General features: G+C 47.5%; 2 protein-coding genes across 3 annotated transcripts; one reads left to right on the forward strand and one right to left on the reverse strand.

The window, feature by feature from the left end:
- Positions 1-26,808: 26,808 nt before the first annotated feature.
- NAGPA (N-acetylglucosamine-1-phosphodiester alpha-N-acetylglucosaminidase) lies at positions 26,809-46,938 on the forward strand. Its single transcript, XM_077827469.1, has 11 exons — positions 26,809-26,954; positions 30,618-31,103; positions 33,289-33,428; positions 34,693-34,801; positions 37,914-38,042; positions 39,588-39,796; positions 40,692-40,739; positions 42,181-42,309; positions 43,235-43,366; positions 43,611-43,674; positions 45,258-46,938. The coding sequence occupies exons 1-11, from the start codon at positions 26,809-26,811 to the stop codon at positions 45,490-45,492; spliced, it is 1,827 nt and encodes a 608-aa protein (XP_077683595.1). The 3' UTR covers positions 45,493-46,938.
- Positions 46,939-51,567: 4,629 nt separating this feature from the next.
- On the reverse strand, positions 51,568-97,704 carry SEC14L5 (SEC14 like lipid binding 5). 2 transcript variants are annotated; one of them, XM_077827467.1, is made up of 15 exons: positions 97,642-97,704; positions 78,560-78,709; positions 78,293-78,424; positions 75,562-75,690; positions 74,406-74,581; positions 71,507-71,675; positions 63,870-64,059; positions 63,035-63,123; positions 61,638-61,708; positions 60,721-60,892; positions 59,830-59,964; positions 58,379-58,516; positions 56,234-56,479; positions 54,665-54,843; positions 51,568-52,176 (listed from the first exon to the last, which is right to left on the reverse strand). In XM_077827467.1, the coding sequence occupies exons 1-15, from the start codon at positions 97,702-97,704 to the stop codon at positions 52,071-52,073; spliced, it is 2,145 nt and encodes a 714-aa protein (XP_077683593.1). In that variant the 3' UTR covers positions 51,568-52,070. The 2 variants fall into 2 exon arrangements, with proteins under 2 accessions (XP_077683593.1, XP_077683594.1); XM_077827468.1 differs by having other exon boundaries at positions 71,507-71,619; positions 74,362-74,581.
- Between the last annotated feature and the right edge of the window lie 15,638 nt (positions 97,705-113,342).

A 113,342-nucleotide genomic window follows, 5' to 3' on the forward strand; every position in this document is an offset into this window, starting at 1 on the left:
TACCAGACTGCAACTTAGCACCACTGTTCATACATATGTACCTTCAGCAGTCTGTTAAATTACTGACACTTTACTTGCTTTGTAGAAATAGCATTCTAGGTTAATAAACATGGATTTGATTTGCAGTGACTGTGTTTGTTAGTTCTTGCTTAGCACTTATATAGCAATGTACATTTCACATTCTCTGCTCTTCAGGAGAGATGTAACTAGGCTGTGGCCTTCAATTATAGTTGAAGGTCTGGTAGTACTGATGAAAGGATGGGAAGTGTGAGCGAACCAATTTTTATGTGCAGTGTTTCTTTGTCAGATAACTACCCGGATTTCCAGCAGGGTTTTCCAAAAGTAGCTGTTCCATGTCCATACATGATGCCTCACCTTTCCTCTGCCCTACTCCAGCATGTTTGGAATGTGAGCCACTGGGGCACCAGGAAACAGTCCTTGGGATCTACTCTGGCAAGCGCCTGCCCTGACTCATTGAATTCCACCATTACCAGCATGCTCCTAGTTCCATAGGCCTTTTTGATCTACTTAATTGATCGGCCTGGGTATGTCACCTGCTTTCTGCGGCAGTGTTGTAAGGCAGATTTCTATCTGAAGTCAGTGGGAAGTAAATGTTCTTTCAGCTCCATTTCTAGAACAAACCCTTTCCTTTAATAGCCCCCTGCTGGAAATTAATCTTGGTTCTTCTATTAATGCCCCACGGTGTTTGTCAAATGAAGTTGATATGGTGGCCGAAGTAACTTAAAAGCTTCTTTCATTTATGATCACCCAGGAGACCATAACTTAGTCTTGGTGAACCTCACAGTGTTCAGCCTGGAGCATCATCCAAAAGTTCTGGTGTTTCTCTGAACCCATCTAAATCTCTTTGGCCTGGAAGTCTCACTAGAACAGGAAGAACCGGTCTGCCAAGGAGAGAAGGCTGTGAGATTTCCCATCTGGTCTGCCATTGAGACCAGTGTGTCAGAGTAGCATTTGACTGCCAAGATTCTCAATGTGACCCAAAGCAGGGCTTCTGTTAGCATCTCAAGCAAGAAGCCACAGTTCTAACATTCGTTTAGTGCTGAACTGTACACAGTAACACACAAGCTACGAGCATGAGCCATCATAAGCTAATCTCCTGCATAACTCAAACCTCAGAAGTTCAATGGTTGCTGGCCATGATGCACTACTGATAAAACCATTTTTATGCTACTGAGCCTCACATCGGGTTCCATTTTGACTCATGACTTTTGAGACTGACAGCGCGTCATTGTCCTTTGAGTATGGAAGAGCATAGGAGTTTGCTTTGTCCTCTTCTTTTAACATCAGCCATGGCACTGGCAGAGAGAATACCAGGTTTAAGGAAGAAGTGGAGCTGCTTTAGGAGAGGAACATCTTTACTAGCAGTAGGGTGGTGTAGATGTGTCAGCAAAACCCACAGATGTGATTCAGGCTGAACAGCCTGTTCTTTCTGCTGCCCTTGTGTGTGGTCAGACACTAAATGGGGGTAGGTCAAACAGGTGATTCCACAAAGAGCTGGTCATGAGGTTTCATGTGTTCCAAGGCTAATTACAGCCTTATGCTCTGTGCATACAGCTTGCATGACACTGGTTGTACTGCCTAAAGCACAAAATGCTGGTTCTCAGCCCACAGACATTTGCTGACAGAGTACAAAGAAAAGGTGAATACTGCCATTGTGTAGTCATGACTCTGGGAGCTAGGACTCTGAGAAGAAAGAAGAACCAGGATGTGAGAGGCCCAGGAACAGCTGTATGCAAACCCAGCAAGATGAGCATGGTGTTTTCCTCTAACTCAACCAAGTCTGCCCTTCTCCCCACCAACGGAGCGCTCGAAATTTATGCCCATTTCTTTTGGATATAGACCCTCCAGCTGTCATGGATGCCTTTGTCACCTGGTATGCATGGGGATGCACCTTACATCTATTCAAAACCTGCAGCTGGTGCAGCTCACTTGGCAGGCAGTGCCTTGTTTTATGTATTAAACCCACACACTACGACAGACACTGCCTGCTTGTTAGTTTCCAGACTGAGCTAAAGATGTTTGTTTTGGCCTATAAAGGCAGGTCCGAGGGCACTTAGTGCCTAAGAGGCTGTCTCTGGCCCCAGAACATACACCACATTTGAAGTCAGCAGAGGTGCTTGAGCTGAAGCCTCTTTGATATGAGAGAGGAAGCAGCTGGTAGGGCATCTCTTTAGTGCCCTGGACTTTTGAAACTCACTTCCTCCCCAAGTCTGCAACAGCCTGAATTTGTTAGCCTGCAGGGCGTGCTGCAGGGGGTCCCTTGCCTGAGGCAGGCTTGGGTAGTGGTGGGATGAGAGATCAGGGCTGATTCTAGGGCTGGGCAAACAGGGTGCCTAAAACAAAGGGTGCCTTGGGTGGCAAAACAGCTAGGGCCCCTCCTGTGTGGAATTCCAGTGGAGACAGTAGGGTGACCAGATATCCTGATTTTATAGGGACAGTCCTGATTTTCGGGTCTTTTTCTTATATAGGCTCCTATATCCCATCTCCTGTCCTGATTTTTCACATTTGCTGTCTGGTCACCCTAGAGGAGACAGTATGTGGAGACTGGTTAGTTCTTGCAACATGCATATTGTTGCTGGGTTAATTTGATTTGATTGGGGTAAGTGATGGGTTGGTTAGTCTGTCTGTCTGCTTATTAGTAGATCTATTTTCAGGTTTGTCAAGAGACCCTGGAGCATTGGACGGGTGACTGGGATGTTTCCAAACTACAATGGACAAAGCACAGCGTGCATGTAACATGGATGCTTTGTAATAATTCGAGTCATTCTTTTCCTTAATTGAGAAGAATACATATGCCACAGCTGGTCCTATGCCTAGTTTTGCTTGCAGTTGCGGTCTCTGCCTTGAGGCCCTGTACAAGCAGCAGCTGCAATTTCTGATGGTGGTGGTTTGTCCTTCCAGATCCGGTTCTTGTCCATGTAGCAGGAGAAAGAAAATGCAGCATAGATTGCTGTGCTTTGGTCTAGCATGGAAATAATGATTTCCTCTTGTGCCTTCTTTGGAGGGGGGATTTTTTTCAGCTTCTCAGTCCAAGTTTCCCTCATTAGCTCTTTCTCAACACAGGGCTTCCCCTGTAGGAGTTCTTTGGTGACTAGCTCTCTCAGGGAAGAGTTTTTCCTGTAGGAGGTCAGCAACATCCATGATATATGTTCATACTCCCATTACCTTAGGGGAAGCCCTGAGTCTCACACGTGCATCCCAGAGGTGAACCAGTAGACAGCCTCCCCAGGCCTAAGGATATCACACCCAACTCAACAGGGTCAATCCATCCTAGCATCAGATTTTTTGGAAGCCTCCCACATCTTTCCCTCCCATTCCTCCATATCCTCCTCTAAAACGTCCAGGGTAGGGCAACAGGCACAGCCATGGTCGAGCCAGTGTTCACTACGGCCTTGAATATTACAGCTTCCAGGGGAGAAGGGACAGCAAGTCTGAGATTTGCACTTCTTCCTTATGGGGCACAATCAATAACTACCTGTGCAAGCCGCAGTGGAATCAGTGGGGCCACTGGCGGAGATAGTACTAATAAAACCAGCAGGCAGAGGAGTGACAGCTGCAACTCTTAACCACAGGCAAAGAATGCGATGCTGCTCATAGTTGGTTTGTTTGATTCTGGATATATAACTGTGGAACTCGGCATTTCCTAAGAATACTTGTCACTGCCTCTCAACTGGCACAGTGTTGAAAGGAGAAAATCATGGACCAAGATCTGTTTTCTGGGATGAGGTCTCACTCTGGCCTGAAACACAGTTAGACTCCCGTGAGCCAGCTCTCTTGATAGCTAAAGCAAAACCTAACATTGCTGAATATCGTCAGGGTGTTGCTCACTGTTATGAACATGAATAGACTATAGTGTAGCCCAAGCTAGGACTCTGTAGCCCTAAATACAATAGCTCCTCTCAGCCTCCAAGCCCTAAAATAAAAAAACATTCTGTTTTACTCAGCAGGTCCTGTTTGGTATTGAGTGTGATGTGTGTGTGCCTGCATGCCCCTTGCTAACATTAGACCACCTCTCCCAGCCCCAATTCTGCAGCTTGCAGTAGACAAACCAGGTGTACTGGGCCATCTCCACTACCATAAAACCACCTCACACACCCTTCTAACACCAACCTCTCTACTTAAAGATACTGGTGGAATTTTAAAAGTGCCCCTTACTCCACCCACAACTTCTTCTACCAATCAATTCCTTCTGCTACTATCCTCTCTTCCAAAATATTTCCTTTTCACCTGGGGAAGCCAAGCCCCTCCTCAGGTGCTTTCCATCAGCATCACTCATCTTCTCCCAGACCCATAGAGAAACTCCCCATGCAAATATGAAAGGGGCTACAAAGCAATGTCCTCACGCTGGTTGCCTTGACAGCCTGAGGATAATCTGCCTGGACTCATCCCAGCTGATCCACTTGTATTCAGGCTTGTAATCAGTTGGTTTACCCAATCAGGTATATCTTATAGAGCTGACCTCCCTGAAGTTTTACCCTGTGCCTGCTAGTAGCTGTCAGAGGGAGATGGGGGATGGGGGATTTTGCCTCCAGCCCAGCACTAAACTGCATATTAAGGGAATAATTTTCTCCCCTTGAGTAATATTCTAAAACAGGGGTCTCCAAACTTTTTGGATCGTGCACCCCCAGGGCCAGCTCTAGGGAAGCAAAAAAAACCAAAAGAGTTGCCACCGGCGGGCCGCCGAAGACGGGGCGGGGAGAGCCGAGCTGCCGCCGGCGGGCCGCCGAAGAATCAAAGGTCTGGGAGCGTTGCTGCCACCGTTCCGGCAGCAGTCCTTTGGCGGCGCTCCTCCTGCCGCGCACCCCCAGGGATGGTCTTGTGCACCTTCTGGGGTGCACGCACCCCACTTTGGAGACCACTGTTCTAAAATGATATGTAAGCAGAGTCTGAATGAGCTTTCCCCTGACATCTAGTGGTGAGCTGTGGAAAAAGACTTCAGGAGCTGATCTCATTTGCATACACAAACACCTCCTGCCTAGGTGCTCAGCCTGATGGGATTGCTTGCCCAAATGATCGTTTGTGGCTGCCGTTGGATCCCCAGTCTCCTTGTTATTGGGGTAGAAGTAGTAAAGGGTTGTTATCCTTGTTGTGTGAACCGAGGGCAGCAGAACTGTATCTGGCATCCCCAATGGAGGGACATACCCTCAACTGAATGTCACTGGCTAGACAGGGGACATGGGTTCCAAAGCCCAATGAGTTGAGAGGGGTGGGGACAAGTATCTGGATGTGGTAGTGAGGGTCCTGTTAAAGCAGTGGTGGGTAAACTTTTTGGTCTGAGGGACATGTTGGGGTATGGAAATTGTATGGTGGGCCATGAATGCTCATGAAATTGGGGCTAAAAATTAGGAGTTCAGAGGGTTAGGAGAGGGCTCTGGGTTGGGGCTGGGGATGAGGGGTTTGGGGTGCAGGAGAGCACTCTGGACTGGGACCAATGGCAGCTGCAGAGGTGGTGCCTGTGGACAGGGCAGCATGCAGAGCTGCCTGGCTATGTCTCTGTACTACATAGGAGGTGCAGGTGGATCAGGCTGGCTGCTTCCTGGGAGCCACTCGGAGTGGAGAAAACCCCTGACCCCGCTCCCTGGCGGGAGCGCTGGAATGGGCAAACTCATAACCCCGATCCCTGGCGGAAGCTCAGAGCCAGATTAAATGGTCTGACGGGCTGGATGTGGCCCACCTCTGTGTTTAAAGGGTCCTAAACCCCATTTGACCCTTGTGCTCTCCATGGTATAATAAAAGAGCTATTTTAGGCTCAATTTAGAGTCTCATTACGTGCTGCAGAGCTGAAATCACTGATACCTCGGTCTAAGTATTAGACCTACTTTGGGACAGTGTCTCTATTGCAGGAGACTGCCCAGTGTGCACCAGCAGTGAGGCTCCCCCCACTAACAGCTGAAATCACTGAAAGCTGTGTTAAGTGGGGGACCCTGAAGATATCTTGGCATGCGGCTAGCGGGGTGGCTGGCGGAGGGGACCAGAGCAGAGCCCCATTGAGAGGTGCGGCTGTTGGGGTGACGAGCGAGTGCCCAAGCAACGGAGTGGGTAAGGTGCCTCCTTACCCCCCCACCCCCCCGCCACACAGAGTGGGAGGTGAACTCTGCAGATGAACCTCTGGACCCTGGGGCTGCAGTGGCAATGGAGAGCAACTGTGAGTGGGATGCAGAGAAGGGACAGGCACGTTAAAGGGACTTTTGGGTTGCTGGACTTAAGAACCTGAGGGGAAAAGGACACTGCCCAATTTGGGGGTGAGTCTTTTGCTCATGACAGGTTTCAGAGTAACAGCCGTGTTAGTCTCTAAGGTGCCACAAGTACTCCTTTTCTTTTGCTCATGGTTTATGTTTATGAATTTGAGTGTTTTCCCAAATTAATGCTGAGTTAATTCCCTCCTTTTATTAAAAGTTTTTGCTACACTCAGGCTCTGTGCTTGTGAGAGGGGAAGTATTGCCTCTTTGAGGCGCCGCGGGGGTAATGTGTAATTGTCCCAGGTCACTGGGTGGGGACTTGAGCCAGTTTTGTGTTGTATTGTTGAAAAGGAACCCCTAGATACTGAACCCAGCCCTTGTTGACGCTGGCTCCACCCGGCAGAAGGGTTACAGATATAAAAAGGAACAAGTGTTCGGTTTAAACCAGTTTATACCATTTTTATTAGAGATGGGTTCAGACAGGATTAGGGTTTGGAGCTGGATTCCAGTATGCAGCCTTTTCATAACATGGACACTCTAATCACAGACATTTGGCAAGATGGGCTGCTCTCGCTAGGTTGTGGCTGAACTGGAAAATAGATGGTTTCCAGTTTGGGATCTGACTTGGAACTAAAGCTGGGGGTCGGGTTTGTGGAGAGGCTTGGAGATTTGACCTCTCTGTAATATGAACAATGCTTAGCCCATTCGTCATACCTCCAATACATACCATTACACTGCTCCTATACCTTCATGCAATGCACCAAAGTGGGCGCTCAGGGGTTTCTAACCCTGACCTCAAACTGGCCCAGGAAACATGCAGCCCTAACTCTATTGCACCTAAATTAAGCTAGGTGTTTGCTTACTCTAGACCTTTGGCAGAGCTTGGTTCAGGCATTCATTGAAGTGGTAAGTGGCCCACCAATTTTTTAAAGGGAAATATCTCTCCATATGCTGTTTTGTTGACTGTTGGAAGGTGAGTCTACCTTCCCCATCACCTGCTTATCTTGTCATACTGCTGTGAGGGAGGCTCGGAGAAGAGGCGCTATTTCTTGCAGGTCGCATTTCATCTCTCTCTCTCTGGATTCTGCATCTCTTTCTGGTTCCTGTATTCCCTGCTATGTTTTTCTCGTCTTTCTTTCCTATCTTATTCTCCTCTCCCCATTCTTCCCCTTTACCAAGCTCCTGTTAGCCTGGTCCCTCACATGTTACTGTGCAATTCTAAGAAGTTAGTAGCTTCCTAGTGTCCAACTCCAGCAGCACAACTAGCTTTGTATACTGATGCTAGCATTAGGTAGCAGATGTTGGAAGATGTACTAGGGTCTGAAGCCAACATCTAGCATTAGACACTAACAGAAGTTAGACAAATGTTACCACAATTGGATGTGCAATGATAGCAGCACCTAGGATTACTTCCTGGGTGAAATTCTGGCCTCAGTAACGTCAAAGGGAGTTTGATCATTGATATCACTGGGGCCAGGATTTCACCCTTTGTGATCAACTTCAGTAGTACTACTTGAGATCCTCTACTGGGCATGGGCATAAAAACCACCTGACACTGCATAAATGCTATAGTGAATCCCATGTCTTGAAGTCAACCTTGGTGAGGCTCTGGCTTAGATGTCAGGAAGGAATAGATAGCTAGATAAGTATTCCACCCTCAGCCAAAATCTCAGCTGCTCAGCCTATGATCATCTGCCCCTTAGGTGATGAATAGCTCACAGAGTAACTACTGTACAAAGTTGACATTGCACAGTAAAGAGGGCCAGAGTGGGATAAGTTGGCTTGACTCAGCTTTCATTTACCTGCACACAAATACAATTATTTTAGTACTTAGCTAATCATGACTTGTGGGGAAAGGCTATGTTTGAGATGCACTTAGATTGAGCCACTAGAGAACTCTTCTAATGGGCAGCCTTCTGTTATTTGTCTGCTGTGAACAAACTGCAGTTTTAAGAATATCCACTGTACCATATTTGAAAGTTATATAATGTTTGTATCTTTAAAAACACGGCAGTTGATTTTTAATAATACCCCATGGAATACTTAATGTTCAAGCACTAATGGCAATTACTCAGGGGAGAAAACTAAACTGCAAAATTAACAGATTGATGAGAGAGAGAGAATATCTGAGAATTTTCAACCTCTTTTAAGAGTTCGTTCTCCCAGTCTAGTTTCATAAGAGGTTAGTATCCCCTCTAGATTTCAAGAACAGCCTCTAGCCCTTACACATGGGGCTGTGATCAGATCTCAGAACCTAAACAAGAATGGGCACGTTCACTATTTTAAAGGAACACTTAGCTAGTGCAGATGATTTAGTAGGTGGTGCTTTCTTCTCTAAATCAGTATGGAACAGGTGTGAAGGAGCACTTTGGTGCCAGAGGTGATGTCTTTTGGATGAGAAGGAAAACCATGGTAATTAAAGAACTAACGGTGCATAAGACCAGAAGTGTTACCCCAATGTCTTGGTGAAATTCCAGCTTAGGTAATTACAGAGTGCAACCTGCATTCACCCTTCAAAAGAAAAGGAGTACTTGTGGCACCTTAGAGACTAACCAATTTATTTGAGCATAAGCTTTCATGAGCTACAGCTCACTTCATCGGATGCATACTGTGGAAAGTGTAGAAGATCTTTTTATATACACACAAAGCATGAAAAAATACCTCCTCCCACACCACTCTCCTGCTGGTAATAGCTTATCTAAAGTGACCACTCTCCTAACAATGTGTATGATAATCAAGGTGGGCCATTTCCAGCACAAATCCAGGGTTTAACAAGAACGCCTGAGGGGGGGGGGGTAGGAAAAAAACAGGGGAAATAGGTTACCTTGCATAATGACTTAGCCACTCCCAGTCTCTATTCAAGCCTAAGTTAATTGTATCAAATTTGCAAATGAATTCCAATTCAACAGTTTCTCGCTGGAGTTTGGATTTGAAGTTTTTTTGTTGTAATATAGCAACTTTCATGTCTGTAATCGCGTGACCAGAGAGATTGAAGTGTTCTCTGACTGGTTTATGAATGTTATAATTCTTGACATCTGATTTGTGTCCATTTATTCTTTTACGTAGAGACAGTCCAGTTTGACCAATGTACATGGCAGAGGGGCATTGCTGGCATATGATGGCATATATCACATTGGTAGATGTGCAGGTGAACGAGCCTCTGATAGTGTGATAGATAGGCTCTGATGTTATTAGGCCCTGTGATGGTGTCCCCTGAATAGATATGTGGGCACAGTTGGCAACGGGCTTTGTTGCAAGGATAGGTTCCTGGGTTAGTGGTTCTGTTGTGTGGTATGTGGTTGCTGGTGAGTATTTGCTTCAGGTTGGGGGGCTGTCTGTAGGCAAGGACTGGCCTGTCTCCCAAGATTTGTGAGAGTGTTGGGTCATCCTTCAGGAAGGTTGTAGATCCTTAATAATGCGTTGGAGGGGTTTAGCTGGGGGCTGAAGGTGACGGCTAGTGGCGTTCTGTTATTTTCTTTGTTAGGCCTGTCCTGTAGTAGGTGACTTCTGGGAACTCTTCTGGCTCTATCAATCTGTTCCACCTTGATTATCATACACATTGTAAGGAGAGTGATCACTTTAGATAAGCTATTACCAGCAGGAGAGTGGGGTGGGAGGAGGTATTTTTTCATGCTTTGTGTGTATATAAAAAGATCTTCTTCACTTTCCACAGTATGCATCCGATGAAGTGAGCTGTAGCTCATGAAAGCTTATGCTCAAATAAATTGGTTAGTCTCTAAGGTGCCACAAGTACTCCTTTTCTTTTTGCGAATACAGACTAACACGGCTGTTACTCTGAAAGAAATCATTCACCCTTCAGTTTCACCTAGATACAGTATTCTCCTTTGCTTCCAACTCTGAATGAAACTAACCACCTATGGAGGCTCCACTCTCCCAACGTGAATGGGAGGCACTTGGAACAATAGTCCAAACAGTTCATCAGCTGACATCTTGGAATGCACTGGTTTCTGCTTATGCAGCTGTCTGGTCTACTTCCTGAACTCCACTGCACAGGATGAGTCAAGTTTGCCTCATGCCACCTGCCTGAGAAACAGCAGCATAGTTACCTATAACATGGTTACAAAACCAAACTCCTAACAGCAAGGAAACAACGAGCTGAGGACACCATCAATCTTGCACAGCCTGCACAACAAACGCATATTTCTCATCAGACAAATGCTAGTGAGCCAATTTCACAAGAAATGGGAGTTTTCACTGTGTGTCATCTGAAAAAAATCACCCACTGTTCTGGGAGAAATGCATTCACTTCTGCTTAGGGTGACCAGACATCCCGTTTTTAAAGGGACAGTCCTGTTTTTAAGCCCTCCTGCAGGTGTCCTGACTTTTTCTTTAAAATGGGCAAAATGTCCCGTGGTTTCTGTGTCCACCCCTCCCCCCCATCATATTCTTTCATCCAAGAATATTAAAGGAATTGGCACATGAAATTGCAAGCCCATTAGCAAGAATTTTTAATGAATCTGTAAACTCAGGGGTTGTACCATATGATTGGAGAATTGCTAACATAGTTCCTATTTTTAAGAAAGGGAAAAAAGTGATCCCGGTAACTACAGGCCTGTTAGTTTGACATCTGTAGTATGCAAGGTCTTGGAAAAAAATTTGAAGGAGAAAGTAGTTAAGGACATTGAGGTCAATGGTAAATGGGACAAAATATAACATGGTTTTACAAAAGGTAGATCGTGCCAAACCAACCTGATCTCCTTCTTTGAGAAAGTAACAGATTTTTTTAGACAAAGGAAATGCAGTTGATCTAATTTACCTAGATTTCAATAAGGCGTTTGATATGGTGCCACATGGGGAATTATTAGTTAAATTGGAAAAGATGGGGATCAATATGAAAATTGAAAGGTGGATAAGGAATTGGTTATAAGGGAGACTACAGTGGGTCCTACTGAAAGGAGAACTGTCAGGCTGGAGGGAGGTTACCAGTGGAGTTCCTCAGGGATCAGTTTTGGGACCAATCTTATTTAATCTTTTTATTACTGACCTTGGCACAAAAAGTGGGTGTGCGCTAATAAAGTTTGCAGATGATAGAAAGCTGGGACGTATTGCCAATTTAGAGAGAGACCAGGATATCATACAGGAAAATTTGGATGATCTTGTAAACTGGAGTAATAGTAATAGGATGAAATTTAATAGGGAGAAGTGTAAGCTTATGCATTTAGGGATTAATAACAAAAATTTTAGTTATAAGCTGGGGGTGAATCAATTAGAAGTAACGGAGGAGGAGAAGGACCTTGGAGTATTGGTTGATCATAGGATGCCTATGAGCCGCCAATGTGATATGGCTGTGAAAAGAGCTAATGCGGTCTTGGGATGCATCAGGTGAGGTATTTCCAGTTGAGATAAGGAGGTGTTAGTACTGTTATACAAGGCACTGGTGAGACCTCACCTGGAATACTGTGTGCAGTTCTGGTCTCCCATGTTTAAGAAGGATGAATTTAAACTGGAACAGGTACAGAAAAGGGCTACTAGGATGATCCGCGGAATGGAAAACCTGTCTTATAAAAGCAGACTCAAGGAGCTTGGCTTGTTTAGCCTAACTAAAAGAAGGTTGAGGGGAGATATGTTTGCTCTCTATAAATATATCAGAGGGATAAATAACGGAGAGGAAGAGGAATTATTTAAGCTCAGTACCAATGTGGACACAAGAACAAATGGATATAAACTGGCCACTAGGAAATTTAGACTAGAAATTAGACGAAGGTTTTAACCATCAGAGGAGAAAAGTTTTGGAATAGCCTTCCAAGGGAAGCAGTGGGGGCAAAAGACCTATCTGGCTTTAAGATTAAACTCGATAAGTTTATGGAGGAGATGGTATGATGGGATCACATGATTTTAGCAATTAATTGATCTTTAAATATTCATGGTAAATAGGCCCAATGGCCTGTGATGGGATGTTAGATGGGGTGGGATCTGAGTTACTACAGAGAATTCTTTCCTGGGTATCTGGCTGGTGAATCTTGCCCACATGCTCAGGGTTCAGTTGATCGCCATATTTGGGGTCGGGAAGGAATTTTTCTCCAGGGCAGATTGGAAGAGGCCCTGGAGGTTTTTCGCCTTCCTCTGTAGCATGGGACACGGGTCACTTGCTGGAGGATTCTCTGCTCCTTGAAGTCTTTAAACCATGATTTGAGGTCTTCAGTAGCTCAGACATAGGTGAGAGGTTTTTCGCAGGAGTGGGTGGGTGAGATTCTGTGGCCTGCGTTGTGCAGGAGGTTGGACTAGATGATCATAATGGTCCCTTCTGACCTTAATATCTATGAATCAGTACTTGTGGGTCCTGCTACTGGACAGATCCCTGCTTACCAGCCATCTGCCTACCAGCGATGAGTGGGGGTGGGTCCAGTGGCCGACGATGGGGATGGGTGTGCAAGGCTGGTGGCGGGGCAAAGATGCAGTGCCTGGGGCCGGCCACTCCCCCTGCTGGTCCATCAGCGCAGCCCCCGCTGCGTGCAGACTCTCAGCCAGCGGGGCCCCACCCCCCATCCTGTTTCTGGCTGGCACTGGCTGCGCGTTGTGAGCTGCGATGGCCAGTGAGTGCAGACAGGCGCTAGGCAGTGGCCAATTACGTGACTCCTCTGCTGCCCACCCATGGACCCTTTACGTGCTCCCCCTCTCACTGTCCTCTCCTTGCTTTGCTCCTTCACACCCCCTAGCCCGGCTGCTTCTCCATACCTGGCCTGGCGGGGCACATCCCACTCCCAGCACTGTGCAGAAAACCAACCCTTTGTTGGAGCGCTCAGCTCACCAACAGCCTGGCCAGCAGGCTGCTTCCTTCCCCTACTGCCTCAAGACTCTCTAGCCCAGGGCGCTGGCCAGGAGGAACCGAGCCCTTTATGTACCAAAATCCTGCACAGCTCTGGCACGAGGAAGCCTCTCCACCCCTCAGCTAAGCTCTGGAGTGGGGGGCAGGGGGAGTGATTTCTAGCCTGTTCCCACCCCAAACCTGCCGGCTGCACAGCAGCTCCTGGGGCAGGGGCTTAGCACCCTCTTCCACCCCACCCCCACCCTGCATCCCCTAGGCACCCTCCCCTGCCTCTCTGGTCAGGTTCGCTGAAGGCCCTGCAGTCAGGTTCCCTGAGCCCTGGTGCACAATGCAGCCTTAGGGCTTAACCCCTTCCTGCCCACACTGTAGCCGGAGACAACTGGGTTATGTTGGTGGCCAGCAGCAGCCTGGAGGTGTTAGCTGCCTTTATACACTGTGCCGGCAGAAAGGAACAAGCTGCTTCCAGCCACACAGGGATGGGGGAGCGGAGGGAAAGAAGAGATGAGCTCTGCAAAGACATAGGCCAGGTCATCCCTTTGCCCATCCCCCACCCCCGCGGCTGGAAGTAGCTCCTGTCCCCTCCCTCCCACAAAGTTCTGAAAGGCTGCTGATGGCCACGTTCTGGTGTGAACCCAGGCAGAAATCTGGGGAGGGGGGCATGTGACCCTGCGTGCTTCCCTCCAACGTGTTGCCTTAGGAAGATGCAGCACCAGGTACCAGGAGAGGTGGGGGACCCAGATAGGCTTGGAGGGTGGAGAGCGCTGGGCAGGGAGGGTTGGTCGGTCACCCCGTGCCCGCCCCCCATATGATGTATGGGAGTGTGTGGGTGTCACCTCACCCCGTGTGTGGGGTGGGGTAGAGGTGTATGTGTGTCATCCTCCCCGTGTGAATCCTAAAGCCTTAAAGATAAGAAGGTAAATAAAAAGAATCCCCCTACATAGTATTTCTTTTTAACAGGAGCTCAGTCAACTTGATGTTAATTTGAATATTTGTACTGCATAGTTCTCATTGATTACTGTGGAACTCACTTGAATACAAGTAATTTTACCAGGTGTCCTGTTTTCAGCATAGGGACACATGGTCACTCTACTTCTGCTCAGTAATGGGCTTGATTTTTCTGCAATAAAAATGTGACTGTCTCTATTTCAAGATAGTGGTTTATATCAAGTGAATAAAAAGTGGATTCATCATATCCTTCATCCTGAAATTTTTGCAATTTGTGCTGTCAGACTGGCACAAGAATATCTCCTCTCTCCACAGTCACAGAGCTCCTCTGACATCTGTGGCAGACGCATGCCTGGAGGGACAGCAAAGGTTTGGATTTGAGTTCTGTCATGTGGATCTGGGAGCAAAATGTACTCAGAAAAATCAATTTCACATCCAAGTATCCATAAGGCCTGACTGTCAGGGCTTTCCTCCAGTGGAAGGCATGGATCAGGCTATAGGCGGTTAGAACTGAAATAACGAAAGCCAGTCGTAATCTATGTCAGTCATTGTTACGTACAGGCCTTCATTGCATTTCACAGCATTTTCAACTATCTGTGTGTAGGGAACAGCACACAGCCACAAAATAGCACAGTGGACGTGAAGAACCCGACTGTGTCCGATGAGACTATAGGGAGGGGAACCTTGGTTAAAGGCCTTAGCCAGACAATAGTACCTTCAGCAGCACAATTCCTACGAGCACCACGCATTCTTTCAGTTCTGCTGAGAGCGCCTTGGATTGAATTGCCAGCACCACTTCCTGCGGCTCCCTTGGAGAGCTCCTTTCCGAGGCTCAGCCTTGTTTAGTTGGAGAGCTAATGAGCTCCCAGCCCAAGCCCCTATGCCTTCAGACTCTTCCCCGAATATATGGACCAGAATCCGAACTACACACCCAGCCCCAGATATTTCTGCCCCTCCATTCAAAGGACCATGCACTTCCCTAATTAACTCATTAGGGTTAGTACAGTGCTGAGAAAATATAAATCACTGTTTCAATGCCAAGTATCAGAGTAGCAGCCGTGTTAGTCTGTATCAGTAAAAAGAATGAGGAGTAGTTGTGGCACCTTAGAGACCTACACTAGGACTTTAGGTCGAATTTAGCAGTGTTAAATTGATGTAAACCTGCACCCATCCACACGATGAAGCCCTTTATTTCGACTTAAAGGGCTCTTAAAATCGATTTCCTTACTCCACCCCTGACAAGTGGATTAGCGCTTAAATCGGCCTTGCTGGCTCGAATTTGGGGTACTGTGGACACAATTCGACGGTATTGGCCTCTGGGAGCTATCCCAGAGCGCTCCATTGTGACCGCTCTGGACAGCACTCTCAACTCAGATGCACTGGCCAGGTAGACAGGAAAAGAACCGCGAACTTTTGAATCTCATTTCCTGTTTGGCCAGCGTGGCAAGCTGCAGGTGACCATGCAGAGCTCATCAGCAGAGGTGACCATGATGGAGTCCCAGAATTGCAAAAGAGCTCCAGCATGGACCGAACGGGAGGTACGGGATCTGATTGCTGTATGGGGAGAGGAATCCGTGCTATCAGAACTCTGTTCCAGTTTTCGAAATGCCAAAACCTTTGTCAAAATCTCCCAGGGCATGAAGGACAGAGGCCATAACAGGGACCCGAAGCAGTGCCGCGTGAAACTTAAGGAGCTGAGGCAAGCCTACCAGAAAACCAGAGAGGCGAACAGCCGCTCCGGGTCAGAGCCCCAAACATGCCGCTTCTATGATGAGCTGCATGCCATTTTAGGGGGTTCAGCCACCACTACCCCAGCCATGTTGTTTGACTCCTTCAATGGAGATGGAGGCAACACGGAAGCAGGTTTTGGGGACGAAGATGATGATGATGATGATGATGAGGTTGTAGGTAGCTCACAGCAAGCAAGCGGAGAAACCGGTTTTTCTGACAGCCAGGAACTGTTTCTCACCCTGGACCTGGAGCCAGTACCCCCTGAACCCACCCAAGGCTGCTTCCTGGACCCGGCAGGCGGAGAAGGGACCTCCGGTGAGTGTACCTTTTAAAATACTATACATGGTTTAAAAGCAAGCATGTGAAAGGATTACTTTGCCCTGGCATTCGCGGCTCTCCTGGATGTACTCCCAAAGCCTTTGCAAAAGGTTTCTGGGGAGGGCAGCCTTATTGCGTCCTTCATGGTAGGACACGTTACCACTCCAGGCCAGTAACATGTACTCGGGAATCATTGTACAACAAAGCATTGCAGTGTATGTTTGCTGGCGTTCAAACAACATCCGTTCTTTATCTCTCTGTGTTATCCTCAGGAGAGTGAGATATAATTCATGGTCACCTGGTTGAAATAGAGTGCTTTTCTTCAGGGGACACTCAGAGGAGTCTGGTCCTGCTGGGCTGTTTACTTGTGGCTAAACAGAAATGTTCCCCGCTGTTAGCCACGGGGATGGGGGAGGGTTGAGGAGGTAGCCACATGGTGGGGGGGAGGCAAAATGCGACCTTGTAACAAAAGCATATGTGCTATGTATGTAATGTTAACAGCAAGGTTTACCCTGAAAGAGTGTAGCCACTGTTTTATAAAATGTGTCTTTTTAAATACCGCTGTCCCTTTTTTTTCTCCACCAGCTGCATGTGTTTCAATGATCACAGGATCTTCTCCTTCCCAGAGACTAGTGAAGCTTAGAAAGAAAAAAAAACGCACTTGAGATGAAATGTTCTCCGAGCTCATGCTGTCCTCCCACGCTGACAGAGCACAGACAACTGCGTGGAGGCAAATAATGTCAGAGTGCAGGAAAGCACAAAATGACCGGGAGGAGAGGTGGTGGGCTGAAGAAAGTAAGTGACGGGCTGAACACAGGGCTGAAGCTCAAATGTGGCGGCAGCGTGATGAGAGGAGGCAGGATTCAATGCTGAGGCTGCTGGAGGACCAAACCAGTATGCTCCAGTGTATGGTTGACCTGCAGCAAAGGCAGCTGGAGCACAGACTGCCACTACAGCCCCTGTGTAACCAACCACCCTCCTCCCCAAGTTCTATAGCCTCCACACCCAGACGCCCAAGAACGCGGTGGGGGGGCCACTGGCGAACCAGCCACTCCGCCACAGAGGATTGCCCAAAAAAAAGAAGGCTGGCATTCAATAAATTTTAAAGTTGTAAACTTTTATATGCTGTGTGGCATTTTCCTTCCCTCCTCCACCACCCCTCCTGGGCTACCTTGGTAGTCATCCCCCTATTTGTGTGATGAATGAATAAAGAATGCATGAATGTGAAGCAACAATGACTTTATTGCCTCTGCAAGCGGTGATCGAAGGGAGGAGGGGAGCGTGATTAGCTTACAGGGAGGTAGAGTGAACCAAGGGGCGGGGGGTTTCATCAAGGAGAAACAAACAGAACTTTCACACCGTAGCCTGGCCAGTCATGAAACTGGTTTTCAAAGCTTCTCTGATGCGTACCGCGCCCTCCTGTCTATTTCTTGTTTTGATCCACTCCATCTATCTTTTACATCTTTGGCTGGCAGCAGACGGTGCAGAAGGACTGCTAGCCATCCACATCTCATGGCTGCTCGGCAGAAGATGGTACAGTATGACTGCTAGCCATCCTCATCTCTTGCCTGCCCGGCAGAAGATGGTACAATATGACTGCTAGCCATCCTCATCTCTTGCCTGCCCGGCAGAAGATGGTACAGTATGACTGCTAGCAATCCGTATCGCCTGCCTGCTCACCATAAGACAGTTCAATAGGACTGACTGCAGGACTAAAGAGAATGACCTGGTCAAGTCACTCCAAATTTAGTCCCTGCGCCCATGTCTGCCCAGGCGCTCCCAGCTGACGTGGCCAGGAGCACCTCGGACACGACGAGGACGGCTACCAGTCGTATTGCACCATCTGCTGCCAGAAGGCAATGGGTTGCTGCTACTGTGTAGCAATGCTGTACCACGTCTGCCAGCACCCAGGAGACATATGGTGACGGTTACCTGAGCGGGCTCTATGCTTGCAGTGGTATGGCGTCTGCACAGGTAACTCAGGAAAAAAGGCGCGAAACGATTGTCTGCCCTTGCTTTCACAGAGGGAGGGAGGGAACGGGGGCCTGACGATATGTACCCAGAACCACCCGCGACAATGTTTTAGCCCCGTCAGGCATTGGGATCTCAACCCAGAATTCCAATGGGCAGCGGAGACTGCGGGAACTGTGGGATAGCTATCCACAGTGCAACGCTCCGGAAGTCGACTGTAGCCTCGGTACTGTGGAAGCACTCCGCCGAGTTAATGCACTTAGAGCATTTTCTGTGGGGACACACACACTCGAATATATAAAACCGATTTCTAAAAAACCAACTTCTATAAATTCGACCTTATTCCATAGTGTAGACATACCCTAACACATTTATTTGGGCATAAGCTTTCGTGGGCTAAAACCCACTTCATCGGATGCATGCAGTGGAAAATACAGTAGGAAGATAGATATATACACACACAGAGAACATGAAAAATGGGTGTTGCCATACACACCATAATGAGAGTGATCAATTAAGGTGAGCTATTATCAGCAGGAGAAAAAAGCCTTTTGTAGTGATAATCAGGATGGCCCATTTCCAACAGTTGACAAGAAGGTGTGAGTAACAGTAGGGGGAAAATATAAGCATGGGGAAATAGTTTTACTTTGTGTAATGACCCATCCACTCCCAGTCTTTATTCAAGCCTAATTTAATGGTGTCCAGTTTGCAAATTAATTCCAATTCAGCAGTCTCTCGTTGGAGTCTGTTTCTGAAGTTTTGTTGTTGTAATATTGCCACTTTTAGGTCTGTAATTGAGTGACCAAGGAGGTTGAAGTGTTCTCCGACTGGTTTTTGAATGTTATAATTCTTGATGTCTGATTTGTGTCCAGTGATTCTTTTATGGAGAGACTGTCCGGTTTGGCCAGTGTACATGGCAGAGGGGCACTGCTGGCACACGATGGCATATATCACATTGGTAGATGTGTGTTATATTGATAAGGGTACTATACCTCTAGATGCAGCTCATCCTGGGTGTGCATCAAAAGCAGCATAAGGCTCAAAAAGCATATGCCGAGTGAGTAATATGAACCTATTCCAGATAATGAAACAGCCCATGTTATTCCTTAATGGACTTTCCCCCACTTCTCACCAGTCAAGCACCCCAATGAATGAAAATTTCACTGAATGAGTCTGTCACTGACTAGAGTAGATGCCAATCACTTTGAGATGGGGGAAGACTAGGAGGGAGATCGTCTCCCCATTTAAGGCAGTGGTAAAGCTCCCATTGACTTCAGTGGGAACAGGATATCATCCTGGGTGTTTCTGGAGCCCATACCAGAGATGGTGCTTCTAGGATGTTTATATCCTAGAGTGAGTGAATCAGTTTGGATAAAATGAAAAACACATCTGAATCTTCATCCAAAGTTTAAGCCCAAAGCTCTGATGAGTTTCAGAAATGTTTGGATCATGTATATGTCTGGAGCCATCCCTTCCTGGTTTTTCCAAGGGCTGGAACTACTAGGAGAAAGGCTATTTGTGAGCCAACCAAAACCAGCAAGTGCTGGTGGGGCCCAAACCTGCTCCCATCAAAGACAATAGTAAAGCTCTCATTGTCTTGAACTGGATCAGGATCAGTCTCTCTTAGGTATTTCTCTGGTCCCCATTCCCTTCATATCTAAGCGCCTCTCAATTTTTAATGTATTTATCCTCACATACCATTGTGAGGCAGGGCCATGCTATTTTCCCCATTGCACAGATGGGGAATTGAGGCCCAGGAAGACTAAAGCCCAGATGCTCAGCGGTAGGTAGGCACCTATTTCCCCTTGAAATCAATGGTGCCTAAATAGTTTTGAGGATCTGGGCCTAAATGACTTGCCCAATGTCACACAAGAAGTCTGTGGCAGAGTACGGGCTTGAACCCAGGTCTCTCAAGGACTAGGCTACTCCCTAACAACTGGACCTGCCTTCCTTAGGATCAGGACCCTAGTGAGATAAATCTGGTCCCATATTTCCAGTTTAATCTGCTGATTAAAGAGTGTGGTTAAGTAGACAATGCTTACCTGAACTCAGCTGCTAAACCCTTTAAATGAGAGCTGAGCACACCTCAGAAGAGCTGGCATAGATCCTGTCACCCTTATTAGTGTTGACTTCATTTGGGAGTTTTGTTTGAATGAGGACTTCAGGATTTAACCTAATGTTGGAAAACTAGGATGAAACAGCACAGACCATCTAGCAAGTGTTAATTTGAATCAAATGGCAACATTTGAATAATTGCAACATTTAAAGTTGGGGATTACAAGAGACCTAAGAGGCAGGCACCCTAACCCATAACTATCCACTTGATAATGTATGATAGCAGAACCCCACAGCACAAATTGATTCTTGTTAATTTTGAGATGTTTCTGTGAATAAATCCCCTAGGTGAAAATGTTTCCACCTCTCTTTAAATACTGCTGTGGAAACAACCCCCCTGACCAAACCTTGGGAATCAGTGAGGATACAATATTTTACAGAAAACAGCAGGTTAGACCATTCCATCTACTCCCATCCTCCTGCTAATTTATACTGCACTTATCACTGCTGTTTAGGTTTAATTAAGAAAGCAGAATGACTCCTGTTTTTATCATCTGTTGTCTCAGTGAACAGAGTCTGAGTGCTCCAAGGTTCCCAAGCAATCTCAGTCCGACACGCCGTTTAATCAGCCCAGAGTAGAAAGCTAGAAATGAGAAGCAAATAGCTGGAAATCAGATGACACTAGTATCTGAAGCATGGTGAATATCTCAGGACAGATTGCTGGCACAGTAGGTAGCTTACCCCTTGAAGCAACCTATCCAAGGGGTGTCATCAAACAAAGAGCCAGTGATAAAATCAGAACACATGATCAACTCTTTAAATAGTTTGTATAGACGTAAAACAACTGAGGGGAGGAAGGCAGAAACTCAGAGAATGAAGGAACTGGAAGCTGGTGCCAAACTGAAGTTACGCACTTTAAAACAATCTGTGTCTAGCATATTCAGATGCAGGAATGGTATTTTTTGAGTTAGAGGTGTTTGGCTTATTGATTAATTCTTATTCTTTTTTCCCATGGGGTAAATGGAAAACCAGATGGGTGACAGAATACATATTTCTGGAATTCTCAAAACATCCTGCACTGCTGACATTATTCTTTCTGGTATTTTTGCTTATTTACACCATTATCCTTGTGGGGAACATTATGATCATTATGATAATCACAGGTGACTCTGGTCTTCACACCCCTATGTACTTTCTTCTCTGTAACATGTCCCTCATAGACCTCTTCTATATATCCACTACTATCCCTAAAATGTTGGTGAACTTCCTCCACGAGACAAAGACCATTTCCTGTGCTGGGTGTATGGCACAAATCTTTTTTCTCATTACATCATCTGGTTCAGAACGGGTCTTCTTCACCACCATGGGTTATGATAGATACATTGCTATATGCCCCCCTTGCTTTATACAGTCACTATGAACAGGAGAATCTGTCTACAGCTGGCTGCTGGATCCTGGGCATGTGGCTTTCTAAATTCGCCCTTCCACTCTCTTCTGATGTCTGCTCTGTCATTTTGTCGGCTAGATGGTATTAGCCATTTCATGTGTGACGTGCGCCCTCTTTTGGAGCTGTCCTGCACTAGTACTGCCCTGAACAAAGCTGTTCTGCATGCAGCCATTGTGTTCATTGGCATCAGACCCTGCTTCTTCACTGTGGTTTCCTACATCTGCATCATCCAAGCCATCCTCCAAATCTACTCCACTGAGGGCAGACACAAGGCCTTCTCCACCTGTACCTCCCACCTTACCATCCTTGTTATGTATTACAGCATGGCTCTGTTTAATTATAACCAGTCCCGCTTGGGCTACTCACTGGGTATAGACATCCTGGTCTCTGCTCTGTATTGCATTCTAATGGCCATGCTAAACCCAGGGCCGGCTCTAGGATTTTTGCTGCCCCAAGCAAAAAAAATTTGTGGCCCCGGCCCGGCCCCAACTCCGCCCCTTCCCCAAATCCCCGGCCCCGCCTTCTCCTCCCATTGCTTCCTGCGCCTCCCCCCCCTCACGACCCCCCGCCCTAGCTCACCTGCGCTCCGCCTGCTCCCCTGAACACGCCACCGCTCCCTCTCAGGCTTGCCACGCGAAACAGCTGTTTGGCGCGCGGCAAGCCTGGGAGAGAGGGGGGAGAAGCAGAGCGGTGGCGGCGGGCTCAGGGGAGCAGGTGGAGGCGGAGTGGAGGTGAGCTGGGGCAGCAGGGGGCATATTTCTAGCCAGGGGCAGCATGGCTGCCGCCAGAATGCCACCCCTAGAAATGTGCCGCCCAAGCACCTGCTTGTTTTGCTGGTGCCTAGAGCCAGCCCTGGCTAAACCCCATCACATACAGCCTATGGAATCAGGAGGTGAAAGGCAGCTCTGGGGAAAACAGTCAATGGAAAACATGCCTCTAAGCGAACATGAGACATTGGCAGGGAGTGAGTCTGAGAGCAGCAAAATGGCTGTACGTTGGCAGAGCCCATGGGAAGCACTACCTGGGATCCAGAACTCTTCCACACTCTTCCTTGCTCTGCCCAATGGCTTACTGTACCACGCTGAAAAAAAAAAAATCACAGAGCATTTCTGACTAACAGGCCACAAACTGCTCTGAGTGTCTGTTTCTTCAGCTGTGAAACAGGGATAATGAAATATCCCCATGTTTGGAGATCCTTGGAGGTAAGGTGCTATGTAAGCGCAAAATAGTATTGTTATTCCTCTTGATCCTCCCTCGAGCTGCCTTGGATCTCAGCTTTTGGGCCCAGAACTTAATCACTCTGGGATTTATGTACTGTACCAGATATAAATGAAGCCAGTGAATTATAATCGCTAAACAACTGACGTAATTGCCAGAAAGAGGATAAAATTTAAATCTAACAGAGTGGTGCTTTGGTGCATAAGTGACTTTGCCACATATGTACTGATGTTAGACATGAAGCAGATATGAGGCTGTTCACAGGAAATGTATGAGCAAGATTTGCGGCTGATTAATGACTGCTGATGTGTGTGTTTGCAGTTATAACTTTCTGTAGATTTTATCATTTAATGGCCTGCTCCTGCTCCATTGAAGTAAATGGCCAAACTCTCTTTGCCCTGAACAAGTGCAGACTCTATCTATAGATATCAAGGTTCTTGCACACTGTCCTCGGTCCACACCCACCAAGACTCCTAACTTCCATTTGTAAATCAGGGCAATTCATCAAGGAAGACTTCAAGATTTTTCTTATTCAAATAAGAAAAAAAGAACATTAAAAATGCATACAGTTAAAGACAAACTATGTATTGCTGAGGAAACTGGACTTGTAGGTTAAGGCACAGGTCTGGGAGATCAGTAGAAGCTAGAAACTCAGCACCTTTAAGGATCTGGCCCCAAGTGCCTTATTTATGTTAATGTATTTATCCTCACATCAATACTGTGAGCTAGGGAAGCATCATCTTTATTTTACAGATGGGAAAACTGAGGCACAGAGAGAGTAAATACCTTCACTATGGCGACACACAATCCAAGCTAAGTAGAAAAGGGATTGACTTTAAATATTATCTATCTTTGACTATGAATGGGATAGCAACTGAAGGTTAAGCAAGTGATTATTGGGGTGATGTTTAATTTGGAGAGGTACATTAGTTTTAAAAAAAAAAAAAAAAAAAAAACACCAAGCCTGTGTTACCCCCTGGAATCAATTCCATTTTGTTTAGGAAAAAATAAAAATCAAACAGAACTGGATCAAAAAGGGAACTCTCCACATTTGATGTGGGGATACTCTCTGGCGTAAACTTTTAGAGTAGTGGTATTCAATGTTCTGCATAGTAACATCCTATTAGAGATCATCTCATGAACAGTGCCCCACCCTGTCATCTGAGTGCAGACCATGTCCCCACCCACTCAAGGACTCATTTGCTATTGCACAGTGCCCCCCTAGCAAATACAGCAACTGCTAACATGCAGCTTTCACTGGGATCTCTAGCATAAGCTGTAGGAGAAAGTGAGCAGAAGAGCCAGGGTGCCTGTAAAGAAGCACCAGGAACCAAAGAGGTGGAGCCAGCATCATGTGACTTCACAGCTGTCAGTGGCCCACCAGTAAGTGGTCCATATAATCACTGGTCCACACCTCAGCTTGAAAAGTGCCTTTTTAGAGTAGTTACAGGATGAGCAAATATCCAACCCCATACTGTACAGATCACAAGACAGTTCCTGAAATCTAAGCATGATAAAACTTCTACACAAAAAGGACTCCTCTGATGTACAGCTAGCTCTTTCCTGGCTTAGAGTTCCACCATGCAACTCCTGTCAAAATGGCTGGGGCTGAAAGAATCTCATAATCTCCTGGGAAGGAGGGAGGAGAAGCCGAGCGGCGGCGTGGTTGGGGGGAAGCGGCGGTGGTGGAGCGGAGGCGAGCTGGGGCGGGGAGCAGTTCCTCTACCCCCCCAGTTACTTCCTGCGCTCCCCCACCCCAGCTCACCTCCACTCCGCCTGCTCCCCTGAATGCGCTGCCTCTCCCTCGCCTGAGAGGGAGGAGGGAGAAGTGGAGCGGCAGCGTGTTCAGGGGAGCAGAAGTGAGCTAGGGTGAGCGGGGGGCGCCACAGGAAGCAATGCGGTGGGGGGGAAATACGCACATCCTGGGGAGGAGGCGGAGCCGGGGATTTGGGGAAGGGGTTGGAAAGGGGTGGAGTTGGGGTGGAGCTGGGGGAGGGGGGGCATGAAAAAAAAACGGCCGGGGGGGGATTTTTTTGCTTGGGGCAGCAACAATCCTAGAGCCGGCCCTGCTTGAGTCACATTTTTCAAGCTTATCTCCACAGCCAGGAGGGCTCCACCCTTTTCTCATTTAGAATGGAAGCCCAGATTCTCCCATAATCACCTGACTACAGGAGCGAGATGTGACACTTCCTGGTGGTACCCAGGTTTGTGAGGCACCTCAGTAGCACCTGCCCTTAGCATGAAGAAGCCTTGTCTGTGCCTGCCAGGGTTCAGCTCCCCAATGCCACTGGCCACAGGCAACACAAGCACTCCCCTCTAGACCAGCGGTTCTCAAACTGTGGGTCGGGATCCCAAAGTGGGTCACCACCAACTTTGAATGGGGTCACCAGGGCTGGCTTATAGTTGCTGGGACTTGGGGATGAAGCCTGAGCCCCACTACCCAGGGCCGACACCAAAGAATGAGACTTCAGGGCAGTGGGACTTGATTGGGCTCAGGCTTTGATCCCCCATCCTGGGGTCATGAAGTAATTTGTTGTCAGAAGGGGCTCACAGTGTAATGAAGTCTGAGAACCCTTGCTCTAAACCTGTAAAGGCTCTGCTGTCTCTCTACAGGTAAGCAACCGGCACACTAACCCCTGGGCCCTCTGACCATCTCCCTGGAGCGTCCAGGCCCTGGACCCAATATTCACAGGTTCACTGCTTCCAGAGGAACAGTACACCCTAGCTTGCCAGTTCCTCCTCAGATCACTGCTTCACTTACCTCACAGCACTTAGATATGTTTATAGTAAAATCAAGTATTAGTTTATTTAACAATGCTCAGAGATTCAAGTAGTCGTAAGTAGAAGTATTGGAAACAAATGCTTACATAACACTTTCTATAGCCTAGAGTTAATTAACCAGGTTCTCTTGTGTCTCAAAGTCCTTGCAAGGTTTTACACCCAGGCTTGGCTGTGACCCTCCTTTCATGTGGCAAACATACTATCCATACTAGTAGGATAGGATAGGATAGACATACTAGCCATTTGTCTTCTAGCCGATGGACCCCATGTGTTTCCTTGCACCTCACGATATACAACTATCCCTTGTCTTTATTCATAAGCAGGCCACCCAGCCTGCTGCTTGTTGGTTTCTGTAGAGTTCACAATCTGTTCTTTTGTCTATGGCTCAGTATGCAAACAGGCAGAAAATGCACAAAACACAAATTACCAGACAGGGAGATGGATGTCTGTTATGTCCTGCCTGAAAGGAACAGCTCTGAGGTTGTCACCTCCTGGTGACGTGCCTTAACTCCAAGATCTTAAGAATATAATTTTTTGTAAAGCTACATAACTCCTTCAATATTATCTGTACATGAATATCCCAATGGTTATGACGAACAGTGGGCTACTAGCTCTTGGTAGAGACTTCTCATGCCACCTTTTGGAGAACTATTATGCAGATAGCTGACCCAGGGATGGGGGATCCTGTAAAACCCTATGTGCCCCATGTCCCCTGCCCATTTGGCACCAAGGAGTTCCAGGGGCTTTAGGGCGGGGGAAAAAAACAAACCAACCTTCCAAATATCAGGAGTGCAGCTAAATTTGTGAGAGCCCGCAAAGCTCCTGTTGGGTGTGGAACCAATGTGGGGGTCCCGACATAGGGGCAGGTTTGGAGAGGCGAGGGTCACAACAGAGGGAGTAAGTTTGGGGTGGGATCACAAGAGACCAGATTCTGAGGCAGCTGGGCAGGGTGTCAAGTGAAGGGACTCAGGTTTTGGGGGTAGGTAGGTTTCTGTGGAGTACTATGGGTTTCATGGGGTTCTTTGGGGGGGGGGTTATAGAAACTATTCTAGGCTAGTCTCCTGGGGGCAGCTGGGAGGGGGCATTATGAGGGGTTTAATGGGGGCAGGGTTTGGGGTATGAAGAAGCCTCTCGCTGTCACACGTTGCCCCCTATGGTCAATTTGCGGCTGAGCAAAGCCCCCCGCCCGGCCGCCAGCCTCCTGCCTGGCCTCAGCGGGCGCTGGCGGCCGCGATAGGGCCGGGCTGACACTAGGTGGCGCACAACCCTCAGCTAGTTCCTCTCTCTCTCTCTCTCTCTCTCTCTCTCGTCACGTGACATGACCCATTCTCATGTGATCTTCCGGCCCGCTCAAAATGGCGGGCTCCACGCTGGCGACGGGGTGCGCGGCCCGGAGTTGGGGGAGCCGGCGGCGGTGGCGGCCGCGGCCTGTGGCTGTTCTCGCCGCCTCCTTGGCGCTGCTCAGCTGGCTCCGCACAGCGCACGGCGGCAGCGACGGGGGGTGAGTCTCTGGCCTCCCGGCTGGGCAGCTGGTCCGACCAGCCCAGGTGTCGAGGCTGGGGAGGGAGCACACCCGGCCCGCTGGTAATCCTGGTCCAGTGTCCCCATCCCCGCCAACCAGCAACCCCGGCCAGTTCCCCTCGCCACCCCTTTTCCCTCCCCCACTAATAAACTCAGCCCAGTTCCCCCTTTCCCCCAAACCATCTACCCCTCCCCCTGTAGTGCTCTCATGGGGGCCATCTTAACAGCATTTTCTGTTCATGGCACGTGCTGTCCCTGCATTCCACCCCCACACCCCGTGTCTAGTTTGTTCCCCTAAATCAGTGGTTCTCAAACTTTTGTACTGGTGACCCCTTTCACAGAGCAAGCCTCTGAGTGCGACCCCCCCCCTTATAAATTAAAAACACTTCTTTTATATATTTAACACCATTATAAATGCTGGATGCAAAGCAGGGTTTGGGTGGGAGGCTGACAGCTCACAACCAGCGTTCTCTCTAATTTTTGACAGGCCGAGTGCGCAAAAAATTTCTTCTGTGCAAATTTTTGTGCGCACAGTGTTTCACTGTGTGCTTGGGCTTTAGGATCTGTGTATGCGCACACAGCTTTGAGGGAACAGTGCTCACGACCCTCCCATGTAATAATCTCACGACCCTCTGAGGTGTCCTGACCCCCAGTTTGAGAATCCCTGCCCTAAATGGTGCGGCGGGGGGGTATCTCGGCCGACCTGCACCTTTCACAGGGTCTAGGGAACAAACTTTGCGGTACTTACTACTTGTGGGAAGTCCTGTCTCCGATGCGACATGCACTTAGAGGGAAAATGAACTTTTAGCAGATCTCCCCATGTCCAAACTGCTCTAAACTGGTTTAACCTGACCTTAGTGTGTAGGAGCAAAAACATAACACATCCCCTGCTTGTGGAGCCACAGCATAAACAAAGCAAGCAAGAGAGACAGAACAGCCATTGAAAAGAAAGATTCCTGGAAATGAGACTATGACTATTATGGTCTAGAAGCTAAGTACTGTACTTTGTTGTTTGTCTACACTAGGAAAGAGAGAACATGCCAGGAAAGAAACATTTGAGTGTTTTAGCTTTTATAGTCATGCCAATAGTTGATTATTACCTAGCCTCCTTTCAGAAATTATTTCCACTCAGTTATGCCCCATATACATTGATGACAAACCTGGACTAGGGCAACAATCGAACACCTATGACAGCTAGCACAACTATTCTATAAGCATAGACCAGGGTTTTGGGAGTCTGAAGAAACAGTGAGCTATGTATAATTCCTTTATATTATGTTTTTTCTAGGGGTGTGTCTACACTTAAAACCCTGCATCAGTGCAGCTGCAATCCCATCAGTGTAGTTACTCTACCTCCCCAAAAGGCAGTAGCTATGTTGGCGGGAAAAGGTCTCCCGGTGTCATAAGTGCTATCTACACGGGCTTAGGGCGGTATAATCAAGTTGTCTGAGATGTGGATTTTACACACCCCTGATTATGCTAATAAAGGTCTATAATGTAAACAAGACCTAACTGTCTTGGGTATTCAAGACAGGATTTCCTTGTATCAGTTACCTAATATTTCAGAGTTAATTTCCACTGTGCAACTCTCCTGGTAATGTCTTTTTTAATATAGTTAGTGACCGATATTCATATGTGGTAACCTCAGAAAAATATAAGGTGTGTTTGTGGCAGATATTATTCCTTTTGTCTCATGCTAAAGGCAACACAAAGTAACAACCTATTTACTAACGAGTAAAGAATTTGGAATCCAGTTTTAGTGGTGTCCATCTATCAAAGCATGTGGAACACAAGAGACTGTTTAAAAAAAAAAAAAAAGTTACATCACAGCCCCCTTCTGAGTTCAGCAAATCCTTTTATCCTGGGCATCTCCCACATCACCTGTTCCGCTCCGCCCCGCCCCACTCATCTTGTCAACAGTGCTTTATCTAAGCCAGGATGGGCAAACTTTTTGGCCCAAGGACCAATTTGGGGTTGCGAAACTGTATGGAGGGCCTGGTAGGGAAGGCTGTGCCCCCGCCCCCTATCCACCCCCTCCCACTTCCCGCCCCCTGACTGCCTCCCTAGGAATCCCCGACCCATCTGACCCCGCCCCCCTGCTCCTTGTCGCCTGATCACCCCCTCCTGGGACCCCTGCCCCTAACGGACCCCATCCCCTATCCAACCCCCCCGTCCCCTGACTGCCCCACCCCCTATCCACAGCCCTGCCTCCCGACAGGCCCCCTGGGACTACCACGCCTATCCAACTGCTCCCCATCTCCTGACCGCCCCCTGAACTTCCGCCCCATCCAACAGCTCCCTGGGTCCTCCTGCCCCTCATCCAACCCGCCCCCCCTCCTTCCGCCAGCTCTCTGATCCCTTACCATGCTGCTCAGAGCACCAGGACTGGCTTATCGGAAAGCCTGGGAGATAAGCGGGTGCAAGCCGTGCTGCCCTTGTGGCGGCTTGGCTGCGGGGAAGGAGAGACAGCGGGGGCTGGGGGCTAGCCTCCCCGGCTGAGAGTTCAGGGGCTGGGCAGGACGGTCCCGCGGGCCGGATGTGGCCCGTGGGCTGTAGTTTGCCCAGCTCTGATTTAAGCTCTTTAGGAAAACTCTCATTGTTGCACGAACAGCTGCAATAGAAGCCCTAGTATATACAGGGTGCAGGTATGTTTGCCACTGTGACATCTAGGCCTGCTCTGATCATTTAAATGATGCATAGTTTAAAAATACCTGTCCCCTGCCTATGCCAGCACTCCCACTGCTGGTACTGCAATAGTGACAGCAAAATGGTGCTGGTTTCCTTAGTAGATAAGAGCTTAGGGACTTGAGACATGGGTTCTGTTCACTGCTCTGCCATGTACTTTCTGTGTGACCTTGGGCAAGACACTTAATCTGCTCTATACTTCAGAAGTTTTACTATCATAACTATGTTGGTTTAAAAGAGAGGAAAAAAAAAAATCACACTCCTAATCAGCACAGTTATGCCAGCAAAGCCCTAGCGTAGATGTAGTTATGCCAGTACAAGATGCTTTATAGCAGTATAGCTTAGTTCACTTAGCCGAATTGGAATAAGCTGTACCAATATACCACCATAGTTGCATGGATTGAAGGTGGGGAGAGGACGGGGTCGCCACTTTAACTATGCCAGCAAAGTTAAAAGTGGCAAAAGTTTTAAGTGTAGACAAGACCTTAGTGTCTCTGGGTATGTCTACATAGGCTGCAGGAGTGAGTGTCCCAGCTCAGGCCAATAGACCTGGGTTTGCATTGGTGCTGTAAGAATAGCTGTGTAGACAGCGCTTTGAAGTTGTGACTCAGGCTGGAGCTCGGGCTTGAAGCCCACTCCCTCCTTAGGCTTCAGAGTCTGAATTGTAAGTTCAAGCTGCTGGCTACACGCTTGTTTTTAGAGCACCAGTGAGAGCCCTGCAAGCCCAAGTCTGTCAACCCGGGCTGGGAGGCTTGCTGCCACGGCCTGTGCCTCGGTTCCATCTGTAAGATGAGGATAGGAGCACTCCCCTTGCAGGGATATCGTGAGGCTAAACCCATTGAAAAGACTGTGAGGTGCTTAGAGGGTCCTGTAAGTAGCTTAGACAGACAGACGGAAAACAGACCAGCTGGTTGAATGAGAACTAGATTTCACAATCTCACCCATCGCTTCATTTCAGGAGTTCATTAAATGACGACTTGTTATTGCCATATCCTCCTTCCTACCATGGTCCTCGTCACCATCACAGGTACGTCAGAGATTGTCAAGCTGTTGTGCATGGCAACGTAACACATGAAACTTGGTCCAGCAACACTAGCATCGAACTCCCCATGACTACGACAAGAGGATTCGTGTCTTACTTCCCGCCAGAGGGCGTGATGCAAAGGGAAGTCTATGGCCACTTTACTTTTGTGAGCAACCCCCTGAGAACCTTCTCTGTGTTAGAGCCTGGCAGCTTGGGAGGTTGCAATTCAAGCCTTCGGTCCACTGTGATAGAAACTGCAAGACGTGGCAAGTGCCTAGTGGCCCAAAATGGTGGCTACTTTGACATGGTCACCGGAGAATGCCTTGGGAACGTTGTGAGCGATGGAAGGCTGGTGAGAAATGCCAGGGGTGTGCAGAATGCGCAGTTTGGCATCAGGAAGGACGGCACCATGGTGTTTGGGTAAGGATCTGGGCGCTTTTCTGTGCCATTTTCTTGTCTCAAAAGGCTCAGTATAAACATTAAGGCAGAAAGTGCCCCCCTTAGGAACTGGCTTCTGGACCTTCCCCTACTATAACAATGGGGATTTTTAATCCCGTACATTATAGAATGGCCCTCTTGGCCTGATCTCAGACATTACGTCTCCTTATTGAAAGGAAGCACTGGCAGTGTGATCTATCAGAGCAGCTTGGTAGAAAGACCCTGATATTTTTCCAGGGCTGAATGTAGCCTATCAAGATCAATACTAGGGCTTCATGTAGTCACCCAGCAGCTTCATTTTTTTTTTTTAAATTACTGTTTTACATTGTTGGATGGACAAAAGGGATATTAAAGCTTTGCAGAAATAGTTCTGTTTCCCTGGAATACCGTGCAGATAAAGGATCATATTTACAGACTGTTCCAAACAACCGTCATTTTTGCGTGTGCAATTTCTGTATTATGCATTGCATAGGCAACTGATTAGGCATACACCAAGAGAACCATTTTCTCCTCTGTCTGTAATGTACACCTGTGTACACAGAAGTTGTGTGACTATCACTTTTACATACAATTAATTGTAGGGAAAACAGAGCCCATCTATTAAAAAAAGTGATGCATGCCTAGGCACTATGAAGGCTTTCCCGATCTTGCGCTGGTTCATTTAACCTTGATACCCTGTGGTCTATTGAAGAGTGAGATTTATCTTTTTAATTCAGGGCTTTGTAGTTCAGTTGGACATTTTTCCAAAAGATCTGCTCTAGAAATCATTTTGGAAAGGTTCTCTGGCCTGCAATCTACAATAGGTCAGGCTAGACAATCACAATGGAACCTTCTGGCCTTGGAATCTGAATTTATGAATCACTAGTCTTGGAGCCAGTGACTCATAATTTCTACACATGGCTCTGCTCCAGACTCCCCTTTCTGACCTTGGGCAAGTCCCTTAGGTGCTGAATTTGCAGTGGCGCTGAATACCCCCAGTTCGTTGATTTCCTCTATGCTTGTGAGTGCTTGGTACCTCAGGAAATGAGGCCCTTAGCTTGCCACTGCCTCAGTTTCTCACCAATCAAAAGGGGATAATGCTCACCTCCCAGGAGAGTGGTGAGAATCAGTGTTCGTAAATATCAGATATTAAACTTACAAATTAGACTTTCCCTCTTCATAAATATGTTGAAAGTTGCAGATTTTCAAGTACATGGTGCATTATATCCAGCACAGATAGTAAAGGGTAGTAAAATAGTCTTCCAAAATACACTTAAGAAGCTTTCTGTATTTCCTGGACCAAATGGGATGCATTTGACATGAATTGTGAAGGGTTTTCTCACAATGCCATGAGAGCCATTCAAATGCTAAATACGCTCACCACTAATCACGCTTGTATTCGTGATGCTTTGTTTTTTCAATGAATGTTTGTGTGAATAAGAACTCATGTGGATGGTCACGCCTACTAGCTGGCCTGGAGGTTCTAGTCATGAATGCCTTTTTCAGCATTTGCTCTGCTTCCAAGAATGCTGGTTTGGGGTTTTTGTTTTTTTTATGAAGGCTCCTTCCCATAATGCAATGCAGGGTCTGTCCACACAGCCTCAGGAGTCCTGGGACTGATTCAATGCCTTGCAAAACCCATCTGACCCAGGCCAGTGTGGATTCTCAACTCATTTTCACTGCCAGATTAAACTGAGCCCACTTAGGCTCTTTTAAACCTGTTAAGATGGAGCTGCTGTTGTAGAAGGTTTAACACATTGCTAGTGGAGACAGAGCCCAAGGCTCTGCCTGTGCTTGAAAATTGACGTGTTTCTGGCTGCGGGGATGGTTCTGTCTAGAGTAAGGTGTTTTGCCGTAATCTCCCTACCACTGCTCCTCTGGTTCAGCTCTCCTGGTGGTACCAATGCAGGAGCTTTAGTATACAAAAGGGGCTGATGGTCACTTGGGTATTACCCGGGGTGTTGTATAGATTTGCTGCCTGCCAGGTTCAGTCCATTGCTTCTGAAACAGTGCAGAACATGGCTTGATCTACGCATATGGTCACATATTTTTCCAGAACTGGTTGAGCTGCCTGTTGTCAGGAATAAATGGATTTCCTAATGTAGACGAGGCAATAGTCTGGCATCACTAAAGGTTTTGGGGCACTTTGATGATCCACCTCTGATCACTCCTCTGGTCTCTCCCCCAGTTACCTGTCGGAGGAAGATGTTTTGGATCAAGTGAACCCATTTGTGCAGCTGGTGAGCGGCGTAGTCTGGCTGCTGAGAGATGGAGAGGTGTATGTCGATCAGAGTAAGACAGCGGAGTGTGACAAGACTCAAGCCACAGGTAAAGATCCTAAGCTACTGCCTCCAATCTGCTGACGAACTGCCTTGTGAGGAGGTTGTAAATGGGCATCTTGGTTTCATAGCTATAGATTTTGTCTGCACTGATACGTGCCACCCCCATTGTCAGCCATGGCTGCATCTGCAAACAGTTGTGCATCTGCAAGTGTAGACAGAGCTAAACTGTTTCCCATGCTGCTTGGGGAGGATCAGATGATGGGTATAGCATGTGCCACATTGTAACGGAACCAGAAGCATTAACATGTCTCCCTGTTGCTACTGCCTGCACAGCTGGTGATAGCGGTGGGATACCTGCCGCCATTTTAGACACCAAGTCACCTAACCCTGCTCAGAGTAGGTCTAGACAGTGTAATGGTTAAAGTACCCGTGGTTGTTGGTGCCGGGCTGCACTAGCATTGCCACCAGTGCTGTTGGTGGGGGAGCTGAAAATAAGCCTTGCTTGGATAAGGAGAGAGAGAGTGAGTCTTATTTTGTCTGGGTTGTGAAGCAAAGCACCCCGGTGCCCATGCCAATCTAGTAATATGGGGAGTGGGAGAGTTAACAGGTCACTCAATAAGCTGATGTTCAGCCAGTGTCTTGACACTGTCTTTTCCTATCCCCCACCTCAGTCGCTGCTGTAACAAGATACAACAGTTGGAGCTCTCCCCTGGAAGTTGGAGAGAGCGGGGAGCAGGCTCCTTCCCATAATGCAATGCAGGGTCTGTCCACACAGCCTCAGGAGTCCTGGGACTGATTCAATGCCTTGCAAAACCCATCTGACCCAGGCCAGCGTGGATTCTCAACTCATTTCCTAGACTGTGAACTCTGGAGGAGAGACTGTCTTCTAGATCCACATCCGTAGGGCCCTGATCCTGATTAGAGGCTTTGGGTGCTAGAAATAATAATATCCCGTTAGTCCTTGGCCTGAAGGTACTAGCAAGGGACCCTATTTTAGTGTGAATGCTTATCCATGGAGAACTAGATTGAAGCCAGAAACTCATTTCACAAGAGCAGTCACCATCAACCTGGGCTGCAGCTGAACCCTGACCTAGAGGTAAAGGGCTCCATATTCCATTCCCAATCTCCCCGAACGAGCCAGTCTCTTGTAACAAGAGCGGTTATGGAAATTCTTATCCCTAGTTCCTATGCGAGGTTAGATGGGGAAGGCTGGAGTTAAGTTAGCAACTAGTGCTCAGTCTTTTCCAGATGGAGGTATCTGTAAAGTCAGCTCTTTCACCTGCCTGTGAATTGTCCTTTTTCTCATGCAGGGACCTTTGACAAGTTCATCAATGTGATATCTGCCAGGACGGCAGTGGGACATGACAGGCTCGGGCGACTGATTTTGGTTCATGTGGATGGACAGACTGATGTGAGGGGGTAAGGCTGAGGATTCGTTCTTTAGTAAACTCACGGGGCAGGCAAAGTATCAAAGGGACTGATCCGGCATCACTGCCAGTACTGAGAACAACATCTGCTCCCATGTTCAGTAAAGCCAGGTGTAAGTTTAAGGCACCGTTTAAAAGTTTGCAGTGATAAAGAGGCAGAGCCAGGCACTCTGAGTTAATGAGAGAACAACCCTGCAGGGCTCCATTACTGCTAGCCATGCCCTGTTGAACCAGTTGGGCTCTTGATACCCCACTCTCCCTTCTAGATCCACGACTGCAGACAGAAGAACTGATGCTGGATCTTTCTGCTAAAATGATCTCAAGTGAAATTACGTGTTGGCACCGATGTTGCCATCACTAGGCTTCAGAGTAGAGATTTCATTGTGATGTATAAGGATAATTTTCTCCTCTCTCAGCAGTGTTGAGCCAGATACTGCTGTTGTTGACATTCATGATAGTTTTGCTGTTCATTTCAATGGGAACAGGTTGGACCTATTGTTTTCACTTGTCTGCAGAGCTATCCAGACAGTGCTGCATTTGCATGATTCCCCCACATGTCAGTTAAAAGGGTTAGAAGTGTAACTTTTTAAAATGGAAGCTTACTCTGTCCTGGAAGCCAGATGTATGATGTGTGTCCTAGTCTATAACTTCCTTCTCCCTCCTGCACTCCTGAAAAAAACCCAAGAGAATTTAAAGGTATTGGAGCCGATCAACCACGGTGTAACTCTCTGGCTTAAAGAGAACTACACCGGGCTAACTTAGGCCCATTCTGTATATTTTGGAACAATAAACGGATGCTGCAAACTTGAAATGGAGTCAGTTTAAGACTAAAGGGCTTAATTTGAAAAAGATTTGGGGGTCGTGGTGGATAATCAGCTGAACATGAGCTCCCAATGTGACTCTACGGCCAAAAGAGCTAAAGGAATCCTGTGACGTATAAACAGGGGACTCTTGAGTAGGAATAGAGAGGTTATTTTACCTCTGTATTTGGCACTTGTGCAACTGTTGCTGGAATACTGCATCCAGTTCTGGTGTCCACAGTTCAAGAAGGATGTCGACAAATTGGAGAGGGTTCAGAGAAGAGCCACGAGAATGATTAAAGGATTAGAAAACGTGCCTTATACTGACAGACACAAAGAGAAGGTTAAGGGATGACTTGATCACAGTCTCTAAGTATCTACACAGGGAACAAATATTTAATAATGGGCTCTTCAGTCTAGGCGCAGAAAGGTAGAACACAATCCAATGGATGGAAGTTGAAGCTAGACAAATTGAGACTGGAAATAAAGGCATAATTTTTTAACTGAGAGAGTAATGAACCATTGGAACACTTTACCAGGTTGTGGTGGATTCTCCATCACTGACTATTTTTAAATCAAGATTGGATGTTATTCTAAGGGGAAGTTCTCTGGCCTGTGGTATACATGAGATCAGAGGTTCTCAAACTGGGGGACATGGAATGTATTCTGGGGGGGTGAGGGTAGACACTTACTGCAGACACTGTACCTACAGCAATGAATAACTAGCAAAGCTGATTCCTCCAGACATATCAGGTCCTCAGGTGGCGCCGTGCATTTTGACGGATTTCTGTTAAACTTGCCTAGCATTATACAAAGTCACGGCCATCCGATTGCTACAATGCAGTGTGCACATTTAATTGTAAGCATGGACCACAGTCGCAGTTTTGCTTTTGCTCATATTACCTTGGAGAGTTTGCTCATTCATGCAACAGGAAAAAAACCAAACAACTCAAGTGAGAAAACAGAAGCCAAAACTGATTCAAGGGAAGCACCGCCACCGCATATATACTTGTGTGGCGGGCACATATATGACTACGGACACAAAGAAGTCGGCGTGATCAATAAGTTTGAGAACCACTAGATTAGATGGTCACAGAGGTGCCTCCTGGCTTTGGACTCTGAATTTCAGGCCCTGCACCTGCTGCCAGCTTTCCCAGCTGGTTTTGAGAGTTTAAGGTCACCTTTTCCTATAGTGAACAGTGTCTTTTCCCTGTGACGGGCCCATTGGGAAATGGCCAACTAGACCGGACGAAACAGTGAATTTGACTCTCCCCACAGTGTTGTCACATTCATGAAGTAGAACTGGAGGGGGAAACTTCTCTTTTGTTTTCTCAGCTCTTTCAGGGATAGTCCTCTTAGATTTACCAGTAGGAGGGATAACATCTTTCCGACAAAGGCATGATTTATGTGGACTCTGTCCCTTTTCAGGTTCTTCTGATATGCAGCAAGGAAGCTGGTTCTTCTGGCTGAGTGCTCATCTGCATTAGTAGAGCTGCATCAAGTGAGAACTGCTAGCATCCCCCAATGTGTACAATTGACATGCACTGGGGGTCTGAGCTCAGTTTTGAACTCTTTCCATTGGTGTAGTGCTCCCAGGCTGAGGTTTTCCACTGTCATAGTTACCATAGTGCAAAAATCCAAGGGCAGCCATTTCACTCCTATGTTTCCAGGGCCACAGCTGTGAGCAGGCTTGGCAGGATTCAGTTTTTTTGGTAAATGTCAGTAAACATCAATTCCACCGTAGACACAAACTGACAAAAATGTGTCTGTTAACAATCAAAGTTTCCAGATAGGCAAAGTAGGAAAATGCTGCTTGAGAAGTTATGAGAGTTGGATTTAAGGATCTTTACTCTGTATATTTTGACATGTGACGTTGACAGTTTGTGTTTTAATAGTTATAAAGCTTTAACTTTTTGAAGCCTAACATCTGCTGTCATTAAATCATTGTTGCCTGACCCTTCTCCCCCATAGTTTCCCACAACTCTGAAAATATAAATAGATTTAAAAAATGCTTAAAAATAAACGTAGATATTATCCATCCAAATTATATTAAAAAAAATCAAATTCTGCCAATCAGTTATATCCACTGGCCACCAGCAGAAATGTTTGCTTCCTCTATAAGAAGACTATCCTAAATCTAAACAGATTTTAGACCCGATGAGAAGCTTCAGGAAATGGTGCTGAACAAACCCAGTTCAAGAATTCAGAGTCCCTCCAGATTGTCAGAGAGGCTGCTACTTTGCCCCGGAGATGGCTCTTGCATCCCCTGGTGCTAAACTGCAATAACTGGTTTTTGTTTTGCAGCCTCAATCTCTGGGAAATGGCCAACTTCCTAAAGCAGCAGGGTGTCGTGAATGCTATCAATCTGGATGGTGGAGGGTCAGCCACTCTGGTTTTAAATGGAACCCTTGCGAGTTACCCATCGGATCACTGGTAGGCGCTGGATGGTGAAAACCATGGGGACACCTCAGCTTCCCAGTTCATTGCCTGAGGAGCTCTCCTCTACATAGACAAGATCTCTGTGGGAACCACTCCAGAGTCACAGGGCTAAACTCAGGCCTGGCGAGAGTGGGTTGGACTCCCACTGACTTTCCTGTGAAATGCACCTGCTTCTTTCGGGAACAGATCTGGTCCTTCATTCTGGTCTGTGTGTATGGAAGGATGAGGGGACTGTATTGCTCTCTGACCTGCCTAGAACGTCACAGAAATAACTTGACGTCTTGGTGCAAAGTACCAGTCTAGACATCAGGCATGAATGAGATAGCTAGACTAGTAAGAGTTATGAATCCCAGCAGGTTCCACCCTCTTCCTCTCTTTCCGAGGCAGGAGGCCAGAGACAATATTTTGAGTAGCAGGCAAGAGACAATATTTTTCAGAGACCTTATCTGCTCTGCCCAGCTATAAAGGGTTCCATTAGTCCTTGGAAGAGTAGGTGGTGGGCCTAGACTAAAGTTCTCCATCCCCTTTTGCAAAGTGTGCCAGCTGGCTACCTAGCAGCTGTCATCCACCCCAGAGGTGGCTGTATTTTGATGGTGGCTCTCTGTTTGGGAAATGCCTTGGGCTTTTTCAGGCAGAAGTGTGCTGTGTAAATATAATTATTATTGTTTTAAATTATCATATTCGAGCTCTGTACTTCTCACCTTGTACCCAAGAGGGAATAATCAGCGTTTGAAGCATTAGGAGTTTGCACAGGAAAAGCGTGACAGTTTTCCTTTGAGTGAGTGACTAGTGTAGGGATGGCCAACCTGAGCCTGAGAAGGAAGCCAGAATTTACCAATGTACATTGCCAAAGAGCCACAGTAATATGTCAGCAGGCCCCCATAAGCTCCCCCACCCTGCTCCCAGTGCCTCCTGCCCACCGATCAACACCTCCCCCTCCCTCCCCACACCTCCCGATCAGCTGTTTTGTGACATGCAGGAGGCTCTGGCAGGGGAGAGGGGAGCGAGGGCACTGCAGGCTCAGGGGAGGGCAGGGCGGGGTGGAGTGGGGGCAGGGCCTGGGGCAGAGCCAGGGGTTGAGCAGTGAGCACCCCCCGGCACACTGGAAAGTTGACGCCTGTAGCTCCAGCCCCAGAGTCGGTGCCTATACAAGGAGCCGCATATGGCTCTGGAGCCACGGGTTGGCCACCCCTGGACTAATGGGATTTGGAGTGATTACCTAATTTTCCCAAGCGCTCTGGTATTACACAACCCTCGCCATCATCAGGCTGCTAGCCAAGCTATCAAATGGGGCTGTGACTGAAATGGGGATCAAATATGAAGTGTCTGGCAGCTGATCTACATGAGCCTTACTAACGTGCCAGCTGATCCAAGAACCAGCAGAGGCCTGGGCGTGTTTCCCTGTTGGAGGACTCAGCGATTCTGGCTTTCAGTTTTTGCCAGTATCTGCACAGCTCACCCCTCATGCCACAGGGCTATAGGAGCAGGGAATCTTTCGCACCCCAGCCTTTGCTCATGGGAACTGCCTTTTGTCCTCAGCAAGTCCGACGCCATGTGGCGCTGCCCTCGGAGCGTCTCGACAGTCATGTGTATCCACGAGCCTGCTTGCGAGGCTCCAGATTGCAGCGGGCATGGGCACTGCGTGCTGGGAGAATGCCAATGCACTGGGGACTTCTGGAGAGGACCAGATTGCAGTGTCCTGGACTGCGGGCCTTCCAACTGCAGCCAGCATGGCATCTGCACTGAGTGTAAGCCACCCCTATTTACAGAGCAAGCCCATTGCAACGGAGGGGTGGGTGTGTTACTAGTGTCACATGCTATATGTCATCATTACCAGCTGGGGGGCAGTGGGTGGGGAGGGAGGTGCAGCTATTGGGTTTATAGAGATTGGCCAGGTTATGGTTCATAGTTCACATCTGCCACCTAATCAGAGTAGGGGAACCCCTGCCGCCTAGCTCCACACAGTAACAAGGCTATGCTCCTAGCTGTCTGGAAGAGGTTCTGGACCACTGAAGAGAGAGCCTCTTGTGAACATTTCCCCTCCCAGGGCCCCTCCACATCCTTGTATCCCTGTAGGAACTGCAGAGCTTGTTACATGACAAAACAGCCAGGGCAGTCACCTCCTTGGACCACTCCTGCCTTGCTGAAATACCACACTGGAGCCTTTCTAGTTAAGAGTCACCATTGACTTTCATTCTAATGAGCCTGAGTGATTCCTCCCACAAGTTCCCAGCACAACCCATTGCCCCTTACTCTTAGGAATCCCCACAGAAAAAGTACCTTGTGACTGACTGCAGCCCTCTCAAGAACATGGCTTGCTCCAGCCCACCCCAGTCACTCATGCTCTGCATACAGAAAATACCTCCAGTATCTAGCACCTGTATTCTGCTGAGAACTGAAGTCTTCTTCTTTAGGAGAGCTGCTCTTACTCCAGACTCTGTTGAGAGCCAAGCCTTTTATAGCAGCAGCTGCAAATGAGCGCAGCTGGTCCACTCCCTGACTCTCCCGGAGGGGAGTGTGTGTTAACCCTTATCTTGATTTCCGGGTGCATGTTCTAAGCAGGGGTATTGGTGTCTCAAGCAATCTGTAGTCTCGCTGCCTGTCTCAGCTGCAATGCCTGATTTGTGTTTCCTCCTTGTGCAGCTGGATGCCTCTGTGATGCTGGCTGGATAGGCAGCAACTGCAGTGAAGGTAACTCCAATTTGTATCATAATCTTCTTCTTTATGACTATGGAGGGGACCGCGTGATCCGTCGTTATAGGGCGCTGTCTACCTGATGCCTGCAGCAGTGGGGAAATGTGATTCTATTGACCCTATCTAACATCCACACTGTTCTGTAAGAGCTTCGTAAGGGTGAGCTGCAAAAAAAAGACAACAAGCTGTGTTGCCCTTTTTCTGTTGTGCCTTTAGGATACATAATGGCCTGCAAGGGGTTTACTGCATTTTTCCCCCGTTAGACAAAGCCAGGATTTCCAAACTGTGGTTCCCAGTCAGATAGGTCTGAGAACTGTAGATTGCGAGCTTCCTGCCTTTTTAACTGCAGGGTGTGGAGTGTGAATTCAGCCTCTAAACCAGGATAAGTTCTCCTCAAGTGTCGTAGTTAAATAAGTTTTTAAGTAGTGTTAATAAATTACTTCCCTTCTGAGGTTTCACCTCCTTAATAACGGTGATGTCACCACCCTCCTGGCTCTCCAGCCCTCCAGAGAGTTTCCTGAGGTACAGCAATAGAGTAGCAATGGGGAAGGGAGCATGGGTGAAAGCTGACGGGTCTGGGATGGACACATGATCAAAGGTGCAGGAGGGTTTTTTTGTTTTTAAAAGGCCTTTTATTAAACAGCCCAACACAGCATTATCACCCAGCTAGCAGCATCTCTGTGGCCTTGCCGTGAGCAACACGTCCATCACGGGCTTTGGAGCTGCAGGTGCTCAGATCATCAATGGGAGCTGAGGAGATCTGTGACTTCATCAGGCACTAGTTAACTCTCCCCATGTAGCAAGTGCTTTCTAGAGCCCTTGGGAAGTCTTTGCCCCTGCCCAGGCCTGGGGATAGTCCCTGAGCTGCAGGGCTTCTCAGCTTTCCTGAAGGCCCCTCCCCTATCCATGAGGTTCTCAGCTGTTATCCTCTGACAGAGCCAGCCCGTGGTGAGCAAAGGGGTTGAGGGGGCTTGTCCAGCACCAGCTGGGGATTCCTCACTGGGATCAGTTGCCCATTAAAGGGGAGGAGGGAAACAGCTACAGCAACATAGGAGTCCTGTCCAACCTCTTTACCTGTTCTGGTGGGAGCTCCCTTTTCTGGACACTTAATCAGAGGCATAAAGAGCAGAGTTGTCCCCCCCTTACCCTTAACGGGAGCCCCCTGAAAACTGATCTCTTCCTTCTCCTGGCATGCCCTGCTCCCAGCTGAGGCAGGTTCGCTCCACGCTGTCACAGGGCATGTGCCTGGTTTTAATTCGCTTTGCTTAGCAGCTGATTGGCTTGTAGGAGGTGCTGTGGTGTCCTGTCCCTTTGTAATGAATACTCAGTGAATGGGGAGAGCGCTGGGGAAGGGGTGCTGGCATGTTGATACAGAGAATTCCATTTGCTCTTGGCGTGGCCAGTAAGAGAGCCCTGATGAGTTTGTGCTTGCCTGCAGTGTGTGCTAGTGGCTCCTATGGGGATGGCTGCACCCAGAAATGCCTCTGTCAGAATGGTGGAACGTGTGACTCTGTGCACGGATCCTGCACCTGCCCTGCTGGTTACCAAGGAGCCATCTGTCAGCAAGGTGACATCTCTTCCCAAGAGCGGTGTGTGTGTACAAAGGCTTTAAATGCCCTGTATGGAGCAACCCTGTGTTCAGACTAAGGAAGACATGAGCTCTGCCCCACAGGACTCAGTCAAGCAAGCCCAGGCATAGACTCTCCGGTTGGGTCATGGTAATGCAGACAAGTCAGGCTTACAGCTATGCTAGGTGGCTGCCTTTTATGTACAAAATGCTGTTTAAAAATGTGACACTTTCTTTTGTAACTGGAAGAGACTGGCTCTTTCCCTGTGTGCTTTCAAAACCAGCTGAACTCCCACCTAATTTACACCTGGCCTGACAAATGGGCCAAGTTTCAGCCAGAAGGCTGTAAATCTGACAAAGCCAAAGGCAGCTGACCATGACCTCTTAATTCTGGGTGTCGCTCCACACTAAAACCTCTAGCATGTACCTAGTCTGAGTCGATGAGTGTTGAAAGTCTGGGTTTTGCACTCTCCCTTTAATGGCTGATTTACCTGTAGCTCTTGTTTCTTAGTTTGCGTAACTGCACCTGCTCTTATTAAAACATCTAATGCTGGTGTGAATCTTACTTTCTGCCTCAAGGCAGGCTGCAGGGAGTTGCACAGATTAATTACACTGTGCTCTTTTAATTTTAGTTTTTGGCACCTTGTTCTCATAAAACGCTTGTTCTTCCAAACTAAATCGTAGCCTCTACATCATTCCCTAGGTGCTTAGATGCTATGGGGAGGGGGACTAGATAAGTGCTTGAGATAGACAGGTAGTGTGCGAAAATGAAGCTTCTTTAAGTGTTTCTGAACAATTACTCTACATGCAGTGGCTTTAGTGGGACATGCATGGCTGAGGTATTATGGTTGTGCTGATGTGGAAATCCCCGTCTGCAGGGAATATAGCCTGCTTTCTTTGTAATCAATTGACCTTAATTCCTCAGAGTGCCCCGTAGGCTGGTATGGGCCAAACTGCCAGCAGCTCTGTGACTGCGAGCACGGCTGTCCTTGTGACCAGGAGACAGGCAACTGTAATATCACCTACGAGGACAGCCTGCAGGACAAGTTATCCAGAGGTATGCCGCTTTGCTTGGTTCTCTTCGGCTACATGGTGCAGCAGCTTTACCATGTGACACTGATGTGACCATAGGGACCAAAGCTTGTCTCACTTGTCATTAGCTCCACGGAGCTATGATCCAAGCAGCTGCCACCTTGGCTAGCTAATGCTTTTCCCTGTGCTTCGGTTGGGCTCGTTCGGCGTGAGGCAGTTCCACCCCGCCTACGCCTGTTTCCTTCACCAGTCGTCATCTTGTCTTCCAGCTGGGCACTGTCTGGCTTTCCACATGGTTCTGGCAGGGAGTGATGAGAAATCCCTTCTCACAGAGTAAGTGTGCGATGTTTAATTATATATGAACAAATGATAGAGCAGCACCTGCCTGCCGCCAGTTGGCCTTTTGTGGTGAGGTGGGGAGGATGGCCAGGGAGTGTGAAAATCTCCTGCTTCATTGTGTATAGTACACGTGATTGCTCTTGAAGCTCTGTGCTCAGCTCATCAGGCTTCAGGGTGAGCATAAAATTCTTAGGAGGGAGCTGCCCCTAGGCTGCAGCGTGTGTCTAAGCTGGCTTTGAAAGCCAGCCTCAAGTTGTGGGTCTACAAGCAAGAGCTAGGGCCCTGCTGTTGCTACTCTGACACAAGACTAGAGGGGAAGGTAAGGGCAACCAATGCCCAACAGCTGTCATGGGAGGGCCCCATGGGAGAGACTCAGTAGCCAGCGTGTGCCCTATCCTCCCTCCTCTTACATCCTGTTCAGCCAACAGCCAGACTGTAAATAATACTCAGGGAGGGTCCTGCGTTTGGGGAGGGAGATGAATCATGATTCATCCTCACTTTGGCTAAGCTCTTGGGGGTAGATTGTTAATTGCCTCTGTAATTGTAAGACAAGGGCTTTGTTCCCCACTGGCCTAGCTGCTGCAGGGTTCGCACCATAGGGGATGGTGGCGAAAGGTCTCTCACATATGCTGGTGCAATATTGCATTAAACTGAGTCCTCCAGCCCTACTAGCTCTGAACTGCAAATAACTCCTGTAGGGAAGCAGAGCCCCATGCACACAGCATCCAAAGGAACCAAACCGGTGGATTAAACTCCCTTAGCCTAGTTTTTGCCCTGGGTTGCACTTGATTTCCAGCTTCTGGGCAAGTTAATTTTGATTGCAGGCCATCCAGATGCAGCACCATCGTATGGTGCTTGTATTACTGATGAGGAGAGACTACACCAGCTGCACTGCTAATGATGGGCCTCCACATTTAAAGCCGTTCACTTACTTTTACTAACCCTACATTGTGGCTCCCGTTAGTGAAATGAGAGAACCGCTTCAAGTACACTCTGTTCTGCTTTTGTTATGAATAAGGTTAAGATTTTGTCACAGATATTTTTAGTAAAAGCCACAGGCAATACACAATAAATCACACAAACATAGGGCTGGCTGCCCAAGCCCCACCCCTTTTGGGGCTGAAGTCACAGAGGTCACCTAAAATCACAGAATCCATGACCTCCCTGATCTCTGTGACCAACTCATAGCCTTAGTTATGAAACAAATGGAGCCTGCCTTTCTTTGCTGGAAACAGCAGCCATTCGTTCATCTTCCTTCTGTGCCCCAGTCATTTCACACAGAGGAACATGCTTTTCACTAATCCCAGCCTGTCTGTCTGCCACAGTCAGCTCTACTGGCGGAAGAGAGAGACCAAAGGTCAGCGTTAAAGGAAGAGGCCAAACACCATAGAAGCAGCCAGTCTGAGAGGCTAAAAGCACCCATTTAAGCCACTGTGAGAAGCAAGACCTTAGGCTGCAGCAGTGGTGCAGTCAGTCAGCCAGGAGCCACATACCTGAAATCTGCTGCATAGTTGCAGATGTACTGAAACATGTGGTGCTGCGTTTCTGAGACTGGGTTATTCCTTCCTCTCTCACAGGAGAACCTGGATCTGCTTCACCTCAGTCTTGGGACTGTTGCTTTTGATCAGCATGGTAGGAAACGTGAGGCTCGCTCTCAGGAGCTGGGCAGCGGAGCGCTGTGGAAGTGGTGACTACATGTACCGTCCGCTGAAGGAAATGAATGGAGAAGCCAGTCATACATGCCCTTTGGAGCAGTACCAGGCAGAAGACACACAAGATCAAAGCCAGCCAGAGACTGAAGCACTCATTTAACTGGACAGGTGAGGAAAGACTTGAGAGATTCTCCCCAGCTGTGGTACTGGCTCTCAGCACAGAGGACCAACCAAGGGCTGCTTCGTCCTGAAATGAGAAGCTAGTAACTGGCGCAGAACAGCAGCAAGAAGGGGCACAAGGTGGTATTCACAGAACATGTGACTAAGGGCTCAGCCCAGCAGCTGCCTCCCTTCTTGCCATTCCTCAGTCAGAAATCTCTCAGTTCCCTTCATGGGCCTGGTGCTCAGGAGCGAGAGAGGGGACATGGGAATCCCTGTGCAATAGCAGCAACTGCTGCTCTACTATGGAGAACAGGGGCCTGTAATAACTGTGGAGGTTACAGGGGGTTGGTCAGTATTCACTGCATTAGTTTGTGGATGAGGAATTCTCTGCACAGTAAATTGAGCTTGATTAATTAGTGACAATGAGAAGAAAACTTAAGAAAAGTCAGTGGAAGTGCAACATGCACTAGCCCATGGCTTTTCTAGCTTTGGGCCAGTTCTCAGGCCAGAGCACATTCGATGGTTGAGCGGCATGGTTAGAACTCAGGCATGTCTGGCTTGTTTCACTCAACCTGTGTTTCGTGCAGTTGGGCTGGAAGGCTTTTCTTTCCCCGCCGCAGCGAGGGATGTATTAAGTTTATGATAGGGTCATCAACAAGGTTATGTGAAAAGCCTTTTGGGTCAGTCCCCAAAAGTCTCCCTCCTGAAGGGCATGTAACTCCCACTCTTCCCTGTCAAGGGTGCAGGTTGTTGCACTGTGGCTAGAGCGGACACGCTGCTCTGGGAATTAGAAGTGACCCTGCTCCCCCTTCTAGTAAAGGTGAGTTTAGCTGGGGACTCACTCTCTGGCCCTGGTCCTGGTCCTGTGCTGCCCCCAGGACATGAAGAATAACTCACCTAGAAGGAAAAGCTTCAAGGCAACAGCGCACACAGGCTACATAGAGGTGGAACACAGGAGTTAAATCGTATGCTAATGGGGCCAGGGGCAGCATCTAACTCCTTTGTTCTCCACTATGTTCCAACATGGTAGGTGCTGTAGGCTTCACTCACTGCTGTAAAAATTGCATTTGCCCTCTGAGTGCAGAAACTTGCTTAACAGAGAGGACTGAGGTTCTGTAGATTTTGAAGTTGTCAAAGCTAGTAAGCGTCTCAGGTGGAGGTTGGTGATTTTACTAGGCCAATGAGTCTTTGTAGACTAAAAGGGCTTTTCAGAAACATGTTCGTTTGCTTCCTCTTCTTGAGGAAAGTAACTAGCTTCCAATGTGCCACGGGCTGCTGCAAGCATCTTGAATATGCACTTTGATCATTTTTACTGTGACTCTCCACCTAAGCAGAGTTCGTGGAGTTTTTATGCTATATTTGAAGAGTCAGATCGGTCTGTACATTTAAGAATTGATTTTGCTTTTGGTGATTTAACACTTGAATAAACTCAATTAGTAAGTGACTGTTTGAACTCTTAATAAACCAGTATTCTCTCTCACCCTGAGGGAAAATGGTCTGTAACAGACAGATTTTTCACTGGGGCTCCTTCCAATTTTACCCCCTGAGAATCTTTGTGGAACTGGAAGTGCTGCTGTGGGATCTTGTATCATCCTCTGGCACTACAGAAAAAAAATAGTTTTAACTGAACTGCTAACACAGCAGATGAGACAGGTTTGTGAAATAAGGTAAGGTTCATCATTACTCCTTGGGACATTTAGATAACTGGAGCAATAGATACACTATAAATACCTTAGATTACCTGACAGATACCACAACTGCAATATTTAGTCAGTCATCTCAAAAAAACATTTATTGGTTCATTTATTTTATTCTTAAGTTACAGAAATATGGAGAGCAGAAAATTACAGCTGGTAACTTCAACTTCCAATTGCCATAAGTAACTGCATCTTTAGCTTCACATTTGTTGCTCAGTAACATGTCACAAAGCACCCTGTGTAGTCCGGTAGCATGCTCTGAATTCTCAGAACAAGTTGGGTTTTTTTTTGCTGACAAGACCCTTGTAAAAAAGTTAAGACAGGAGCAGGTTGAGTGGGGAAAATAGTATATTTACCTAAAAAAATAATGCCCATTTCGTCTTTATATACAGATAGCGTGGCAGTGTTACAGTGCCATTAAAACTGATTCATGGTCAATGCTGACAATGCACATCCTTTATGGATTGTTAGAAGAATTTTCTCCAGTCTGTGCTGGGAGAATAGGAAGCCAACACCAGGCAGGAGGCTCTGACAAATGTCCTTCAACTAGTCTTTCAGCCTTAACCTGGAAAGAAGGGTCTCATCTTTTTTTGCGTTAATGGCTCATAGTACAATTGTGGAGGAGGGTGAGGAAGTGAAATGCATTTCAAAAGAAGGTTACTGGCTTTGCTGATGCAACTGGCCTTACAAGATACATTAAACACATGACAGCTTAGCACCCAAGTTCAGAAGGTAGGATCTGCAAATTCTGACCCATTTCCCACCCACCAGTTTTTAAATTGACCAATTAAAATGACCTTTGGAGTAGGGCATCAGCTTCTTACTTGTTTGCAAGGCTGTAGGCAAGGGGAGTGCAACTGCCACCTTTTAAGCAGCAACTGAAGTCCAACCCTGGGCTCTGGGATTGTAAATGCAAAACAGAGTATTGAAACCGTGTATGAAATAGTATCCTAATCCTCTGACACTGAATCAGAATTTCACTAGCTAAATCATCCCATAGAAGATTGTTTCCACACACTTTCCACAATAGGAAAACAATATAGAGAAAGGGATCCCTATCAAAGGGAATTTATGGGCTATCCTTAACAGAGAAAAAATATAACAGTGCTTTATTAGTATGATTTTTGTGCTCCAGAAAACTCATTTTGGTTCTCTTAGTACAGGAGCTGCTGGGAAGAAATCTAGCCGTGCCACTTCAGTCAGGTCAAGGCCACTTGGACTCCCTCTCAGCACTTCTGTAAAGCTAAGGTTGTGGTCCATGCAGGACAATTTTTAAAAAAAAGCCCTTTTAAAATAAACACCATTTAAATATTTAACCACAAGCCCTGAACTCAACTGCAACATTCTGGCTTTTGCCCTGCATGACAATAGAAATCTAGTCTGGCATCCAGAGTTCAATGGAAATCACATTTTCTACATCTGTTGTTTTGCCCCCATATATGCAGTCTGGTACACAGCAAGTTGGGGTATATTTGCAGACACACACACTCACAAGTCAAGGTGTAAATAGGGCCATATGATTTTTAAACTATAGAGATGGTCACAACACTTTTGTAAAGGGTTCTGAGAGGAAAGACAAAATGTCAACCTTGCAATGAGCCTGTGCATTTTACAGATGGAGTAACAAACAAAGAGATTAAAGCCCCAATTTACAGAAGTGATTTAATTCTGGGTGCCCACTTAGACAGCTGGGCCGGATTTTCCAGAGGTTTGGCACAACCAGAGCTCCATTGACTTCAACTGGAGTGACAGGTGCTCAGCACTTCTAAAAATTACGTGGGTCTATCTTTGGACTTTTGAAAGTCCTCACCCGGTGATCCTCAGACCTCAGTGGTTCAGGAGCCAAATTAATGATCAGCATTACCCAAGAGAGCCACCCACAGTGTGAATTCATTGTTTCATTTACTAGAGTGCTATATATTCATCTTTAAACAGTATGGCAGGGGAAATTTTACTGTATGTATTTATAACCGCCCCCAAATGACTGACCCAAGTATTATTTTATCTACTACAATTGGTTAACATAGTAAAAGCCTCCTGACTGGTTCATAATTAAATCACATGGTATTTTAGTATCTGTGCTGCCAGGAGCCATGTTAAAGAGCCACTTGCCGCTCGGGAGCTCAGTCTGTTCTACCCTAAAGAATTTGCTCTGGATCACAAGGAGCTGTGAATAGAACCCAGGACACCAATCACCTTGTGCTCCAGTCACTAGAGCATGCTTTGAAGAAATGAGCATTATGCCTTATTTTCTGAAATGAGCTAGTGTAGCTTAGAAAAAAAGTCAAATTTCAGAGGAGTTTTACTTTGTCCCACATCTGGAATTACAGTGCAGCCTCACACATGGTACTCAGTGCATGGGAGACTGATGTTTGGGAAAGAACACTGGCCATTGTAAGAAGTCCTAGAAAGAGAGCAGGAGCGAGCCCTCCCCCTGGCCCATACCCCTTTCACTTAAGGCTCTTGTTCCCCATCTCAGTTCAGAATGTGCACGCATGTAACAAATTCTAAGCTGAGAATTCCACCTTCAGTGCTTTTTACTGGATGAAGGAGAACTATTCTCACAGGGACAGAGTAAATGTGAAAAAACATGACTGTCAGACTAAGAACAAGCAGCCATCTTGGAATAGGACTTGGGCTTTGCTGGTGGAAAGTGCTGGAAATCAAAACAGTTTAAAAGTTATACAGTAAATTGAGTAATTGTTTTTAGAAAATGAGTCAGTTGTGGTTAAAGCAACTTTGTGTGTGTCGGTACACATACACTCGTTCTCACCCACTTGATTTCCAGGGCTCTCTCATGGTGAAGCCCATTTCCCACTCCCTCTTTGCATTAAACTGGGATTGCAAAGGTTTGGTTGAGAGGTATCGTTAAAATGGCAGCCCCTATCTGAGAAAGGCAAAAGCCTCGTTCACTTGATGGAGATAACGAAGCACTAACAAATGCTTGGAAGAGTCACTGATGTTCGTTCTTATTTAGTAAGGGTTTTACTACGTAGGTGTTCGCATTGATCACTGGAGCTTTCCTTTTCCATGCTACGAGTGATAGCTGCGATTTTCAAAGGGGCCTCTATTTGTTGTTTTCCGAAACTGCCACTAAAAGTCAATGTGAGCTAGATGCCTAACTCCCTTAGGTTCCTTTGAAAATCCAGCGTACATATTTATACACTATCTTCCGTATGTACATTGCTCCAGTTATCGATTAGTTCCCCCCGTTCTGGCAATGCCCTGTGCTTAGAAACAAGCAAATGAAGGTAGTGAGAACGGTTAAGGATGGGTGGGGGAGAGAAAATAAACTCCTTATTGAGGAATACCTCTTGGGTGTCTGTTAGTTATAAATACTGCCGAGAAGCAGCTCAGTATTGACCACCTGTTTTTTAACTTCCTGGTACTTGAGGAAAGAATACCGGCTACCTCTTTTCTGCCATGTAAACTCTTTTAAATGGGTTCTTACTCCTTTTGCAATAATGTCCATCACTGACGTAATCAGCAGCGATTGTACATGAACATATCTTCAACAGCTCTTAATGCATCGCCTCTCCCTCCCCGCCAATAACATCCACAAGCTTGGTCCCTGCTCTTGCAAACCCTTACTCACGCGAGTAACATTGAAGTCAGTGGGGCCACTCCCATGAGCTTTGGGAAAAGAGATGACACACTGCCCTGAGTGCTACAGCCCTGAACGCTAAGATGCCCAGCTGCCACAGAGACTAGAAATGAAATCTAAAGGTCTGTGGGATTCAAGATGATCCGGCGTTCCCTTTTAAAACAAAACAGTTCAGTTGGTTAAAAAAAGATGATCTGGTTCAATAAATAAATAGTTATCATTGAAATGATCAATACATTAAACAATAATTTAAAATAAGCTATGATACAATTTGAATAAATATGTTTCATTAAGTGTTTAAATACTCATGCACACGTACTTTAGAAAAAAAGAGAGAGAGAGAGAGAGAGAGAGAGTGTTCTCTCCTCTCCATGTTAGCCCATTTTTAAAGGAGCAGCTCCTATAATGCTGCCATAAAACCTTGTGCCTTTAAGGAAAGAACATATTGCTTTTCTTAGCCCTTTATAATGTGATTCGATTCCCACCCAGTATGATGGGGTGGGTCAGAGAGACACTCATTTATTGCTCATAAACCTGAGGAGGAAATAAAGACAAGTGGGTGTCTTTAAGAAAGGACTTGCTTGCTGGAGGTAGGCTTTCTGCCTACGCACTGTAGGAAATACTGTGTTTTTTAACTAAAAAAACAAAGTATTTCCAAGCAACATCCGATTGGATTGGGAGGGGTTTCAGGTTTGGGTTACCTTGGAAGTTTCTCCCCTTTCCCCCCCGCCCCCCTCAAAACGTACTGACCTGTATTAAGGTATTTATTTACAATTTGCTTCAAGTCCCTGCTGCTGAAACACCCACTGTACCTTGAGTGTCATTAGTATTGCAGGCGACCAGAAGAACTAGACTAATTTTGCTACACGTGAATAAAATCCAGTTCTACGGGTCATTACAGATAAGGCCACATCCGTCTCCTCTATCGTATGTAGAAATAGGACTGATTGGAAAGAGCCCTTTAACCTTAGTAATACACAGATTCATGCAAAGTGATATTCCCCCTAAAACACAGGTCTGTTAAAACACAACTAGTAAGTAGGCCTCTCAACGGAATCCAGTTTGCAGATTGAAAAGTCACACATCTCTTACTGAAAATAGATTTCAAAGAGTTCCCCAGACTGCTGCTATTCGTGGTCTTGTGAATGACTGCCCCCAAAGCCTTGATGCTGAGCCACACTGCAGCCTCTTTGGGTTGGTCCACAGAGCTGCCCTGGAAGGAGGCCTCAGAGCGCGGATGTAACATTTCAGAGGTCAGTAGAGGCCTACACCACGCTATCTAGAAATGAGGGAGCTGCTCTGGGATTGGTTGGAAGATGTCGTGGCTGCACTGAGCTGGGAAAAGCCACTGTTGCAGGATTCCAGGCTTGACATGGACCCCCTGGGATGAAAGAAAATGGATATGTTTGTTACACATACAGCTTCTTATTGGTACTCAAGTTGGTCCGAGATTCCATTAGTTTATTTCCAGAGTGATGTGCAAAGTGGGATTTTTCACTCTATCCTCACTGTGGTCTCGCCAGATGTAAAGACATTCAAGGTACCTAGGTGCCACAAAGAGGAATTAAATTGTCACAGCCAGGGATACTAGCACCCTTCTACAAAGGTGACGACTCATTTATAATAGTTACCATGGGGGTAGGGCATAGTAAGCTCTCTGGGGCTCTATATACAGTGTGTGGGCAGAGAAACAGTTAAGCGAGCAGTTAATGGCACACTGGATGCTATCAAAAGAGCTATCAAAAAAGCTGAATTGAGACGGGTCTGTTTGCCGTGGGCTGCCAGCATCAGATCATAGTTTCTCCCTCACTGAACATGTCTGGCAGTGGTACCCAGATTTCCCGACACTGAGGCAGTCTGAGGTTCTATTTATTACTGTTGTAGCCACTTCCACGTTTCTCCCCACAACCACAGCACTGAGAAGTAAGTCTGAATGGTTAGAGTTAGGAATTCTGGGTTTTTGCTATTCTCTGCCACTGACTCAGCAAGTTGTGTCCTATTGGTGCCTTCAACTTAAAAAAACAACCACCCTTTTCTCCCCCACCCGCACGCACACACTTTTTCTTCCAGTATCCTGCTCTGAGGGTTAGTTGTCTGTAAAGCATTGAGAGCTTCTCTGCTGGGAGGCACCATAGAAATGGTTTAATAGGAAAAAAATTAACACATCAGGGTGTACAGATACTCTGCAGGTTTCCTCTATGTCAGACTTATTCAGCAGACAAGTCTGTTGTCATGTGACCAATATCCTCTTTCGAACCCCTGACATATCACTTGGTTACTTTGCCCAATGGTCTGGAAAGCACATGCTACAAAGTTACTCCTAAACACTGGTCTCCCAAGTAACGGTGCTCCACGCCCATTCAAGAAGCTATAGCAACTATTAAAGACGTTTGGGGTAAGGCAACACATTCCATGAGTAACTCCTCCAGAGGACGTATAGTTGTGTCATAGCCCTTACGAAAGGGAGAACTTCACTTCCTGCCAAGACCAAGGATGCATCAGGGCTCCATCTGGTGCTAACAAAGGGAAGTCTCTCTAAGGAAGAAGACCAATCTACTCGGATCCATTTTCCATGTGGTGTGTGTAGCCAGACAGCCAGCCCCCCCCCCTCAGACCAGCATTGCTGGAAACACAGGAGGAAGCCGGAACAGGGCACTTAACATATATTCCAGCACAGCCTTTGAAGCTGTGAAAAGCACAGGTGTGCTGCTACAATGTGCCTCTGGGAACAGATACAATGATTAAGCTCACAGCAGGCAGAGGCCCTGTGACAGACATGGCTCTTAGCCCCTACTAAGTAGCGTGATGCACACACACCAACATCCTAGGTGGGAAAATATTTACCCTGATAAAAGAAATGTCCAGTAGTCGAAACTTATTGTTTCCCTCCCTTGCAAGTGTAAACTACTCTTGCAAAAGCTGGCGTCACCCAGACAGACCAGCCTCAATTTGGCATAAGAAAGGAGAAAGAGAATAAAGGAGTACAGAGGTATAAGGGGACCTACAGCACCATCATTTTTGAGTGCTTTTCACTATCTATCTGCTGGTCAGATAAGTGACAGCCTCCCAAGGCTTCTGCAGCTAAGAGGGTCCCTAAGCCTTGTCCCTTATTCGTCTTTCCGCGGAATTGAGTGACCGATCCTGGCTTGGCACCGCTGGAATCGAGAGATGCAAGGAGGGTAAGAAGCACCCACACCTGATCTCCTATCTTTAGTGTACACATATTTTGAAATAGAGCTCTATACTTTGTTTTCTTTCTTTGGGATTGTGGCTTCAGTTTTGTAACTTGTTTGTGTGTGTAACATCTCTACATCTAAATAAGTAGGCACTAGCAATTTTGTAACCACATGATTAGAATCTAGCTTAATAAATTTTGGTAACCATTTGTGCATAAGCCTGACTTGTTTTCTCTGGTTTACTGTAAAGCAGCCAACACAATTAAAGAACCTCAGCCGTTTTGGCTCTAAAGCCTGGCCATTAGGTGAGAGTACTAAGAGCCTAGCGTTGAGTTGTGCCGCCTCCACGGGGCAAACTCTTGGGGCACCTGTCAGTCAATCCTGGCTGCCCGCTGCGAAGGAGCTCTGAGCTCTAGCAGTTAAAGTCACGGGTGGTTAGGACCTTGGGGCATCCGTCAGCCTAGCCCGGGCTGCCCGCCGCGAAGGGACAGTGCGTCCTAGCGGTTAAAGTCACGGATGGTATAAACGGGCATAGCTGGCACCTCACCAAACATCCTTGGCCGTCGGCTAACAGTGTGCCACAGACATTTTAAAGGTTAGATATGAGTGAAATTCCAGAGTCACAGCCTGCTTTGCTGGACTGCTCCTCTACTGCAAGTCACACATTAGCCTAACTCCTAGCGTGGCTCCTACCTGAAATCCTTGGATGCAAGCACCTCAAAGTAGTACATGAGTTTACACTTGTGACTGGAAACTTGCAAAGAGGCCAGGACATCATCTACTCGAGGGAGGCTGGTGCCAGAGCAGGGCAAAGAGCTGTGCATTTTCCACTGCAGAACATAAAAGCCAGGCCAACGAGTCACATGAGATCCCTGTAAGAGATGGACAAAGAGCACCATCAAGCGACTGCCAAGTGTTTGAAAAAAAATAATCATCCCTTTTTAAAAAAAAAAAAAAGGGTTTGTATTTCCAAATGCAAGCTCATGCTAAGGCCCCAGGCCTCACTAAACACTGACAAATGCATAGCTGGAAACCAGTCTGGCTTCCCCGTGTGCATGTATTAATCCTACTTATAACAACTGCGTCCCATGTTATATGGTAATATTTAAAAGTTAACTCTAGAACTATAAAAGTGTTTGCTAAAACAGTAAATCCCCCACAGTCAGGGGAGAAGCATTACCAAGTGTGAAATATCAGTTCACCACAAGAGGGGTTATCTTCTCCCTAACAAAAGAAAGTCTAGACATCAAACAAGCCACTGTGGACAAAAGACTTCATTGATTGCTTCCCCCACACCCCTGAAGAGGGTTCCTGCTCAAGCCCTATTCCATCACAGCTTGAACGCTGGGGGAAGGGAATAAAAATGCCAGTTAAAGAGAAATTGTTATTCCTATGCTGCTTGAACTCTGAGAGGCAAGAATTTCTAAACACACGCAAGGAGTCCCCAGCTGTTGAGCTTAGGTTAGCAGGAAGGGACTTATAAAGCATGCATATAATAGCGACTATCATTTTTTGGAACCTAAGACTGTACCTCATTTGTGTGCGTATCTTTACCTGTTTTACCCTTGTAAATAACTCATTTATTTTTCCTAGTTAATAAGCTTTTAGTTAGTTTATTACAGGATTGGCTACAAGAGTTGTCTTTGGTGTGAGATCTGAAGAACAGTTGACCTGAGGTAAGTGAGTGGTCCTTTGGGACTGGGAGTAACCCGAATATAGATCTATCACAAGATAGACAGGAGTACCCAAGGAGACTGTCTGTGACTCTATGGTAAGATTAGTATAGTGATTTAGGCATTCACGCTTGTTGGTGAAATCTAATTATAGAGCATACAACCAGTTTGGGGTTTTTGCCCTGCTCCTTGACAGTCTGCCCTGAGGTTGGCACTCCGGTCCTGAGCCACTCCAGATAGCGTGACACACAGCATAGAGCATTTCAGAATGCGCTGAAGGAAACAAGTCTAACTCAGGTACTGCCATGCTATGCACTTCCTCAGGGGGACTGGGAATCTAGTTCTTATGCAGAGAGCTATGAAAAGAGCCTCTCTTCCCTTGCAATGGAGGATTTCCAGTCCCCATTGTTTGGGGTATTTTTAACCATGGGATTCTGGAATTTGTTTAAGTTTCGCCGAAAAACATCAATGAAAACTGCCACTCCCTGTGCAACCTGCTCAACAGTCACATCTACCCTCCACTACCAGGTTCTGAACATTACTGGTTCACCATGGCTGTTTAGCGGTCAAGAGGGGCAGGATGTCCAACCTGAATGCTCTCTCCTTCCCGGCACACCAGCGGAGACTCCATGCGGCTGTAATCCACCCCCAGAACCCAGCTCTTATCGATTAGCTGCATGTTGTCCCCAGCAGTCGAAGCGCTTGATGAAGGGGCCTCTTTGCGATTGGTCTCGGGTGCTCGCTTGGAGTGAAAGAGGCAGAACACCACGTCTCCCTTCAGGATGTCAAAGTCCCACGTGATCACAGACTCACCCTCCAGGATTTCCACAACGATCTAAACAAGCAGCAACACAAGCAGGTTTTATGGGCTTGGTCTTCAGGTGAGAGCCAACATCCTCCCACCTTCCCCTCACACACAAATCTGCCCAGCTCCTGCAGTCTTAAGATCCATTACTGCTGCAGTTCTCAGCTCCCCAGGGGCTCATGAGCTGATCCCAGTTCCTGCCTGCAGATTTCACTGCTGTGGATCTGCTTGGCCACTTTCACCACAACCTTCTCCTGCATCGGCAGTGCCTTACAAAGTACAGTAATTCCTCACTTAAAGTCATCCCGGTTAACGATGTTTTGCTGCTGATCAATTAGGGAACGTGCTCGTTTAAAGTTGCGCAATGCTCTGTCCACTGCTTGCAGGAAGAGCAGTCTGTTGGAGCTAGCTGGTGGGGGCCTGGAACCAGGGTGGACCGGCAGCCCTTGCCCCGTCAGCTCCCCGCTCCCCTAAGTTCCCTGTGCAGCAGCTGCCCAGCAGGCTACCAATTGCTGGCAGTTCAGCTGTCCCTCCCCCACTGCTATGTGCTCCTCCTCCCCTCTGCCTTGGAGCTGCTCCTGGAAGCCTCCAGCTTGCTGTGCAGGGGAGGGGGGGAAGAGGGGGACTAATGTCAAGGTGTCCCCCTCCCCTCTACTCCTGTCCCTCGCTTACCCCTTCTCCATATAGAGCAGTGGGGAGACACAACAGGGCTCAGGATGGAGAGAGCTGGGGGGAGAGCTGGCCGCAGCTGCTGTCTCAACTTCCTGATCCTTTTAAAGGCAATGTACTTAGAGTGTGGTGTCAGCGTACTTAAAGGGACAATGCACCTCTCTCTCCCACACACAGGGTGTGTGTCTCTGTCTGCCATGCTGTTTCCCCTCCCTCCGTTAGTGCTGCCTTGTCGAGTGTGAGACTGCATTAACAACGAGTTAACCCTCAAGGGCTCAGCCAAGTGCTAGTTCATCATTTAGCAGTAAGGCATTCCCTGGGAAATATCCCACCCTCTGATTGGACCACCTGAACCAAGCTTCACAATCATCATTGCTATGTACAGTATTAAATTGTTTGATTATATATATATATATATATATATATATACACACACACACACACACACACACACACACACACACACACACACACACAGTATATTTGTCTGGTGAAAAAAAATTCCCTGGAACCTACCCCCCACATTTACATTAATTCTTATGGGGCAATTGGATTCGCTTCACATCGTTTCGCTTAAAAAGTCACATTTTTCAGGAACATAACTACAACGTTAAATGAGGAGTTCCTGTTTCGTGCCCGTTCCCATGGTACCCCCATTGAGCACAACTGGCACCAAAGCAAAGGTTTCTGGGGCTCAGCTGTGGACTGCTTTAGAACGGCTAATTGTGAGGTTCCAACTGGCTGTTGCACGGGGAAATCGAACAGGCTGAGTCAGAACGAGCTATCATCCATGGTTAGAAATGGGTGCATCACTCTCAGATCAAAGGATTTCTCTCCCCAACTTTGTCCTTTTTGATTACACTTGAATATTCCCAGCTCATGTACTCTTCTCTCACAAGATCAGAGGCATGATAAATAATGGACACAAGGATATTGGGGGGAAGCCGATGGAGGCTTTATTTCTCCAGAAAAAGGAGGAAGGTGCTACAGTGTGTGTACAGGGACAAGTTACACCAGAGACTAGAGAAACTGCTTCCTGACCCCCAAATTACTGTTCTTAACTTCCACACACCTCTGAAATGCTGGCAGTTTTATCTCAGCCATCCCCTGCAGAGCACTGTGCTGCCGGAACACCTCCAGCACTTACATGCTGGAATCCCTTCACAGCGCTATCCTAGCCTTCACAAGAACAAATCTACAGCACAGCCCCTTGGAATTACCTCCCTGCCTTTCCCAGAACAGCACATGGTTGGTCTGTACCTCGTGAGGAGCCCCTTTAAGAACATTTGCAGAGTGGTAGATGGTTTCTGTCCATAGTCGGATGTGATCAGAGTTCTCCGGTTCTTCATCTGTTTGATAAAGTGACTTGGGGACGAGTCCACCCTCAGGGACATTGCACTGCAAGAACCAGAGAGAGAGAGAGACATCTGTACTGGGACTTCTAAACTAACGTTTATGGTAATATCTAGACACCCCCAATATACCCAGTTACCTATTATGAAACGTCAGATCCTCAGCTGGAGTAAAATGCCATAGCTCCATTGGCTTTACACAAGTAGGATCTGGCCCCTGCTCTTTGTGAGGGACACATCCCATCAGTTAGGTTGGGACCCCAATTTAGAGTGTTCTTTTCTTTAAAAGACAGTTCTACAACATTATTTGAAATTTTACCATGATGTGTCAGTGAAAAGCCCTAGCTTAATTTTAAATGCTCCAGACAGAATCTGGAATCCAACCATTGCACCATGGTGCTAGCACCACACAGCCTGAAAGCAAAATTGATGAGAAATAAGTAAAACTCATCATTGTATTTTCACTGTCTGAATGGGGTGTGACATGGTGAGCAGCATAAATGATGAAAAAGTAAATTTAAGGTCTTTTTCATTATTTCAATTTAATATAATTTATTGAGAAGTTTCTGGGCAACCTACAATAAGAATACAAGTGCCTCCACAATATTACATGACGTTAACAAGATTCAAAGAAAGTGGCTGCAATGGCAGATATCAAAAATATGAAAACAGTTCTAATTTTTTAAAGCTCAGACTAAAGGCACATTACCTATAATGTGTGATTTATGCATAAACCCCCCAAAAAAATCAAATCAAGAGCCTTATATGCACGATGTGTTCGTTTATTTTTTTCAGTCTGGTTGTGTCCCTTTAATAATCTCCCTAATCCAATAGGCACTAAAGGAGCCAGACCAGATATTTTTAGACCTGTGCTAATCTGGATGCCATTTGACAACTGAAGCAGTGGAGTCATATTTTTGGTGCTATGTCATGGGACTGGGACATGATCACCAATCTGTAGCTTGTGGCTCAACCTATCATTTCAGGTATTTTTAAGCAAGATGAAGACAGACATGAATAACCCAAGGAAAACCACACTGACTCGAGGAAGAACTCTCAAACTCCAAGGACCAAGTTCCGTTTTTCCACAACATTCAAGGTCAAGGCAGTCATAAGAACAGAAGGGTAAGAACATCTAAACGCATCTCCCTCATAAAGGCTTCCTCAGCAAAACGCCACCTCTCCAAAGGTGAGCTGTGAGGGAAGGATGATCTCAGCACCCAGCACGATGGGTCCCCAGTCCAGTGTGGGCCTTTGGGCACTACCAGTCTAGAAAGGTAACTATTCCAAGGGAAGGAGTGGAAGGACTAGGCCCCCAGGAAGACAGCATATCTCAGATTCACCTTACAGCAAACTCACCACACATTCTCCTCCAAGGAAATCTGGAATCACGTCTTTGTCCAAATAGTCTACAAGCCCTCCAGGACCCTGGTAGTTATTGCCGCTGTAGATGAGGAACTTCTGCCTGGTGTTTTCATTGATGAAAGGACTAACCTGAAATACAGGTGGATAGAAGATGATGTTCTTATGGCATGGACCGTAATTTGAAGAGAATGTTGCACCACATTCCAGAAACACTCCTAGCACTGTGGACTGGAGTCCACAGGGAAGTTGATGGCCCTGAACCAGAATAGGTTATACATAGAAATATTTCCATTCTCTCACAGGGTTCCCCCCGCCATCCCTCACATTAGATAAAACTAGAAGTCATGTCCCCATCCTCAACACTATTCCAGAACTGCATTGGGCTTTGTCAGTTCTGTTCTGTGGCCTATACATCCAGCAGGCCCTAGCCAGGGTCACATTCATTACTTTATTCTCCATGCGCTTTCAAGTGGGATTTAAAAACTGTTTATCTTTGCCATTCAAACCTGTGCCAACTGGAGCTTTTTATTGGCATGACTCTTGCACATCGGTATGAGAGAGTCCCAAGAGCTAGGCTGTCGGTCGGTGGTAATGCAGCACAGTGCCATATGAGAGCTCAGAGTGTAGATCCCAAACTCTAATCAACGCTGGCAGGATGACAGAAGCTAAAAGTGATGTGAAGACGACATAGATTGCTCCGTGGCAGCACTATGGCTAAATTCCAGAGCTCCACCAATGAGCAGTGTCGAGCTCTCCTCAGTCCAATGACAGGTTGCCCAAGAGCTTTTTCCTCGATAACCCTCCAACATCTACAGCACTGGAGATTTTAGCCACTTGTGGCACTGGCCCAGTTCTCACTGTCTGTACAGTAAGGATTTCACTTACCAGAGTCCACAGCACAGGGAAAACCCGTGGTGCTCGCACGATCAGTAACCTCCCTAGTGTCTCAGGGTAATTGTCCTCCACAACCTCGATTATCCGAAGGAGAGCCTTAACTCCAGGCCGCCACAGGTGACGCATGTTCAACCCTTCCAAATCCACCAGACATGTCCAGGATCTGAAATGCACAGAAGAATGGAAGAGGTCACCACTGCGCTGCAGTATCCCCATTTCTCACCAACACAGCACCTGCCCAGCCAGCACAAATAAGAGTTGCACAAAACTTGTTTATCGTACACTTTCTATTAAACCCAAGGGGTGACTGGCAGTACCAGTCGAGCAACAACTACCCCCCCCCATACAAGCAGCAGGTGGCCAGAGTCCAAAAGTATTTTCAGTGCACTGGCTCTGTAGGCCCAGAATGGATTCCTCCTCCCAGGGAGGACGACACAGGTTGTCCATTTCAAGGTGGTTAAGGGAGCTTAGGCCCTTTTGAATCCACCAAGACACAATCTGGGCACTAATGTCATGGCACTAAAGAGTTATTTTGCATTAGTTAAAAACTTGATGCTGTGCAAACGGAGCCAGAACTACAGGCTTCAAGCAGCTGGATTGGGATCACCAAGGCATCAGGTAGAAGATCCACCTGGAATGTGGCAGAAAAGCTGGACAATGTGATTGGGGACAAATAGCCTTGTTTTCCTTCATATCGAGTTGTACAGTTCATCTAGGCTATGCCCAATACACAGACACCCCTGCCTTGGCTGGAGTAGGGACTGATACAAACAAAATACTCCTGTCTGTGGCTTGGGCCTAAGAATTCCAGTTACTTATTTCAGTAAAATCCATGATATCTTAAAAACTTTCACTGAAATGTTACTTCCACCATGCCAGGGCCTTAAGACAGTTAAACGCATACTAACGTGATGGGACGGCCAAACAGGTTGGTGTTTTCCTCACACCTCTTTTGTCCCTCCTCGTTAATTGACAAAACCTGAAATGAGAGAGAGGGGGAGAGAGAGAGAGAGCGCGCGAGCGCACAGACTGGAGGTTACTTTGGCAACACACCCAAAGAAGAGCCCACATCGCCTACTCCACCATGAGGGAACACTGAGGAAATCACATGAACAGGGAGCTGGAGCCAGAACAGCCTATTATGATAAAAGGGACAAGCCAGCCATGTTACGTGTATACGGAACAAGAAACGAGATTTTTGGAAAAGTTCTCTCTGCTGAAAAATCAGTTCTACTGAGTTTACAAGGCCTGTGTGTTGAAGGCCCCAAGACCCTGTGGACCAGATTCTCAAGCCCAGCTATGGGCCCTTTGCATCATTCGGGTGATGTAAGGACCACAATCCAGCTGCAAATCACCTGCAGAGAACTGCCCTGGCATCAGAGAACTTCCTCCTCGTACATTTGCGCCACGGCTGGGTCTTGCCTCACTCTGGGCTGGTGAGTATGTTGGGGGTTGGGAGGAGCTACACTGCTATGCATGCCACTAAGGACTCTACACAAGAGGAGTAGTATAGAGCTGCCTGGTAGCATGGGGGCTGAGGAGGCGTTCCAAAACGGGGAGTCAGAACTGATTCCCCTCCCATGCTCCCCTCTCTCTCCTGAACTGAGAGGGGCTCGGATGCTGGAGAGGAGACTAGCTGCTCTAAGTTTTGTTCAAGGTGATGGCAAAGTAAGCAAGTGCTGTGGTAGGAACTGTGCCAGTAGGCCTCAAGGTTGGGCTCTGTGCTTGAGCTAGCGTGCTAAAAACAGCAGTGTAGCCAGGATAGCATGGGCAGTGGCTCAAGCTAGCTACCCTAGTCTGTACCTGCCTGGAGCCCCGGTATGTATTAAAGCAGCTAATCCAAGCCATGGCCCTTGCTATCCTGGCTACATTGCTATTTCTGGCAAGCTGGCTTTAGCGGAGCTGGATAGATACATCTACATCAGCTGGGAATCCACTGCAGATGCACCTTAGTGCTCATTTAGATAAGCCCTAATAGCCACTGTATCAACCATGTTCTGTGATGGCCAAACTGTTGAAGACAATGAAGAATTTGCCTCCAAATTTGTATCTGGTGAGATGCAGCCAATCAGCAGGCCATATAGTGCCCATATGCTGCATGCTGAACCCTATCGCCATCAACAGTTGATGGGAGAGAGATACACAAGGCCAACTGATATGTGGTATTAGAACCAATTCCTTCATCTGATAGTCAAGTGGATCCCTTCTTCCCACATGGGCCTGCTGCTGTGATCTGCACTTCATCTACACCTCTCAGAGAAATTGTAGCAGCAGAAGTTATATAGGTAATAAAAGCATCCCTTACGTGTCGCAGGAGCGACTCTTCTCCCAGGGCCTTCACCAAACCTTTTGTGTCCATCTGACCGAGGCGAAGGATGTAGAGGGGGCGGCCATCTTCAAAGCAAAGAACAAACAAAGACATTACAGGGAAAACACTGGTTCTAAGCCCCCAAACGGGGGATCCTGTAAAGAACCTGGAAACTCTGCTGAAGAAAAAGTAGCATTCAGATGGCCAATCTAACCTCAGCTTCCTGTCAGTGATAAATAGGCCAGGTGCCTGGGAGATGGAATAGCCCAGAGAGGGTGTATTGGGGGGTTTGAGCTATAGACTCTCTCTTATCCATGCCACAGGTCAGCATTGGCCTAAGATGGTTAGCTGTCTAGTGGGCTGTGTGAAAAGCATTGTGGTCTTATTCTAGTCTTCAGTGGGAAGGTGATGATATCACAACAGCCTTGCCAGCAGCTCAGAGAGGCTGTCAGTTGAATCGATTGGAGTCTGACCTACTCATCTCCTTAGGGGGCAGACCCTTCCGGGAAGGGATGGGGCACTTAGGTAGGAGAAGCTTCCACTGTAAACAGAGTTCCTTACCTATAAGCAGGACATTTTCTTAAAAATTCAAAGAAAAAAAAATGGTGCCCAAAGCATATTCCTATCAAGGGGAGCTTTAGGCCAGCCAGATTCAGCCTCGTCTGCACATACAAAAACAAAGAGATTGCTTTGACACAATCGGGACGTTCATATGTATAAGGAAACGTACCCATGCTAGGATTCTTCACCATGCTATGGTGAAACCTGCCAGCACAGCTGGCTCCACAGAGCCACAGGTGACTGCACTCGTGGTGCAGACACACCATCCTACCTTTATCCTGATAATGCCACCCTCCGGTGTAGTACTCCTCCAGCAGGGATGGGGGTCTCCAGGTCTGCAGGATGTAATCCACCTGGTACTGCTTGCGCCAGGTCAGCGACTGGCAAAGCATCTCGCGAGCCTTGTCGATGTTGAAGTCACGAGCCCTCAGGAATCGAAGGATATGCTCATCTTTGGGGATCTGGGAGACAGAGGAGACACACTCGTTCCAAAGAGCTTGGACTGCACTGCTGCCAGCGCTCCCCTCCCACAAACACCAACAAGATGCAAAGAAGCTTCTAGCTCCTCCCAGACATGGAGAAGGATTGAAGTTTAATTTTCTTTCCTCCTGCTATGTCCATTTGGTCTGCTCCAGCTAATCCAGGGACTGTAGGGAAATGACAAACCCAGCCCCCCTCCAGACATAGGGCCCTCCCACCTACCTGGGCCTATATATGCCATGCATATTCACTCTAGAAACACTGCCAGCCAGTGAATGGAATAGACAGCTGGGAATTGCAGTGAACTCTGCTAGCCAGAGTCTCCCAAAACATTCCCCCACCAGCCGAGACAAGCCACCCACAAATCCTGCCTGAAAGTAACAAAGCTGCAATGTTCCTTCCCCAGAGAGACAGGAAAGCCACACAGCACCATGCAAAGGATGAAAAGCATCTTTGTTCAACACACTAGCCTACAGGAAGGCTCCTGTGCTAGCCCTGTGGAGACTGGTCACAGCTAGGCTGTCTGTAAATAGACCAGACACCCTCCAAAGGCTCCCTTCAGCTGGAACACTACAACTCACGCTCTTGTGCAGGCTCTTATCATCCGGCCCGTCTGCTGAACCTCCACACTGGCCTTGTCCAAGTATGTCAGTCCCTCTCCTTTCTCCATGACAGCTACCCTTCATGACATTACAATGTAGCCCCCCCAATTATCTCCTCTCAAATCTGATCTCATGGCCCCCCACAAGCTTTCAGCTAATCACACTGGCCTCAAATGTTCGTCCACTTCTCCCACCAACACTTCTGTGCTTTGGCTCTCACTGCCCCTTCTGCCTGGGGCATACTCCAGGATAGCGAGTACTTTCTGATTTCCTTCAAATCCCTGGAGATCCACTTCTACCTTGAAGCCCAAGATAAAATTGCCAGCTACTCACGGGTAGGCAGTTGGCCCGCAGAAATCATCATTAATAAATCCCAAACAAAGCTAAATTTGACTTGAAATTGCAAGTTGCGCATACAGCTAATCTGCCACTACGTCTTCCAATCACCTCTGTGCCCCATTGCCTCAGGTTAAGCTTGTGTGTTGCATTTCATCTTAATTCAGACTGCAAACTCTTCAAAGCGGGGACAGTCTCTTCCTATGCTTTGCTATGGGGTTTAGCGAAATAGGGCCATGGTCCCAGATGGGCCACCTGCACATGGCTGTAACACAAATAATACGTGTATTCAGGGCGAAAAGCTCCTTTATCAGCTTACTGACGTGGATGAAAATAGAAAGGGCTGGAAGCAAAGCAGCCAGGAATTTCAGGCCTGAAGCAATCTCAGTTACACGTACTGATATGAAGCTGCAATAGACACACTTAGGGCTTGTCTACATAGTGCATTAGTCTGCACTACAAAAGGTGTCAATTCTAACATGCACTCATAAGCTGTGCACTAGCTGGCCTGTGTGGACCCTGCTGGCATGCTCTACAACAGTGGTTCTCAAACTTTTTTACTGGTGACCCCTTTCACATAGCAAGCCTTTGAGTGCAACCCTCTCCTTATAAATTAAAAATACTTTTTTACATATTTAACACCATTATAAATGCTGAAGGCAAAGCGGGGTTGCGATGGAGGTTGACAGCTCGCGACTCCCCCCCCAACGTAATAACCTCCTGACCCCCAGTTTGAGAACCCCTACTCTAAAAGTTCCCGAGTGCAGTCCCGTTTCAAACAGTCCTACACAACGCGCAGTAGGGAACTTTTAACAGAGTCCATGGGGGCCAGTTAGCGTGCAACATGCTGGTGCAAATTAGAATTTATACCCCTCTACTGTGGACTACTGCACCATGTAGACAAGCCCTAAGAACAGATTCAGTGGAGAGAAAGGGGTTGAGAGCAGATAAGTTCAGAGATAGCTTAGATGCACACCTGGGGTTAATTGTTTCTAACAAACCCTTTGTGAACCTCGCATTTGTACATGTTGACTGGGGGGGGGGGGGGAGGGTGGACATGTTTCCATGTCAGAGCTCAAAATGTATTTAATAAACTCTTGCAATAACTTGTCCGCATCACACTCAGATAGAAACAGCTGATTTTTTTATAGCAGGGTTTGAACACACATCTTCAGTGCTGAGAGGAAGACGCTATCCACAGGGCTACTTAGGTTGGTTCAAACTAGGGCTGTCAAGTGATTTTAAAAAGTTAATCACTATTAATAGCACCATTAAACAATAATAGAATACCATTTATTTAAATATTTTGGATGTTTTCTACATTTCCAAATATATTTATTTTAATTACAACACAGAATACAAAGTGTACAGTGCTCACTTTATATTTTTATTACAAATATTTGCACTGCAAAAAACAAAATAGTATTTTTCAATTCACCTAATACAAGTACTGTAGTGCAATCTCTTGATCATGAAAGTTGAACTTACAAATGTATAATTATGTACAAAAAATACCCGCATTCAAAAATAAAAATGTTAAAATTTAGCGCCTACAAGTCCACTCAGTCCTATTTCTTGTTCAGCCAGTCACTCAGACAAACAAGTTTGCTTACTTTTGTAGGCACTAATGCTGCCCACTTCTTGTTTACAATGTCACCTGAAAGTGAGAACAGGAGCTCGCATGGCACTGTTGTAGTCGGCGTTGCAAGGTATTTACATGCCAGATGCACTAAAGATTCATGTCCCTTCATGTTTCAACCACCATTCCAGAGGATATGCATCCAGGCTGATGATGGGTTCTGCTCGATAATGATCCAAAGCAGTGCGGACCGACGCATGTTAGTTTTCATCATTTGAGTTAGATGCCACCAGCAGAAGGTTGATTTTGTTTTTTGGTGGTTCGGGTTCTGTAGTTTCTGCATCAGAGTGTTGCTCTTTTAAAGACTTCTGAAAGCATGCTCCACACCTTGTCCCTGTCAGATTTTGAAAGGTACTTCAGAGTCTATAACCTTGGGTAGAGTGATGTAGCTATCTGTAGAAATCTCACATTGGTACCTTCTTTGCGTTTTGTCAAATCTACAGCAAAAGTGTTCTTAAAATGAACTATACTTGCTGAGTCATCAGCCGAGTCTACTGTAATATGAAATATATGGCAGACTATGGATAAAACAGAGCCGGAGACATACAGTTCTCCCCCAAGGAGTTCAATCACAAATTTAAATAACTCATTTTTTGAAATAAGCATCATTAGCATGGAAGCATGTCCTCTGGAATGGAGGCCGAAGCATGAAGGGACGTATGAATGTTTAGCATATCTGGCACATAAATACCTTGCAATGCCAGTTACAAAAGTTCCATGCGAACGCCTGTTCTCACTTTATGATGACATTGTAAATAAGCAGCAGGCAATATTATCTCCCATAAATGTAAACAAACTTGTTTGTCTGAACGATTGGCTGGAAAAGAAGTAGGACTGAGTGGACTTGTAGGCTCTAAAGTTTTAGATTGTTTTGTTTTTGAGTGCAGTTATGTAAGAAAAAAATCTACATTTGTAAGTTGCACTTTCAGGATAAGGAGATTGCATTACAGTACTTGTATGAGGTGAATTGAAAAATACTATTTCTTTTATTTATCATTTTTACAGTTCAAATATTTGTAATAAAAATAATATAAAGTGAGCACTGTACACTTTGTATACTGTGTTGTAATTGAAATCAGTGTATTTGAAAATATAGAAAAACATCCAAAAATATTTAATAAATTTCAATTGGTACTCTATTGCTTAGCAGTGTGATTAAAACTGTGATTAATCATGACTACTTTTTTTAGTTAATCATGTGAGTTAACTGTGATTAATTGACAACGCTAGTTCAAATCCTTACAGAAATAATCAAACATAACATCCAGGAGAGCCCGCTGAGTCCCTGTCAAGAGAATCCAACATTGTGGCTATTACATAAAGTTTTGCCATTTTCAAGTGTCATGTTGACCCCAGGTTACAACGAACTCTTCATGGCTGATTACATAGATAAACCAAGTGCCTACTTACTACATAGTTAAAGCAAGAGCTTACTTACTACGCCAGAGGAAAGTCTGTCATAGCAATAACCAGAAAGCCTAGGTAAGGGCAGCGGTACAGTTCTGAATACAGCAATGCACAGGGACAAGTGAGCACTTACATTCGGGTCAGAGGCAGAACTTTGAGAGGATGAGGTGGTATTGTTATACAGAGAATCGAGTTCAAAGGCTAAGTTAGCGGAATGGATTTCTGACACGAGGGATGGCATTTGGCTAGATGGCTGGGACAATTCCAGAGACAGTAATTTCCATAGGCAGGCAAATGAAGATGCTTCTGTAGTTCTCATTATTGGTGTACCAATACCTGCTGCTTTAACAGCAACACACAGACCATTGCTTACAGCTCTGTGCAAGAATCTGCAGTTTTTACATCATTTACAGTCTCCAGTTCTCTCTGGCTGGCCTTCCAGCTATGGAAGACTTTATTCAGCAAAGCACTTGACTACTGCTGTGGAAAGAACAGAGAATGGACACTGCAACGGGACAATGGGAGTGTTTCATTTAAAAACAAACATCCAACGGGGCAAGCTCCCAGGAACGGAGATCTGCAATGGGCCTCTGGAGAGGCGACAGGGACATTTACCCTGGAACTAAAAAAAATAAAAAAAAAAAGTCACAGTAAGAGATCAGCCTCCTCGAAGCGAGTTCAAATGGTCTGAGACAAGCGTTTGACTCAGTACCCGCCTGATAAGCTGTTTATGCTTCTACAAAGCAGACAAGGAAGGAATAAATGGGGTTTGGGATGAGGTCTGAATTGCCAGTACCATCCATTCTGCTTACAAAGGGCATGGAGAATACACAAAACCTACCAGAAGTGCATAACGCTACCTACAGCTGTCACTAAGGCAGAGTCAATTTCACCCTATTAGTGGATCCAGCACAACAAACAGCTGCCAAGAAGAGCACACGTGCGCGCGCACACCCCCCCCCCCAGGGGCAACTCTTTCACATTGCTCACATGCTCCAGATTTTACCTTTTCCGGCTTCCATTCCCCAGCCTCTGACTACAAGAAAAAACAAACAAACAGGCATTTACACTGTGCTTTCCAGCTCAAAACCTGGGTCCTGACCCATCACACATGTGGCTCCCCGTCACACTCTCAGCTAAGGGTGGCTCGGGCAGGATGCCTGACAGCTGGCACATAAGATACAGGAGTCCATGTGGTTTTGCTGGATGGACTGCAGAAGGCTTGTCAAGCCAAAGCAGTTATCCCAGCCCCGCTCCCAGCTGGAAAGCGGCATGCGCAGAAGCCAACTGTGTTACACGTAAACTCAGTTTTCTTTTGGAAGGTCAGGAGAAATCTCTTTGCCAAGTCTCCCTGCCTCTCAGAAGTGCTTACCAATGGAGTGGGAAGTCATTGTCTCAGATGCCTCGTTCAATCCCACCTAACCACCACAGCTCTTCTTACTACTGCACGCTCTCCCTCTCCCCTGCTCTGGTCATGAACTGAGAGTGTTAGTTAATCAGGGTAAGAGAATGAGGGAGAGTGGGTTGGAGCCTATCCCCACCCACTCTCATAACCTATCCTGTAGGCCTGATGGGACTATTGGCTGTGGGCGAGGCGGGACAGAACAGGCAGCTCTGTTCACAGCGCAGTCCTACTCCTAAGGAGCCAGATCAAGGGCTGCAATTAGTAATGAAGCTCCCCTGCCTCCTGCTCCCCAGGAACACAGCACACTATTTTCTAGCCCCCTAAATGCCCAGTAAGGATGCAGGGAAGGGACCCAGAACCAGAGTAATAAGATTTGAACGTGTCCCTCCCACGCTTGCATTTCACAGTGCTGAGCCTGGACATTGGTTCTGCTGGCACAAGGTTTTTTGGGTTTGTGCATTAGACCCGACCAGGGACTTAGCACTGCTAACGTCAAGCAGTCAGGCACAATTCCTCCACACAAGCGTTTGACACTGCACAGCACAGCCCAGCACAGCCCTGGCTGGGCATCTTCATCCAGAAAAGCCAGCAGGCTTCGCTCATCAGGGCATGTCTGGAAAGGGAGAAAACAAACCGTGCACCCTCCCCAGCCTTGCAACCCACAACCATTGGTAGCGTCCCACTAAACACGAGGCTGAATTCTTCCCCAGTGTAACAGTGCTCTAATCAATGGAGGAGTGGCAGGGACACGTTTGTCCCACAATCTCCAGTATGGCCTGTGGGAGCCAAACGCAACCTGGGATCAGCACCCAACTGCTGTGATCAACTCTGGCTGCACTTGCAAATCACTCTACTCTGATCCCCACACTGGAGTCTCTGGACAGTTCAAGTAGTTACTCTTTGGTTTGAGTGCCATCTATTTGCATGAGTTCAGACAGACACACCCTGCTCCTCAATATGGAAGTTTCTGCATCAAGTTTGAAATACAGAATTTTCATAAAAAGTAGATTTAAACAAAATTCTTCCAAAATTAAGGCAGCCCCTAGGCAAGTTAGCTTATGAAGCCCACCTGGAAAAGGACTAGATAAAAGCTAGGCATAATCACCCACCACTCTAGTGAGCAATGTCTGCCAAAAGCCTTGGGATGTGTGTAGGTTTTCAACTGATCTACACAGCGTGACTAGCAGGTTCTCTCACCCTACCCCACAGATGCAGCGAGCTAGACTTTGAAGGGAAGCAAGACCACTTGATAACCACTACAAGGGGTTGACTTAAACTGCAGAGAAATCACACATTTTTCATAGGTTGGTCATGGCATAAATAGCAAATTTCATAACTATGTTACACATCCATGAAATTTGCTATTTATGCCGTGACCACCCACAAAAAATTTTCTCCACCGTCTTTCTCAAACTGGGGGCCCTGACCCAAAACACTCACCTGGGACACCTGGCATTGGCCACTGTCGGAATACAGGATCCTGGGCTAGACAGACCTTTGGTCTGACCCAGTATGGCGGTTCTTATGTTCTTAAGAGGGTCAGAAGCCTATTAGGAGGTCACAGTATTCTCACCCTTACTTCTCCACTGCTGCTGGTGATGGCAGTGCCTGCAACTGGGAGGTGGGAGAGCAGCAGCTGCTGCCCGGGCACCCATCTCTGAAGACAGTGCCACCAGCAGCAGCAGCGGAGAAGAAAGGATGGCATGGTATTCTGTACTGCCGCTGGCAGCAGCGATATGACTCACCTAAAGCTTATCAGGAAACAGCTGTCTTAACATAGCACTCCACTATCAAGCAAGCCTCAGCACATGTGAGTTATTCACAATCCCATTTTTATATGGGGAAACCGAGGCACAGAGCAGTCATTTGCCCTAGACCACACTGCCAATCAGTAGCAGAGCTGGGGTTAGAACCCAGAGGTTCCTGGATCACAGTTACATGATCAAGCTGCTAAGCAAAGCTGCCTCCGAGAGGCTATCAGTTCTTTGGAAAGCTCCCCTCTTGTCTCCAGGCAGGGAGTTCTGCCTCTAGCTGCTTACCTTGCCTTTGTGCATTTCCTGCAGCCACTGACGGAGTCGGATCAGGCAGCTTTCCTGCATTGGAGTCAGCTGCCCCAGGTACCGCTCAATGTAATCAGCGTCCAGTTTGTCAGCTGGAGAGGGAAGAAAACAGCAGCTCAGGGGAGAAGTCCTGGTAGGAGTGGAGGATCTGGGGAATTGTACAGTTATTTCCACACACTAACACACACACAAAATTTCCACTGGGAATTGTCAAACACTCTTAGCCTCCTTCATCAACAGTCTGCCTGGCTTTTGTCTGGGAAGGGCTGGAAAGCATCCCAAGGGGTCCACGGGGAGACATGTTGATTACAATTAGGGCGTGGGGATTGAGTCAGTAATTCTGGATGTGTACGGCATCACAGCAGGGTCAGCCACTCAATGGTGCCAATATGCCCTCTAATTCCTGCCTCCATCCCAAAGCTGCCCTGGACTCTGACTTGGGTTTTCAAAGGAAATTAAGGGAGTTAGGCACCCACCTCCTTGGATTTCAGTGGTTTCTGGACACCTACCTAACTTGGGCTCTTTGGAAAATTCCACTCCACTATATTCCTACAGCAAGAGGGGACGGCAGCCAGTCTGGAAGCTGCTGAAATGCTATTCCACGGACAGCCACCAGGGGGAAAGAGTGAATAACTTTAAAAAAAGGTTTCAGAGTAACAGCCGTGTTAGTCTGTATTCGCAAAAAGAAAAGGAGTACTTGTGGCACCTTAGAGACTAACCAATTGATTTGAGCATAAGCTTTCGTGAGTTACAGCTCACTTCATCGGATGCATACTGTGGAAAATATAGAAGATGTTTGTTTTTATACACACAAATCATGAAAAAATGGGTGTTTATCACTACAAAAGGTTTTCTCTCCCCCCACCCCACTCTCCTGCTGGTAATAGCTTATGTAAAGTGATCACTCTCCTTACAATGTGTATGATAATCAAGGTGGGCCATTTCCAACACAAATCCAGGGTTTAACAAGAACGGCGGGGTGGGGGTGGAGGGGAAGAGGGATGTTAGGAAAACAAGGGGAAATAGGTTACCTTGCATAATGACTTAGCCACTCCCAGTCTCTATTCAAGCCTAAGTTAACTGTATCAAATTTGCAAATTAGTTCCAATTCAGCAGTCTCTCGTTGGAGTCTGTTTTTGAAGTTTTTTTGTTGAAGAATTGCAACTTTTAGGTCTGTAATTGCGTGACCAGAGAGATTGAAGTGTTCTCCGACTGGTTTATGAATGTTATAATTCTTGACATCTGATTTGTGTCCATTCATTCTTTTGCGTACAGACTGTCCAGTCTGACCAATGTACATGGCAGAGGGGCATTGCTGGCACATGATGGCATATATCACATTGGTGGATGTGCAGGTGAACGAGCCTCTGATAGGGTGGCTGATGTGATTAGGCCCTGTGATGGTGTCCCCCTGAATAGATGTGGGCACAGTTGGCAACGGGCTTTGTTGCAAGGATAGGTTCCTGGGTTAGTGGTTCTGTTGTGTGGTATGTGGTTGCTGGTGAGTATTCGCCTTTTTTTTTTTTTTTTTTTTTTTTTTTAACACCTCACTCACGAAAGCTTATGCTCAAATAAATTTGTTAGTCTCTAAGGTGCCACGAGTACTCCTTTTCTTTTTGCGAATACAGACTAACACGGCTGCTACTCTGAAACCTGAATAACTTTAGTAGCTCCTCTTCGCCATCAGGATTGTCCTTTGTGGCTACTGCAGCGCAGGGTCCCTCCAGGGCATCGAGACAAAGGACAAGGGGATCACATCTGCCAGCGTGTGGAGTTCCAGGCAGATGTGCAGCTGGAGGCGCGTGTGTACAGGGAACGTGGTACCAAAAGAGTCGTGGCACAGGCCAGCAGCTGTGCTGGAAGCATGTGGAGACAGAAGGGACAGGAGAGCAGAGGGGACCCTTCGGGGCCAGCTCCACATCAGGCAGAATATTTCTGACCCTGGATACAATGGGCTACAGTATCACACAACGGGGATCATGTGTCTAGAGAACACGCTGCTGCCCCTCAGTCCCACCGGAGAAATTAGCCTCCCTAAATTCACTCTCACCGCAGATTATAGGCTGGAGCACCCATGGAAAAAAATAGTGGGTGCTCAGCACCACCAGCTACAGCTGATCGGGGGCGCCCCTGCCAAACAGCTGATCGGGGGCTCGGGGAAGGGGCAGAGTGAGTGTTGAGCACCCCTGGAGAAAACTAAAAGTCAGCACCTATGCCACAGATCCAGCCAAGCTGGGCAGCAGACCCACAACGGAATGGAAAGAGGGCAGCTGGGAGAGTCGTATAGAGCCGGCAGTTCAAGAGCAGAGATACGTGAAGAAAGGGAAGCCAATAATCTCCCCCCCACCCCCCATTCCTCACCTGGCTGCTAAGTGGAGTTCTCCACTTCTAGAGCACCTTTCATCTCAAGGCACTTTACCAATATTAATTGTGCCTTGCAACTTCCGTAGCCAGTGGGTAAGTATTCAAACCATTTTACAGATTGGTAAACTAAGGTATAGAGAAGCTACATGACCAAGGCCAGGCAGGAACAGAACCCAGGAGCCCCAGATCTCAGTTTCTTGCTTTAGCAGCTGTTCTCGAAGCTCCTAGAGACATACCCCAATCACAAGGGCCAGGAATCTTGGGTTAAAGCTCCCAATGTTGCAGGTATCACTGCAATGATACAACGACCTCTCACTTCCTTCTGCTCAGGCAGACACTTTCACATTGGGCTGGAGCCTTTTCTTACATCAGGCTGCAGGAGCTTCAAGAGTTAAGTGGCAGAAATGTCCCAATGTGAGAACCAGAACGTCTACACTGCCAACCTCCACCACTGCCTGGGGATAGCATACCGTCAGGGCTAGCCGTCTCTGCAGCAGGGCAGGAGCTGCCTGGCTGCTCTTTATTAGTTCCATGCACACAGGACTCCGCTGGCACAATACCAGGGTTGTGTCCGACAGCCAGGGCCCTCTTTTCCTTCTGCCTGCTCACTGGTGGAGGTGTCCATCGGGGGATGAAGGTGATGCCCTGGGAGATCAGCTCCTTCAGGTAATGCTCGATCACCTCCTTGCCCTGGAAGTGAAGGCTTGCATTAGAGAGAGCAACGCCAAGTGAAAGGATTTCTAGTACTCCGAGAGATCAGCGTCCCAGCCATAAGCAGGAAGGGGGAGTTTCCCTAGCCCAGGGAAGAAGGAGCACATTCCCGTGTTTAATGTCCTCATGCAGCAGCTTTTGAGCAAGGCAGAAGGGAGCGGAACGGCCCGTGTGGGGAATTTTACTTGGAGTGTGAAAGGCTCTCTCTAGAGAAGAGAAAACGTGCTGTTACTCAGGAAAATGCCTGGGGTAAGAACAGGTTTGGGTTCAGGGGAGGGGAGAAAACAGGGTCAGTCAGCCCTACACATCTCACCTGTTCGCTGCACTGCTCCCCTGCGACCCTAAACCCAGGGAAAAGGCTGTCAAACTAACACCATTGCACTGCCCAGATCCCATCAGAGTGGAGTCTTCAGTGGCATGAAATCAACAGGTACCCAGGGCTTGTCCTTCCTATGTGCATATTCAGGAAGAAGGCTTCCTGTGTGGGACACTGGTCAGGGAGTGACTCCAGGGAGCCTGGACTGCGCATGGAATGCAGCTCTCACCCAGAATAATTCCCGTCCAACCTCTCATGGAGATATCCAAACAAACAAGTTGTTTTGCTTGTTGGATAGTGGCTTAATCTCCTCTCTCTACTACAGAGACTGAAACCCAAGGCAGGGCTCAGCTGCTCCTTAGAGCTGCGTTCTCTCTCTTTACTGAGGACGAAACTCAGGCAACAGTGAGGCTAAGGGACTTATTCATGGCAACGGCACGGGGGAGAGTTGGTCACAGAACCTAGGTCTCCTGCCAATTCCCACTCCCTTGATCTACCCATTAGAGAACATTGCATCTCATGACCCTTCACGCTCACTGCCATGGCAACCTTGGACCCGAGCAGCCATTTTACTTCCCCACTTCTAATGGGCTGTGGACACCTGAGCTGCACTTCTTGGAGCTAGGGGAAAGCCAGCTCTCACCCGCTTGATGTTGGAGGTGTACTGCTTCATGGCAATTTTCTCCACTGTGCTTTCAAAGCCAAAGAACGACTTGATGTCAAGAGACGCAGACTGTTCAAAGCACGTCCACTCTTCATTCTCGGGGTGAACCTAAACTCAGACAGAGACAGGCCCAGGGTCACACAGCGCAGAGCAGACCAAGGCTGCCAGGCTTCACGCCAGGCAGTAACGGGGCTGTTCACTCTCCCAGGCTGCAGACCAGGGGGCTCCCTACAGGATGTAGGTCTGTCAGCACTTAGTGATCTGATTAATCAGGACTGCGATGCTCAGTCTGACAGAAGCGTTAGGACACATGCGGAGCACAACCACTGTTAGGATGGGATTCTCCCCACCCAAGGAAATCAAGACTAAACCCACTTCTGCTGCTTGGCTCTCCAAATGGTAATGGCAGGAGTAGAAAGAGCATTACAATAGTGCCATGGTGCTAGATGCAGTACGTGCAAATAGCAAGAGATGGTCACTGTGAAGCAAACTCGCAGTCAAACCAGGGCTGCTCACTCAGCTGCCCTCCATCAGAGCCTGCTGTGACACAGCCTTCAGGCGTGCGGCAGCAGCTTGTCCCTGAGCAGAGACTGTGTCATTTGAGCCTGGGGTCATCTATTTCCCCAAGCATGCCAGAGCTGCTGATCAATCTGTGCAACAGTACTGCCTGGCCAGGAACCCTCCTGCTGCCTTGCAGAGTAACGGACTCTCCAGCCTGCTCTTGAGCCTGTTCCTGCCCCAGCCTTGCCTGAGCCCAGTTCCAGGTCTTGTCCTTGTGCTACTCCGACCTCGCTTCAGCCCTTGCCTCCTGACCCTCGGACTCTGACTACCCAGCTTCAAACTTTGGCCCACACCTGGACTCCAGCTACGGTACTGACTTGGCTTGTCCCTGGACTCTGATCTCTGTTCCAGCGCTACCCTCAGCCCAGCCCTGACCCTACATCCAGCTTTGACCTCTGTTCCAACTGCTAGGCCCGATAACCAGGAGGAAGCACCTGACAGTCATTGCCACTGCCCCAAAGAGTTCACAAGCTAAATAGATAAGACAGAGTGAAGGAAGGGGGGGAATTATCCTCCCCTGTTGAACAGATGGGAAACAGGTACCCAGAAATTAAATGACTCACCCCAAGTTGCCCAGGAAGTCAGTGGCAGAGTGAGGAAGTAAATCCAGGTCTCCTGAGTCTCAGCCACTGCCTTAACCACAGAACATCCTTCCTCTCTAGGCAGTCTCCCTACATTCTCTTCCTCAAGGAAAACACCCACATAGCTCTTTCCTTGACAAGGAATAGAGGGGTCTACCTTTCCCCTTATGTGTGACTGTTTTAGCCCAGCAACAGAGTACAAAAAAAACTGACCTCACGCGCACAGAGAGATCGGTCAACACCACAATGTCCCTATAGGGATTATAGGCAGCAGCCGGAGAAAGATCTTATTTCTCAAAGGAACACAGCTGGGGTTGAAACATGAGAAAAACCTGTTTCCTGTACACTCCCACAATTAAGAGGAAATGGGCAAAAGTAGACAGCAGGAGCATCTCAAGGATGCAGACAACTAGTTCCTCCCTTCTGGAAAGCAGACACATCTCGGAAACCCAGCAGTTCCACTCTGGAAGGAAGGTTTTCAACACACTGCAGTCAGAGAAATCCCAGTAGCGTGAAATCTGGCACTGGCAAAGACACGCATATACACAGCATCACTGCTGGGTTCACCGAGCAGCATCTCACAGTCAGCAGCTGAGATAGACCCACGGTGACAGCAATGGAAAAACTTGATCCATTATCATTTCCATGAGCACCACACCACACAGATGTTTTTGGGCAGGGGGTTAAGTTATTTGCTTCACTAGGAGCAACAGCCATTGCGAGCGTCTTTGATTTCAAGAAGCTGCACTAACGTACAAGTGCTGACAGGGCAGGTAAGTAACATGATCTGGACTTTTGTTTAGGAAACATGGTGAGGTATCAGATTGCTTCCAGAAATAGATGAAGCTATTTTTAATGGTGATTGAACTTCTGTGGCCCAGATGCACCGATATGGTACAAACACTCGACAAGTGGAACACGCTGGGTGACATCTTTTCAGGCCACAGATAAGGAGCATAAGAACTTTATCTAAATGATCAACACAGGAGCAATCTGGAAGTCCCGGGGACAGAAAGAGCATGACAGGGAAGCCAGGAACTGCGCTCATTTGGGAGCAGTATGAGAATTCAGCTGCCCCAACTGCCTCCCCTACCCACCACCTCAACTTCCCATCACAATAAGTACTCGGGCCTCCTCCCTAAACTGCTAGAATCATGCCAAGGCCAAACCCCAACACTGGCCAGACATCCGTCTTAACTCTAATTCTAAGCCCGGAGAACTAGGGGAACACTTTACATCAAATCTAGAGCCCCACCTTGCTCTCTGATCTCACCCCAGAAGCTAATGCTCCAGCCAAGGCAAGGCAACTCCTTCTCCCCAGATGAGCTAGCTGCTGAGCAGTCCCACCTCTGGGAGTGCCTTCAGGTGCCCATCAAAATGGAGCCCCCAATCCAGGTCAACGGGCTTCCAAGTCACATTGGATTATGGCCCAGCATCCACACTCCTCCGAGTGCCCTCACCTGGCTGTTATCCCAAGGCAGAAAGCTTCTGCTACGGTCGCTCAGCTGCTCTGGCTCACCGCATGGTCAAGAGGAAGAGGAAGGCTGCTTGGGAAGAGAGGCACTTACCGAGTAGCTACACGTCTCAAGGACGACAACACGATTTGCAAAAGTCTCGTTGTGAGCCTCAATGAGGAGCGTTCGCTCCTTCCAGTTCACGGTGTTTTTCTGTATGAAAAAGACATACTCTACCCCAGCGATCTGAAAAGGAAGGAAGAACAAAGCCATACAGGACGTTAGATGTGGGAGCAGAGCGGTCACCACGGCTCAAGACTCTACTGCCCAAAGCAGCAGACACAAGGAAGCCTGGAGACGCTGTGTGCATTAGGCTCTCACCTTCTTCAGCAGCCGTGGAGCGTCCACATTCAGTTTGCAGCTCCGTTCGATGATATGAACAGCTCCATCATCGCTCTTGGATTCCTGAAGGATCTCGCTGCCCAGGAAGACAGGGATCTCTGGGCACGTGGGAAAGCGCTTCTCGTAAGCCTAGGAGACGCAATGAAGAATAAGGCTATGCCTACACTGGAAGTGCTGCAGCTGTGTAGATACTTACTACAGCGACAGAAGGGGCTCTTCTGTTGCTATCGTAAGTCCACCTCTCCAAGATGTGCTAGCTAAGTCAACCGAGTCTACACCAGGCCTTAGATGAGCTAAACTACATCTCTCAGGGGAGTGATACCTAACTTTGTCGTGTAGACCAGCCCTGAGCCTCAGCCACCAGGCCATTCATAAAGACCTCTGCTGTCAGGCCACAGAGCTACAAAATCCCTTTCATCTCAGAAAAGAGGAGCTAATGCAGAGGGTTAAGTATAGCATGCTGCACAACCGCACACCAATCTTTACTAAAGCAGGGATTAGCTAATCCCTAGGAAGGTTGTAGAATCTGTGTTGTGGGAGGTTTGAGAACAGGATGACAAACACCTGTCAGGGACAGTCTAGATCAGTGGTCCCGAAACTGTGGGGCACAACCCTCTAGAGGGGCACGGAGGAACATTCGGGGGGGAGGGGGCGTGCAGCAGGTCCCAGGGGTGGGGAGAGAGCTATGGCCAGTCCCACTCTTCCCCCAGTGCCACACTTTGCTCCACCCCCGGGCCAGCTCTGGCCCCAGCCCCGGCCCCAGCCCCAGCTCCCATTGCTCTGCCCCAAGCCACAGCTCTGTCCTCATTCCCTCTCCATCTCTAGCCCCAGCTGCTCTGCTGTCAGCCCAAGCTCTTCTGCCAAGGAAGCTTTGGCTGTGCAGTAATGGAGGGGAAGGGCGCGGAGCGGACAGTTTCCATTATTGGTAAGGGGGAGGTGGAAAGCGCAACGGGAACATTATGTTAGCTAACGGGGCCCATCCACGTTATGTGGTAATGTGAGGTATCTGAGAGCCAGGGGATTATTGTGGGTTGGTGGAATGGAGTTCCACCTCTGGAGACCAGAGGTGCAACCCTATAAGGTCAGAAGTAAGACAATTACATTAATTTCCATCCTCTTCCAACCCTCCTTCCTCCCTCTTCCCAATTTTGGGCATGTCCCAAAAGTATTGCCTGACCGAACAGCATTCTGAAGAGGCCAGAACCAGAACAGCTGCAAGTTAGAATTGAAGTGCCTTAGCAGAGCTGTGCATGGCCCCAGCAACACAATAACAGGGGATAAAGAATGAAGTGTTTGTGTGATACTTGCACTACATTAGCACTGGCTGGAGACAGGTAAATTCAGAAGAATTAAATTCACCCCCTTTGGGCCTCTCTGAGTAAAGTGCCCCAGAAATGCAAGGCTGGAAAGGACCTCAAGAGGTCATCTAGTCCACCCCCAAGCTGAGGTAGGACCAAGTAAACCGTGGCCATCCCTGACAGCTGTTTGCCCAACATGTTCTTAAAAACCTCCACCGATGGGGATTCTACAACCTCCCTTGGAAGCCTAGTCCACAGTTCAACTAACCTTTCATAGCAGTGAGCCCCAAACTTTTCACATCACACACACAACCCTTATCCCAAGGGTAAGCCACAGCTGTGGGCAGGTCTGGGGGGGTGGGAGCAGGACTGCAGCCTGGAGCCACGGCTGGAGGTGGGGCTGGGACCGGGAGCAGAGCCGCAGCCAGGGGCCACGGCTGAGGCTAGGGGCGGGAGGGGATTGGAGCCAGGGCTCTGTCTGGGGACAGAGTGGAGCTGGGTGGCTCTTCCCTCCCACCCATGGGGGCTGGCCCAGGCCTTGCCGTGCCAGGCCCCCCTAAGGGGACATGCCCCACCCTTTGGGGACAACTACTTTATAGTTAGAATTTTTTTTCCTAATATCCAATCTAAATTGCCCTTGCTGCAGATTAAACCAAATTACTACTTAGCCTGCCTTCAGTGGACATGGAGAATTGATCACCCTCCTCTGTATAACAGCCTTTAACAAATTTGAAGACTGTTATGAGGTCACCCATGAGTCGTCTTTTCTCAAGACTAAACCTGCCCAGTTTTTTTAACCTTTCCTCACAGGTCAGGTTTTCGAAACCTTTTATTTTTGTTGCCATTTGCCGGACTCTCTCCAACTTGTCCAGATGCTTCTGAAAGTGCAGCACCTAGAACTAGAGACAGAACTCCAGCTCAGGCCACACCAGGGCCGAGCAGAGCGGGACAAGTGCCTCCCGTGTCTTACATGACACCCCAGGATGCTATTACCTTTTTTTCCTTGTACTTTTTTTTGGGGGGGACAACCGTATCACATTGTTGACTCTCATTCAATTTGTGATCCCAGGTTCTCTTCAGCAGTACTCCCACCTACCCAGTTATTTGCCGTTTGTATGTATGCTTTGGATTTTTCCTTCCTGAGTGTAGTACTTTGCACTTGTATTTATTGAATTTCATCTTGCTCTGTAAATATTTTTAATGCTAGTTTATCAGAAAGGCTCTCCCGAGCTAGGGGCAGGTGCCAGGAGCAAAGAGTAGAGCAGGTGTCAAGAACTAGCTGCTGTTCTTCCTTGGTCCATCTTCATCTTAAGACAAAAGCCTTCAGCAAAACCCAAGGGATCCGCCAATTCTATAGGAGTTTGCAGGGGTTTAAACTTGCCATGTGACTGTGCGGCACAAAGGACACCTGAACTGCAGCTGACTGCTAGAGCAGGTCAGTTCATGTTCATCTGCCTTGAGCCTGTAGGCTTGGCTGTCTGAAGCCTTCGCTGAGGCAAGGCTGAACTTTTGACTTCTCTGTCAAGCTAGCTGCTGAAGAGTTGTAGGGCAATTCAGAGCCGGTGGGGGGGGGGGGGGGGAAGGGAGAGAGAGATGGGCCCGGTGATACTCAAACAGACAATATTTGTAATTTGTAGCCAGGCTTTTGAACCATGCCAGTGCCAGACTGACAGCACAGCATGTGTCCTTGCCGGCACTTTGGTCACTTTCTAGCTATTGTACCAGTTTCTACCTCCTGTGGCCATGCTCTTAGTCTGCAGAGGTGTGAAGTCATAATAGGGTTTTTGGTATCTTTGCAGGAGTGTTAACAGCATATGTAATATATTATACAAGTCAGAAATGATGAAAGCAGGTGCCAAGTAATACCACACCCTGGTGGCCCAAGGGGTAGCTTGAAGCTTTCATTGGCCCAGTGTTAAGAATCTCATGCCAAGGAATGGCTGGGCTGAACTGCCTGAAGTAACCCTTGCCTAAATGCTCCAGGAAAAATTTGGGGGGGGGGGGGGGGGGGGGGAAGGAGGAGGAGGAGGAGGAGGTTGGTTTTTTCCTCCAGGGGACAAGAGGGTGAAACCAGTGGTCTTGGGACAGTGAAGGTCATGAATTTGGAGAAGGGTGGGGGAAGCAGGGAATGTTAACCCCATCCTCCTCTTCTGTAAGAGAGATTAGTACACTAACAATGGCAGGTTTCAGAAAACAGGTAATTAGGGATGCATGCCTAGCTCTGTGACCCTAGAACAAAGTGCAGCATGGAAACCAGATATCTAGGAGCATCCTTTGGCACTGTCTGGCATTGTGAATATTCCAGTGAGGCTTGAAAACCTGTAGCAAATCAAGCTGCTTGAACAATAAGATGCCTTTGGCCAATAAGACAGTTTACCGTGTTATCGTGTTGGTGAGATTAGACTACTGATGATTAGCCAATCGCTCTGGGAAGCTTTTAAATTTGCTTTAAAACATCTTTTCATCAAAAGAGAATGGCCTTAATGGAAGGCCTTACAGACCTGGGGAGATCTGCAGAGACTAATACAGGATGTGGGGACACGACTTGATGAACATACTAACAGGCAGAGGGTGAGTTAAGGATGCGAGCTCTGAAGGCCAGAATTCCACGCAGGATAGTCTCTCTTCCTACTCTGGATATTTGAGCTTGCTGACCGCCTGAAATTGATACCATTCCATTCAGAGATCTAAGAGCAGGGGAGCTGGAATGTGTCCTCAGAAGCCTGTGCTATTTTAAGGGCGGGTGCTATTCCTAGCAGCAGGCCACACAAGTATGGGCAGTGGGAAATCAGCCTCCCAGATGCTGCGGGTGTACACACTGCTTTGGTAATTGACAGCCCCCATGCAGGCTGCACTGTGCACATAATGACATCTGAGCTGATCTCCTTTCTGTGGTTGGTTGGCTGAAGGAACTTGCACTTGTGTGTGACACAAGAGAGTCTTCCAAGTCCATCATATTTGCTCTCTATTGACTGGGAGTTCCTGGCAACTTAACCCAGTAGCCCACGTATAGCTGAGTCCAGCCTCCATTTGCACCAACAGCAAAGAAGTCCGAAGGGATCCATGAGACTGGTGCAGGAAGAACCCTTTCCACCTGTGACGGTGCACCCTAGAAGGCTTTATAGAAATAAGTTTATGTATATATGACATAACTGGAATATGTTTTATGCTACATATGCCATGTAACATATCTCAGTAAAGGTTATGATCTACTGAGTCTATTCATCCTATTTGTATGCATGTATCATTTTTGTATTTGAAGTTATGAATATTGGCTGTGTACTTGTTTGATTTTAAACAGCTTTAGTAATGCTTTTGGTCAGCTTCTTTAGAAAGGAAGTTGCAAGTTAAGTGCATCTTGATTGAGCACTTAACGGACAACAGATCTTGGAAGGCTCCAATCCACATAAGAAGCCTACATGAGGACGTTCAAGGACGTCGAAGACATGAGGATGTGAACCATGACTGCTACCTGTAAGTTCTGAGTCATGCATGGACATGCGACTCCAAAAATCCATCCTGTAGCTGGAATTCTACACAGGGGAAGGGAGAAGTATCCACTCACAAGAGACCGTCTATTTAAACCCCTAGGAAACCCCTCCGTTTTGTCTTCAGCTGGCTCAAGAGATTGGGGTGGAGAGGCTAAGGATACCTGAAAGAAATTGGAACAAAGGACAGTAACCACAGGAGTGTGAGTGATTGCTGGACCCAGACTAGAAGGAGACTAGTCTGTAAAAGGAAGCTTACTGAACTCCTCTGAGGGTGAGGTTCTATCTGTATTCAGTTTTCTTACTGTATTAGATATAGACTTGAGTGTTTATTTTATTTTGGTTGCTAATTCACTTCGTTCTGTCTGTTACTACTTGGAACCACTTAAGCCCTACTTTCTGTATTTAATAAAATCACTTTTTACTTATTAATTAACTCAGAGTATGTATTAATACCTGGGTGGGGGGGGACCAGCTGTGCATCTCTCTCTGTGTTTTAGAGGGCAAACAATTTATAAGCTTTATACAGGGTAAAACAGATTTGTTTGTGGTTTGGACCCTATTGGGAGTTGGGCATCTGAGTGTTAAAGACAGGAACACTTCTTAAGCTGCTTTCAATTAAGCCTACAGCTGTTAGTGGACGTGGTTCAGACCTGGGTCTGGGTTTGCAGCAGGCTAGTGGGTCTGGCTCAAACCAGGCACTGAAGTCCCAAGCTGCCAGGGGAAAGCAGGGGCAGAAGTAGTCTTGGCACATCAGCTGGCACTTCCCAAGGGAGTTTCTGTGATCCAACCCGTCACACCATCTTCCTCAGTTTGTCTGCCCTAAGGACCTCAGCAGGAGTCATAAGCCCCTTGTACAGTACATGCTCCTGTTTGTTCATTTATTTACAGTTGCACCTACCACCATACTAGGCACTTTCCATAAAGCCTCCTCTGTCTGTCCTACAAGCTCCTTGGAGACAAGTAGAGCAACTTGAATGCATATCAGCTTGATTCACAATAAGCAGCATGGCAGTGGGTTATTAGGAGGTACTCAAACACGGACAAAATTCGGGGGAGGCCTTGCAGATAAGCTTGGGGTAGGGGTGTCCCATGCATAGGAGGCAAGGTCTGGAGGTGATGGCATGTGAAGCATTCATGTAGTAAAACTTGACATGGTTAGAGGTTTGTAATGGAGCTAAATTTGGGGGTGGGGAGGGGGAATGGGTTTTGTATGGCGTATTATTCCATTCTCTTCACTTAATGCCTTTCAGCAGAGGATCTTCAAGTGCTTCACAGAACTGAATAGGAATAGAAAAGTTGCCATAAGTTTAAAAAAAAATTACAACTTCCACAATTTTAAAAGCTTTCCTCTGTAGTGTCGGTAATGCAATCTGCAGCACTGGGCTAGTGCAGGACTGGGTGCTGGGGAGGAAGTGAAACCTATAGTCTAGCTTCACTGTCCAAAGGAAGTCCAAGTCAAGAAAACAACTTGCATTGCCAGGGAAAGCGTACAGTAATGCACAGCATTTGCCTAAATTGAGAGATTGGAGCAGCCCTTCCTTTTCCTTTATTTCCTCAGTTTTACATCTCCTCCTGGAAGTCAGTCCTGGTGTCCTCAATCCTGACTCTCCAGGCTAGGTTACCCTACTACCTCCTAGGAGGTGAGATGGAGTAGGAACTAAACCACTGCTTCCAGCAAGGAGCCCAGACCAGCAGAGGGAGAGCCCAGAGAACACAAGTCACACAGTAACAGGAGGAGGCAAAAGACTGCAAAACATTGCCCAGTGCCAGTTTCTTTCTAGGAAAGGCCCCTGAACATGCGTTTTCTTTCAGGTATCAAGACGACAGACACCTTTCCAGCACATCTATTGGGACGAAGCACTAGTTCACACAAAGGGACACTATCAAATTAGGTCACTGTATAAATCAACCTGTCACTAACTACGTTACCAATACAGATTGTTGGAACGGATCTTAAGATATTCAGTTTACTTTTCACTCCTGATGCTGTTTATTTTTGGTACTTCCCCTAGCATGGGCCTCCTTCAGGGCAGGAGGCATACAGGGCAGCTACGCATATTGCTGCTCGGTCAAGTTCTAAAATAATGAAGTAAGACTAGTCAATTTCATTTTCTTTATAGGCCAAATTTCTAGGCAGTGTTCCTTCAGCACTAGTGTACTGCCCAAGTACATTATGCAATGCTGCAGGGCGGCCGTTCTCTGCCCAGCTGTTTCCTTGGGAAGGTCAAAGCCATTTTGCTTGGGCCAGAGGTTTGGTAAAAAGCTCATTTTCACAAAGCCTAAAGATAGTCAAATTTGGCCTAAATACAGCCTCTTTAGTAAGAAAAAGGTTGGTTTAATCGCTATGAAATCTAAAAACGTGAAACATCTTAAAGCAAAGGAGACACATTGCTTCTTGAATTCAAGCACAGATCTGGTACCAGGAGTCCACTCTGCAACCTAGAGTAAAGACCACTACTGCTCCGCCTTCCCCACAATGGAATAGGTTACCCCAGTAACAACAAGCTTAGAAACAGCAGCCACTAACTAATGAGTCACTGCTAATGAGTCACTCCTTCCTGTTAGAAGTAGGCACACAGCCCCTATGGAATAACTAAGATAACAGCCCAAACACACATCTTAAATAAGCTTTATCTCCTGGTTTGAAGAAGGATTCCTCTTCTACATGTCAACCTTAAGCTCTCTGCTAATCTTCTCTACACAAACAGCAAGTCAAACTACAGTAGGTTGTGGCAGCTGCCTGTGGGTCACGTGGAGGAGACATTGGAGAGCTGCACCACAGTGCTCTGGTAAACCCCATAAAGCACTATTGTCCACTCTGGTATCCCTTTCATCACCGCAGAAATACAGGGGTGCGCTGCTAAGCAGAAGCCAAGTGTGAGGCTGAGCTTTCACCCTCAGCAGCTAGACTCACCAGCACATTTCTCCTCCAACAGGCAGTAATCACAACCCTAAAAGGGGAAAGGAGGAAGAGTTTTGACATTAACCAGCAGTTGCCACTCCCCACCCCCCCAATCACTCCATGGAGTTTAAGATGCAAAACAGAAACACAGCACAGCCAAATGTAACATTAAGTCCCGTTCAGGTTCCCAGCCATAGTATTAGAACAAGCTAACCTGCTTGCATTTGCCCTTCCAGCTCCTTGCTGCAGTAACTCTTCCCTGAGTTCTTCCAAGGAACAAGCCCCTTGGAGTCATGACTCTGCAGGCACTGGACTAGTCAAGAGCTAAGTTCCTTTTGAGTCTGTAGGCAATCCAACATGATTCAAGTGCGTACAGCAATGAGCGATTCAGTCATCCCGTCCCCCTCCTTTCAGAGTGACCCACTTGGGACAAACACTCATTGAGCAAAGCATTGCTCACCTCCAGCTTTCACTTCCTGCAAATCCTACAGCCTGAATCTGCCAAGGCTCCACACCAGAATCCAGGCCACAGACTGTGGAACTGCCTCTTCCTGCTACAATCACTTTCCAGGGCTGACCTATTACCAGATCAGGAGAAAATCCCCGAGCACCTGATCTGAACAGCTGCAGCAGCTGCCTGGGCAACTCCAACCCCTGAATACACCCAATTAGCCAAGTGCCAATCTCACCATAACAGTTAAGAAAAGGACTTTTCCTTAGGCTGCACACAGACCCCTTCCCCTTGAAAGGAGGGTCTACAATGGTTGTCACTTCAGGCCTAACCTGTTCTATGGCCTTGTCTACCTCAGAGATTATAGCACCAGCTTTTGCACGGCTATACGATCAATGCAGCTTCACTGGTGGTAGCAACCGCGCCAGAACCGGTGCAGACACCCCATCAGTGGCCACCGGTGTTCCCAGCAGCGTAGACCTGCTCTGAGCAGGGGTAGGTAACTCTGAGCTTAGCACACTTGTGGCTGACTGGAGTCCTGTCTGGTGCTACTAACAGCAGAGCTGCAGCCACAGTGGGAAATATCAGCACAAACCCCAACACGCACACCGGGCCCAAGTACTACCGTGTTTTTGGAACCAAACTGGGACACCCATCTGAGTGGATACAACCAATATGGCTGAGTTATGCGCACAGCAGCATTTTGCCTCACACCAGTCATGTGTCAGCCATGGTTGTAAGTCCGCGCTGCCAAGCGCGTCTCCGTGCACGACAGCACGATCCGTTCTGCTAGCCCAGACCAGCTCAGCACGCACCACACACAGACCACCACCACCAGCACGTGGAGCAATGTGCACACAGCCAGAGGAAGAGAGTGGCCAGCCTGGTTCCATAAGCATGGTTAAGGGGTCCACCAAACAGTGTTATCAACTGGTTACAGTCCCAGACCTAGACACAGGGTTAGCTCCCAGAGGATTAGCCATGTTTACAGCCAGCCATACCATGACAGGTTACAAACTCGGGTCAAGTTATAGTGCTGGGAGAACCTTGGGGGACCCCGAGAGAGTGAAAAAGTGCCACACGAGAGAGATCTCTCTCCAGTAAAGGAAATGACACTCTAAAAAAAAAAAATCACAATCCTTCTGAAAAGAGGGGGCATTCCCCTCCCTTACACCACCCAAGCTACTCTGTTCCTATCCCTCACCTTCCAGCCTCCATATCCTCCCCCAAACCCTTTCAAAGGATAAAGGTCTAGAGAGAAGGTGCAGGTGACTCAATACAATTCCCCACATCTGGAGTGCCCCTCTCACCTACCCCCTTTCCACAGGATAAGGGAGTAGACGATGCATTCCTGCCTACCCTCTGCCATCCAGTATGCTCCAGAGAATGTGAGCACATGCCCAGGGCATCTGATCTTTACACAACTCCTCCTGCTTCTCCTCTGTGGGTTTCCATAACCCATCAGGCAAGTGACCTAGAAACAGATTACACAACAGATGTGCCTCAGGAGTCCGGACTGGGATATTTCTGCCTCTAACAGCACGGACGGCCAAGCACCAAAGCAGAGCAAGCAATAAAACACCTCACCAGCATAATTCTGCTGTACATGTGCAGACGTTTCAGCCCAGAACCTGCCGAGTCCTGAGTACTTCCTGCGTGCTCTGGAGAGGCAGCGCTCAGAATTAGGTTATCCAGCCTCATACCAGAATATCCTTGAGGGGAACATTATCCTCTCGGCTCATGAAAGGAAACTGAAGAGGATTATACAGTAAGTCAGCACAGTGTTGCATAACGATTCCCAGAACAGCTCTGGCTTTCTCCCCATGCCAGTCACTTCTCTAAGGCTAGAGAGAGGCTTCACAAATTCCCCGCTAGTACACATTACCGCTGAAGTGACTGGTTTGGACCTTGCACGTTAGGAGAAAGCTCCTTCAGCAGGCTGGGTAAAACGAGGTGAGGCACCAACCTTCTTGCTTGTTCTCTGCCTGCATTGCCTCCAGCACCATGCTGAAGGAGTCCCCTGCCTACCCAGGCAGCTATTTGTGAAGGAGAGCTGGCAGTTGGGCTCAGAGGAATTGTGCTTGCCTACATCTTACAAATGCTGCTCCAGAGTGGTTCTGTGGTCACGTGGCTCCCACAGTGGGGCAGTCTGCAGACAGTGGCGTGAAAGAACAACAGGCCCAAGTGCACAGATCGAGATGGGAGAAAATGGAGGACAAATCACTGCACGTAAAACCCAGTTAGGGGTCTAGCAAGCGCATGAAGGCTCATCCACATTGGAAAAATTACCTCGCATTACAACATAACCTGGAGGGGCCCCACTAGTTAACATGATGTGAAGCACTCAGCGTAGACAGAGACCGCTGTGTCATGCGAATGGGCTGTGAACAGTAGGGTTCACCTTAGAGCCAACTGAGACCAGCTGACACCACATCAAAACACAACGTATTCCTTCCTACGCGGAGTCACATTTACCATTGTGCAAATTACCATGACTCCTCAAGGTTGTGTTCTAGCTCAATGCAATCCTCCACTGCAGAGGAACCTGGGGGGGAGGGGGTGGGGGAGGGAAAGAGGGGAGAGAAGGTATGTCGTCAAGTCTGGGGCTGAAAAGCTCCAAAGCAGCATCTCTTTCCCCCCCCCCCCGCCCCAGAGGAGAGGAGGGGTGTTGCATTGCTCTTTAGTAGCCACTTCTAGCTGGTGCGGGGAGGCAGGGTGAGGGAAGAGACATTTTGACTGACTCTAGAAAGAGCTGTGACCCTCCCTCATGGAACAAACTGCCTAGGGAGGTGGTGGAAGCTCCTTCACTGGAGGTTTTCAAAAGGAGGCTGGACAGCCACCTCTCTTGGATGGTTCAGCCACAACAAATCCTGCATCTTGGCAGGCCGTTAAACAAGATGACCCGTATGGTCCCTTCTAACCCTATGGTTCAGATGTTGTGTCAACCACCATCCAAGGCTCAAAGAGAGTGGACTGTAGCCAGCAGTCCTTTCTGTGTCTGGTTAAGCCAGGCCAGCACTTAGGGAGACCCTGTGCGGTGAGACATGGCAGCTCAGGCTCTAGGGTTGGTCTCCTAGGCTAACCAAGGGCCATGTGTGTCCAGCAGATAGAATAAAGAATCTTCATGATATTCATCATAAGAGAACTCTGTCTCTTATCTACCCAAGGGTAACACAAGAGATAACGTGGGTGGGGTTGGGGGTGGAGGGAAGGTATGGAGGAGTCAGGACTCCACCAAGGGAAAAGCCCCTCCAAAAACATGCAAAGCAGTTATGGAGACAGGTGAGAGCCTTCTGCGACTGAGCAAATTACTTCCACTCCAGCCCAGAGACTGCCAGTAAGAGATCCACTGGACTCCAGAGCCATAAACACTGATCTAGTGTTAGTGCCTTCTGGTCAGGAGCCAATGATCTGCCTCATTCCTGCAGACTCGGTGAAAGGAACGATTCAGTTAGCTCCAGCTGGTTATTACAATGCATCCACAACTGGGCAACACAGCAGACCTTCCAGGACCATGACATGCACTGTAGCTGGATGCCACTTATCCTGGAAATCACTGACCTGCTCCATCTCCCACCCGACAGGAAACACCATTCCAGTCAGGCTATTCTGCTACAGTATTCGCCTTCATTTGTTACCTAAATACAAACCTACCGAAGGTCGTCTTGATGCCAACAGGCAGAGGACACAGGGGGTGCACCCCCTAAGGTTGTACATGGACACCCATGGTCAGATATCTGCATAACAGTTCACTAAAGAGCAGCATGAGAGGTCTCCATCAAGAGCCAGTAGCCCACTGCTCATCATAACCATTGTGAAATATATGTACAGATAATATTTAAGGAGTTTAGAGGAGAAAAATGATGCTCTTAAGGTCTTGGCATTAAGGCAGGACCCCAGCAGGTGACATAGCTTGGAGATGTTCCCTTCAGGCAGGAGGTAGCTGAAACCCATCTCTCCATCTGGCCATTTGTGCATGATATGTCTTTGCATACTGAATACAGGTACACAAGGACAGACTGCAAAAATCAACAGGGTAAAAAACCGCAGGGGTTATCCTGTGTATGAATAAAGACAAAGGGCTGGGCTGGTATATCCTGAAGTGCACAGAGATACACAGAATCCTTCACCAAGGAGGTAAACTGACAGCATACAGGGGATGTTTCATAAGAGAAGGGTCACAGTCAGCTGGCTGTAAAGCACTGCAAAGATTCTGGGCGAGCAATACCGGGTTAGACAGGAGAGTATCTTGTTAATTAACTCTAGGCTCTAAAATGCAGGTTATGAGTTTATTTTGTAGGTAGCCATTTGTTTCCAACACTTCTACTTGCTGCTAGTTGAATCTCTGAGCTTTGTTAAACTAATACTGGATTTCACTATAGACAGATGTGAGTTAAGGAGAGCAGTGATCTGAAGTGGACCTGGTAAGCTGGGATGTACTGGTCCTTTGGGAGCAGCAAATCTGTGAATACCACGAGTGCCCAGGGGCTAGACACTCCAGGGAGAAGCTCACAGGGCTTGAATGTGCCCATTACTAACCTAGAGGGGAGTGCGTGTGTTGCACCTGGCTGGTGGAGTGGGGGAGCTGAATGCCAGGCACAGACAAGGCTTCCTCGCACTAAGGGTGGGCAGTAGTGAGGTGCCTCCCTAACCCTGGGTACCCCCAGGAAGCACCACACAGATCCAGACATGATCAACCACCAGGATATGTTGGACTCTACAAACAACCCTTCAGCAGTGGGGCCAGAAGCCATGCACCACTCAGGAACGATCGCTAGTTGGACACATTTCCCTTGTCCCACTTTGGGGAAAGTCTGGTACCCTGGAGAAGGAAGGTAGTGAAGCAAAGCATCCAGGGGCAGCAGGGCTCTTGGGGAGAGGAGCTGAGCAGGCCAGATGTACCACTGGACACATACAGACCCATGAAAAGTTTGATCCAAGTTATTACAAATAAAATGCACAAGGGTGTGATGCACGTGCACTTCCCTGCAAGACAGGACAGTTTCAAACAGTCATTTCCAGAAGCTGCAGTGGGAATTCAAGTAGGCAGGACATAACCCAGATTGGAATTTGGCCAGGACACTCTGGTTAACAGACTTACACTCTTACCGAAAGTGCTCTGCCTGAAATATGTAACACCCACAAGTGCCCAGGGTCCTCAACTTTACTTTGTCAATTGAGATCTTCATGGCAGGGACCATCTTCTCTTTATACACAATGTATCTAGTATAGTGGGGCCCAAGCAGGTTTTTAGGCACTACTGGAATACAAATAATAAGGACATCTCCAACAGCACAGTGCCCCCTAACACCATGCCAGGGCATTGATTCAGTACTGATAAAAGTACAAGTCCACTGAAAAACTAACACCCTGCTCTGGTGACCCTTAGAGTTTTCCCATCCAGGTCCTGACCTACAATGACCCTGCTCAGCAGAAGATCACATCATTACAGTACATGGTGATGTGTCTGCAAGCAAGAAGAGAGAGGATATGACTGAAGGAAGAGTCTAGGGCCTGAAACACACTGTATGGACTCCTTCAGTGAAAGGAAACTTACATGAATTCTAGGGCAGAGCCACCCAAAAGGAATGTAGTTCTGGGGTCAGTCCCTCCCAACTATTCAAGTGAAATAATTCCAAGCCAACAGGGGCCTCAGCCCCAACACTGCCTCAGTACCACATACTGAGCACCAACAACAGAAGGCAGTTAAGGGAAAGACTTTTTGATGTTCTCAAAAATACACATATTAAAGTCCAGAGTAAACAAATGCAACCAGCAGCTGTTTCAGAGCCTTGGATGAATCAAATAGCTGCTCTCATTTGCTCTCAGCAGCAAAGAGCATTTATCCAACACTTCATATTCAGTACGTGAGAACCATCCCACACCACCAGCTAGAGAGGAATGCATCAGAGGCGGTCTGCTCAGGCTGATGCTGCTCACTCTCCCTCTGTGTAATAATGGAGGGGGTACAGAAACTGGACAAGCGAAGGCAGCTAAGACAGCGTGTCTAACCAGGGCTGACATTTTTGGTATCTGTCCAATGACAGTAACCTGGGCATTAGGATGTCATGCTGTTCGTACTGCATCAGCACAACATGGTACTGTGGCCTCAAACCATCAGGTCACACTGAAGCATGTTGTAAAACAGCAGGGCTTTTGTGGGCTCTGAAAAGTATCTCGAGACCTGTTCGCTTCTGCCAGTCACATTAAGGATAATCCAGGAACTAACAGGGCAGGCTGGAAAGTGGAAGAGGAGACATCTTCCTATAAAAATATCTGATATGGACCATTGCTGGACACAGGTATCCAAGTAAAAAGACCATTGGTCTGCACTCAGAAGGCAATTTCTATAGTTTTAATTATTCCATTAAAGTAAGACTTGGTTTCCCATAATAATATCCATTTTGTAAGTACTGCACTGATCTATACTAGGCAATTTCATGGGCCATGTATGTGTTGCTCAGCTCCCGTCAGTGTACAGGGACAGTTATTTTGAAACCCTTTTTCCGCCTCTTGCTCATCTCACAGATACTCTGGGCTAGCGTCAGCCAGAAATGCCATGTCAGTCACACTCTGAAAACTGCGTCACTCTCTAGGTCACGGCAGCTCCTAAGGAGCCTCGGAGCAGTGGGCACGCAGTCTGCTCGCTGCCAAGTCATTGTGCGTCAGTCGCAAAACATTCAAGGGCAGAGTGGGTAACATGCACCTGCAGGCCAGTGCCTCTCCAGCACTTCTTCAGTTACAGAGATGCTGTACTCAGAGCTCCATCCAATCTCTTCGGCTGCTCTGCAAAGCTCTCTCCCATCTGCTGCAGCATTCCAGCTGCTCAGACAGAGATTGCTCTCCTTGCTCAGGGGGAATACTCTCCTGCTAACAGGATCCAAGCGTGAAAATGGAGGCTGCAGAAGCGTGTGTAACATACCTTTGTGTTACAATTCTGATTCTGCCGGTCTGGGATATAATCTAGACTTGCACTTTTAACCTGTTAGGGACTCCTCAAACTTTATACTAGGATGCATCAATATTGTAAACTTTATAAAACACTGGACTGCAGTTGACCTAGATACCCTTCCTGTCTGCATGTCTTGTCATATAGACAATATAAGCCATTGTTGTATCCATATGGGGTGGATTGAGGGATCCATGGATCCTATGGATGGATGCACTGAACCTGTCATTCTATTGCAAACCAACCCATTAAACTAACATGACATTCCCTAGTCACCACCACGCTTGCATGTTATACCCCTTTCTCTCACCCTTTATCTTATTGAGTTAGATTGTAAGCTCTTAAGACTGTCTTACTATGCATCTCTATAGCACCTGGCACAAGACAAATGAGCTGTCGGGTCAGACAGAGGACTGTACGTACCTTTCAACAAGCGCGGCAGCGATCAGGGAAGGCATAATACAGAAGAGTTTAAAGAAACAGTCAGTCAATCTGTTTACACCCCAATATGTACCTCCCTTAAATAGGACCTGAAGCACATACGAAGCTATTTAAAAATCTACGCTCCACAACAGAATACACGTGGGCACTGAGGAGTTACAAATCAAAGCCAGACACATCCCATTATCATTATTGTTATTTACTCTGGTTGAGTCCTTTAGGCACTGCTGGGATTGGGGCCCTATTGTGCTAAGTGCGGTCCATACACTCCCTACCCCACAACACTCACAGCCTGAATAGACAGGTAGTACTATCATCCCCATTTTACAGATGGGGAACTGAGGCAGAGAGATGTGAAGTCCAAGGTCACATAGGGGATCTGTCATAGAACTAGGAGTTGAACTCAGGTCCCCTGCTTCCAAATCGAATGCCTCAAGCACAAGATCATCCTTCACCCACCATGAAGCGCTGTACTGAATCATTGCACTCCAGAAAACATGCCCATAGCATTTTGGGGCATCCCAATACCGAAGAGGATGAAAATGCTTGGCTTATGGGGACGCATAAGTATGAGCATAAGTGATGGCAAAGTTGTTTGCTGAAGAGCGAGCTTGTTTCATTTTACTCCCACTCTCCATGCGTAACTGCCACCCAGTGACAGTTAGGCACTCTGCATCTGTGTGAAATGCTCACTGCCTCCCACGCTAGTGGAACATTCCATTTAAATCCGTCTAATAAGATAATTGACACTGCACCGTGACTGATCCGCTGTCACTAGATTCAAACATCAGCGTCTCTAGAATCTTTGTGACTTCAGCCTTCACAGTAACAGCACGTTATGCCTGGCGGAGTGAGGACGCTGGGCCTCAGGAGATCTGAGTTGCACTCCTGGCTCTGCCACAGACTCCCTGTGGTAGACAAGGCCACACAGAGTAAGGGCCTCACATGGGCTGTGTGACCTTGGACAAGTAACTTCATCTCTGTGCCTCAAATTTTCCCCATCTGTAAAATGTACTTAATACCTTTACAGAGGTGACACAAGGTTTAGTTAATTAGGCATATAAAGGACTAAATGTCACTTTTCGTTCCCAAAGTCTTCAAACCCCAGGGAGCTAGCAGTTGTGTCAAGTAGAAAGCATCCTGAAACCAGAGCAAACAGACCCATCAAGCAGGGCTTTGGAGCGGAGCCGGAGAGTGGAGCAGCTCCGGAGCAGTGGAGCTGCAGGTTTTTGCCTGGAGCTGGAGCAGAGCCGGAGCACAGCTCTAAAGCCCTGCCATCAAGCCCTAGCCTGCAGGAGTTCTGCTAAAAAGCTTACAATGGATTTGTCTAGAGGCAAAATGTCCTGTATTAGCAGGCAACCTATTGACTAGCATCTGGCATCAGGGCAATCCTGCTAAGTTAGACTGTGATGGTGCTGAGAAGCAGACGTACATCTGGCATGTTAGTGCTATTTGCACATCTCTTTGTAATGACCATCGCTGTATTGTTTTAACAGGGGCTGCACAGAGTCAGCATGGCGGGGAAGATGCTTGCTCTGGTAGGAGCTTTCTGCAACATGCTTTGTTAGCCTGGGATATGTTTTACCAATTTCCATAGCACACACGGCCCTGGCGTTCAGTTCACAAGTTAGCAAGGACAGAAAGCCAATGAAAAGAATCAGTCCAACATTGAACAAAAGAGGGCCTTACGCTTTGCCTTTCACACTAGGCTGGTTGTGAAGGAGCCTCAAGGGGACTGGATTCCTCTCAGTTTAGAAAGCACCACCATAATGGTGCATTCAAAATTTGAGAGCCAATTGCAAGAGCCTGCCAGCCAGTCTTATTCCACCTCGTCAAAGCAGTTGAGAGGCTGTTTCGGATAACCAGGTCCCAGACCAGTTGTATAGTAATATACCAGCTGTACATTAGGAAAGGCACCGGGGCCACTGCTGTCATGCAGTAATCTAGAAGTAGCAATGGGGCCAACAGAATCCAAGGCTGAAAACCATTCTAGGGAATGGTGCATACATCCTCCATCCATGGACACACTCCAAACCATTCATCTAAATGTTTCCCCCTTTACTCACCATCTGTGTCAGCCACTAGGAAAAGCTAGAGTCCTAGTTCAGTAGAAAGGGCTCATGGAACATACTGGGGATGTTCCAACCCAAAGAGGCTCAGTCTCCCCAAGCAGCTACACAGCCACTGAACAAGATGCGACAAAGATGAACTCATATGTGGGCCTCTGGGCTGAATGACCAGCTGCCCGGTGCTTCCCTCTGAAGTCTGCCAGAGCAAGGTGCAAGCCCACCCAAGGGCTATTCAGCTCACTCCTTAGAGATCTGTAGCTGAGTCAGAAATATCACATTAGGAGTAGCAGCAAAAATCACCCAGTTATAGAACCAGAGCCCTTACCTTTATCCACCACGATGGGGATAGCATCACATAAGGCTGATTGATAAATTTTGTAGTTCAAAAAAGGCCAAAATTTCAATGGAAAAAAGGGGAAATTTGTTTTTGAAGAGATTCCCCTCCCCTTACTTTTTAACCAGCTCTAATCACACTTACCTACATAGTCTCTGTCCCATGCACACGTCTCACGCCAGATTGAGAAGGATCATTGAAACCTATAGAATCACCTCATTGCCACTTTATTAATAATATTCCCTCACCTTGGGAGTTTCTAAGCAAAATGGTATTTTGGGAGGCTGGGAATAGCCAAAGATGGTTCCTTAAACCAGGCCCTAACCAAGCGCAGCTGGCTGCTTGCCCGCACTTTCACAGGCATGGATAGCCTTTACCAACAACAGTCCCACTAGCTTTAAGAATCAGCTGCGAAGGATGCAACTCTATCTTACAGATGGCTGCTCAGGGACCCATGCGTCAGAGAAGCAAACAGGGTAAAAAAAAAAAAAAAAAATACACTAACCAGCACAAATGGCATGATTTTTCCTGTCCTTCTGACACTGTTCTCATGCCTATGGGCAAGAAATAAACTAATGAACTAATTTTACTAGATTAAAAGAATACTTAGATTGAAGCAGATTTTGATTATTTCTCAAGTATGGCAGTGAACGTAGCAGATTGAAATGGAAGGAAGAAATCTGTGCCCCGAACTCATCCTAAAGAAAGTTCCTCTAAAAATCGGTGGTGCCCAACCTTATTGCACAGGAAGGCGCCATAGACCTAAGCACACCTTTGTGTGGGCCAAACCGATTCTACATATTTTAATAAGACAGAATGTTACCCGTATTGATTTATATTTTATGTATTTATATAGAAACAACCTATCTACAGTATTGTCTATTTAGGCACTTGTGTAAGCTAAAATGATGTAAACATTACAAAATGCTAATGAATCGACCATAAGTATATTGTGTTGAAGTAGGCCGCAGGCCTTATGAAACGCTCTGGTGGGCTATGTACGGCCCGTGGACCCTGCTCTAAATAACTCATGATCTCACACCGGAGCCCTAACACCTGACGATGCCAGACGTTGCTGTCGAGAGTTCAGCTGTAGGAGAAGAGGTAGAAGTGCAACATCACTCACCGCCATGACGAGCTCAAAAGGGTATTTGTAGACTCGAACAGGGGACTGGTACTTCTGCACCATTTTTAACCGCACATCTGCAATGGGAAGGGAATAGTGTCTTTTAGATTTTTACCCTGAACACAAAAACTCTAATAAGCATCATCATATATTTTGCACTTTTTATCACTAGACCTTAAAGTGCTGTGCAAAAGGAGGTCAGTATCATTATCCCCATTTTACAGATAGGGAAACTGAGCCACGGAGGGGTGAAGTAATTTGCCTAAGGGTCACCCAGCAGGCCAGCAGCACTGTCAGGAATAGCACCCAGGTCTCCCTCGTCCCAGTGTAATGCTGTACCCACTAGGCTACACTGTCTTGCATATAAGCAGTGCACGTTTCTGTGTCCCAACACCATTGCTGTGAATCCCACTTAGAGCTTAAATGCAACAGCAACAGACATTCAGAGCATGAAACAGATTGCTAGGTCAAAGAGCTGCTTGACCATACCTGGGAGAGCAAGACCCTTGGGCGGCTCACCAAGCCTGAATTCCAAATTGTGTCTTCTACCCGCTGTCTCATACCACCACACAAATCCAGAGTGCTGGAACAGTTACACCTGCATCTCCTTGTCTGGCACATGGGATTTAAAACATCTCTTAACCCACCTGATTAAGAGAGCCAAAGGAGGCAGAGTGCTCTCAAAACCTGCCCACCACTTAACCAGGAATCGCACCCCACTGACAAGTGACAATGCCAACTGCTCACAGTGGAATGAAGGAAAACAACTGCCTCCCTCTGTTACAAGCAGTACAGACCTCAGCACTTCCTTTATCCAAGCCACCCATCAGAATTCCTCCGCTGCCTCCTTCGCTGGGGTTTTAACCCTCAAACACATGCCAGTAACAAGTATCCTGAGAGAATATATACACCCTTAGAAAAAGCTTGTTACGTGGCTTTCTGCATGTGTGTCCCATGAATACCAAGTGTCTGAGAATGCTAGGAACACAGAAGACAGGCTCTGGGTCTGAGAATCCACGCGGCTCCTACCCCACTCAAATTCCAGTGCCGAGCAGACACTGAAAGTACTGTCACTCAGCACGGAACTCAACAGCTAGGACACAGAACTAACCCCTGCTTTAAGCTGAGGATTAGAGGTGAAACAGAGCTAAAAGGTTCTAAGCAGCAATACACCCACCAGCTTCAGGAAGATTTCCACAAGAAAGCCACTTTACCCTCTCACAGGGAAAGGTCTAAGCACCTCAATATTAGGAGGGGGTGGGGGGGGGATTTGCAAAGAGAACAGCCTATCACAGTTCAGAAGTTTGGGGATAGCTCGTAGTAGAAGAGTCTCACGTTCAGCCAGAGACACACTTAACTCTTTCGATCCATAAGACAGGTTCAGGGCTCAATGGATCTTAGAGAAACCACATCAGCACTGAAATTGAATAGCGGCAGGCCCAACAGTGTGGAGAGACACCATCACCAGGGCACCCGACACCAGCAAAAAGCAAACAGGGTGAGAACAAATAAGCACTCAGAAAGCCAGGCTGGTATCATGTAACAGGTACCTGAGCCAAGAGGAGCACTGGGCACCTTGTGCCGTAAGGCTGTAATTTGATTATGTAGCTGTGGTACCTGGCCTGTGCAGGGACCTTCTGGGTAAGCGCTAACATAGTGGAAGAACCCTAACAGCCAAAGGTATTCAGCCGTGATCTGGTTAGCACTCGCTGACCTGGCTCCCATATATGAAATCCATGCCCTCTCTCTACAGGGGGGCAACGAGTCCTGCACAAAGAAAGCAGCAACCTAGAAAACAGCAGTCAGTCTTAATCTGTGTCCACTCTAGAGAAATGAGCCACTGCTAACTGAACCTGCAGAATGGCAGCAGCATAAGGTCCAACGAGGCAGCAGAACAGTCGCCATGCTGGTTTAGGAACAGTTTTGTTTCGCCCGTACTTGTGCTGCACCACACTGTTACAGAGTTACCGCCCCGCTGGGTGCCTATTCCACACTTCCCAGCCAAATTCCCTGTAACAGTGGCTTGAGAAAGAGTTTGAAAGGTCTAGGAGTCAAGAGGCGCTGTGGGAGAAAATATCAAACTCAAAATGCCCCAGAAAATTCCCCATCATTCCCAGGGAAAAGGTGCTGGCACAATTTCCATTTTCAGAAAAGCTTTAGGAATTCAGGATAAATGCCCCTCTTTCACACAGCCAGAATGGCTTCTGCCGAAGCTTCTAAACAGCACTCATGAGACATCGAAGGTAGCCAAGGAATGTACCTGCTGAGTACCTGAGATAGAGACTAGCAGTTGAGGAATTTCGTGCTACATCGTACATACAACTCCCTCCTCTGGACAGTACTTAGCACTATGTTAACTGGATAAAGCTTAGTTTGTGGCCATGGTCTGCGCTCACTCTCTAATGGGCTAGAGTTGTTCTTCAGACCTGGGACAAGCAGAAATGGCTGCAGAACTTCAGATAGAAGAAGATTTGTCCATCCTTCTGTGGTCACACAGTACAGACACTGCAGCCCCTTAACTACCTAGATGACAGCACTGCTCCCCATGGAAAACACCATGAGATCCTCCTATAGAAACCTGACCTGCCTAGTTACTGGTCAGTTGGACCAGTTTAGGGTTCAGAAATCCATGGTGGCAGATGTCACCATGAAGGTAGGTATGCAGGAACACTACATAAAATGCATTGCAGGGGCATGTCACTGAAACAACCAGTATAGCAGAGATCATTGAGGAATTTTTCAGCAGTGGATTTCCCAAACTGTGCAGGAGCTATTGATGGAACCCATGTGCCCACTCTTGGCCAGTCTCCAGGAATACATTAACCAATGGATACTATTCGGTAGTGGTGCAAGCCTTAAATGGATCACCTGGGAAGGGCCCAGCTGTGTAGAGAATGGCCCAGTGACATGCCCACGGCCAATTTTTTTCCAGAAATTGGAGACTTTGAGGGAAAGGGACTATATTCCCACTGAGGAACATTAACAAAGCCTCCATCTCTATTGTGATTCTAGGTGAGCCTGTCTACCCACTTTTGCCGTGGCTCATGAAGTCATTCCCAGGTTACACAAACCTTAGATAGTGGTGAATCAGCTACAGATTCTGGGGTGGGGGGAGGGGTGGAAAACATGGTGGAGGAGTGATGCTGGAGATTTCCTAACCCACAACAGTTTAGTAACTAATATAGCAATAATATCTACCTGCTGCAATTTGAACAAGTAAATAAGGGCAATTTGAACAAGTAAAAGAAAAAGGGGGTCCTTAATGAGTAGGGAAGTGAGTAAGCAGCAGGGCAAGCAGCAACCTGTGCACAGAAAGGCAAACTATTGCACCTGGGGCTGTTGTTACTGATTAGCCCAGCATGCTGTTCAAATTAGAGGTTTCAGAGTAGCAGCCATGTTAGTTTGTATTCACAAAAAGAAAAGGAGTCAAATAAATTTGTTATTCTCTAAGGTGCCACGAGTACTCCTTTTCTTTTTTTTCAAATTAGAACTATTCTGTACCCTTTGCTATACAGATGGGAGAACTGGGGAAAGAATATTTTATTTAGAATCGGACATTCAAGCTAACATCTAGCTTACCATTTTTATTATTCCCATGAGGGCTTTTCCTTTTATCTTTGTACAGGCAAAAAGATTTTATGACATGTAGCCAGATGTATGGAAACAGAGGGTGGGAATTTCACAGGAACCACAACAATGTAAGAGCACAAGTGCAACTAAAAAATAAATAAATAAAATAAATATCAATGGGACTTGTGCTCCCAAATCACTTACACACTTCACTGCAGCACTTACTTCTAGCTGGGATTTCAAGAGTGCTTTGGGGAGTATGGGACACTTTGAATGGTTTCCTGCAGTTATTTCTCATTGTTTAGCAGCAATTTGGCTTCGAGTTGGAGGGCCATTGTAGAGGACAAAACTGTTGAGCAATCAATATTAAAAAGAGTCCTATTTGTCTGACTTTTTCCTGGAATCTGCTATATTCCACACACAATGACCAGCTGCAGTATCAAACCAGACTAGCATCTACAGTAACTAAAGCGATAGTATTTTACAGAAAGAAGTGCATGTTTGGGGCTCTCATTTTCCTTGCCCCATTCATGTGAAAGTGGGGAATACCTGAGAAACTACAGGAGAGTAGGGGGAAGATCAACAGTAGTTGCTGTCCTGGTTACCACATTTGTATTGGCAGGAGCCAGTTGCTGGATCAACTGTTACGTCATGTTTTCTTGACCTTTTAAGTTCTCTCATTGGAACCATCTGTTCTCATGTCACTCTTTCCTCGCCTTCTGGAAATCTCTAGAGATTCTAGAATCTCCTGCCGAAAGCTGTTGTGTCCTCCAGAAGTGAGCCTCATCCTCATACCAAAGCATTTGATCAAAATCCCTTTTCCATCTCTCTTGATGAGAAGCAATAGGACTTTCCAGCTTCTTTTTTCCTGGATCTGAGATCCACCAACCATTCCACCCTCTGGATCCTGTCCACCTGCCTCTATGCCTATGGAGCAATACAGCCACTACAATGAAAAATAAGTGGCAGGGTTATTTACCTAGCAATATCTCATCCATTCATTGGAATACCAAGGGATGCAATAAAATTAGGATACAAAAGTGGAGTGGTGGAAAGGAAGGAGGAATCATGGAGACTCGCAGAACAAGGAAGAAGCAAACACTTCCAGCTACCTGTGAAGGTTTAACAGTCCTCTTATCAGTAAATGAGTGGCATTGTTAATGACAACCCAGAGGAAAAAAAAATTTCCATATGGTCTCAAGATAAGCCCCCGTTGATACCTAATACAATGCAAAGCTGCATACTTGGCATAAAAGGCTCCTCATTCCCAGGTTTCTCCTCCTGCCAAACTGGCTTGAATGCCGTGAGCTGTAGCTCACGAAAGCTTATGCTCAAATAAATTTGTTAGTCTCTAAGGTGCCACAAGTCCTCCTTTTCTTTTTGCCACAGTGTGGCTGGGTCCTGGGATTTCCAAGAGAGATCCTGGAAACATGTTGGGAATCTCTCAGTCTGGCATCTCCCATGCCAGCTCCTCATTCCTCTTGGGCACCCGGTTCAAAAGGTGGCATTCACACTACTGCATTGCAAGTAGTCTCCATGCTAGTCAGTAGCACAGGAGGTTGCATGGAAGGTCCAATGACTCAGTCCAGCTTAGAGAACAGATACATTTTACATGCAGAGCTGGACCTACTTTTCCTGTCCTGAGCTTTATTGGAAGGAACTCTGGTTCCAATATTTAATCTTTTCACAGCACCACTTGGTGTTCTGATTAAAGAACATCTCTGCTAGTTGCCTGGACCCCCAGTTACACAGCACAGTGCTCCTTACAGAGTTCAGCCTCTCCTGGAGCTCATCTCCCCAGATGGCTACCAGCATCTGCACGTCAGCCTCAGCAGGCTTCCAGGAAAAAAAAACGCTAGACATGCTAGCAGATGAACCAAGATGAAGTTGATCACTGGCTAAACAGTATACAACTGAGCCCCATGGTGTGTGCGGTGCTATTTGTACAGCTAAGTGTCTTCAAACAAACATGTCCCTGGTGTAGTGGAGTTCACAGAGTGGAACTGACAGGCTTTCTAGACAGCGACTGATGCACTAAGAACAGAGGTAGGCAAACTACGGCCCGCAGGCTACATCCAGCCCGCAGGACCGTCCTGCCCAGCACCTGAGCTCCTGGCCCAGGAGGCTTGCCCCCGGCCCTTCCCCTGCTGTTCCCCCTCCCCCGCAGCCTCAGCTCACTACCCCGTCAGCACAATGCTCTGTCCTGGTGCCTGTCCTGGTACAGCCGCACCGCCAGCCACCAGTGCTCCAGGTAGTCGGTAAGGGGGCAGGGAGTGTGTGTGTGTGTGGGGGGCGGTTGGATAGAGGGCAGGGGAGTTCGGGGGATGGTTGGGGCCAGGAGTGGTCAGGGGTGGGGGCAGTCAGAGGGCAGGGAACAGGAGGGTTGAATGGGAGCAGGGGTCCCAGGGTGGGGCAGTCAGGAAGGAGAAGAGGGGTTGGATGAAGTAGCAGGGGGCAGTCAGGGGCAGGGAGTGGGGGAGTGGATAGGGCAGGGGTCTTGGGGTGGGGGCAGTCAGGAAGGAAGGGTGGGTTGGATGGGGCAGGAAGTCTGGGGGCAGTCAGGGGACAGAGTGGGGGGGGGCGGGGGAGGGAGGGAGGGTGGATGGATGGATGGATGGATGGATGGATGGGGCAGGGGGTCAGATAGGAGGCAGGGGCCAGGCCATGCCTGGCTGTTTGGGGAGGCACAGCCTCTCCTAACCAGCCCTCCATACAATTTCAGAAACCCGATGCGGCCCTCAGGCCAAAAAGTTTGCCCACCCCGACTAAGAAGATCTACCACACTACCGGGACTGTTGTGCAGGCACGCCCTGTTCACAAAAGGCACAGCACCGGTGGAGAAGGGACTGAATTGGACCTTTGAGCAAGGCTCACCATTGTATCGTCTTCAAACGGTTTCATGATATATTCAGATGTTCCTATTGCTGCACAAGTCATGGATGCAATGTGTGTTACTAGTGTGCCAAGAAAACCCAAACTACCAGTATGCCGACCCAGAGAACAGCTGGGCCTGCTTTAACCCTGCACTAAAGCCAGTCAAGATGCACACAGGAGCGGAGCCAAACATATCAATACTTTTATATTAACTTGGGGGGCCAGCCTTTGAAGTTAGAAATATTTGGGGCCTCATTTTCAGCAACCCACAGTTCTCAGTGGCATCAAATGGAGTTGTGCACAACCAGCCCTTCTGAAAGTCCTTTGTTTAAAAATATTATTTAAAAGGTCAGTTAGCAAGACAAAACCAGAGCTTAGCATTCAATCCACTGAATTCCATATTACATTTAAATGCAAGGCACACTTCTCCAGTATCGCCGTCTCTGATCTAAAAAACACAGTGTCACGTACATAAAAACAAAACAAAAAACCCCTAACACCATCAAAGAAACTCTATCAAAGCATGCCTCTGAACAAACACAATTTGCACCTGGAGAGAGGAGGGGAGAACAAACATGAAAGTCATTTATCATGTTGCTTAATACACTACTGGAAGATTATTACTCTGATACCATGGTGATGAGCACAGAATAAGAACATATATAGAAAAAAGAGCTTAATGATATCCATGATGAGTCTGGGGCAGACATGCCAATGTTAGCTCTGTGTTCATTTCAAGCCCAGGCAGAAGGGAAGAAACTTTGAAAGGTTAAGACTGCTAAGGGAAAAAGAGTTATTTTCATGCTTTTAAAACAACCAGAAGGCAAGAAGTTAGATATGGGAACCAGAAATAGAAGGCAACAAGAACTTAGTCTGTTTTTTTCTAAATGAATTTTAGAGTGTAAAGTGATTTACTGCAAGATAAGTGTTTTCAGGCTTGTCAGTTATTCATCACCACTCCAACAGCTTTACTCCTCTCTCTGCTCCCCTGAGGCTCTTAACTACGATCTTCTCCAACTTCTCCCATCAGCAAGACTGATTTTTTTTTCACGTCTCCTTCATTCCACCCACTCGTCCCCTCCCTTCCCTGTACTCCTCAGCCCACTCTCCTACCCACAGAGATAGTGCCTGCACCAGGCAACTTTAGAGGAAAAAAATCCCACCCATGCTAGTGCTTGTTCAGTTGTACCAGTGGAGCCCTAGTACACGCAAGCCTCTGGCGTTCTGTCAGAGAGAACCAGATACTCCCATCCAGCACCCTGACACAGAGTCTTGCCTTAGAGCTGCCAACTTGCAGCTGATGCGGTGGGAATTTTCTTCTAAGCTACTCTAGAGTAGCCTTACTATCACTGTGAAGTCTTGAGCATCTAATGGGCAGAAATCAAATCCCTGGTTGGTTCAAGTGAGGATAGACCATTAACTTCTTCCACATCACACAGCAGTTTGCCCCTAACCATTGTTACAAGTCTGGAACTACCAAAGGGTGCGGGACACACTGGATCAGCAGGCATCAGCACAGTTCAGGACTTAAGTGCATTGGGAAGGCTTCATAGAGTCCCACATTGGAGCAGTTGAGGAGAAAGGGTGATATAGGTCAGCATTCAGAGACATTAGCGGTGTTATGTGGGAGCCCAAGACAGGATTAATACAGGGGGCTGCAGGTCAGGTTGAAAAGCATCAGCAGAGCTGTGTGAGAGCCCAAGACTGGAGCGGCGGGGCAGGGAATATGTTTCCAGACTTTATGGTTGCAAAGAAAAGCTGCTTGATGGGACCCACAGAAGTGCCATTTTCCTGAGGCTGCAGGCTGGCAGCTCCAGTTCCAGAGCTGCTGCTCAGCACCTAACTTTACCTAGCTGGGTAACTGACCTGAAGAGCTCTATGTAGCTCGAAAGCTTGTCTCTCTCACCAACAGAAAATGATCCAATAAAAGTTATTACCTCACCCACCTTGTCTCTCCAGTTTTACAGGGGCTGTTTAGAGCCCCGGGGGCAGCAGCGAAATTGTCCAGGGTCAAATCAATTCCCTGCTGCTCAAAGCAGCAAGGAGGGCTGGCACTGGAGTTACACAGAGGAAGAGCTTCCCTGCGCCCTGCCCCTCACCCAGGAAGAGGGGGCTGGAGCGGACACGATCCGCACGACAGGGGATGCGGCGAAATGGTTCTTCCCAGCTGGGTGAGGCGGTGAGCAACAGCAAGCAGGGTCTAGGGCCAGCCCCAGTCTGGACCCCAGCACAGCTCCTCGCCCCGGAGCGGGAATGGGGAGCTGGGTTGCGACCACAGCTGTGGGGAGACTCCCCAGCGTCCACCCCGCTCTCCGGGGCGGGCAGCTCACGGCACCGTCCCCAGGCCCTGCCCGCAGAGCCCCGGGCGCCGTAGCGGACGGCTGGGGTGCGCCACCTGCCAGGGCAGAACTAGCCCAGTACGGAGGGAACCGGAGCTCCGACCCCCCGGGATGCACCAGAGCCGGGACCGGCCCGGGACAGCAAAGCAGAAAGGGCGGGGACGGAGGCAGGGAGCCGCCCGCAGAAGAAGGGGGAGGGGGGCCCAACTCGGAGGAGGCACCTGGCCGGGGGCTGGCAGCACGCAGCTGCGGGGGAGCCGGGCCGAGCCGGGCAGCGACACGGAGCCGGGCCGGGGGCGGGAGCCGGGCCGAGAAGCGGCAGGGAGCTGCGGGGGAGCCGAGCCGAGGGGGGGCAGGGCGGGGAGCCGGGGGGAAGCCGAGCCAGACAGCGGCACGGAGCTGCGGGGGAGCCAGCCGGCAGCAGGAGCGGAGCCGAGCCGAGCCGAGGGGGAGCCGGGGGCGGGGGCAGGGCGGGGAGCCGGGGGGAAGCCGAGCCAGACAGCGGCACGGAGCTGGGGATGCTGCCCCGGCTGCGGGGTACCGCAGGGGCTGGGAGCCGGCCCCACTCTCCGGCACTCACCCTCACACCGCGCCGCGGAACAGCCGGACCGGATCCATGGCGGAGGCAGCGGCCCGGCCTCCTGCTGCCGCGGCTGTTCCCCCGGTCACCGGCATACAGCAGCCCTTCAATCGCCGCGCCGCCAGCGCCCCGCCCACTGTGCCGCACAGCCCCGCCCTTGCCCAACCCTCCTATTACATAGCCCCGCCCTCTGTGCCGCAATGCCCCGCCCACGACAGAGCCACGCCCACTGCCCCCCCCAGCTCCGGCCCAGTTAAGACTGCAGATTTATTACAGCCCTTTTCACCAAAAGTAAGGCAGAGTGACCCCGAGTGCAGAGAAATGGGGGTACTATGTGTACCATGACTGCTCCCTGCTTTTTTATTCAAAAATGTCCTCCTGCTGGCCCTGCAGAGGGGCACTGCCCGCTTCTGCCCCCCAAGAGCATCCTCCGTGCCAGCCCCACAACCCTATTCCTGCCTGGTGAGGCTGGCAGGGTGAGTAGGGGCTGGAGAGCAAGCTCATTTTGCATCCACATCAAGCAGCAGGGGCTCCTGCAGTTCTGGTCAGGAGGGTAGAGTAGGGGGAAGGCCAACCTGAGGAGCAGTGCGGTACTGCAACCCTCCACACCTGATCATCATGCCAGGAGCAGGATGCTAGGCCCAGGCCCCTGGAGAGGAGCTGCACTGCAGGGTAACTACGGCACAGGCTTGCTCTCCAACTTCCACCCCCAGGAGCTGCCCTTCTCCCGGAGCTGGGGGACAGGCTTGCTCTTCAGCTTCCCCCCCATCTCCCACCCCTCTGCATGGGGCTGACACCCACCAACCACTATTTGAGAAAATCAGTCAGGACAAAGCATCACAAGCCAATAGAAAAATCACACTGTGACTTTTGTCCCCCGTAACTAACCTGCAGCCCTAGCCATGGTATCACCTAGAGCCCCACCAGCTACCCTAACCCCCTTTGCACCACATAGCCCCCGACCCTACCTCAAGCGCTACCAAACAGCTGCCCCCCACCGCACCTGAAGTCCTGCTGCAACCTAAAGCCCCGCCTAGCAGCTCCACTCCCTCCAGTATTATGTTTGGGCTACTGTGGCCCAATGAATCATAGAATATCAGGGTTGGAAGGGACCTCAGAAGGTCATCTAGTCCAACCCCTTGCTCAAAGCAGGACCAATCCCCAATTAAATCATCTCAGCCAGGGCTTTGTCAAGCCTGACCTTAAAAACCTCAAAGGAAGGAGATTCCGCCACCTCCCTAGGTAACGCATTCAAGTTCTTCACCACCCTCCTAGTGAAAAAGTTTTTCCTAATATCCAACCTAAACCTCTCCCACTGCAACTTGAGACCATTAATCCTTGTTCTGTCATCTGCTACCATTGAGAACAGTCTAGATCCATCCTCTTTGGAACCCCCTTTCAGGTCGTTGAAAGCAGCTATCAAATCCCCCCTCATTCTTCTCTTCCGCAGACCAAATAATCCCAGTTCCCTCAGCCTCTCCTCATAAGTCATGTGTTCCAGTCCCCTAATCATTTTTGTTGCCCTCCACTGGACGTTTTCCAATTTTTTCACATCCTTCTTGTAGTGTGGGGCCCAAAACTGGACACAGTACTCGAGATGAGGCCTCACCAATGTCGGATAGAGGGGAACGATCACGTCCCCTGATCTGCTGGCAATGCCCCTACTTATACAGCCCAAAATGCCGTTAGCCTTCTTGGCAACAAGGGCACACTGTTGACTCATATCCAGTTTCTCGTCCATTGTAACCCCAGTCCTTTTCTGCAGAACTGCTGCCTAGCCATTCGGTCCCTAGTCTGTAGCGGTGCATGGGATTCTTCTGTCCTAAGTGCAGGACCCTGCACTTGTCTTTGTTGAACCTCATCAGATTTTTTTGGCCCAATCCTCTAATTTGTCTAGGTCCCTCTGTATCCTATCCCTACCCTCCAGCGTATCTACCACTCCTCCCAGTTTAGTGTCATCTGCAAACTTGCTGAGGGTGCAGTCCACACCATCCTCCTGGCTATGCTGCACCTGCTAGTAAGGCTGAGAAGTGTATGTACTGTAACTAACATGTATGACCACATACACAGGCCTAGTTCTTATTACAATTTATATACTGTATTCTTTGAGAAATAAATGTAACCCGTTTGGGATTTAGAGAGCACAACCCCATTAAAACATTGTCCTGAGGCAGTGGGAGTGCCGATTGCTCTAGGATAAGGAAGTGCACATTGTACCAAGGGAGTAGAGAGGGAGCACCACAGGGTGGGTGTGTCTCGAGCTCCAGGCATAAGGACCTACAGTAAGCAGGCCCTCACAAAGGGAAGCAGCTGAGAACCAGCCCGAGCCTAGGAGGTACAGAGCAGCCGACCAGCACCGCCCCAGGACAGGAGGAGCACTGTGCCAGGGAGGAATCACCCGAGAAAGACAGAGTGGAGCTGGACCCAGTATCACTGTTGCCCAGAGCTGCATGGAGCTGTGAGTACTGGAGCTTGCGACCTTGCATTGGGAATAAGGAGGGAGGCTATAGTGGGAGATTGTCGCAGAAGAAGACACCAGAGAAGGTTGTTGAGGAAAGATGACTGGAGGCGGCGACCACAACCAGGAGCACCCAAGACTCACTGCTGGATTGGAACTCTGCCCAGGATTCCTGAACTCTGAGTGTAGACGCATTGCTCGGTGTCCGCCCTTTCAGACTGTGGCACCATGGGGCCTTTCCACAACAAACTCCTCTTGGAATACCCAGAGAACCAGGGAGCATCAAGGGTGTATCCAGAAAGCAGCAGCAGCAGCAGGGAAATTCTAGAATCTGTGGAAATTTTTGGTTAGGTTTTGTATTTCAGAATCCAGTGTAGAAGAAAGGTCCCCATAGAAAAGTAGCACTCTGTGGACAACCCCCTCCGTATTGTTGCACTAAGCCATTTTCCATCCTCCTTTCACGTGTGCTTACTGATGATCCAGAGAAAATCAGTCTTGTTTAAACATTAAAGAGCCTCTTTAAATATTAAACTGCAAAGTTCACCTGGTTGTTAAAGCTGTATTTAAAGCAGGTTGGAAGCGAGTATCCATTCTCCAGTATTGGGCTTCCATGCAGCTGGTGTCACTCAATGGCGGGCCACTTTTCAGTACATCCACCAGCATCATGAGACTCAGAAATGCCAGCTCACTCCAAAGCATGTTTAAGGGACATTTAGCTTGGGGATGAGAAATGGTTCTCAGCCAATAAACTTTCTAATTTTTAATCTAGCTTCATTTAACAAAAAGGCAGCAATCAGTTTCACTGGGCTTAGGGGTAAGCAAAAGTTTTCCCAACTAGGAATGTGCTTGACATGATTCATTCTGGGGAGATTTCTACAGAGAGAAATAAAATAAAATAATTATTATTATGATGCCCCTTTCTAGAGAGGTTCTCGTACTAGACTCTCAAACCCACTTACTGTGCTTTGCAAACACTGATGTAGCTTCACAACACCCCAGCAAGGTAGGTCAGTATAATTATCCCCATTTTACAGATGTAGAAACTGAGGCACAAAGGGATGAACTGAGTTATCCGAGTTAAAAGACTGAGTCAGCACCACAGCTGGGAAGAGAATCCAGATCTCGAGTCCCCACCAACTACTCACCCAAATGATCCCTCATACAACAGCCTTACCTATCCCATCACAAAATATTGTATCAGTGGTTCTTTACTGCACATATCTGCATCACTATTGATCCTTCAAGATTTTACCATTGGTACCTGGCTGTGCAGCCTCCTCTTTTGTAGCTGTTAAATATTTTTGCTCATCTCTTTTATGTTTTGTTCATTAGGAAAAACAAAACAAAAACAAATAAGCAGTAAGAACTGAATCTTCTGTCATGCTTAAGCAAAAATGCACAGATATAGTGAGTAAGAAACACCAAACCAGTGAGATTCAAACCCCACAGCCTTCCAGGCCAAACTCCAGCCATTTTCATTTTGCTTTGATGTGTGATTGCAAGTTTATGTGGTTGCAGTGCACTGAATGCAGTCTAGGATTATGGTTTAATTACTTTAATGGGACAGTATGGGCTCCCCTCTAGTGGATAACCCTTGTTATTTTTCACTCGTTTTAACTGCAGGTTGTAGACTAATGCATTATAGGACTTCCTGATCTTTATTGTAAATGCTTCTCCTCATTTCCATTAGAACATTTTGGACCCCAGATACATGGTCATAACAGCCACTGACACCAAGAGATCTTTTAGATATTACAGTGATAAGTTTTACAGAGAATTCTACAATAGTGTCATACCAATTGCAACTGAAGGCGGAATTAAGCGCTTTATGGGAACGCTAGAACAGGCCCTATATAAATAAGATGCATTTCAGTTAGGTGCCTTCTCAACTGACTTTTATGCACATGCTATTTGTTTCTTTTTGCCTTTCCCATTTTGTCTCCGAGTTACTGTGGGAAGATGTCAGTGTTCCTGCTCTGCTTTCTGCCTCCGACCTAATACCATATGCGTAACAGTAAGGCACGACAACAATTTTATCATAGCAAAAATCTACATCAATTCTGGCAGCGTTCTCCTCCTCAGAGCTTAGCTTTCAATGTTTCTCTGAAAGGGTAGTGGCTAGTAACAAGGCTATTAATAGGAGACTGTGCTTGAAGCAATCTCAAAGGGGACATGACTTGTGCGATGAGATACTGTCAGAAAACAATAGGGTCAAAAAATTGACTCTTTTGAAAACCATGTAAAAGTTTTCCCGAAAGGGTCCTGACTGTCTGGGTACAGGAACCCGGGGATTCCCAAATGGATTGCTGAGAGTACAGAATCCTCTGGTCTTCAGAGGCTAAAATCTGAAAGGCTCTTCTCCTTGTAGAAAGTGGGTTGGCAGAGGGCTGTAGCTATAGTCTTACATTTTCATGGATATTGGGTAGAGGAAATGAATTGTACTGGGTTAGTGTCTGTTTCCTTCCCTCTCCACTTATTTGGTTAGGTCATACAATGCTTTCTATGCAACACTTTGCTTTGCCATGTTTTCTTTGCCCAGATCATGATGCAGTGTAATATATTTGTATAATTCTTATCTTCTTTCATTCTCATTAAAATGAAAGTCACCTTACCATGGGGAGTATTAGAGATTGAAGGGACCTAGTAGGTCATTTAGCTGAAAGTCCCCCATCTCTTACACCATGCTAGTTGTTTACTTAGCTGCTCTCCTCCATCCCAGAGCTGGCTGCATGTTAGTGGTGAAGAGATTTTTGTATGTATATTGTTTGTAAAGTGCTTTAAGATCTTTTGGGACAAAAAGTCACATATAAATAAGTGAATACAGGTATGACGTTGCACTCCATATTTTTATAAAAATATGTTTAGAAATGTGGATATGATGTAACTGGAATATGCTTTATGCAAAAGGTTACAAAGCTTATAATCTACTGAGTGTGGTCATCCTATTTGTATGAATGTATCATTCTTGTATCTGAAACTAGGAATATGAAATATAACTTTGAGGTCCTATTGTAATTATGCAAAGTGTGGGCCATTAATGGTGGTTTAGAATCTTGATGGCACCCATTGACTAGGACAACTGGGTGTAGATGGTTTATTTACCTGCAAGCCTTCTTGTGGACATGGGGGCCAGCTTGTGGGTAATGAAGAATGAGGTCTTACAGTAACATGTGACCATGTCACCTGATACTGGAATCCATCTTAAACCTGGTGCTTTTCCATTTAGAAGGAGGGGTGGGAACCCAGAGAGACAAAGGATTCCTGCCTTGGGCCAAAGCTATAAAAGGGGGTGGAGCAGAACAAAGGTTGCCAGTCATGAGAAATCCCCTAGTTATCACCTGAGCTGGAACAAGGACTGTACCAGGGGAAAGCATTGGGCCCAGACTAGGAAGGAGTCTAGTCTGTGAAAGAAGCTTATTGGAACATTTCCTAGGGTCAGATTTCCTGAATTCAGTTTCTTAAATGTATTAGGCTTAGACTTGCGTGTTTTGTTTTATTTTGCTTGGTAACTTACTTTATTCTGTCTGTTATTACTTGAAACCACTTAAATCCTACTTTTATACTTAATAAAATGACTTTTGTTTATTAATAAACCCAAAGTAAGTGATTAATACCTGGGGGAGCAAAGAGCTGTGCATATCTCTCTATCAGTGATATAGAGGGCGGGCGATTTGTGAGTTTACCCTTTATACAGAGTAAAACGGATTTATTTGGGGTTTGGATCCCATTGAGAGCTGGGTGTCTGGGTGCTGGAGATAGGAGTACCTGCTGAGTGGTTTTCAGTTAAAGCCTGCAGCTTTGGGGACGTGGTTCAGACCCTGGGTCTGTGTTGGAGCGGAGTAGTGTGTCTGGCTCAACAAGGCAGGGTTCTGGAGTCCCA

Source organism: Eretmochelys imbricata, chromosome 10 (assembly GCF_965152235.1).
Source record: "Eretmochelys imbricata isolate rEreImb1 chromosome 10, rEreImb1.hap1, whole genome shotgun sequence".
Taxonomy (NCBI): domain Eukaryota; kingdom Metazoa; phylum Chordata; order Testudines; family Cheloniidae; genus Eretmochelys; species Eretmochelys imbricata.

Bases quoted from the DNA above. Each gene is read 5' to 3' on its own strand.
- NAGPA (XM_077827469.1), top strand. From the start codon at position 26,809: ATGGCGGGCTCCACGCTGGCGACGGGGTGCGCGGCCCGGAGTTGGGGG. The intron at 39,797-40,691 runs GTAAGCCACCCC...CTCCTTGTGCAG, and splicing joins GCATGGCATCTGCACTGAGT to CTGGATGCCTCTGTGATGCT. The intron at 40,740-42,180 runs GTAACTCCAATT...GCTTGCCTGCAG, and splicing joins AGGCAGCAACTGCAGTGAAG to TGTGTGCTAGTGGCTCCTAT.
- SEC14L5 (XM_077827467.1), bottom strand. From the start codon at position 97,704: ATGGTGCAGAAGTACCAGTCCCCTGTTCGAGTCTACAAATACCCTTTT. The intron at 78,425-78,559 runs GTGAGAGCCTAA...CTTCCTTTTCAG, and splicing joins CTCCACGGCTGCTGAAGAAG to ATCGCTGGGGTAGAGTATGT. The intron at 74,582-75,561 runs GTGAGAGCTGGC...CTTCACTTCCAG, and splicing joins ACACCTCCAACATCAAGCGG to GGCAAGGAGGTGATCGAGCA.